The sequence below is a fragment of the Emys orbicularis genome, chromosome 4, assembly GCF_028017835.1.
Source record: "Emys orbicularis isolate rEmyOrb1 chromosome 4, rEmyOrb1.hap1, whole genome shotgun sequence".
Lineage (NCBI taxonomy): Eukaryota > Metazoa > Chordata > Testudines > Emydidae > Emys > Emys orbicularis.
In genome coordinates, this window is record NC_088686.1 from 144,466,474 (window position 1) to 144,597,479 (window position 131,006).

Here is a 131,006-nt window from a genome sequence, read left to right on the forward strand (position 1 = left end):
GGTTTCAGGCCTGTGGTAAGTGTGTGTAACAGATTAGCACGGGCATTTTGCCAGAGCACTCATGTAATTTGTTCCTGGTATCACTGTAGTCTGAATATTTAGGATGTTGAAATTCCCCCTGCTGAACTTGTCCCATGCTGGAAAGTTCAGCTCAGGGGTGGGAGCAGCATCCGGGGTTTGGGTTTGGCCCATTTAGTTCTGCAGAGGAAAAGCTCACTTCAAAAACCATCTAGAACAAGACATGCCTCTTATACCAAAAGGCTAGGCTGCTTTTCCTGGGACAGGAAGAGAATGATCTTTCCTTGCCTCTCAGTTTTCAGAGACTGCTGGATGGCACAGTGACTAGGATGGTTCCAGCAGCTAAACAGACATCCATCAGATCCACTTCAGCATTGTACATACCCTCATGAGATGGAGGCTTGCATTTTGCAGTGTCTCCTTTTCTCTGGGTAACTGGCCAGTATACTCGAATGGTCACCAAGCTCCGGAGGAAGGAATTTGAGGGAAAGGACACCATATTTTTATCAGCATAAGAGGACAGTCCTAGACATTTGTATAACTGAGTGAGTTTGTGTTTCTATTCAGTGTGGCCAACTCCTGTGATTTTATCGTGATTCTCATGAGTTTATATCGATTATCACTTTTTTTTTTTAAGTGTTTCTCTTAAAGCCCCAGCTGCTGGAATTATGCTATTGCATGAGATTCTCAGCTTTAATTAAACAAAAAATTTTGCCTGAGTGGGAGAGAAAAAAAAACAACTGGAAAAATAAAGCAAGTTCAACCTCGCAGCTGAAAAGTCAGAAGACAAATAAAAAACCCCCAATATTTATTGGAGGGGGGAAACACCTCATTTTTAAACTCACATGATTTTGGGGGACTGGACTCAACTGGGATTTTTGAACATTTGGGGTTGGCAATACTGTTTGTTAAGAGACCCTACACAACCAAGCACAGGAGCACTGAGACAGGACTTTACCAATGAATACCCCCAGACACTGAAGCCTTTGGAAAGGGCTCAGTGCCCCGCACTGGCCTCAGGGACTGCAGTCAGCACCATTAATAACATTGTCAGTTCCTACCATTAAAGTGCTGAGGTTCATGTGAGCCTCCTTTTCATGCCCTGCCCCTCTCTTCCCACAATGCCTCATTCTTCATGGGCCCATAAAGTATCTTCCAGACCAGAGGATAACCCTAGTCACCAAAGTCTTCCCCACCTCCGCTGCTCCATTGGTTGGCCTGCTGCTGGCAAAGGCAGTTTCTAGTGAGGCCATAGAGGTGGTTTTCAGGGGCTCTTCCTCAAGTGGTTTCTTATCCTCCTCACTGCTCCTGCAGGGAAGACTCTGTCTTACAGAGTTGTGTAATTCTATCCATGCCATATGGAAATAAGCTTCCCATGTCATTAAACAGAAGTTGCCTAATGCTTGGGATTTCATCACTGTCAGCCCAATCCTAAGAGAGTCCAGCAAAGACCTCATCCATCCTGTGTGCATCTAGGCTGCCCTGCCTCTCCACGTACGTGTTGGGTCCTTGTAGCAGGTGCAGTTAGATTTTTAACTGGAGCCAACTGAATCGTTTGCTGCAAAGAAGGCTCTTTTTTTCTGTTTTCAAACTGACTCCGATTTCTAAGGATGCCTTTGCTACTCATAAGTGTTCGTGTGAACGCACTTCACGCTAACTGGGCTTTACTCTGATTCGTTTTAAAAAGGAAAAGCTTAAAGCAAAGACATTCTGAACCTGAGACCAAGTCCTTTTGGAAGCTCAGAAAGATGGAGCAGGGACCATCTCTTTGTTCTGGGTTTGTACAGCACCCAGGACAACATGCCCAGAGCTCCTGCAATATAAACAGCGCAAGATGTTAAGGTGGATAGATAGATAGATGATTATAACTATTAAAATCCTATTTGAAATGTCCTTATGTCTAAATTGGAAATGAAACACAACATGCAAGATATTTTTAATCATTTTAAGGAAGCATGTGGTCATAATTTGCCTCGAAAACTCCCCATTCTCTTTTAGATTAAAAGTTCCTGTAATTATTCTGGCTAAGTCAGCATTTCTATCCACCATATCCCACCCTCATTCCCCCACTGTGGTATATAGACTCTATACAACCCTGCTGTTCACACATGGGGTCCAGTCCAACAGCCCTTACTCACACAAAATAATTCTTACTTGTGTGAGTAACCCCATTGACTTGTATTGACTTCATTGGGACTATGTAGTTGACTAAAAACTATCCATATGAATAAGGGTTGCAGGATGGGCCATTATTCTGTACTAGACATTGTTGGCATTGTGGTCATTATCTCTGAAGTTAGAGTCAAAAGTTAAAGAAAGGATATAAAAATACTTAAAAAAAATCATACAATGCTGCCATCTAATGGCAATCCTGATGTTGCAATAATTCAAGTTGAAAAGGTTAGTTGAGTGCAGATTGTGCGCTCAAAAGGGAACATGGGTCCAAACATTGCTTCCTTTTCCACCATTGTAACTCCATGGATTTTCAGCTTATCGCTTGTGTAATTGAAAACAGGATCTGGCCCGTAAATCCTGCTCTACAGAGCTTCAGGCTAGATTTGCAAAGGTATTTAGGCATTTAAAGATACAGATAAGCAACTATTGGGATTTTCAAAAGCTCCTAAGTTGGTTAAATAATATATATGGAGATATACCTATCTCATAGAGCTGGAAGGGACGCCAAAAGGTCATCGAGTCCAGCCCCCTGCCTTTACTAGCAGGACCAAGTACTGATTTTGCCCCAGATCCCTAAGTGGCCCCCTCAAGGATTGAACTCACAACCCTGGGTTTAGCAGGCCAATGCTCAAACCACTAACATTGTGGCTTTCGCATGGGACATGGTACAGCAGATATGATTTTTGCTGCTCACCAAATACACTACAATGGTAAACTACAAAGAGATGCCTTATTGAAATCAATTGGAATTCGGTACCTAAGCTGCTTAGGTGCTTTTGAAAATCCCAATAGATGCCTATCTGCATCTTTAGGTGCCTAAATACCTTTGAAAATCTGGCCCTTACTGTACATAGCATTGGCTTTGTCTCGCAGTAATTATGCATTTCTTTTAACTACAGATTTTGTTTGCAATATGTTGCAGGTCAGGAGTTTACTTCTGATTTTTTCCTTATTATCACACAGCATACAAATGAACAGAAAGGTGTGTCATGGACCAGAGGATATCAGGTGAGAGCAGGTATGAGAGTGTAGATTTGTACAACCAGGGCAGATTTGCAAAACATTGGTCAGGGAGAGTGGTGGAAGAAGTTTGCATGGCCACTGCCTATGCTGGTTCCACCCTGGAGATAAGCAGAAGACTTCACTCTCAGGAGCTAGTGGCCTAGCCAGGGCCGGCTCTAGGTTTTTTGCCGCCCCAAGCAAAAAAAATGTTGGCTGCCCCCTGTCCCAGCCCTGGGCTCCTCGCCGCACCCCCCTGCTGCCCCAGCCTTGGGCTCTCCCCACCCACCCACCCACACCCCCTGCCGCCCCAGCTCTGGGCTCCCTCATTCCCCCCAACCATTGCCCCCCCCACACACCTCCTGCCGCCCCCGCCCTGGGCTCTCTCCCCACCTCCCCCACCTGCACCCTCCTTCCGCCGCAGCCCTGGGTCACTGGTAACTCGCTCCCACGGCAGGTCATTCAGCATGAATTTTACATGTGCACAGAACACAGACAGGATTGGTTCCCGTATGGTTACAGAACTGCAGTAAAGTGGAACAATTTTCAGCTTGTGTGATTGGAGGATATCTGGATGCATATTATAAGACTGTCCTACATAAATGAGGAAAAGTTGAGGTGCCTTTATTATTCTTTTCTTCCACTCTTTCTTTCTATGGGGAATTTGCCAATGCAATATCACTGTCTTCCTTTTAAACAAACAAACAAACAAACAAACAAACAAACAAACAAACAAACAAACAAAAAGGCAATGGCTGTTGAAAATAGCAATTCCAGTCCTAATAACCACTGGGAAGCATTTCTTGCTCAATTTTATCCTACTTTTTCTACAGCAAGTTACAGTGGATCAGTATATTTGATTTGGGAGAAATGAAGTAACAGCTGCCCAAACTGAGCTTGAGCACTCCTGTTGGTTCTCAGCTCCCATGCTGGATCCCTGCCGCCCCTGCAAATGGGCTGCCCCAAGCATGTGCTTGCTTTGCTGGTGCCTAGAGCCGCCCCTGGGCCTAGCATCATTTGCCAGCACTAAATTAACACAAAAATTCATTTAATATCTAGGTAGCTAGCTAGATTTCTTCATATATAAGCATTAAATCTGAATTTCTGCTCTCCTAAACTACTCTTTTTCTTCTTCAAATAGTTTCCTATGCCAAACTGGACCCTGCCTGGGGTTACCTCCTCTGATGCTGTGTGTAATCTGTCTTGTCACAATCAGGTCTATGTATTTTTCCTTCCACTTGTCTCACTGTCAACGTGCTGTACAATAGTGTCTCAATCCAGAATGGGTGCGTTCACCCCCATGTGCTTTGAGATCACTTCCCAGAGTCGGTGTTCAGCATTGCGGTGCCTGAGGGCAGCTTGTACGATTGTATTCGTCACATGTTTCCTGTTTTCAAGTCAGAGCAACAAAACACGAATGGGGTGGTGACTTAATCACTTCATCTTCAGGAAAAGCTGCTTGTCACAGAATAAATCCAGATCAGGTTCTTGATTCCGGAGAACAGTTCCAATGAAAGCAATGGGACTGCTTCTGTATTGGCCTGATCCAATGGAAAGTGAAAGTCTTTCCATTGACTTCAGTGGGCTTTGGATCAGCTAAGCAAGGACAGCAGGATTGGGCCTCGCATCTTGGCGGGCCACACATTCATAGTTCGGACTGAATTCCTCTCAGGGTCCAATACACTTAATTCCAATATTTTTGCATTAATATCATTCACCAGATTAAATTGATTTAATCCATTGGGAAGAAGGACGGTCTTGGGGCAAGTATCAGAGGGTGTAGCCGTGTTAGTCTGTATACACAAAAACAACAAGGAGTCCGGTGGCACCTTAAAGACTAACAGATTTATTTGGGCATAAACTTTCATGGGTAAAAAACCTTTTTACCCACAAAAACTTATGCCCAAATAAATCTGTTAGTCTTTAAGGTGCCACCGGACTCCTTGTTGGTCTTGGGGCGGACACACAAATCTGGGAGTCAGCAGATCTGGCTTCAATTCCTGGTCTCAGGCTTCCTTGGGACAGGTCACCTCCTCCCTCTGTGCCTTAGTTTCTCCCTCTGTGAAATGGGGATTGTATTTCTCCCCAACCACAGATGGGGGAGGGGTTGTGAAGCTTGACCCACTAATGTTGGTAACAGGCCTTGAGAGACGCAGGTAGGGATAGAGCTGGTTGGAATATGGTGTTTCAGTGAAGCTGAACCGTTTTGTGGAGACGTATTGGTTTCCACAAAAGTTTTGTTGAGAAGGTTTTTAGGTCTAGCCGGGGTGGGGGAGAGGGAGAGTCTCTCTAAGGGTAGGTCTACACTTGGAGCGGGGGGTGTGATTCTCAGCTGGAGGAGATGTACTCACACGAGCTCTCATCGAGCTAACAAGTTAAAAATAGTGTATAGTCGCGGCAGTGGGAACAATGGGAGAATGTGCCCATCTGAGATGCTAGGCACCTCCTTGGGGTGGCTAACCTGTCCAGCCGTTTGTGCTGTCATGGCTACACTCTATTTTTAGCATACTAGCTTGATCACAGCTAGCGCAGGTATATGTCCTTGAGCTGGGAATAATATCTCCAGCTGAAGTGTAGACATACCCTAAAACTGGGCAGCTAGGGTAGTGGCTGGGATGTGGGAGAAGCAGGTTCAAATCCCTGTTCTACATGGCTTGGAGTGATCTGGGATGAAAAGCTCTGGTCTGATTCAGGCAGAGCAGGGACTTGAACCTGGCTCTGCTACAGCCCAGGTCGGTACTCTAACCCCATCAGTTTACAGATCACATGTCCTTGTGTTTTCATTCCAATGCAGAACAAAAACAAAGTTAGAAACTTGTCACACAACAGAACTGTCGTTCCCTGGGCAGCTCTAAGAGTTTTAGAAGCCCTGGGTAGAGACTGAAATGTTAAACTATTGTTTAAAAGATTGTGTAGTGTCATATGCCTTTTTATCATCTGTAATGAGATCACACTAAATATATTTGGACACATGCACAATCAGTGAGTGAGTCCAAGTTTTAGATGGAGGGATTTGAAGACAGGATTCCTGGGCTCTGTTGACGTGTTCCTGTGATACTTTGTGGAAATGACTTATACATTTTCATGTGCATCAGTTTCACGCATCTGAAAAAAAAAACCTTACTTCCCTGGGATGCTGGGAAAAGTAATAAACTCCCATTCATAAAGTACATGTGTTAGGTGTTGAAGCAGTGTCAAACAGAACTGAGTGAATAATTGATTGTTTGATTTGGGAGGGACAACCCAAATATGTGTTGTTTTCATTTCATTTTGAACCTACGCTGATTTTTTTTTTCTTGCTGAAACAAAAAAATCAAGCAATTTTCATTAGGGCTGAACAAAATGTATTCAGTGTGGTTTCAAAATGACATTTCAAAATGAAACTGTTTGGAAGTGAAATGTCAAAACAGTTCATTTAGAAAACATAGAAACAAACTGTTTTGGCTTTTTCAAAAAAAATCCTTGTTTTTCATTTGGCTGAAATTATTCACCAAATTTGACCCATATTTGTGAATAGTTTCTGTTGCCCCAAAATTGCGTTTTTTGGGACTTTACCATTCAACCAAAAAAATTCACGCAGCTCTAGAGAACTGCGCTATCTGATACTATAATTCCCCTTTGCTTGCAGTGTAATTGCATGAGTTTTATTTGCCTGCAGTATCTTTGGTGTTCTGCTCCCATCCTATGTCAAATGCTAGGCAATAGTTAAGCAAGGTGAGTAATTTAATGGAGACTTACAAGGAAGTTCTGTTAGTGGTTCAGTAACTGGCACTTTCTCTTTTGAGTCCATGCTTAGCCAATGACCAAACTTAGGGCTAGGTACTGTGCCAGGTTTCCGATGAGATGGCAAACTGAGATGTCAATCATTTAATGTGGATTGTTGCAACGGCCGAGCTGTGTGTTGGAGACTCAGGACTGGACTAGCAGAGCATGCTGCTTAGGGTGACCAGATGTCCTGATTTTATAGGGACAGTCCCAATATTTGGGGCTTTTTCTTATATAGGCTCCTATTACCCCCCACCCCCTGTCCCCATTTTTCACACTTGCTGTCTGATCACCCTAATGCTGCTTGTCAGGGATGAGGTGTATTGGCAAAGTTCACTCTCTCTTTTGCAGAATGACACAACACAGGAGTGTGGGCAAGAACAGGGCAGAGAGGGAGATGCTTCCAGGTGGGCTGAGGATGGAGCAGACTTTTTTTTTTTTTTCCTTCTCAGGAAATTCCCAACCTTAAGCACTTCCCTCCAGCTTCCTTGCTTGCCACTCCCCGGGGGACACTCTCCATGTACACGCCTTTTTCCATTGCACCAGAGCCATTTGCTCATTTCCAGCAACTCTGTGCAGGCTTGAGCCTGTCACCCCACTCATTCCTTTCTGTATCTAAGTACATGGTCCATTAGGTCCTTTTACAACAAGTGAAAACATAGTGATACGAGAGAAACCGGTCCAAGCAGCAGTCTTCCCTTGTGGAGAAGTATAGGGAATATAGATTTTATATATAATTTTTCTATTGAAAAGATTAAGTATTGTCACTTTTTTTTTAGCTACATTCAGGAACAGCAGTATTTAATAGACATTGAAGAGGTTGGCTTCATGGCAGATCGATAGGATTTTATAGGGTGAAAACAACAGAGTTCTATAGAAATTAGAGTTAATCTAATATTAATTCAATAGAGATGAAACCAGCAGGGTTTTACAGAAATGACTCTAAACTCCTATAGATTTCAATAGAAAATGCTAACCATTCAGTAGGTTTTGAGGAACGTTATAGAAGGGATTTAAGTTTTTGTTAAATTCTATAGGACTTTTCCATAAGGAATGGGACAAATTCATCCCTGTATAACTCTTTGAACCTTCTGTTTGATAAGCTAAATAGATTGAGCTCCCTGAGTCTTTCACTGTCAGCATGTTTTCAAATCCTTTATTTATTCTTATGGCTCTTCCCTGAACTCTCTCCAATTTTTCAACATCCTTCTTGAAGTGCGGACACCAGAACTTAGGGTGACCAGATGTCCCGATTTTATAGGGACAGTCCTGATTTTTGGGTCTTTTTCTTATATAGGCTCCTATTACCCCACCACCCCCATCCCGATTTTTCACACTTGCTGTCTGGTCACCCTACCAGAACTGGACACAGTATTCCAGTAGCAGTTGCACCAGGGCCAAATAAAGAGGTAATATAACCTCCCTATTCCTACTTGAGAGTCCCCCGTTCATATTACCGAGGATCACATTAGCCCTTTTGGCCACGGCATCGCATGGGAGCTCGTGTTCAGCAGATTATCCACCATCACTCCGAAAGTCTTTTTTAGAATCGCTGCTACCTAGGATAGAGTCCCCCCATCCTGTAAGTATGGCCTATATTCTTTATTCCTGGATGTTACTAGACCTTACAAATGGCTGCACTGATAAGCTTAGGGGACAACTAACACAACTGTGATGTAAAGCTGCCCTGAGGCCACAAGGGAAGGGCTGGTCCAGGGAAAACACACAATTAACATTCAAACTATTTTCAAAGAAGAGAGTTTAATCACTACAGTCCTATTCAGTATGGGCCAGACTCCTCTCAGGTGTGAAGCCAGAGGAGTAAACTCAGGAATTAATTTGGCTCTGACTTCCACTCTCAAGGAAGGCTCCACATTTGGGTCTTAATGCTGAAATCCCAGAACCCTGACTTTAGAAACAAATATCTTCCATTGTTGTATGCAGTATTGTTGTAGCCATGTCAGTCCCAGGATATTAGAGAGACGAGGTGGGTGAGGTAACATTTTTTACTGGACCAACTTCTGTTTTCTCACCAAACTCAAGTTGGTCCAGTAAAAGATATTACCGCACCCACCCTGACTCTTTGGAAGAAAACAGCAGACAAATCATCAGTGGCTGAATTTCTTTCTTTCTTTCTTTCTTTCTTTCTTTTACTAACATCTCAATGTGCATGTGCTTATAAGTGTTTGTGTCGATATCTATACACCTATTGTATATATACGCACATACTCTCTCTCTCCTGTGTGTAAATACACACACACACACACACACACACACACACACACACACACACACACACACACACACACACAGAATTAAAAGTCACACAGTCTCCATAACATTTTATAATACACTTAGAGAGGGTACCATTCACGTAAAATGCTTAACAGATTATTTTAAAAAATAATTCCAGAGAATAAGTCTAGACGTACCCTATTCTCTTTAGTTTACCCCATCATAGTCTGTCAGATGTATACATCATAAAGACAGAGTGAGTCCAGTGGGATATGGGAATATGAATTTCTTTCTATCCTACTGCTCAAACACCTCTGCCCCTTGTTTGACATCTCCACCAAACTTTCACCAGCGGATCAGACTCCACAACCTCCCACTTGTTTTAGAAACATAAACTGAAAAACTTGCATCCCAGAGAAACTTACGTCCCAGCTTTGTTGAAACTATTTCATCAGGGCTATTTCCTAACTTGCGTTATCTACAGACCATTCTGTCTATCTACCCCACCATCTCATTGACAATATAATAGTGTAAACACAGCTATTTTTAAACCGGTGCATTGATAAATTGCTTCTTCATGCCTCCCTACCCTTTTTTGATGTAAGGCCAGGACAGGAGCTATGAGAATCACTTGTATTTTTAATGGTTTTTGGTGTCTCAGAACTTCAGCACCACCTGGGGTCAAGAAAAGAGATTAGAATGTGGAACTGCCCTAAATTAGATTGTGGAACTGCACAAAAGCAGGGCTAATCAATTATTGTTTGTCAAGGTCCAAATTTCTTGGTCAAGGTATTGTCAAGGTCCAGACTCCAGAGAATATAATACAAAAACAATAACAATAATGATAATAAGTAAATAAAAAGATGTTGCGGTCTGTTCAAAAGCATCTGGCGGTCTGGATTTGGCCCATGGACAGCTGATTGACTACCTCTGCACTAAAGCAACACATGCTTGATACGCTAAAGGTCAGATTTTTAGAAGCACGCGACCCAAAGTGCTGAAGTTGAGCTCTTTTGAAAATCTGGCTGTAAGTGTCACAAGGAAAACTACAGGGTGCTAAGCACATCTGAACATCTTGCCCTAATATGTAAATAAATATTCCTGAGTAATATCCCGTAATGATAATGGAGTAGAAATGAGTTTCTATAGGTGTCTGGCTGACTGAGTTTCTGGTGCAATGATTATTTCATTGCTGCTGGGATTTCATTACGTAGTATAATTAAGGAGGTGTTCAGGTGCCTAGTGCCTTGGAGAGGCAATTTTTGTTAATAATTTTACGTCTAAATAAATAAATGAGGAGTCTGGGTGCTGGTGGCTGCCCAGCTGCTAATGGAGCTGATTTGTTCCTCCTTGACTAAGTCACAGGTGCAGCATACTGGGAATCACTCAGAACCTGTAGGACACTGTTGGAATATAAGAAACCTTACGAGAATGTCAGGCTAGCCTGGGGAGCTCTTAAGGGAGGCTTTGTTAGTCTCCTGTAGCTGCCGGGCTCAAGACTAGAACTGGGTGAAATTTTTTGACCACAACTTTTTTCTGTGAAAATTGCAGGTTCAGCCACACTGAAACAAATTTTGTGAATTTGTGCTGATTTTTGCCAAATTGATCATTTTGGGGGGGGAAATTGGGAAAAAATCAAATGTTTCCAATATTTTGATTTGAAACAATTTATTGTTTCAAAATTTAATTGCTTAAGAACATAAGAATGGCCCTACTGGGTCCATCTAGCCCAGTATCCTGTCTTCCGACAGTGGACAGTGCCAGGTTCCCCAGAGGGAATGAACAGAACAGGTAATCATCAAATGATCCATCCCCTGTCACCCAATTCCCAGGCTTCTGGCAAACAGAGGATAGGGACACCATTCCTGCCCATCCTGGCTAATAGCCATTGATGGACCTATCCTCCATGAATTTATCTAGTTCTTTTTTGAGCCCTGTTATGGTCTTGGCCTTAACAACATCCTCTGGCAAGGAGTTCCACAGGTTGACTGTGCGTTGTGTGAAGAAATACTTCCTTTTATTTGTTTTAAACCTGCTGCCTATTAATTTCATTTGGTGACCTTTAGTTCTTGTGTTATGAGAAGTAGTAAACAACAATTCCTTATCTACTTTCTCTACACCAGTCATGATTTTATAGACCTCAATCATAGCTCCCCTTAGCTGTCTCTTTTCCAAGCTGAAAAGTCCCAGTCTTATTAATCTCTCCTCATACGGAAGCCGTTCCATACCCCTAATAATTTTTGTTGCCCTTTTCTGAACCTTTTCCAATTCCAATATATTGTTTTTGAGATGGGGTGACCACATCTACACACAGTATTCAAGATGTGGGCATACCATGGATTTATATAGAGGCAACATGATATTTTCTGTCCTATTAGTTATCCCTTTCTTAATTATTCCCAGCATTCTGTTCTCTTTTTTGACTGCCGCTGCACATTGAGTAGATGTTTTCACCCACGAAAGCTTATGCTCCAATACGTCTGTTAGTCTATAAGGTGCCACAGGACTCTGTGTCGCTTTTTACAGATCCAGACTAACACGGCTACCCCTCTGATACTATCCACAATGACTCCAAGATCTCTTTCTTGAGTGGTAACAGCTAATTTAGACCCCATCATTTTATATGTATAGTTGGAAATGTTGAAATGTTAAAAACCGTTTAAAAATGTTAAAAACTGCTCAAAATTGAAATGAAATATTTTGGTTTGGGTCAAATTACAAAATATTTTTTGTACAATTTGGTTTGCTGAAAATGTTGGAAAAAATTATTTTTGATTTCACCCCAAAACAATTTTTTTTATTGTTCAGGATTGCCAGTGAACCAAAAAATCCGTTTTTTGTGCAGCTTTACTAAAGCCTTTATGGCAATTTTGGTTATTCTTTTGACTTTTATTGTGGCTCCTTTCCGTGTACTGCACAAGGACTAGTAGGTTATATCACTTTTTTCCCTAGCTTGGGCCCTGGGTCAACATTTTCTTCAATAGGACTAAAGTACATGCGTAAGTGTTTCTCTAATAGGGATGGACTTAAGCATGTTCTTAAGTATTTTTCTGAATCAAGGTCTTGGTCTGCAGACATTTTTAAAAATGAAACAAACCAACTCACCTTCTTGGCCTCTGTGTCATTTAGATAGAGATAATCATCTTATACCTAATCCATTTACACATCAATATAAACTATATGCTATGCTCTTGGAACCTCTTTCTAAGGTAAATATTTTGTCTTTATCTTTCATTACCCTCCTGCATACTCAGGTGCACAGGGCATCCACCAGTTTCCAGCATTTATTTTGGTCTTGTGCTGGTTTGTTGAGGCTTCTGAGACACATGTTGATAGATTTGGCTTCTTTCTCTTTAGTTCTGCATCATGTTTCTCTAGGTCACCCTCTTTTCAAGTGGTGTCCATATTATCACTTGCTGTGAAAATGGTGTTGGTGGCATCTTTAAAGCGTGTCCTAAGTATGTCCATTGTTGTCTTCTTACCACGGTGGAGTTTTAGATTGGTTTGCTCACTTTGAATTTCTGATGTTGCAGGAAACTTTCCAATGAACTCTGAAGATCATTTCCAGTTATTTACTCCGGAATAAGTTAATCTTCTTGTCAATTACTGTTGTCCATTTTTATCTCTCACCCTCTCTTTCAGCACCCACATAAAAAACTAACTTCTACTGTCAGCAATTCTGTTTATCTTTAATAAAAACTTAGTAAAACATCTGTTTAGTTACAGTCTTTTGTTAAAAGGAGCAATGGCGTGAAACTTAGGCACTGCATTATTGCAAAGGAAGTAGGTCCTGAACCCACCTCCTATTCAATTTCAAAATCATTATAAATCTGCAAGTGCATGAAGTCACTTTCTAATTACTCATGACTAGGGTATTTTTTTGGGGGGTGCTTTTGTGAAACTGTTGAAATATGCAAATGAAGCCTAGACAGGAAGGTAGGAGAAGCCACCCCCACGCGAGTGTACCTAACAGCTGAAAGGGTTTGCAGGAAATTTCCTTTCACTTGTATAAAAAGGACCAGAAACCTGCAGTTAGAAGCAGAAATCCATAAACACCAAGCTACAGTCTCCAAGGAATTCAGGTAAGAAATAGAACTGAGTACTCTGCTTTATGCTAACATAAAAATAATGATGCTATATTTTTAATGAACTGTACATTAAAAACCAGCATGGTCTAGTGGTTAGAGTATGGGATAAAGATTCAAGAAACCTGGGTTTTATTCCCAACTACTGTTGACTTGCCACGTGATGGTGGGAAAGTGTCTTCCATTTCTCTATGCCTCCATTTTCCCATCTGTGAAATGGTGATGTTACTAATGTATCTTTGTAAAGTACTTTGAGATATCTGGATGAAAAGAGCTATATAATAGCAGAAGATTTCTTGTTGTTTATTTTAAATGGGTTTAGACATTGAACATGGATTGTCTACAGTCTAGACTCTAGAGGAATTAAATTATTTCACTTAAGTCTATGAACACTTTCTGTAGCAACAAAAACAATTTTAAACTATGCTTGAAAAACAGGCAAAAAACTCGCCTTCTTGAACATGAAATCAAATTTTGTGACTGATCATAGTTTTGCCCTGGCACAATCTAGATTCTACAGTTGACCATTTATACACAGGGAAGAATTAGAATGACATCTAAATGTTATTTTCCTATATGAAATCACATACAAAGAGCCTAGAAAGGTCATTTTAAATAACCTTTAGAATAATTAGTAGGTCATTAATAATGACACTGATTACTTGGAGGGTTTGCTATTCATGTGGACTATGCATGAGATCCCATTATTCTCTTATATTTAATATGAAAGTAGGAAGGATGATCTTGTGGTCAAGTGAGAGGATTGGGAATCAGAACTTCAAGGGGTGACTTGATTATAGTCTGTAAATACCTACATGGGAAACAAATATTTAATAATGGTCTCTTCGATCTAGCAGAGAAAGGTCTAACACGATTCAATAGTTGGAAGTTGAAGCTAGACAAACTCAGCCTGGAAATAAGGTGTAAATTTTTAACAGTGAGAGTAATTAACCATTGGAACAATTTACCAAGGGTCAGAGCGGAGTCTCCATCACTGATAATTTTTAAATCAAGATGGGATGTTTTTCTAAAAGCTCTACTCTAGGAATTACTTTGGGGAAGTTCTATGGCCTGTGATATACAGGACGATAGACTAGCTGATCCCTTCTGGCCTTGAAATCTATGAAACTTCTGGTTCTATTTCCCAGTTCTGCCACAAACAGCCTGTTCAGAAAGTCAGTAAACCTCTGTGCCTGTTTCCCCACATGTAGAATTCTTACATACCTTTCAGAGGTGTTTTAAGGGCACATTCATTTATGTTTATAAAGTGCTTTGAGATCCTGGTATATAAAGTGCTCAGGAAGGGCTAAGTATTATTACAGAATAAACTTATGTCCCTCTGGATTATAGAAGCTTCAGAACCCAAGTAAAATGGAATGAAAATGGTGGTGTCAAGGGTGAATTTGGCCCATTACTCTTAAAATTAAACAAACTCACTCTTGTTGGTAGCATGGTCACTTTTGTTCATGTTTTCCATAAACAACATACCTGGCATTTAATAACATTTAAGAGTTTTAGACTTGGTGAGCAAAATGAATGGCACAGTTGCTCCAGGGAACCGATAGAAGTCCCATCACTTGACTTAAGACTGTGATTCAACAAAGCCCATAAGCACATATATTACTCCATCACTATTCTGCCAAGTGTTTAAGTATATTATATATTACTATGCTGACTTCTACTACATTAGGCTCTGTCCCACTGAGTCAATAGGCTGAAGAAACTGTCAAAAGAAAGATGAGAAGATAAGGAAAGAAATTGAGAGACAAGGTGGGTGAGGCTACAACAACACTGCATACTTGAAAGAAATTGAGTCATTCATTTCTAATGACAATTGAAAATGGCAAAGTGGGATACATTTGGAAGGCATTACAGAGAGAAAGGATCAAGTGGAGAACACATTGAATCATACTTGTATAAACAGCTAATTATGCTAACAAAAGACTTGGTTTCAGAGGTGCCAATCACCCGTAACTCCAGTTGAAGTCAATGGGAGCAGCAGGTGCTCAACACCTCTGAAAATCAGTCTCAACATGAATGTAACATTGCAACCCCCATTTCTTTTTAACAGGGGCAGTTTGGCCTGTCTGTTTTGTAGAATGATGATGACCATGAGTCGTTTCTGCTGCCTGGTTTTGCTTCCATTTTTCTTTGGTGAGATTCTAACGGCGGAAGGAGGAAGGCTCCGCTTTGGTGACTGTGAACTGAGTGGTGTGTCTTTCCAGGAACTAAGGGACTACTTTGGTGCAATCAGAGGAGCCACCGTAAGTACCACCTGGAAATGCATGTTGGCTTCCAATCTGTTCACAGGAAATCACAAGTGCATATTGAGAAGTCTGAATTAAAGGAGACCAATCAGAGCATTGGCTAACATGACATCTAGAAGCAAATTCAGAGGCAGAACAGTTGCAGACTCAGATGAACTGAACACCACATTGAATTTTTCCTATTGAAAACGAAAGGAATTTGGAACCAACGTTCTGCTTTCTTTACCATTTATAGTAGTCATTAGGTTGGAACAAATGCCCAGTTCCATGTCATTTGAAACCAATGTAAAAAAGAAACAGTGGCCCTGAGCAAAACTCTCACGTGGCTGACTATAATTTTAAGCCAAAAATAATGGAAACTGATTTCCCCTTTTCATCCCTTCATTTAGGGTGACCAGACGTCCTGATAAAATCAGGACTGTCCCGATTTTGAGGAGTTTATCCCGCGTCCCGATATTTTGTTTCGGGCTTGTTTTTTTTTTTTTTACACTCACCTGTCCTGGTCTTCAGCGGCAATTCGGCGGAGGGTCCTTCAGTCGCTGACGGTCTTCGGCGGCATTTCGGTGGCGGATGCTTCTGCCTTTCATGCAAGGTTTATTACCCGCCGCCGAAGACTGTCAGCCATTGAAGGACCCTCCGCCGAATTGCCGCCTAAGACCCAGATGGGTGAGTGTAACAATTAAAAGGGCGCCCCCCCCGCGGCGATCCTGATATTTTCCACTTAGCATCTGATCACCCTACCTTCATTCAAATGATGTCTCTTCTTTTTGTAATTGCAGCAAACCCAAGACACCATGACTGACATTGTATTGCTGAAGAGAGTTGCTCTGCAAGGAGTCCCGGTAAATGCTGTCATTTGTCAATAAATCCTGGTGCTCAGAGTAGGGAAATTTCCTGCCCTCTCTCCTCCTGGTTTGAATTCATCTTCACACACACAAGCTTTTTTTCATTTCTAGTGGCGCTTTTCATATCTTCCTCTTGTCCCTTCCCCGAAGGAGGCCTTCAAGGTTCCATCACCGCTCTATTCCTTTCACCACCAGCCTCTTCTCCTTGTCCCATGCCTCTTACTTTGCCCTCAAGACCGGAAATCTTGGAGTCATTTTTCATCCCAAACATCTACCTTACACAGGTCATGTGTCTAAAAGACACCCCCACACCTGCTTTCCCTCTTCCTCCAGAATGTCCTGCCCTGTGCCTGTGACTCTTCACATCTGAATGTGGTCTTTTCATTTCTGCAACTCTGTCTACACCTAAAGCCCTTCTCTCCAAGACCCTGTGTCATTTGTAATCTAAAGATCTCACTCTAAGAGCTGCCTCTGCAGTTTAGCCTTCTGAGTGTTTCCCCTTAATGCATTCTATGAAGAATACAGTATAAAGAGCAGATATCCTCCTCTTCAAGCTGCCCCTGGATCTATTTCCTATTCTGCTCTCCTGCTTTGTACAGAACTTCCATTGAAGTGTGCATGTCTGGCATGAGACTACAGATCTGATACCACTGTTAGTCACAATAGATCCAAAGCTGAGCTCAGAGAGAAGCATTTTGCCCAGCTTACGTTGCAATGATCTCATGGACAAAAGCTTGCTGAGAGCTTGCTAGATGAAACATGAGAGTGAATACAATGGAAAATAATCTTGGAAAATGGGCATGGCACCCAGGGCTCAGTGTGGACAGAGGAACCACTTTATGGAGTTCAACTGCTTGAGCATTGTGCTGAATTGCCTATGATTTCAAGATTTACTTTGCAAATATATGTGTGTATCTTTCATTTAAGTTAATGCATATAACAAGAGACTTTGCATGCAAATGAATAAGAGACATAGGATATTTTGACACTGCGATAAGCCTCATGTCCTCTCCTCTTGCCTTAGATTTCAGAGAGCTGCTGCTTACTCCGCCATCTGTTGAGGTTCTACATTGAAAGTGTTTTCAAGCACCATGAAGCAACAAGCTCCCTACTTCGCAGAAGAACCAGTAGGCTGTCTAACTCCTTCCTCAGCATTAAGGGGAAACTGAAACACTGTGTAAGCATGGAGCCTATATCAGGTTTCTTTAATGCCATGAAATAGGGGCCAATAACATCACGAAAAGATGGAGTCTTGGGTCCAATAGTTATAAGAACAGTGTGTGAAATATGTTTAAAAAATAAAACCTTGAATAAAATAAGCTAGCGCAGCCTGTGCTGTCTGTTCGAATAACACCTACCTGCTGGGTGACTGAATGATTCCAGAATTAGAAATGGGACAATAGGCCCAGATCCTCAAAGGTACTTAGGTACCTAAAGTCTCATTGATTTTAATAGGAGTTAAGTGCCTAAATACCTTTAAGGATCTGGGCCATAAAGCTTTTCACCTCTAGGCTACCTGTTGGTAAACACTGACCATGGGTTTGACAGCTTTTCTGAAATGAGTGGGTGGATCTCTGTCTAGCTCCTAGTGGACATTGCTGAGAAAAACAGCATCATAACTGGTGCTAGTTCCCATTCTTTTGCAGTCTAAGCAAAGTAGGAAAGGACTGACTGGACCATGGAGATTGAGCAAGCTTTCTCTTCTGCAAGCCAGGGTGGGGGCAATATAAGGTAGCCTGCTTAGCTCCAGACCACGGACTTCAGTCTCCAGGGCTGCTTCTAAGCTGTTCCCCAAAATAAGCAAATTTGCTTGCTTTGCCCAATAGTTCTAACAATGTATTTGTTTTCTTTTACATAGCATGATCAGAGGAAGTGTTCCTGTGGGGAAGAGTCAAACAGTAGATTTCAACTCATCAGAGAGGAATATGAAAAGGTAACTTGGGGGATTCTCCCATCATCCATTGCACAATTGATTTCTGTCTCTGAGGGGGTGGGGGAGAGGGAACAAACAACACACCAACTCATTGTTAGTAATGTGTATTATAATAGCACCTGGAGGCTGCAACCAAGATCAGGGCCCCATTGTACTTGACGTTACACAGACACACAGGGCAAGACAGTCCCTGCCCCATAGAGCTTAGGCCCAGATTTTGAAAGGTATTCAAGTGGTGTTGTACTCGGTGTTGCAACATCTAACTGATTTAGGAGCCTAAATCTCATTTTTAAAAAGGATCTAGGCACTTTAGGAGTCTCAATCCCATCAACTGTTGCCCAAGTCATTTTTGAAAATGGGAATTAGGCTCCTACAACACTTAGGTTTTTTTGAAAAATTTGCCCATTGTTTTTAAGAATCAGAATTTGCAAATAGTTGTCACATACTGATATCTAAGATACCAGTTTTCCTCCAGATTTTACGTAGAAATTAACTGTGGTAACTGTATGATACCTATTGGCTAAATCATGAATTTTGACGGTGTCTACCATTTCAGTCTCCAGTCTTCAATTTATAAGATTAAGAGAAAATCAGTTCAAAAAATTAAAATGAGCTCCTTTAGTAAAGTCCTGCGAGATAACATTGATTACGTAAGTAAAACGGGTATATGCAAAACCAAATCACTATGATCAACCTTTAATTTTATCTACAGCTTTTTATGAAGGCACTAACAGCATGACTTGGTTTTATTTCTTTAGCTGGATAGAAACGCTGCAGCAAACAAAGCACTGGGTGAGCTGGACGTTCTCTTCGTCTGGATGGAAGGGATTAAGAACTAAGAACACGGAGAAAATCAAGAACACGGCCTATTTTTTATTTCAATAACTTATTTATTTCTAAATTATTTACAAATCTTCATGTCGTTTTTGCTTTCTGTAATACAGAGTAAACTGATGTAGCTCCATGGAAGCCCAGGGAGGTCTGACAGTGTACATTAGGTGATGATGGTTCCTGTGCATGTTAATTGTTTGTTACTGAAAGAGGCAGATGTCTGCATGGCTCAAGGAGAAATTCCCCAAGATCCTGATCTTTAGAATCTCAAGGGACCTGGTGATATAGGCTGTGAGCTACTTTCATTTGACGGCGCTGCACAGCTAAAGCAGATTGCCTGATCCTGGAATTGTGAGCACTCACTGCTTCTCAGCCCCAGGCCATGGGAGTGGAGTGGAGATGTCACATCAGGAACAAACTACTGATGTTTCCGTTCCATTATATCGCTACTTGTCTGGTACTTTCTACTAACGATGGGCCTGAACCAAACGCTGGATCTAAATCAGTTCAGGAGCATCTCTTTCAGCCATATTGTTGCACCAGTTACATTAAGAAGCCAGAATCTTCACCCGCAGCTTCAATAGATAATTTTTTAAATTGTTCTTTGCCTCTGTACTGCTTAATCAGGGCTAGAAATGGAAGCACCTGAGTACTGTGAGAAACACTCTTCCAAAAGCATTTCCAGCCTATCTGGAAGGAGGAGGTACCAGAAAACTCACAAGAGCCCCTTTTCTTTCCATCCGAAGGTCGTCCCCAAACTGTAACCCTTACTGCCCTGAATGGTCCTGTTAATTTGAATGAGACTGTTTCTCCGAGTACAAGATCAGGCACCACACTTTCCAGCTCAAGTGGCCTTATTCTCCTTTCACTTACATCCATGTAGGTCAGGAGAAACCCCACGGTAGTAGATGGAGATGTGTATCTATATATCTGGGGTGAAATCCTGGCTGTACTGAAGTCAAATGGGAGTTTTGCCATTGGCTTTGAAAGGGGCCAGGACTTCACTTCTGGTGTCAGTGAGATGAGAATTAGTCCCAAGAGGTTTAGATAAACGTAGATAAGTATTCACCCAAAGCGGAACCTTTTGAGATTCCCACATCACATTATGCACAGGTATAAGTGACAAGAGCTTATCAGACACTAACTTGTAAAGTATCTTAGAACTAAAACTACATTTCCATCATAACACTCATTTGAGATCTCTAATGAAAGGTGCTTTGCAAGTTCCAAATGTTATTTATTTTAAATAAGCTCTATTTAAATAATCTGTTTTATTTAAGATGTATTTATAATAAAATGTATTTAAGGTGTATCTGTTCTTGTATAACTAATATGGCATGATCGTATTGTCTGTTATTCAGTATGTACATATTGTACAAGCTACTAGCAGTGAATAATGTCATTGAGAAACTGACATCAGGTGTAATGACATATTTGTTCTTGCAATATTTTAAATGTCTAACTGTATTTAAGATGTATGGTCAAAGTTCTTTGCTTTTTCGCAGCTAATAAAAGTTTAATAGTTCATTTCAAAACAGATGTAGTTCATTTCTTTCTTACAGATGTTAGGGGAAGGGCAGCATCTGAGAAGGGGGAGAGGGCCTGTATTGTCCTCCTGTCTTCAGAACAGACAGGACTTAGCCACAAGAAATATAAGGAGGATTACTTATTGACGCTACTGGACACAGATGGGCCCTGTGGTTGTCTTTCGCTCCCAGACTAACACAGCCCATTCTGTCCAGTGTACCCATGTGGGTGTCATACTAAGTCCTGGCCAGGAATCCGAAGTCATGGAAGGGAATGGTGACTAGAGAACAGGATCCAGTACCACTGTGAAGGTCACTGTGAAGTAGTCTGGGATGATACCTTCTGCCTGGACCGTAGCAGTATAAGCTCCCCCACCCCACCACACTAGTAGGGGTATACACGGAGGGACCTCTCTAGGCCTGTGATGTTAGTTTAGGGTCTGACTCTGATTTCACTTATACTGCTATAAATGAAAAATGACACCCCCCTGAGTGAGGTAATATCTTCTATTGGACCAATTTCTGCTGGTAGAAGGTACAAGCTACACAGAGTTCTTCTTTAGACCTGGGGAAGGAAGCGGAGTGTTGGAACTGAATATAAATTGGGACAGATTGTTAAGCAGAAAGGGTAACACATTGGAATTAAACATAACTTCACTAATGTCAATGGATTTACATCAGTGTTAAATTGGGATCAGGCCCAGAGTCTCAATAACAATAAGCACTCCCTAAACATTTCTCCAAAACATTTTTATTTATTTGAATGAAAAACGTGTATAAAGTATTTGGAAAGGAAAAAAAACAAACTCTGTTTTCCAGCCAGTTTCATAGCTGATCAGAAATTTAGCACCAAAAATGCATTTGATGAAACACGAGAAATTTTTGCAAAACAATTCTCCTTCTTCTTTTTCTGTGCACCGGATTACCAACTATATTCACCTAGTTCAAGCTGACAATGAAGATGAACTTTAATGCTATATCAAAATGCCAATGAAATCCATTCTTGTGCAAAGAGCATAAAATTGAGACAACACTTCAGTCTATTAACCTAATTTGAGGATTTAAGTGGTGCTTTGGTCCTGCACTGGCCCTCTGCATAGGAGAAATCTTCATCCACAATCAATAAATATTGAGGGGAAAAGTTTACCTCTGCTTTTAATGTTTACCTGAACCTGCGTGTTTTGGCAACCATCTGTACAGACCAAGCTCTGCAAAGCAAGACCAAGATCTGCAGAGCAAACTAGAAAAATCACATTTAAACAACCACAGCAAATCCATTGTACCTTTGTAAACTTAGCATTAGCACTTTGTGTGGAGAAAGCATGTAGAGCAGCTTCTGCAGAGCAGCGTGGTCACAGCATCAAAGTAATGCTTTGACATGTAGGGTTCAGGTACTGATTGGAGGCGGCTTTGTGTGTGCCTCAAGTCCTTCCTCAGCTGTGCCTGGTGACCGATGTGCAGTCACAGCAGCTCTTATAAGTCAACTCTGCAGTGATATGAGTCACGCGGTACATGAGAACCTAGGAAAAAACCATAGACAGTAGGTGGTAATGAGACAAGTGTCTTTTTTATAAAATATTACATCTAGCAATGGGTCTAGGGTAATGCAGTGGTATGAGGCAGGGAGGAATACTGTGACTACCTACTCAGCTCCGTTATGACTAGATGTAGTGGAATAGATTCTCAGCCTTTTGCACTGCAGACTCCTGTAAGCAGGGAAGGGTTATACTGGTAAAGTCACCACAAAAGGGGTTGCATGGACAGAAGGGGGTGTGAGGGAAGGTACTGAGATTCAGCGGGACAGGGTGCTCCAGGATGGGCAGGAGAATCCTGGGGGTTCCTCCCTGGACTGATCCCAGGTGCCAAGGTACTGCTCCAGCTCCTTTGGATCCCACGCCCTTCTTCCCAGCCCAATCCCAGGCCCCAAGGCAGATGCTCCAGCCCCTCTGGGTCCTGCTCTGATCTCTGTGCCCCTCTCTGGGGGTGAGTTTATGCAGGAATGGATCCCTGCCAGTTTCCACTGCCCCTGAGAGGGGTTATAGAGGTAAAACTATTTTGGCCAAAAAAAAAAAAAAAAAATCACACCTCTTGTCAATGTAGTTATGTCATAAAACGTGTAAGTGTAGCACAGGCCTTAGTGACTTAGGACCACAGGCAGAGATGGCCACTGACTATTTTAAAAGGCATTACGAGGGAGCACATCTTACTGCCATGTGTGACTTTGAAACTCTTCCTCACAAAATCCCACTGACATCCAGCGGAACCAGTGTGCCTAAGTGACCTAGGTGCTTCTGAAAATCCTGCCTTTAGGGTTGATGGAGCCTGAGCTTATTCCCTAGTTGTTGTTTTTTAAAGTGGTCTGAGAGAACCAGGACAACTGTGTATTGTAGTGGGAACACAGTCTAATGAGTTAATCTCAAGCAACTCTTGGCTCTCAGTAAAGATTCCTGACACTAGTGTGCCTTGGCGGTTGGAAACACATAATCAGCAGCAGCAGGAGCATCATAACATTTATACATCAGTTTTTCAACAGTAGAGCTCAAAGCACTTTACAAACGAGGTCACTCATTATCCCTGTTTTACAGCTGGGGCAACTGAGGCACAGAGAGAAGAAGCGACTTGCCCAAGGTCACCCAGTAGACCAGTGACAGAGCTGGGAATAGAACAGAAGTCTCCTGCATCCCAGTCCAGTGCTCTAACCCATAGGCACATTGCCTCCCTGCCAAGATAATGTAACTATTACAGGGTTTTGCAAACTTGGAAATATCCACTGAATGTCTGAGTAGCCAAGCCTGCAAAGAAAAAAAAAAATGACGACACAAATTACCACTCCCCAAGCGAATTTAACTGCATTTTTCCAGCTTGCCTCACAATTTTCTGAAAAGGCAGGTCTCTCACCTGTTTCATCAATGCCTAAAAAGCCAGTTATCTGGCACCTTCTTTCAATTATTGCCAGCAAAAAATGCTGAGTCTTGTACGTTATGCAAGTGCTGTGCATTTCCCAAATGAAAGCATTTCCTGCTGTGTCTGTTCATAGCATCACTACCTGAACATGTATCCAGCTTGACTGGGACAAAAGAATAAAGGAATAGGGTGTGTAATACAGAGCCTGCCCTGTTGAGTAGGGACTATTATACCCCTGCCTGTAAACTAACATTGAAAATATCCATGGTCACAATCTTTACGGTGATCATTATCTATCCATGCCACTATGTCTTTCAGCGCTAATGTAGCACTCCTATATTTATGGGTCAGTTATATTAATTGAGGTCATTATTTTATTACAATTTTCTAGCTTTGCTATTTAATAGTTTACCACACACGGACGCCTACTTCGGGCATTCCAAGGGGCTATATGAAGAGGATGACATTTAAAAAGAGAAACTGAGTCTGAGTATCGGGAAAATGGCCTCACTGGGAGATCTATTAGGCAGTGGAATAGCTTAAGAAAAGATAACATTCTTGTCATTGGGGATATTTAAACAAGACTAGAAAAATTCTTTAAAAATGTACCCTGTGCTAGCCAATAAGTATCCTGTGCCAGAACTAGGTAACCAAGCTATCCCTAATTTCCATGATACAGATCCGCGCCTCAGTTTCCCCACTGAGTTCCTTTGTAAAGTGCATTGAGATCTACAGATGAAAAGCCCTATGTAAGGACTAGGAATTATACCCACTGAGACATTGCTCTGACTAGCGGCCTGAAAAATGGCAGCATTATAAAGGTTAAACCTGTCAGACAAAAATAAACAGTTAGTTAAGTCACATGTCTTGCAAGTTACTTCCTAGTGTTGCCGTTTATTGCGTAAGCTGAACTCACCACTGGGAAGCCATATATCATGCCAAAATTATCTCTCTTTTGTTGTTGTTGTTGATGACTGGTGAACTTTTCTCTAGAAGAGGATAATGGAACTAGTCATCCCCTAGAGAGGAAGGAGGTATAAGCATGAACCTGGCTTCCCCCCTTCTGTTACTGCCGAGAGATGAGATTTGTTAGGTCTTAGATATGTGGGGCTGGTTGCACCGAGATGGCTGGTGAGGGGAAGGCGCAGTTGGAATTACTAATGGGTCGTTTGCAGTAGTAAAGGAAAGAAAGTGCCCTTTGAGTGTTTTTGTCTCTTTGTTTCTCCCTCTCTTGCACCCTCTCCATGGGCCTGAAATACAGATTAACCCTAGCACCTCAACAAGAGGGAACGTATGTGGTGGTTAGCGCCTGGAACAAAGGATCTGGAATTAGAGCCTAACGGTCTCTCCAGCCCCTTCATGCTAGGTATAATGGAAAGCAGTTCTAAAAGCCTTGATACCCATAGACATATGCTTGCTCCAGGACAGGCAGCACTGCAGAACACAGCCATAAGCCTGCCTTCTGAGGACCCCATCATAAGGCCTATTGTAGGGGACATGCAGAGGGCCGGAGGGGTATGTTGCAGTGGGAGATTTGGGGCAGCGCTGCAGCTCATAGGGCAGCCTGGGGAGGTTGCTGTAACCTAGATAGGCCTCTCCAGCCCTCAGAGCAGCCTGGCAAGGTACTAAAGCTGCCAAAAGCTTCCTTAGCCCCACTTCCCTCTGGCCTGGGAGTTCTGTGCTGTGCTTCTTAGCGGCACAGCACCAAATCTCACCCCTAGATTCTATTCTGAACGCTGCCATTGATCTCTGTGTGATCTTGGGCAAATCATTCCACCTCTCTGTGCTCCAGGTTCTCCAGCTGCAAAAAGGGGCTAATAACACGCACTGAGAGGGGAGCCTTATGTAACTGGCTTTTATATCACTGGGTCCTGGATATATGAATGCAAAGTGTTATTGTTATCCCCTTTATTAAGGAGGCATGTCCTCAGAAGGCATCCTCAGGAGTTAATCATTGTCTGCTGCAGGTGGACGTAATCTTGACAGCAGTATTAAAAGGTGGGGTTAATAGGTGTGGATTTAAATTGCATGTACTGTTGGGTGAACCCCAAAATGTTTGCAGATTCCATTTGGATAAGTGGCCAAACCTTTTGGGTCTGGAAATCAGGGCTAGAAATCTCACAAGAATCTCATGCTGTATTTCAGCTCTTCCATTGCTGCTTCCAGTTGGAATCAGTGCAGAGGCAGGAGAAGACATGAAAATTAAAGGGAGAGGTGTGGGGGAATAAAATTAACCCAACTTTTTCAACTTATTGTTAATTTAGCATTGTTGGATCAAATTCACCTCTAGTGTAACTTCAGTGGAGTTACATCAGGGATGGATTGGGCCCAAAGTATGAAAAATGTAATATACACTTTGGCTAACGAGAGGCTGGACATAGTCAATCGGATGAGCTGTATTTTTAGCCCAGTGACTGGTTTGTTAAGTTGACTCCCAGTTAATTGGATATCTGGGGCCAAATCCAGAGCCAGTATAAGTGGCTATAACTTCACTGAAATCAATGGAGTTTCACTTGATTAAGCCAGGACTCTGTTCTCTGTGAATTTGCTGTCTGATTCACCATGCAAAGTCCCATAATGCATGGCAACTTCTGTAGCTCTAATCTCCACCTCCCTGGATGGAATGGAATAGCTGCTGCAGTGATAGCAGACTGCAGTGTCCTTCATTCCAACCTCTTTTATGCGTGGAAAGGATTGCCAGGTTCCTGACATCTCTGTAGCTTCTGAGCTTCGCGATGAAATGTCATTCTCATCTAAAGGAACAGTGTGGGTGATGCAATGCAGAAACTGCGGTATGCCTTGTTGGAAAAGCTTCAGACATGGGGACGGCTTTGATGAAAGGCCAAAACATCTGGATATCATCAGGCAGCTTAAACTGACAGCTCAGGTAATTATGGATGATTTTATCAGCCTAATTATATATCAGAGAGAAATTCCTACTGAGAGGAGAGGGAGTGGTAGAGAGAGAAAGGCCTTAAAATAGACAGCTCACCTATTTATACATCTCCTGCAGTGTCCATGTTATTTCTTTCTTGTGGTGGGTGGGTCGGTCAAGGGAAATAGCTTGGCGATCTACGTTCAGCTATCTAATAACTGGATTTCCTAGCACCCCATGCTCATAGTCCTTTTGTGATAGTTCTCAACTCAAGTATGAGGCTCAGTACTGAAGTCCTGCTGAACAAAGCAACCATGTAGTAAGCAGCAACTTGCTATAATGGCTCAGAGTTGAGAGTCCAACCTGACTGCTAACACATTTCACTCTGTTTCCCTTTTCACCCCCACCAACAGCTCTTTCAGTCAACATGACCACCCAAGGTTTTTAGTTTGGGCCATCACCACAAGGTTGTCTCATCCAGATTGCTGCCTCAATAGGGTCTCATCAGGAATGTTTGATGGTCTCAGGGCTGGCCTTACGGGTGAACGCTGTGGTCAAGGAAATGCCATGGTCAAGAAGCAAGGAGTGAGGCAGGCCTGGGATGCAAAGCTGCAGACGGGAGCTTGAAGCAATGTGTGAGAGGAGACGGTTGGGCCTGGGAGCAATGGGTAGGGGGTCAGGGGCACCAAAATACAAGTTTGACCAGGGTGCCATTTTCCCTAGGGCCGGCCCTAGATGGTCTCTTGCTCACACATGTCTAGCCTGTGCACACAAGCCATAGCTGGTGCAGACCAAGTCTGCCCAGTTCCATAGTCGTGTGCCATTTGGAACACATTAGCCCAGCTCTACCAAGACTTCACTGGCTTCCTGTGTGTTTCCAACTGCTGTAACTGAGCTAGGAAGATGGTTTGCCTACCTGGCTAACAGCCTGCCTCCCTGTGGGTCATCCAGACAGGTGACATTAGCTGGGCTGCTTTTACTGTCAGCCCCCAGATCTGAAATTCTCAGTGGTGAGTCCTGGAATTTATTCCCTCTGTTGATCAAACAGAGCCTGAGTTTGCTGCCCTTCAGAGCCTGATGCAAGGTTTGTCTGTTTGCATAGGGCTTTGCCTAAGGAAGTGATTAGATAATGTAAGAAGGAGCAGAAGTCAGTCTGGGTCTGTGTTTGTTAGCATGTGTATTGCTAGTGAACACTGTATACATGTGCCCCCTAAATTAATTTAAGTTCAACATCCTGGGCTGCAGTAGCCTATTGGTTAATGCTCTGCCCTAACATGCAGGAGACCAGGCTTCATTTCCCAGGATTACCCCACAGAGGCCCTTTGGATTTGCGTCTGTTGCAGAGGCTGATCCTGTATCCGAATTGTTTGTGCTCTGCACGGTTACACTGCCTGGGTAAGCTGACAACAAAAATTACTACATGACCCCAGGAGGGGGGACCGAAGCCTGAGCCTGACTGAGCCCCGTTACCTGGGCGCGGGGGGACAAAGCCAAAGCCCAAACCCCACTGCTCCAAATGGGAGGGGGCAACACCTGAGCCCCACCATCCAGGGCAGGGGTGGGGGGCCAAAACCCAAAAGCTTCAGCAAGGAGGTGGGGAGCCTGTAACCTGAGCCCCGCCACCCAGTGCTGAAGCGCTTGGGCTTTGGCCCCGGACGGTGAGGCTCAGGCTTTGGCTTTGGCTTCATCCCCGGGTCCCAGGAAGTCTAACTTCTGCCCTGGCGACCCCATTAAAACAGGGTCATGACCCACTTTGGGGTCCCAACCCACCATTTGAGATGTTCCTGCAGTCTGTATAAACACATTGGTATCACTAGACTTGCCACTTTCATTTTCCTTAGCACTGCACTGATGCTTGTTTGTCCAGCTGCGCAACTTTACTCCAGTAATTTTTGTAAATTCATCCCCTGCCCCGGCAAACAAAAAGCAGGGAAGGGAAGGAGCAAGACCGGATTCACAAGGCTCATGCTGAACCTGGGAGCATCTTGCACTGCAGCCAAGTGCATTACTAGCACAATGGAGGTGTGTGTTACATAAGCCAAAGGGAATGGGATTGTCAGGGGTGTCTGATGGGCGTGTGGGCTGAGAGCTTTCAGGATATGATTACGGAACTGTCCTCAGTCAGTGGTGCATGTAACATGAGTAACATTAGACAATGAGGCCAATTCTGCTTTTAGCACGATAAGGGTAAGGCTGGGCCGTGTGGGAGACGGAACTTTCTTGGGGACTGGTCCAATACTGTGGAATAAACTCCTCCGGGAACTAAGGGCCTTCACAAACCTCATCACTTTTCACTCCAAGTGCAAAGTGTGTTTCTTTGACCTCACTTTCTCTAACATAAATTCACAGCAACGTGTATATTTAAAAACAAACAACAAACAAACTTAAAACCCTACCAAAACAAGACACTGCGCTGCATATGCTTCTCCCCCTGGGGAGAGGATGACAGAACAAACAACAGGTGATAGATGTTGGTCATGATGTTTAATGCACTACTGGGAGGCACCCAGATGCGTTAGCCCAGTATGTGAACCTGCATAGAATAGAATAGTGCAAAGTAAAAATCCAAAGTAAGTCAAGGGACTTCAGTGGGTTTACGCTAACATTAGACTGTTGTAAATGAGAGTAGAATCTTGCCCTCCGACATTAGTGAGCATCTGCTGTAGATTGGAAAGACGATAGGTGGAGAATTAGGGATTGAATAGTTGTGGGTGAACTTACTGTTCCTGTCAGCTCCCTCGAGCCTGCGGGGTAACACGCTGTAGATATTTTCCATTGGAATGTGCCCGTGGCCATGTTCGAGCGCACTCAACCTCTGATTTATTCCATAGGTTTCACTGGAAGCTGCTTCTCCAAAACATCCAGCCGTGTAGATTGTAATGCCTATAAATCAACGGCAGTCAGCGGGTCTCCAGGCTCAATACATTTAACATTTGTGATTTGTTATAGTCGCCCTGAAATCAACTAATGGCTGGATTTTGAGAGTGCTGAGCATATGCACCTCCCACCAGTGGAAATGTGCCATGTTAGCACCTCTGTCAATCAGACTCTAAAGCAGTTATAATAATGGTGCTTCTATAGCAACGTACAGCCAAAGATTCTGCTCACCAGACTTTACAAAATGGATGACAAGTTGCTTACACTGTCTTCACTGAAATGCAGCCTCCTCTGGGATGGAAGGCAGGCGTATAGCCACATAACACAACAATTCAGGTGAGCAAATGAAATAGGTTAAGTAAACGAAAAAGCGCGAATTGAAACTATAGGGCAATTTTATGCAGGCAGAATGTAATTAGTCAAATTAGAATTTGGCCGGGACATGGCAACTAACACTCAGGCCAGGTCTACACTACCGCGGTAGTTCGACGGCTGGCAATCGAAGTTCCGGGTTCGATTTATCGCGTCTGGTCTGGACGCGATATATCGATCCCGGAAGCGCTCGCCGTCGACTGCGGTACTCCAGCTCGGTGAGAGGAGTACCGCGGAGTCGACGGGGAGCCTGCCTGCCGCGTGTGGACCGCGTCTGAACCGCGGTAAGTTCGAACTAAGGTATGTCGACTTCAGCTACGTTATTCACGTAGCTGAAGTTGTGTACCTTAGTTCGAATTGGGGGGTAAGTGTAGACCAAGCCTGAGTCATCAGATATGGATGTTCACAACGTAGGTTTTATGTTTCAGCTGAAATTGTTTTATTGCCTATCTAGCTGTTTGGTTTGCTTGGTTTTTTCCCTAGAAATGAAGCCAGCTGACTAGTAATTTTTCCCTTGATGTGATAGGTGCAAGTGTGGTGGGTATGGCACAAGAACCAAAATAGAATAGAATAAAATATCTGTGCAAACATCAGCTATTTTCACGAGTATTCGTGAATTTGATCCACTTTACCGTTTTGCTTTTGCAGCTACCTGCAGTTTTCATAGTGAAAAATAAAAACATTATTTTCTGCAAGAGGCAAGGAATTATGTGAATTTATCCAAAGCAGAGATCAATCCTTTTCAAAGAGAACTTATAGTTCTCCGACTGTGGAAACTGTCTTGTCCTTTCTTTTTACCACAGAGTGGCAGGTACCACAGACTGGTATAAGAAGTATGTGACCTTTCTCTTACCTTTCTTCCCTCGTAGCTGTTTTCTAACAATTATCACAGAAGCCACAAGCAGCAGCATTAGCAGGAGAATTGGTATCAGGATTTGAAAGACATCATTCCTATAATTGCTTCTCAAGAGGCTGGAAAATATTGAGTCAAAGGGGGAAGTGGTTTTACTGCCAGTTCTGACATGCAGATCCACTCCTCACACAAACAGCGTGGTTGACCCGGTAATATTTGTAAGCTTGAGAGGAAATGAAATAAGCTAGGGGAGAGTTCATGCTGGAAAATCACAGATAGGGGAAAGTTTGTGGAACTCACCGATTTGTATGCCTGGGATGTGCATAGCCGATTGTCCTGGAAGTCTTTGGAATCCCCTTTGTTATACTTCCAGACGCTGCATAGGTAACAGTGCTGCCAGTGATGTCTGCAGGCGTAATTATCGTACTCTCAGGGAATTTGATGCCAGGTGCAGCATGGGAGGTATATTTTGCCCATGCTCCATTAGTCATCTGTGGTTGTGTGACTCCTGGGGGAAAGCATATTAAAATGAACTGTTGCTACATTTCCCATTCTTGAACACGTGTATCTTTTCCAATAAAGCAAGTTTCAAAGTCAAAACTAGGGATGAGTGCGAGGGGCAAATGCTAATCTCACACCTATATCAATCTGGAGACACTACATTGACTTCAGTGGAGTTACATGGATTTACACCAGGGGTTTTCAAACTGGGGGTCGGGACCCCTCAGGGGGTCATGAGGTGGTTATGTGGGGGGGTCATGAGCTGGCAGCTTCCACCCCAAATCCCGCTTTGCCTCCAGCATTTATAATGATGTTAAATATATTTAAAAGTGTTTTTAATTCATAAAGGGGGGGGGTCACACTCAGGGCACGTCTTCACTACCCGCCGATCCAGCGGGTAGCAATCGGTCTATCGGGGATCGACTTACCGCGTCTAGTGAAGACGCGATAAAATCGATCCCTGATGGCTCTACCGTCGACTCCGGAAATCCACCGCGGCAAGAGGCGGTAGCGGAGTCGACGGCGGCGCGGCAGCGGTCGACTTGCTGCCGTCCTCACAGCCAGGTAAGTCGACCTAAAATACGCCACTTCAGCTACGCTATTCACGTAGCTGAAGTTGTGTATCTTAGGTCGACCCCCCGCTGTAGTGTAGACCTAGCCTCAGAGACTTGCTGTGTGAAAGGGGTCACCAGTACAAAAGTTTGAGAATCATTGATTTACACCAGTATGAGTGAGACCCAAATTTGGCGCGGGCTTTTTGTTTTTTAAACTGTAAAGCTCTTGAGCAATATTCTGCTCTCATTTCCTCATACTGTATTCAGTAGGTGGGCATAGCTGAGGTTAGGATTTAGTCTTTGTTTGCCCTTGAGGATCAAAGATGCTAATTTTAGGACTGGAGCCAGTCACTACCTTTGAAGGATATTACTGATGATCCATGATAAATAGACATTTACTGCAAAAAATCTAGATTCTTGAACACAGCGGACATGGTTCTGCTCTCGTATAAGAGTAATTAATCATTCATCATTAATTAATAATATAATAGGCTGGAGTCTGGCTGGGAGAGAATATATGGACAGACACAATGACCTTGCCAAGTGTCTGCATTGGAGCCTCTGTGGCAAGTACAGATTTAAACGCCCTATGCAGTATTATGACTACCAAATTGAAAACCCTCTAGGGAATGAAGAGGCTAAGATTTTATGGACTCGGGCCATTGGCACAGACAGAATAGAGCAGGCAAACGGGCTGAACATAGCTGTTGTAGAAAAGAAGACAAATAAGGCGATGATAATTGATATGATCATACCAGCAAAAAAACATAAAAAAAGAAACAAGAAGAGAAGATAGCGAGGTTTGAAGCACTTTCCCATGAAGTGGAATGATTATGGGAAACTAGAACAAAGACAATCTCAGGGATTATTGGAGCAATTCCTCAGGGTATGAATGAGCAGCTCAGGAATACATTAGGAGTGCAATACATCCCGATCGGTGACCTCCAGAAGTCAGCGCTCTTAGGCACTGTGAGAATTTTAAGGCAAGTCATAGGAGAACCAGTGCATCTGAGCACCTAAAATGCAGGAATTCTGCAGAAAGTTTAACAAAACTCCTGACTACTCAAGCCAACAGAGTCAGTTTGTGGTCAGGATTTATTATGACTCCTGGGGATAAATTTTAGACAGCAGCTTTCCCCTTTTAAGCTTAAAGATCTTTTATGTTTTGAAGGCTGTTTGTTTAAAAAACAACAACCATCCCCATTGTTAATACGGAGGGATAATTAATAATAATAATTAACATACCTACCTCATTAAAAATGTACATTCTTTAGAGCTGAGAACATGTTAGAAAAGAAGTCAATATTATTATCCCCATTTTACAGCTGGGGAAGTTGAGGCACAGATGAAGTGACTAGTCCAAAGTCACCCAGCAAATCTGTGGTAGAGCTGGGAAGAGAACCAGAGCGGCAGATCTACAGCTGGCATAAATTATTATGTACCAGCTGAAGACCTGCCTCAAGTTTCCAGAGCCCCAATCCAATGCCCTATTCATTAGGCCGCACTGCCTCTCCCTTACACCCATTGTCCACAAATATGACTTCATTGATTTTAATGCAGTCACTCCACACTCCAGTCTAACTGAGAGCCAAATCAAGACTCACACTGAATATAACCATTACAGCACAGCCAGGTCCATATTGTCCTAGTGCTGGCAATACAAGCCAACAGCCCCAGGGAAAGGAATGGAGGAAACAAGCCCCAGTCCTAAAAGAACGAGAAGAAGGGATGTGTGGTACACAGCATTGTCTGGCCTTCGTGCCTGTGCACTCATACAAGGGAAGATCTAAAGCCCTATTAACTAAGATCCAGGAGCCTGGTATTCTGAATATATTAGCAGTGACAACTGCCACGTGTTTATAAATTTAGTCAGAGAGGGTAACAAAAAACTACAACAACTTGTTGAGTCCTAAGAGGCTTAATCTTGATGGGAACATTCAAAAATAAATGCCTCAGTATTTAGGATTGGTTGATGATTTTCTTTTAGAGAGGAAAGAAAATCTCACAGGGAAATCAGCAGACCGGGGCTCAGGAGATTTGAGTCTGCCACAGACTTCCTGTGTGAGCGTGGGCAAGTCACTTAGACTAACTTGGGGCTCAGATCCCCATCTGTCAAATAGAGAGGATACTTCCACCTCACAGGGAGGCTGTGAGGATAAAACCCATTAACAATTGTGAGGCGCTCTGATACCACAATGATGAGGGGGAAGCAGATAAATTCCTAGATTAGATAGACAATTATACATTAGTGAATCCAGTGCTGGTGAAAGGTGCCCTGAAAGCTACCAAACAGGCACAGCCCAGGCAGCTGTGGCATACGATTCCCACGTGCATCACCTCATTAGTGTGAACTTGAGAGATCTCCCCCACCCTAAGGGAGAGATGGGGACCAGTTAGTGCCAATTCCCTTCCCTCTCCTCCCGTGGGGCTATAGAGAGGGATGCAGCAAACCTCACCTTGAGTGTCAGCACCTTTGTTGCCAGACTCTGTTGGTACCACAATAGGTCTGTCACGTCTCAGGGGTTCAGCAGACAACATGCCCATTCTGGGTGGAGCATTCCCTGCATGGAACAGAACCAGATGTGTTCCTAGAGCACATGCTAAAAAGTCACGATCCAATTTTCATTACTAAAGCTAGACTGTAAGAGGTACTGCACAGAGTGATCATGCATCACCAGTGACACTGTACAACCAGAATGATCCTGTACAGAGTGATCACATAGCCTCAGTGGCACTGTGTCTGCAGTGATACTGTACAGAGTGATATTGGATTAGCAGTGACACCATTCCATCAGAGTGATACTGTAGCATCAGTGACATGGTACCCCTGCATGATACTGCACTGTAGAGAGAGAGAGAGAGATACTGTACAGAGTGACTATGGAGTGATCCCGTACCATTAGAAACCTTCAGCTCCACTTGGAGGGTCCTTCCACTGCCTTTGTCGTTTAGAAATCCTGTCCCACACGTGTACAGCCCCGTGTCCTCCTCTTCCAGCCTTGTGATTGTAATTTGAAATATTCCTTCCTGAGGCTCCTTGGTGATGGATATTCTATTCCTGTAATTCTCACTGATGTACGGAGTGGTGGAGATGATGGTGCCACAGGCCCCTGTTTCGAGCTCCCTGCACCAGAATTTTCGACTGGAAATGTCCTTCACAGGACACTTTATGGTGATGGATCCTCCAACCTCACCAGTCACTTGAATACGTCGTCTTGCTGCACCTGAAACTGATGACACAGAGAAAGAAGTCACAGGGCCTGAGTCACATTTATGCTAAAGGGGCGTCACACCAAGGCACTGTCTTCACTAGGCAAAAAGGTGGGTCCTGACCATGTGATAACTCACACAAGGTAAAATATGAGTGAAGACAAGGCCTTAGGCCCCTTTATAGAATCATAGACGTGTAGGACTGGAAGGGACCTCAGTAGGTCAGCTAGTCCAGTCCCCTGCGCTCAAGGCAGGACTACAAAATAACCAGACCATTCCTGACAGGTGTTTGTCTAACGGCTGTTCTTAAAAACCTCCAATGACAGAGACTCTACAAGAGTGGTGGGTAACCTGGGGCCCATCAGGGTAATCCGCTGGCGGGCTGTGAGACAGTTTATTTACATTGACCATCCGCAGGCGTGGTCGCCCTCAGCTCCCAGTGGCCGCAGTTCGCAGCATTCACTTGATCAACATTATATGTCTCTGAATGGCTAGGGTTCTGATCCTTCCACCCTGTTTGTCACTGCAGCGTCTGAGTTCCGCTAGGGCACCTGTTTGAATTCTCCTTGTATTTAAACATGAAGGTTCCCAGCTCTGGAATTCAATCCCCCTCTAGTGTAACAGTGCCCAGGTCTGTCGACCTTCAGCATATACCGCAGTGACCTTCTGTTCGATGTTTGCCTGAGGGAGGGTTGATCTGAATGGGCGGGAATTGTTTTCTGGTTTGGTAATGCCCTTTTCTGTTGGCTTTTGGGGAGTAAAGACCGATTTTCTGGCGCACAAAGTCCCAACAGGCTTCATGTAAGATCAGGCTCCATGTTTTTATTGCATGTTATTCATGTGTCCTGAGCTAAGGAAGGGAGGGCACAGTTTATAAATCAATCAATAATTCAATAAAGTAGAACCTCTGGGTATGGGCAGGGTTCCCCATCTATCTATCTGTGCAGTAATCCCTTGCTGTGATCTATTTTCCTGGGCCTAGCTTGATAAAAGTAGCAGGATAAATTCCACACATTACTACAGTGAGGAAGCTAATGGCTTGCTAACCACCAGACAACATGCTGTAGGAGTGCTTATAATTATGCACAAAATCCAGCAGTTTCTGATGCAGTATGGGAAAGAGTTGCTTCCAGATGGAAAACTTGATTGCAATATGAGTTTTGCTTGCGTAAGGATGGCTGGCTGGACTTGACCCTATGGGTAAAATCCTGGCTCCTTTGAAGTCAATACCAAAACTCTCATTGACTTCAATGGATTCAGGATTTCACCCCTATATCTTTAACATACTGGATCCAATTTACAAACATGAGTTCACTTGAAAGCTTTTAGGTGCCCAGTATCCCAATTTAGCTAACATTAAGTTAACGTTGTGTGCCCAATTAACTAACTTAGGTTTGTAAATCACTCTGCATTAGAAACAAGGCTCACATGATAAACATCTTTAAAATGAAAATGTTCTTTTGTCCTGCAGAATTAAAGCATCTCCAGCTATTCAATGTTCTTGGAAAGCCACAGAAATATTTCATGGTCCAGCGTCGAACAATTCCTGACATTTCAGGTTTACCTACCTGCCAGACCCTTCATTTCCCCCCCCCCCCAAGTTTTACAAATCACATTGGACGTTCTTGAAGGGTAAAAACCCTCTGCAATTTATGATAAAAGCAAACAGGCCCAGTAAACTGTTTAACTGTAGATGCCCCAAGTCTAAAAACAAAGCTCAAACATCTTCTTTGTTCTTACCTGCTATCTCCATTTGGACTCCCTGACGCGCTTTTTTAATCTATACAACTCTTACCTTGCAGCAAGAAAAGTAACATACTGATGAACTCCATCTTCTCCCCTTTGTAAAACAGGAGTTAGAGCACACTCAGTGATGGCTGCTTGCTTCCTGTGGTACGTATTTCCAGTAACAGAAAGGAGGAAAGCAACAAAAAGAACTCGCTATGCTTGAGGTCCTGTATCAGATCCTTTCTCGCGCTACAAATACAAATGGTATGCAAACCATAAAGGAAGTTTTATAGGAGGCTTCAAAACATATTGGACCAAATTCATCCCAGGTGTAACCCTGTTGTGAGGTTGCACCTGGACTGAATGATTTTCTTTCTTTCTTTAGATTTCTGTCTGATCTGAGCCCCACATCAAAGGGCACTCCGCCCCCACCATCCAAAGCTCTGGGTGCTTTAGACGTACAGTTAAAAACACAGGAGCTGCAAAGTAAAAACCAACCCAAAGCAGCAGCACTTGTTCCTCTTAATGTATGTCATCTGATCATCAGTCCTGTGATCAATGCAGCGTAAACCTTCCTTTACACCCTGGGCTTGTCTACACGGGGGAAAAGCCCAGAGTAGCTGCTGTGTACTAGCTAGTGTTCACTAGCTACTCTGTGTGGATGCTCTGCCTGCCTGCTAACAGTGCTGTGAGTAATTTTTGTTTTTACTGCTGCCTTGTGCCAGGCCGCGTTACCATGAGCTTGCCCCTGAACCGCAAGCCCTTCCTGAATGGGCTGAAGGGGAAGCCGGTGACGGAGAAGCTGAAGTGGGGGATGGAGTACAAGGGCTACCTGGTGTCTGTCGATGGCTACATGAACATGCAGCTTGCAAACACAGAAGAATACATAGGTGGTGCCTTGTCAGGACACCTTGGTGAAGTTTTGATAAGATGTAACAACGTCCTGTGCATCAGAGGAGTGGAAGAAGAAGATGGAGAAATGAGAGAATAAGCTTGTATATTTCTGGAAAATAAAGATGAGTTTTTCACAAAACAAACAGTGCCCTCAGCACACCCAAAGTTAAGCTGATGCACGCAAAGGCACTCTGAGTCAAAGGAAGTTGCAGCATGTGTAGACATACCTGAGCTAGCTTGGATCTTGCTAGCTCCAGTAACACCCACAAAAGCACGGGTGGCAGCATGGGCTGCGAAAGCCCATCCAGGACTCTGGATATGTATTCGAGTGACTAGCCCAAGCTGCACCCTGTGCTGCCATGGCTTTACTGCTATCGTTTTTGGAGCTAGCTAGAGATCTATTTTGGGTATGTCTACACATGCTGCAGTGACACCTCTGCAGTGTAGACATGCCCGTAGAGTCAGGCCAATTATGCTTAGCATAACCAATATGGCATGAGGTTATTTCAACCCTATTTGAACTACCGGAGTCCCAGAGTTCAGGCTGATCTTGGATGTTCCTGCTTTCATGTTCTGCTTGAGCAAGAGTGTGGGAAAGGGAGCACCAAGGGGAAGTGAGAGACACAATCCGGTGGGAAAAAACAATGAGTAAAGCTGGGGAAGACAGTGAGGGAGGGTGAAAAAACAAAGGGAAGGAGCCAAGATACAGAGAGCAAACTCTCTCTCTCTCTCCCCTGGTCCTTCGGGCTGAGGTGCATAGGGCTTGTGGAGGGAGGCAGCCTCGCTTTCCTGCTGTCCTTCTTGGAACTCTTCCATGGTTCCCGGTCTCCAGGGCTGTCCGCCTGGTACCTTTCAGCCACACATTATTAAAATAAAGACATGTAGCATCACTGACCTCCAATCAGTGCTTTCACTGAAGGAATTAATAGGGTAGGGTGACCAGATGTCCCGATTTTATAGGGACAGTCCTGATATTTGGGGCTTTGTCTTATATAGGTGCCTATTACCCCCCCAACCCTTGTCCCAATTTTTCACCCTTGCTATCTGGTCACCCTATAATAGGGTGATACATGAGTGTCCCATAGCAGGCACACCCTTCCTTTGGCCAATATGTATTTATATCCCTTTTATAGGTTGTGAGAACCCAGTCAGTGTTACTTAAAAAAAAAAACAGCCTATTTTTGCTTATAGTGTGTGGTACAGTAATATAGGAAGCGTTCATGCATCTCCGAGCAGGTGGTGTGAGGCAGGGTCTGCCCCTTTTGCTAGCTTCAGTGTTATCGCTAGCATCGTCCCCTCCTAGTAGCCGAGCAAAGCTCTCATGCTTCCTCCCAGCTCTGACAAACCACAAGGGCTTTCTCTGACGTAGGCGGGTGGCGAGGTCAGGAAATAACACTGCCTGCACTGCGGGTGTTGTCATGGAACCCTGTGGGACCGAGAACCTGTCAGAACATTTTCTTGAACATGAAGACTATGGGCCTGATTTCTTTCTTCCTGTTTACACCAGTTTCACATCATGGCAATGCCACTGACTTCAGGGCAGTGACGTCCCCTTGTTTATACTGGTGTTACTGAGAGGAGAGTCAGACCCAATAGACCTGAATCAAAGTCCATCAAAGTCATTGGAAAGACTCCCATTGACTCCAATGGACTTTGGATCAGGACCCATGTTCTAAACGTCTGAGTGGGGTTTAAAACTCTTCACTTCTCCTTTTTCTCCCACTCTGTCTCATGCCTCCTCTCCCTGAAACAGCCTCCCGCTTTCCACGTGTCAAGCACCCCCCTTCTGAAAACCCTCCATGAAACTTTCCAACATTTTCCCTTGTACCCTCTCACGTGTGAACCACCGTCCCATGTTTTGTATTTGTCTATGTTTGGTTGGAACCTCATTACGGCAAAGGCCCTATCTAATGTCTTCAGCAAAGTGAAATGTGTTCATTCACTGCTCTGTGTAAGGACAGTGCTTAGGCAGCTGATTTGCTGAGACCACCTGCTTTTCATGCTAACCAGTTTTGTCTCGTTGTTACTTTGTTCCCCTGTCTGTCTCCACCTCTTGTCTCTCCTCTTATACTCAGATCATAAGCTCTTTGAGGGACCTGACCCATGACTGTGGTCCCTAGGAGTACTGTCATAGAAATAATAGTTAACGTATAAAACTTTTAATAGTTCACAAATAAGGCAGCAAGAGAACAGGTTGGTTATAGAAGTACAAGGATCTGGCACTAACCAAAGGACTCAGACTTGTTTGTACGTTGTGCTATTTTTTATTAATTTCTCCCATGGCTTTTCCAAGTCTCAGAAGCAGCACAGAAACCAGCACACAGGGCCCCAGATGCTGCAGTGAGCATGAAATAATTCGAAATGTCCCAAACACAAGGTCTTTTTGCCCTAAACTTGCCGCCGCCCCAGCTGCCCTTCACTGAGATGAGACGGGAGCCTGTGTCAATAGATTGCTGGCTGGTCAGGTGTGTTTTCTGTACCAAACGCTATGGAATGAGGAAGGTCAGTATCCCTACCTCAAGATCCTAACCAGATCTTTTGGTTCTCTGGATGAAGGATTCTATTGATAGCAAGTGTGAAGCTGTTTGTTCCCTCTGCTTTAGCCCATCTCCATATCTGAGACAGCCACTGGAGTTCAATTGACAGTCAGTGCCGGTGGCCTGTTACCCTGATGATCTCAGAAGGGAGACAAGAAGGCCCAACCAGAGGGGATCCTGGCACCTAGAAGTCAGGATGGCAAGAGATAAGGGTTTAATCTGGGTCAGATTTTCTTCCTCAAACCAGCTCCTTTGCACTGTGCAAGGGGCATAAAGAAGCCAGAATCGGGCCAGATGAGAACCCCCTTGGTGAAAAGCCAGGCACCTCCATTTCCTGTGCCAGTAATCACCTATCCCTGGTGTAGGGGAATTGCTGGGGACAGGAGAGGATGGGCAGCTGAGCACAGTTGTGCTCTACCAATTCTCAGTTGGTGTACGGTTCCTTGAGGACCAATTATGTTAGTGCAGACCCTGGGAGGAACATAGGAGGGCTTGTTATGAGTGTTCTTGGGACCTAGAAGATGGACCAGCAAGAGATAAGAGTTAGATGCCAATCTTTCTAATCCCCCTGTGCTGCTGTAATTTACCTTGAGATCTTGACTGGCTCCCAGACAACCCGCATTCTTACTCCACTATAATGAGCAGATCCCAGCACAGGAGAGAATCTAGCCCTAACTGTATGTGTTACAGTATGGCATAAATGTACCTGGTATCTCCAGAGGTTTCTGGTTTTGAGTGACAAAAACTAGGAGATAACCCCAAATCCCAAGTGTTTTTTTATCCCTGGCCAGCCCCTTGCAAAAATGTGCCTCTTCCCATGGCATTCACTCCATGTGGTATCAGAAATTGAACAGAATTACTGATTTGCTAAAATACAATCAGATTCTTTATTGGCTGTGAAGAAAAAACAATTTCAGGCTACTTGTCTGCCCTACAGCTACTACCTTATAGATTAAAAAGCTCACAGGAATCAAAAGAGAGACTCACATTGTTCTAAAATATCTCCTGGTGCTTTAAAATCAAATGAGATGTGAATCTTAAATGCATCCTTAGGTCATTGCCATCCTTGGGGCTTGGTGAACTCCAAAAGGTGTGAGCTCAGCCTGAAGGAAAGCAAAGGCATTAGAGCTTTATTGATATTTCACCTCAAATCTGCTTGAAATGAGATCCTTTGCCCTAAAAAAAGAAAAAAAATCAAACTTCTGAGGGTTCAACTTCCCCAAGGCAACTTATTTTTGGCCAGAAGATTCTTATTATATCACCACTCACAACCTCATTAAAAATCTTTGAGGAACTGAAAGATCTAGATGCATTAAAATGTTTGCTTGACAGTAAGAAATAGTGCAACTTGCAGATCTGTTGTTCACTGATTCAGAACACAGGAGTGTTTTCAATCATTATTGCTTTTTCCTTGTACCATCTTCAGAAGCGATTGTACTGGGACAGTCGAGGAACTTGCTAAGCCTCTCCCTGAGCTACTTTGTTCGCTTGAAGCAGGAATGTGCTGTAAGCAATATCAGCTTCCTCCTTGGAGCCCTGAGTAAAAGAAGAGGAATCACATTATTCAGACTTCCCCAGAAGAACCAAGGAGGCAGGGTGACCAGATGTCCCGATTTTATAGGGACAGTCCTGATATTTGGGGCTTTTTCTTATATAGATGCCTATTACCTCCTACCCCCATCCCAATTTTTCACACTTGCTGTCTGGTCACCCTACAGACACTGAAGGTGCTATGCAGAGCCAATGTGTAAAGAGACCAATGTATCCAATGCGAACGAGGTACCCAACATTGCTACCACTGAGAGAATCCTTTTGTCATACTGTTGCCTACTCAAGAGGTTCAGGTCCTTTGGATCAACTTCAGAGAAGTGTCCCAAGTTTTGGAAACCTGGAATTCTTTGCAATGTGCCCTTCACTGCATTCTGTTTTAGTTCTGTTGAAACTGGCATAAGATTTGCCTGTTCTAAAGGAAGTGTCATAAGCTGCTGTATTTCCAAAATTTTCTCATATCATAAAGACTCTTTGCACTTCCCGAGTGACTTTCAGCTAAGGATCTCAAAGAAATTTACAAACCAGTGAATTCAAAGATACTAGAAGGGCATTCTTCATGAGAACTTTGGAACTTGTTCCCTATTCTCACCTTCTTGGTCCAAAATAGCCCAAATGTGGCTTTCTGGCAATGCTGCAAAAGCCTATTTATTCTCTAACGATTTGGGGGCAAGTTCCTAAAGATGTAAGGGGCTTTTCTGATGCTTTGATTTACTGGTTGGGCTCCTGGCACCATTAATTGTTAGGGCACCTAGAACTATTTGTTGTGGACTTTTTTTTAATAGTTGTTGACAGCTTGAGGAACACTAATCTGTAACTAAGCCTTACAGCACTCCGGCGGGAGGTGAGAGTACCTTTATTTCATTTTACAGTTGGTTAAAGTGACTTTCCTGCAATCACACACACAGTCAGCAGTAGACTTTGCAAAAAAACACAGGAATCCAGGCTTCTAGTTCTCCTACTAAAACCACCGTACAGCACTCCTTCCCGGCATTAGAGAACTACTTGGTTTAACAGGAAAAAACTCGAAAGCAGCTGGATCACTGTGGCAGGCTCACAGCTTCTATTGATCCAGTAAATCTGACAGTTTGGGATTTATCAGTCTCCTCACCTAGACTCAGGTTTCCAGAACAATAACACCTGCTAATATTTCCAGCTGAACTGAAACCATGAATCAAAGCTAAGTGACTGCTGTTAAGTTCTATGCTCTAATGATGTAGGTGCAGTAAAGGGTTAGAAACTCCAGTGGAGAGGCTGCAGGTGTGATTCTTAATAGGCTGCTAATTGAGAAATAGTTGACCATAAATAGGGCATACAGGGGGAAAGAGGAGCTTTTGCTGCTGATGTTCTGCTGCCTGAAAGAAAGACTAGGCTGCATGCAGCACCTTGGGTTATATATTCTAGCTGTTCTTACCCTTTTCACCTTCGGTGGTTCTTCTGCACCTTCAGCATTGCCAGGGGTAGTTATAAATTCTGAAAAGCATAGACGATGTTAGGGTATTCTGCATGGGAGATCATGCAGTGTAGGCCAAGCCCCACTTATTCAGTAGCTCCTACATGCACTAAACTGTTGCTGATGTTCAGGGTACAACTTCTTCTCTGGGATGGATGTCAGGCTGAAGCACTAGCACTATAAAGCTTTTGCAAATGCACCAACGACACCACCTTGCCCATGAACCAACTGTGCTGCACCTGCATTACGTGCTAAGCATCCCTGCGTATTGAGCCAGGGAAGCCTCTAGATTTCTAGGGGAGAACAAACATCTTTGATGTTTCTTTAAAAAAGTTTTATTTTCTGTTTCCAAAGATGACAATCACCAGTGACTCTATTGCCCACACACTGAGTTTGACGGTCTAGGTACTGGAACTTTTAGGCTTGTCATTCAAACAATAACCCCAACTACCAAAAAGATAAAAGAGATTTTAACTATTTCTTGTGACTTTAGTACTTGTGAAAGATGCTGAGATCAGAGACCAAGTCTCTATTGTTCCTATTTGTGCTTTTATATAAGAATGGCTATAGGGGGTCAGACCAATGGTCCATCTAGCCCAGTATCCTGTCTTCTGACAGTGGCTGGTGCCAGATGCTTCAGAGCGAATGAACAGAACAGGGTAATTTCAAGTGATGCACTCTGTCATCCAGTCCCGGCTTCTGGCCATTGGAGGTTTAGGGACACCTGGAGCATGAGGTTGCATCCCTGACCATCTTGGCTAATAGCCATTGATGACCCTATCCTCCATGAACTTAACTAATTCTCTTTTGAACCTAATTATACTTTTGGCCTTCACCACATCCCATGTCAACAAGTTGCCCAGGTTGACTATGTATTGTGTGACTACGTTCTTCTTTTGGTTTGTTTTAACCCTGCTATTAATTTAATTGGGTGACCCTTAATTCTAGTATGTTATGTGAAGGGGTAAATAACACATCCTTATTCAAGCAGAACTGCCCATTGTATTCAAGGTGTGGGCGTACCAAGCATGTGTATAGTGGCATTAAGATATTTTCTTTTTTACTATCTATTCCTTTTCTAATGGTTCCTAGCATTCTGTTAGCTTTTTTTTTTTGGACTGCCACTGCAGTCAAAAAAAGCAGATGTTTTCAGAGAACTATCCATGATGAATGCAAGATCTCTTTCTTGAGTATTAGCAGCTAATTTAGCTAGTTTTGTGTGTGTAGTTGAGATTATTTTTTCCAATATGCATTACTTTGCATTTAATATTGTAAGCACTTCTGGGAGAATCTGTTTTATATGTAATACCTTTAGTCCATTGTAGAAACCATCCAGTTTGCAGTTGCTTGCTAGATACATTTTTTTTTAAGTTTTGCTTTTGCACAACAAAGTGAGAGAAGATTCCAGTATCTTTTCTGTAGCCAGCAGCCTCAATGCAGACTCCTCTTTATATGTACTATCCCCTAGGCCAGTCATTTCTTTACCTCAAGATACGTTATGGGTGGTAAATATGGAACTTACCATCCACTCCTCCTAGCTGGGTCTCCTGCGCATCATGTATGCCCACGTTGTCCTTCGCTCCATAATCTCTGGAATTCTCAAATTCTGACAGGCTAATGTTTGTTCTGTAGCTTCCAACCGAAACCAAATCTGTTAAAAGGGAGGCAGGGAGCAGACATACGCACACAACATTATTTAATACAATGAGCTCTTTTGTTTTATACTTTCAAGGTAAATGTCTCACTAGTAGCCAGACTCTCTCCCTCCCCAGCCACGCACACATCTATTAGCACTGGATGACCTGCAAAAGATTCTGATGCTAGTAGCACTCAGATATTTATCTGAGCCTCTTTGGTATGGAAACCAGGCTAGATGTCTCAGGAGGACAGGCTTTCTTCAAGCTTTCTGCTACTGCCTGATTTTTAGAGAGAGAAGGCAGTAGATCTGAGCACAGGGCTGGCGGAGCGGATGTTCTAATGCCAGGAAGACACAGCTCCCGTTATAGCCTCATTTTCCCTGTCTGTAAAATGGGATGGTGGGAGGGTCAATCAGCTAGATGTAAAGTGCTCTGAAGTACAAAAATATTATTGAGTCCAGCCATACATATACTTTGCCAACAATGTTTTATATGGAGTTGCTTTGTTCTGGGGCAAAAGGCTGGGATGCTGTTCCCACCATTCCTATATGAGTGCTCTGACAGGGGAGGCTCATAGGAGCAGCCCATACCAGTACAGAGACTGTTGTACATGTCATACACCCTCTACCTCCAAATCTATAGTATTCCCTAAGCCCCCTGGAAGGCCAATAAAGAAAGTTAGGACTCACCTGTGCGCTTCAGGAGCCTAAATTTAACAACCACAAAGACTGTAGCAAGGAGCAGACACACAGCAGCAATGGGGAGCAGGACTGAGAGAATCACCTTAGAGCTGTCATGTTCCTGTGAGCTGGAAAGGGAGCAAAAGGTACAGGAAATATTGTATGTTGGCAAGAGTCAAAACAATTAAGAAATAAGATATCAAGATGGCTTATGTATAACAAAATGCAGCTGTCCCTCATTATTTTCTGTAATGAAAGGTATAAATGCTTGTTGTAATTAGGTATCAGGGAGAGAGACCTGCTTGGCTCTCTCCCTCTGCACAATTGTGAAAGTTAATAAAGCTTCTGACTTGCTGTACCCAAACAAAAGAGTGAGAACTCAGTTTTTCTCCGACAATTTGGAGAAATACACATGTGATATCCTTGTGACTTTATATTGCTCTATACAGGGCTGTATAACACAGATGAACCAGCATAGCCTAGAAGATCTATATAGAAAGCTTGTGCACAGTTATGTACGCAGAAATGCTTCACAATGGCAAAATCATGGATGGTCGAATTCAAAATTCAGAATCAAATTGGATTTTTTAGAACAAAATCTTCATTGCATTCACATAGTGATATTCATCTACAGATGTCAGAGCTATTAATAAACAATTAATAAAGCATCTTGACATCCCAATGAGGCAGATAAATATCCTTATCCCCATTTTGGGATGGGTGAATTGGCTTCTCCCGATCCCAAAGGGAATGAGCGTTCCAGGTTCCTGGACCCCAGTGTGCTGTTCTAGCTACTAGAACATATTGCAACCTTTGTACCAACAGAAGCCTTAGAAGAATGAGTATTTGCCAAATGGCATTATGAGAAATGATGGACAAAAGTCAAAAAATTGGAGTTCAGAGTGGATAAACATTCAGAGTTTAGATGATTACCCAAAGCTGAGCCAAAATTTTGATATGGGCAAAATTTTGCTGGGAAACATGAACGGACAATTTCTGACAGTAATTAGTACTCATTGGAATTGAACATATCAGAATACATGAGAACTATAAAAAAAAGTTTGGTTGTAAAAATGGACAGGTTGGATGGCGCAGGGGAATTCTTATTCTTTTCCAAACCACTTTGGAACAAAGTCTTCGATGGACTGACCTTGGTAAAGAGTTGTTATCTATGACCCCGCCTCTGTTTTGGGGATCATTACTATTTTCAGAGTCTGTGTTGGAAATAGTAGCATCTTCAGATTTTGCATTGGGAGGGATTGCATCTTTAGTTTCAAACAGTAGTAGATGGGAGTGGTGGGTTATTTGCATCCAGCATCACAGCAAAGAGAGAGAGAGAGAGAGAAACCAATATATTGTCAGCACTTGATTCATAAATAAGACCATTTTCCAAAGTGCCTAAATCTCTTTTTCAAAATGTTCCCATTGATTTTCAATGAGACTTTGATTCCTAAGTGACTTTTTAAAACAGGAGTCACTTTTACCAAATGACCTCATAAGAAAATCTTGAGTGGTCTTCCTAGCCATGTATTAAAAAGATTGTTTTTAATCCCTAGCTGTGTTAATAGTATGCTCCAGAATACGATTCAAATATTTGATATGCGTATCACCATTTATATTGAATGTTACTTTTTGCATTTCACTCAGCAAGGACACTGCTTCCCTTTCATTTCTAGCCAGTTGCTCTTCCTGGTTCTCATGCATTAGTTAACACAAGGATATTGGGTTTAGGTTTCCAACACCACATGGTTGTGTTTGCCCCTAACTTCCCCCAACCCTCTATCCCAAGAAAAAAATCATCTTTATTTTAAATGTACTGAGATGGAGTTGAGCAATCGAGTTCCCCATCTATTAAATAGCACAATAGTCTTTATTTTCTTGTTCCCTGTGCTCTTCTCTATGTAAACTGTAAGCTTTTTGGGGCAGGGAGTCTCTCTTATGAGCTCAAAGGGACCCTGGTCTTGGCCAAGCCTTCTCAGTGCTGCTGTAATATAAATAATAATAATAATTAATAAATAATAGGGGGCTGAAATGTAAAAGTGGTGCAGACTCAATTCTTTTTCCAGACTTGTTACAGTGACTGGAAAATGGAAGAATGTTGTAACCAATGTGTGAATGAGAGTTACAGCGATAAACGTTGTGAATACCGTGAGATCCTTAGTGAAACAGAAAGTGTGGTCTGTCCTAGGCAGAGGAGATTATGATGTTCTCAAATGCCACCACTTGGTTGTTGTTTCGAGATAGTGCCTCTCAATGGAATGACACCATTATGGGTGAGCATCGTGGCTACAGAGAAAACCTTGCCTGTTTTGTCCTGCAATAAATCCTGAAGCTCACCTCCATTTACTGTCAGGAACACTGCCATGGTTTCCCCATAGTGACCAGAATGGCTCACTCCACACCAATACCACCCTTGGTCTGCCTGTATTACTTGGTCAAAAGTTAGGTAGAGTGTCCTCTTCTCCTTGTCACAGTTGACAACCAGGCCGGTTTGGTTTTGCTCAGAGGAGATGAGAGTTTGGCAGCCAGTATTACGCCACTTGCACCAATATTTCTGGTAAGAATAATATTTGCATGGATAAGAGCATGGTATAGTGACCCGTGTACCAATGACTGCATCAATCTTTTTCGGTCCTGTTAAACCAGGTTGCCCTGTTAGAAGGGAAACAAAACAGTGAGGCTGATATTAATGAGGAACAATTAATATGCAGAAGTACTGTTATCAACAAGGTGTTAACAGAAATATATAATTACTATGTAACTACATGGTACAGAGTGTATCTATGAGGGTAAATGCACCTTATATTGCTTTCGTAACACTTAAATGTACTATATATGCATAAGGATATATGTATCCATACATCCCTATGTACTTTATAGTGTAAATATGGCATTTAAATAGCATTTGTGTCAGAAAAGCTTGAAAAACAGTGAAAATGTTTGGTGGGAAATTAGTGAAAACTTTGCCAAAAAATTTCAAACATTGTCCAAAAAAAGTTTCTGTTGAAATCTTGTACTTTTTTGAAAAATTTCCACCAGCTCTAATTTGTACCTTGAAATGTCAAGCTTTACCCATTAAGATTATGAAGCTAAGAATTAGAAAATAGTTCTCAGGAAAACAAGGCTCTGCTCTTTGATGCTGCTTTGGGAGGAACAAAGATAAAGTACCCATATCGCTTGTGCTGGCAGAGACACTAATCACTACATGCGCTTTCATACCATCTATAATCTTCAGCTCCTTCGTAGATTTCCTTTCCATATCTCCATCCGTCATACACCAGTAATATCCTGCATCCCCTGCTGTCAGCTGGTTCATTATTACCGTGAATGTTCCGTTTTCCGGGTTATCATGCAGGATTATCCTTCCTTCATACGAATCTATCATACTCTCAAGGTTGGTTATTAACTGATTGCATCCATTCTTCCTCCATTTGCACCAGTACTTGATAGTGTAATTCCCCCGTGGATCATAGTGGCATTCGACAGATACTGAACCTCCTATGACTCCATTTATTACGTGTGGTCCCTGGGGGACAGATGTCTCTGGAGATACAAAATGGAACACGTTCTGTTAGACTCCTCTCACACATTTCATGCTGTGATAACATGCATGCTGCATGTGCCTCATGTGGTTGTTTGGTTGGGTCTGTTCCTTATAAAAAAACATTTTAAAGTAAAGTTAATTGCAGGGATGAAATACACCTCTACCTCGATATAACGCTGTCCTTGGGAGCCAAAAAATCTTACCGCGTTATAGGTGAAACCGCATTATATCGAACTTGCTTTGATCCACCGGAGTGCACAGCCCCGCCCCGCCGGAGCGCTGCTTTACCGCATTATATCCGAATTCGTGTTATAGCAGGTCGTGTTATATCGGGGTAGAGGGGTAGAACAGACTGACAACGCTGGTGACTGCAGAACAGAACAGTCACAGCCTGGCCAGTGAGAGCTCAAGTTTCCCTCACACACTGCCTCCTGCCAGCCCCCAGTGGAATAATGAGAGTCTTGCCCCTGACTTCCGTGGACTTTGGATCTGGCCCTTGTGCCTCAATCCTGAACTGGAGGGACCCCCCTAGAAGCCAGAGAGTAGTTCAGTCCTCCACAGACCTGTCGTTCTGTCAAGAGAGCCAGCAAGGACACCAACGATAATGGGCATTTCCTTGTTGATTAAGGTTTAGCATGAATGGTTCATGAGAAGTTTTGGTGTCCCCTTCACTTGGAACCTGTGGAGAAACCCGGGGCACAATGGCATGGCATCAGGCCAAACAATGTCTTCTCCAAACATCCGGGAACCCAAACACAAGTGGAGCAATAAGAGCCACACATACCTCAAGAGGAACAGCAGCCACTAAAGGCAAGTCTACACAAGCTCTGCATCGGCGCAGCTGCGCCGCTGTAGCACGTCAAGTGAAGACAGAAGACGCGCTCTCCCGTCGGCATAATTACTCCACCTTGGCGAGTGGCGTAAACTATGTTGGCAGGAGAGTGTCTCCTGCTGACATACCGCTGGTGTGAACAGTGCGAAACTTGCATCACTCGGAGGGTGGGGTGGGGACTTTTTCACACCCCTGAGCGTCGTAAATTAGATCGACTTAAGCGGTAGTGTAGACCTGCCCTAAGACTGTTAGTGCATCCAACTGAGCATAGAAATACCTTTGGCTTATTGCCTATAGCATCTACTCTTTGCACTTGTGCTTCGGAAACTAATCCAGAATGAAGCAATGAGGCTAATTTGCAGCAGGCAGATTATGCAAAGGGAGATCTCTTCTAACGTGCAGTAGTCTCCCAAAGAAAGTGGTGGGAGCCCCATCGTGGGAGACATTTAAAACTAGACTGGAGAATAGATTGTAGGGAGCGATCCTGGGATGGCTGAGGGGGTAAACTGTATGGGCTCTAACAGGCTCTAACCTTTTCTAAATTCTGTAGTTCTTTCTCTTCATATTGGATCACTATTTCTAAAAATTGCTTAGGCAGGGCAGCCTACTGGTTAGGAAAATGTGTCTGGGTTTTTTTTCTTCTATAGTCTGCATTTAAGATAAGCCAGTTAAATGGGTCAAGCAGGAGTTTGCTCATCCCAAATTTGTAAAGAGAATTTGCCTTTTGCATGGGCCATCATGACCTTCTTTAAAGGCTGGTTCACGGAGAGGATTACAGCCTATCACTGCTACCTACTAATGGAGTTACTCCTTCAACTCAAGCGATAGCTTTTCTGATGAAGACTCAGGTTTAAACCCCTGCTGTCAACACACAATGGAGATTGCAACATAGAGTCTTTGGGAAAGGGACTTTTGTCTTCTTATTTGTCTGTGATGCACATAGGACACTGTTGGTAGCTAAATAGATGAAAACATAAAAGAACAACAAGCACAATTCTTATTCTCTCTAGATAAAATTAAGAGTAACAGTGAGATTTTCAAGGGAAACTCAGACCCTTAGGAAATAAAATATTAATCTCTTCAGACTGTTGGAATGGCTGAAATCTACACACCCTGCCCATCGCTCACCTTGGTAGACATGCACATCCAGTTCTTTGGATTCTCCTTTCTCTCCGTAAGCCCCAACCCCACACAAATATACACCTGAATCTTCTTTCCTCAGCTGGGTCATATAGAGGCTGAATGACCCAGCAAGCTCCTGAGGACTCAGCAAAACTCTCCCTTTGTAGTTTTCGTTAACATTCCCGTAGGTGTCGATGACATTAGAGCAGCCGATTTTCCCCATTTTGCACATGTACTTCCTCTCACTACCATATTCCGTGCCAAACGCGCAGTTGATGGTCACAGAACCTCCCAGCTCGATGTAATAGAGTTCAGCTTCTTCGGGCACGTTTGGACCTGTGTGAATGATAGTCCAAGTCAGTATCCAGAACCCAGACTGTATTGCGGTTTACAACACTCTTCTATACCATGCCCGATTGCACTGCAGTAATCCTACTCTTCTATACTTCCCCAGACTGTACCAGAGTCTACTCCAGTATAGTATACCCTACTGTACCATACCTCCATACACATTCCCATACTTTTCAACCCTGCATCATTTTGTACCAGGCCACCCCATATGCACTGCATTGCAGGATATCTTAATGCACCATGCTTCTGTGCACCATATCATATGCTTCTACACTATGTCATACGGTACTGTTTACTCTCCCATACTACAGTAGACCATATTGTAGTGTCCTGTACTATGCTATGCTGCACCACATGATCGCATATGGTGTTGTAAATTACAACCTTTATTTTTGCTGAGTTAACACTTTCCACTCAGGAGAGTAGATAAATCAAGGAATTTTGGCTGCCTTGAACAGAATTAGTGTACATCTCCATTTTTATATGGTACCTTTACATTACAGCGATGGGGGTGCTAGAAATGCAGAGATCTTGGTTATTACTCAAGGTACCAATCACCTTGCTCTCTTGGATATTGTCGATGGATAGATTTCCCAAACACAATTATTTTTTTTTGGTAATAATAATATAAGAAGCCCCCAGGCTGTAGCTACCCTTGGAAACATCCAGCTTGACTCTGAAGGAAAGACCTCTATTTACGAGACCAATGCCACATTTATAAAAGCCGATGTCCTTTTCCACTAGCTTTGAGATCTCAATGGTGAAGATGCCTTGCTCTGGGAAGTCTGTGATTGTCGCTCTGCCAGCGAAGTCTTGAGCAGTGTAGCCACTGGAAGAAATGACGGTCACACATTGCCGTGTTGATTCCTTGCACCAGTACTTTCTGTCATGTCGGTTCACACTGGTGCGAGGGTAGAAGCATTTCACAGTAACTGATCCTCCCAGCAAACCGGTCACCTGCCTTGGTCCGAATATGGGGCTTGAACTTGAAACTGGCAAGAGGAAACATGTTTCATGTTATTCACCACAAGTCAAGTCATTATTACACTAGCACCCTCAGGCCCCAATGGAGATAAGGGCTTCACTGAGCTAGGCACATAGCTACAAACACAAAGTAAGAGACAATCCCTGCCCCAAAGAGATTTCAGTCAAAATAGCCAGGACAGACAAAAGAAAAATTAAATGACTTGCCCAAGGTCACACAAGGAGTCTATGGCAGAGCCAAAAATTAATCTCCTGTATTCCATCTAGTGCCTTAGCCACAAACCCCTCTTTGTTTCTGAAAGTGCTGTGAAATTTCTGTGGCAATATAGAGTGGTAGTTACTAGTGATGATTAAACTGGTTTGGATGAAGTAAGAACCAATTCAAACCTTCATGCCAAACTTGAAATGAACCTCACTGTTTTAGCTTACTTGGCTTTTTAACGTTCTTTTAATTTTCTTGCAACCTTGGATTTCAATCATAGGCAGAAATACTAAATAGTTGTGAAAATAGTCACTGCTCTGATTATTCCATCCTGGCTCAAAGCAGCATATATCTGAAATCTTGCAAAGCAGTGGGTCCCTGTCAGAGCTAGGCAACTCTTCCTTAATGATGGTTTCATCTGCTAGTTTTGTTGCAAACCCAAAACTCAGGTTTTGCCCATAGTTTCACTGAGGTTCAAGAACCTTTGAGGGGTCGGGGGTGGGGGGGGGCTGAATTTGCAGAGATCCCTGGGGCTGATTTTATCTTTTAAAAGAAACAATGCTAAACATGATGGGTATTATATTATTTTGAGCCAAACTCCGGCAAATTGATTGGGCTAAGCTTTAAATTGAAATTTTAGGTCCAATTGAACCCCAAACTCAAAATGAAACTCGGGGTGTGGAAACCAAACCACAAAATGGTAGAAAGGTTTCTGTGAGCCCCCATGGACAAACACTGCAGTGCATCACACAGCTCTTGTTCCCAGGAGATTTCAGACCAAATACCACACCAAAGAGAGAGAGACCAAGGAATGGGAAAGCCAGGAAATCGGATATATCAGCTGATTTGCCTCTAATCTGAATGGTCTCAAGAGATCAGAAAGGGCTATAAAGAACATTCATCTATTTGGTCATAACTATGTCTTCACTGATATCTGCTATATAAGATTAGCCTTGCACTGACTGTGCTAAATGTCGGCATGTCTCACACTCTTAACTTAGTCACTATTTGGTTAGATACTTACTTCTTGCAGACTCAGCTTGGAGGAGGGAGAGCAAGAAGATGAACACCAAGAAAGTCATTTTCCTTTCAAATGCCTGGTTCCCCAACCTCTCCTGAAATCTGTAAATAACCACATTCGGAAGGTCACATTATTTATTTAGTTGGACATGTTAAATTTTTTTAAAACCACCCGTTGAACTGATCCATGATACAAACACTTTGAGTCGTGAGTTAAGGCACGTGCATGGAGTGTTACCAGAAGCTTAGGCCTATAGCCATTTGTACTAAAGGAAAAACAGTATGATCTAGGGTTCACAGCAGGCAACTGGACCTCAGGGTACTTGTGTTCTTGGCTCTACCGTTGACTAGAAATAGGTCACCTAATATCCCCGGACCCTAGTTTCCTTCCTAGTAAAATGGGGTGTCAGGTTGTGTGGGGTGCAATCCAGATCAGTGAGGGGGTTGAGTCACTACCTGCCCTGTAATCGTAGGTGCCTCAAATGCTATGCTACTGTAACTCCATGCCTGGGATGTTCACAGTGAGCAGCAAACATGCAGGTCACACCCTGAGTGTCTCTCTAGTGGCAGCTCTGATCCAGCAACTTGAACCCAGCAGTCTGCCAGCAACACACCAGTCACACTCCTGGTCTCTGTCAGCCTTGGTTGCTACTTGTAGAGTGACCCCAGCACACTCCCAGTCCTGAATTTTCCAAAATCATGTGCTCTGTAATGTCCAGTCCTCTCCTGGGCAGTTCAGAAAAAACAATGTTTATTTTTCCCCTAAGTCACAAAAGAATATCATAGCTTATTAACTTCACTGAGGCAAATACACCCTTCCATTTAAACACAGCACTGAGTTAGTTTATAGTAAAAAAAAACCCAACTGTATTAACAATAGGACATAGGTTAAGTGATGCCAAGTAAAAGGAATAAAGTTAGAAAGGGTTACCAACAAACACAAGTGAAAAAACACATAGCTAAAAGACAAACTTAATCTATCAAGGTACAGGCTTTGTTTAAAATGTTTTGTCTCACCAATCATTCTCCTTCCCAGCCATGGCTGTTTTTTCCTCTATCAGGACCTTCCACAGAAGTACAAGAGGCTGGCTTCCCTTGTCTTCCTAGGTGAAAGATCTTTGCCTAAGTGGAATTCAGTTCCTAGAGACTTCAACCCACCCTGGTTGAAGGACCCATCCTTCTCAGCTCGCAAGAGCTCTGTTCCCTTTTGTCTGCATATCTCTGCTTATATCTCCCAAAATATAATGACTTTGCTTCAAGAGACAGGATGACTTCATTCTTCCCTTCCTGTGGGCTTTCCATCTCCCTGTATGTAAACAGAACTTCCATTGTCTTGATTCCACCAAGCGTACTTTACATAGGAAACAGGTAAATAGCTATTACGTTCCCTCCTGTCCGGGAGAGACCTGTTTCTCCCTTTGTTTGGACATAGACTGTAAAGCCTTATATCAATGAGTATCCATAATTCCTTATATAGTTTTAATACATACATTTTATGATGATATTAAACACCAGTGTGTCATTAGTTTTCATAAACACCTACTTGATACACTTTAATAATACAATAATATTGTATACAATCAGTTGATTCAGTTGCTTATCACTTGAGGTTCACCCCCACCCCCCATCTTTATAGACCAGTGAACCTTCACAATGTAGTTTCTGGAAAGTAAAAACCCAGACCAAGCTTCTCTCTCCTGCTGGGGGTGGGCATGTTCTGCTGTGTCCTTGCCTGCTTCGTAGCTTTGTTTATCTGTGTGATGGGGTGTCGTCCTCCCCCCCCCCCACACACACATGTGCCCTGAAGGGGTTAATGGAGGCCAGATAGGCCAATTAACCTATTAGGCTGAAGGCTGAGAGGAAAGCTCTAATTAGGGGAAGCTCACCTGTGCAGGAACAGGAGGGGTTTCTATAAAGCCAGGGAGCTGAGAGAAAGCAGGGGACTGTAGGGAGGTAGTCTGTAGTCACTCCCTTGGATTTGGGGGTTATAGAGACAAGTAGCCCATGGTGACTCCCTAGGAGGAGAGAATAGAGAGGCTGGTAAACCCCAGAGATGGGGGAGTGCCGGGGTAAGAAGCAGCCTAGTGAGTAAGCGGCAAGGTTGGGGACTGAACTGACCTTGGTTGTGTGTGGTAGGGTCCCTGGGCTGGGACCCGGAGTAGAGGGTGGGCCTGGGTTCCCTTACCCGCCACTGGGGAAGTGGCACTGGTGGGGCAGTGAATGGAAGACTGCCTGGGTCACTTTGCGAGTGACAGAGACTTTGAAGAACTATCTCCTGGACAGGAGCGGCGCCAGGGTTTTTGGCGCCCTAGGCGGGGGTCCTTCCGCGCTCCCGGTCTTCGGGGCACTTCGGCGGCGGGTCCCAGAGCGAGTGAAGGACCCGCCGCAGAATTGCCGCCGAAGACCCGGAGCGCGGAAGGACCCCCCGCCGCCGAATTGCTGCCGAGGGTGGCAAAATGCCCCCCCCCCCAAATCCTGGTGCCCTAGGCGACCGCCTAGGTCGCCTAAATGGAAGCGCCGGCCCTGCTCCTGGAAGGGGAGAACACCGAGTGACCTGGCTGGAGGGCCGAGTCACGGAGAGCAAGAAAGGGGCTACAGACCAGATTGAGAGAGAGAGTGACGGCATACAACCGAGGAAGTAGCATTGACCTGGCGAGCTATTCCCCAGAACAGCCAGGAGGAGGTGCCAGACCTGTGGTGAGTGGAGTGCCGCATCACAAACTGATATGTAAAAATGGGCCTTCATTGTCTCTGCCTGAAGACAGGGCTGGTCAGAGAATCAAGTGGCCATTCCTTTGTCTAAGGTACACAGTGCTTATGCATTGCTAGCCACACACATTTTAAGAATATAATTTTAGCACATATTCATAACATTTTGCACAAACCCTGTGTATACATCATGCCAAGAATATTAATGCTCAGTGAGTTATTGGTTTTCCAATGATACCTTACCTGACACCTTTTTAGATACAGATTGTAATCATGGTTGAGTCGGGGTACACTGAATTGATCAGGCCAGCTGAAACACCTAGCCTGATACCATTAGGCCTCTAGCCATCTGGCATCAGGATGTTCTTAGAGTCATATGGGGATAATCATATTTACCTGCCTCCTGTGGGGTATTGCTATGCAAAATGATTTAATGTGTTAAATTCTTTATTATCTTTGCATAAAAGTCACTATAGTTTGTAGGCCTGCTACAAGAACGATTGCTTGCAAAGGTCTGACTTCCATCCATTAGAGGGCAGTGGTATCATACAGAAAGTACCGTCTAGTGTATATTCCTATCTACGGTGCAATGGCATTCTAAAACAATCCAGTCTGGGCAGTGTTAGCACATGAGTTTCTATGAGAATAAATGTACTGTAGATCTCTGCCCAGTTGAAGGTTCCCATGGATAATTTACTCAGGAGAACAAGGCTTGGACCACAGCATTCCACAATGTGATGTTAATTATTTTTGACTCTTGGTACAATCTTTGTTTGGAAAATGGATTCATCTGGTGGTGTTTTCTGTTCTGGAGACACTCTCTGTACAGAGAATGAGTGAGACACCTGGATTCTGTAACCCCAAACAGTCTGTAAAAGCCAATACTTTTCTACAACAGTTCAGTATTTGTAAGGCCTAGTCTTGTATTCAGGATGGCAGCCTGCACTATGGAATTACCAATAGAGAGTCCTGTGGCACCTTTAAGACTAACAGATGTATTGGAGCATAAGCTTTCGTGGGTGAATGCCCACTTCGTCGGATGCATGTCGAAGTGGGCATTCACCCACGAAAGCTTATGATCCAATACATCTGTTAGTCTTAAAGGTGCCACAGGACTCTCTGTTGCTTTTTACAGATCCAGACTAACACGGCTACCCCTCTGATATGGAATTACCTTGCTTCATGTTCCCTTCTGCCCCTCTTAGTTCTTTTGTTATGAAGATCACCTCAAACTTCCTGTGTGTGTGTATAGACATCATTGTGCTAAACCACTGCTCAAAGCAAAGAATTAGGGCTTGTTGACACTTACAGCGTTACAGCTGTAGCACTTAGTGGAGATGTTACCTACACCAATGGGAGAGCTTCTCCTATCAGCACATGTATTCCACCTCCCTGAGAGGCAGTAGCTATATCAAGAGGAGAAGCTCTCCTGTCCACATAGCACTGACCAGAGCAGGAGTTGAGTCAGGATAACTGCATCGCTCAGGGATGTCTATTTTCCACACCCCTCACCGATGGACTTATACCAACATCGGTTTGTAGGGCATACCAGAGCTCAGTCTTCTCCAAAGGACAAATGGGCCAGATCTAACCCCCTCCCCCAAGTTTTAGGTTTTAAAAATCCAAAGCAAAATCTGGACCCACACTTTTCAGATGGCTCCTAGCCTTATTATGGGCTGAACGCAAACCTAGATACAAACACCTCTGAACTTTGAAGGGGCGGGGGGAGGCGAGAGTAGGGAAGCCCGACTGGGATCTGTATCCAAACTCTTCAACTTGGGCCCATTTTGGAACAAAGCCCCTTTTCAAGAGTTTGGTGCCTCAGTTTCTCCCTTCTGCTTTTTAACATTATTCACCCAGCAGGAAGAAAGATCGTTCACTTGGCATCACGTTGGTTGCCAAATCCATGCCTTAAAAACCTGCTTCTATAGCTCCTGTAAGACTATATTGGATTTCTGACCATTGGTCTTCTTCCTTTTTCAATCACAGGTGCAGATCTAAACAAAATTTTCCTTTTTTCCCCCCACCCCTTCCTCCTCAACTTCTGATGAGTCAATGGGAGATGCAGGTACTCAACATTTCTGAGAATTAGGTTTAAACTGCGGAGTACTGGTCACACCCCATCTACCATACTGTGTCCACTGCTACATAGCATCCAGCCAGGGGAAGACAGAGTAGGGCCCCAAAAATGAAACCAGGTGTCAAGGATCAAAATTCCAAACATCGGGACATTAAAACGCTCCTAATCAAACTGTGCACATCTTAATCTGAGTCTGTCTATAATTCATATGTTTCTCAAACCTTCATATGTCCCAAACCTTTAATGGTTTGGATGGGCTTTAGAGTGATGGGCTGGAGGGAACTGGGTTCTTAATATTTTAAACCAGCTTGCCTATCACTGAATGTGTGTGTGTGTGTGTGTATGTGTGTGTCAGGCCATGCATGATCAATGACCCATCAACTAATCCAGGGAGCTGTGGTGTTTCATTGTTCAGTTACCAAGAATATGATGGGTGCCAAGAAAAGTTTGTGCAAATAGCCAGACTGGTTTATTTTCTGGGCAACAGGTGACAGGCTTTATTTTATAAGGGGTTTTTCCCAGCAAAGAGAGGGTTTTATTTCCTCCTTCAGATAAAAGGTGTTCTGTTGTGCTTTCTTTCTCTTGCTGTGATATCTAATTGCTCAATGGCTACTTGTCTGTAACTAATAATTAACTCCTGGAGCATGAAAAATGCCCGTAACTAGCCACCCCCAGAAGAAGCTGGTAAGATAAACATGACCAACTCAACACAAAAATGGGCCCTGCTTTTTGCAACAGTTGCTGTTTTTTATTGGAGCTGGCCTTTCCAGCCTAGGAGAGGTGGGGAAAAAGGCCAGGACCCCTCACCCTTCCTCCTCCTCCTTTTACAAGAAGATTAAACAGCCCAAGGGAGAGGTAGTGGGAGAGGTGAAAAACCTCTGTGGAGTCAGAAGTTAGGCTGACTTCATTGCAAATAGTCAATCATTCTGTGGTTCTTTATGGTCAATATTTGTTGTTAGGTAACAAAGGAACATCAACTGTGGTCTGTGAGCTCCTTGGAACACAGCTGTAGCCTTGTTCAAGGACAGCTAGAATGTAGGAGCATATTCTGGTTTGTGCATGTGTGTTAAATTGCATGTGTGTGCATAAGATCATGCAAGCATCCATGCGTCCATATCAACACAGGTGCACGTGTGCGCGTTCATGTGTGAGCACAACTATTCACATGTGTAGGTAAACACATTTGTGATCACTGAAATCATCCACTGGGTTACTGGCAGTCAAATCCTATTAGAGTCTTAGTTTGATTCCTTCACTGCAAACATGGCATTTATGGAGAATTTCCCCCAAGTAACAAGCCCAAGCAAGTACAATCAGCTGTTGCGTAAATTGCTCTTTGTCTGGTACCTCCATGGCAAGAGTGAAGGTTAGTCTCACTGGAAACCCCCTTTTCTCCTGCTGCATATTATGCACTGCGCCCAGGAAGAATGCCATTTCCCAGGTACAGACAAATGGCACAAACAAGCTTTGCTGCTATGTCTACAAGACCCAGGCGCTATCCAAGATGCTGGAAGAGAATTTTATCAAACCTTTGTTGCTGACAGGGCTCTTCCTTCATGTTGCTTCCGAAGACCATTTGCTGCTGGATTTGCAGGTACAGTGTGAGACTGAACATCAGGCCACCCACAGAAGGGAAATTAATATAGTACTGGTGTGAAGGAGAATGCAAGTAAGTACCATTGAAATTCACTAAACTTTACTGCTTGTGCAGACAAGAGGCCCTTGAAGGGGAGAGAGGGTCAGAAGATGAAGCAATCAGTTACTGTTTGCCGGGCACTGTCAAAGGGACTTCAGAGGACTAAAAGCAAAGTGATATGCCATATATATTGCATTCTGACCAGTGATGAAGAGGGTTTATAACATCCATGGTGTGTGTTTGGTTTAGAACAATGAGTATGCTCTAAACTTTTGTTCTTGCTGCTGCTGCAGCACTTACATAAATTTGACGTCTATTGAGAAGTGCACCAACTCGAACACTCGACTAAGCCTAATGAACATGGTGGTAGAGTATTGAGACTGGTTTCTGTCTAGTGAGGTGTTTGTTTGTGCCCAGTCTGTGCACTACAGCCCATTTGCATAGGTATCTCGTAAAGGTTTTTATCATGGGTTTTCAGGAGTACAAGAGGAGAAAAATAGTCTTTCCTTGATAGTACGTATCAGGATGAAATCTTGGCCCCCGCTCAAGTCAATAGTAAAATGCCCATTGACTTCATTAGAGCCAGGATTTCATGCCAAGTTTCCAAAATAGTGTCATCTGCACCTCTGTTGTGAACATAGGAATTGTCAGACTGGATCAGACCCAGGGCCCATCCAGTCCAATATCCTGTCTCTGACAGTCGCCAGCACCAGCTGCTTCAGAGGCAGGGGCAAGAAACCCTGCAGTAGGCAGGGATGGGATCACGTGCCCACAGGGGAAGTTTCTGCCTAACCCCTCATTAGAGGTTGGCCTATGCCCTGAAGCATGAGGGCTTATATCCCTTCCAAATGTTTCTGGTGAAAGATGACCTTGATTGTGCTGAGATTTGGAAATGGTTATACGTATAATTAACAACTCTACTTTGCACTTTGATCCAAAGGTCTCAAGGCACTCTGCAAACTTCAATTATGTCTACTGACATTTCATGTGAGTTTAGTTGCAATAGGCGGATGGTTGCCAGTGGTGCTGTGTAATTAAATGGGATAGCCCTTTATTTTTCTCATTCTTACCCCAGCTCCTCCTTAAAGATAACACCCCTGTCCAGACCGACCACTTCTCCAGAGGGATTCTGATCCTTCTCAGATAAGGAAGAGCACTTCTTGGCAGATCAGGGTGGCCCAAGGAATTGTGAATGGGATAGACCCCTTCACCCATGGGTCATCAGGTCAGATACATCTTAGGCTGGGACTGGCCAAAAGTTTGGTGGCTCATGTGCAATGAGCTGGGGAGGGGCTCATTCCAGTTATTGGTGGAGAAAAGCATGCAGCCCACCTGCCATACCTGCCCCCTTTGTGGACCGTTTCAGTGAAGAGGCCCAGGATTGAATGGACCCTGGAGGCTGGACTGTGCTGTCTCCCACTGATGGGCTCACTCTAGGCCAGGTGTGAGAAATGTCAGGGGGGTGGTATGTTGGGCGGAAGCTTGGACTGCCACTGCTTGTGCTGTATCTATGCATACGGATTGAGGCTATCGGTCTCCAGGGCTGCCAATCCAAGAATCTTCCACCAGCATTAAAAATCACTTGTCAAAATGCACTTAAAAATAGAAATATTAAAATCACAGAGAGAATCTGCATGGAGGGAGTGAAAGAGGCTGGTAAGGAAGGGATGAAATGAAAAGATCTTGTATCCCCACTGTGGTGGGAGACAGCAGCAGAGGCGTAGCGAGCGCCCTCCGTACCCTCCAACCGGAGGGGGCCCCGCAAGGAAGGGGGCCCCTAAAAGTGGCAAAATAAATACCGCATTCCAGTTTCTGCATTGTAAGGGGCCCCGCCCGGACATATGTTCGGAGGGGGCCACCGTTCGGAGGGGGCCACGTTCTTTGTTGCTACGGCCCTGGACAGCAGGGCTGCCACTGTGCAGGGAAATGAGACCAATATATGCACAATGCAGCAGGAGGAAGCTGTGGTGCAGAAAGTGTCAACTCCGGGGCTGCTCGCCGGCAGGTCTGTCTGCATTCTCTAGTGTTTTCTTCTGGTTTGCACTGCCTGGATGTGCAGCTGATTGAAGCTGCTTTCTCTCTATCTCTATATATAAACAGAAAGCAAAATGTTTGAAGAAAAAACAAGCTGTGCCAGTTCCCACTGATACTCTTTGCCTCTCAGCAAATAATTGGCATGGGAAAAAACATATGGGTAGGCTTGTTTTATCTAGCAAGGCACAGGTGTGTGCTGGCCCTGTTTGTAAATTCCCCTCTGCAAAATTCAAAGGTCAAAATCCTCAGCTGATCTAAATTGACAAAGCTTCATTGAAGTAAATCATCTACTCATTTACATCAGCTAAAGATGTGGCCCATAATTTTTATTAAAGGATATGGCTTGTGTTTTGCTATTAAGGTGGAGGGGGGAATCGGATTGTGCTTTTATTTTAACGAATTAATTGCATTACAACCATGGCAGCACCCCAGAACTGTGCATTTTCCAAGTCCAAAATACCAAAGCTTTGGATTCATGCAACAAGATGAGGCAGGCACTATTTCTTCATATGTGTGTGTAAAGCACCCAGCACAATGAGGCTCTGATCCTGATTGAGGCTTCTGGACATTATTGTAATATTAATAACAAGAACCAGACCGTTGGGTCATCTAGTCCGTCCCGCTCACCCTCCTGGCCAGTGCAGGATTGTTCCTGACAGTGTATTTTCTATTGCTTTGACCAATCTAGTTTTAAACACACCAAGCAATGACCTCTCCACCACCTCTTTTGGAAAGGGCTTCTAATATGCCTCTGTTCCACACGGTAATAGAATCATTCTGATATTCGTCCTCCATTATCCTTTTCTTAATGCTCTGGGATGATTTCTAATTGTCACCATCCTGAGATCTCCAGAGGAAATCAAGCAAAAAGGCAAACAAGAATGTTAACAGCTTCACCCCCATGGCCAGCCAATATAGACCTCACCAAGGACGCATAAATGCTATCGTAAGGGGAATATGAGTCACTCTTGTTAAACAGACTAGACCATTGGTGTGAGCCAATGGTTATAATGGCCTGTAAAATACCTCTTTGCACTGTTTTACTTGGATTAGACTGAAGTTTATTCTACTCTGCAAGAAGGCAAAAAGCCGATTAGATATTTGCATACGAAACTTTCTGATCTCTTCCTGGTTAAGGGCAAGAATTTGGACTCCAGTCCAGACAGTTTCTTAATAGTGAAAAGTGCATTATCCATGTACGTGGAGATACAAGAGCAGTTTTTGTGAAGGATTTTGTTACCTTCCACGGGGTTCTCATGGTGTACATTTGGACCTGCACACTGTGTACTTCTACCTTCCAGTGATTGTTCACCTGGGAGAATCTGTCACTGAATTCCCCCTTAGCCAAAACGAAATTTACATTTGCATGAAACATATATTAATCATCTGAAAATCTTTGTTTCCAGTTATTGTCCATGTTCTGCTTGTTAATTATTATTTATATTGCATTAGTGTGTCCGAGCCCATTCATGGACCAGCTCCCCAAACACGGAACAAAAAGACAATCCCTGTGTAGGCCTGGGACCTAATCAACCCCCCCCCCCCCCATATTAAACCAGCCTTGCGTGAAACTCAGGGATTTCACTACTGCTGCCGATAAAGAATTAATCTATCTAGGCTCTTGTAGGGTGTCCATCCTTGTAGATGCTGATCACCTGTGAGAACAGCCTCTAGATATGTGTTTGCATTAAAACCGCTCATTAATCTATTAGCCAAAAAAAGGCTAATTCCCTCATTAAAACATTAGTGGCCCATATGTACCACTAAAATTATAGGTTCTATCAGCAGCGCTATTAGAAGCGCTATCTTCAAGGCTTTTTTAGTACCAGTGGGACATAAATATTTACTAGCAACTTGATGTGTGACTCAAGGTCTCCGAGTGTGATATGCCTCTTTTCAGAACCCCCTCCCCCCAAGTTTGTATCTTTTGAATTGCAGGTGCGTTTAAAGCAACTGAAGATGGTCTACTGCCCACAGTCCAGCTGCACCATTCCTGGAATCTTTGTGGCGAGTGAGGTCTCCATGATCCCAAGAATGCTACAATTGTTTTAGGCCCACTTCCCCTGTGTGGCAGATTTCTGGGCCGCAGTCACGAGAAATAGACGTGTCCGAAACTGGGAATGGGCGACAGGGGATGGATCACTTGATGATTATCTGTTCTGTTCATTCCCTCTCTGGCACTTGGCATTGGCCACTGTCGGAAGACAGGATACTTGGCTAGATGGACCTTTGATTCTTATGTTTTTATGTCACTTCTTCCAGGGCACAATACAATAAATGTAGCCAGTGGAGAAAACTGGATGAAAGAAAAATGTGACGGCATCACCTGGAAAGCAGCAGTGCAGCTTTTAACTGGAAAGAAGAGCTGCATGGAAGGTAGCCCTGCTCACTAGATCTGATTAGAGATTTAGGAAGAGTGTGTTTCTGTGGTTAGAGCAAGGGATTGGGTGTCAGGACTCCTGTCTTTTCTCAGCTCTGCCACTGCCTTTGTGTGCAACTGTGGATACATCTGTGTCCCTCAGTTTCCTCATCTGTAACATGGGAACAGTAATGCATACTTGATGTAGGTAGTATAAGAATCTGAAAGGGCTGGCTAAGAATAGACTACCTTCACTCAAGGCATGTTGCAAGTCTGAATTCACTAATATTTTTAAGTGCTTTCAGATTCTCAGTTTAAAAATACTGTAGAAGTGGGAATATGAATCTTTCTTTGATTTTAACTTTGTAGTCCTTTCTATCTTTGTATTTTTCTTCTTGCTCAAGTAAAACAGTAAGAAACCTTTTTAAAAAGTTGCTCCCAGGGTTGATCTCCTGATCTCAATTATACCATTATTACTCCATTGACACCATTGGAGATGCTCCAGATTGCACTGGTGCAACTGAGATCAAGATCTAGCCCCAGGATTTCATAAGAACTGGTAATCAGCTGCTCTTGCTGCAGAGGAAAGTGCCAGAGCTCCCTTCCAAATTCCATTGACTCAGCTCTGTGAATAAACCCTAAGGAACTGGTATATGCTAGCAGTACAGATAGCCTGAGGCCAGCAGTCTAATCCATTAGTCATTAGCTATTGCTCTTAACAATGGCTGTCAAGGAAACATTACTTGATCATTAAAGCATTAAAAACACAGTGTACAGTTTGTAATTTTACCAAATGCACTTTAAAAAAAAAAAAATTGCTGCTCTCAGGCTGGTCACATTCACCAGAAACATGACCAGAATTAGTCCCCTCCGTGTAGAGGAAGGGTTTTCTTTATTGCCCATTTGGAATGGACTTTTTGTATCTGCTCTAAAGTATTGAGGCGCGTGAGTTGGAAGGAGGCATTAACGGCTGCAGCAAAGCTTCCCAGCATTGAGTAGCTAATCATGATGGTGGCAACTTTCCTGAGTGTTTAAAAATTATTAGTGGGAAAGTTCATCGCGTTTTGCTGAATTTTGTGAGTGTTTTCTAAATCAGACTGTTTCTCTTCCCTCACTTTTGCCTCAGGTGAAAATGGAAGTGGTGCTGTATTGCACCTTGAAAGAGTATGAGGAAAAATGATTTTTTGGGTGCATCACAAAGTAGTAGCATCCGTTGGTCTTTCACTCTCTTTTTTCCAAAGCAAGACCTGTTCCAGACAAAGTCAGTCTAATGTGATTTTATAAATGTAATGGATAATGCTACTTCTAGAGATTCTTGAGTTTGTAGGCTCCTTCAACATAACTCAAAATGGTTGAGATAACAGAGATACAATAGAATAAGAATGTTTCTCCCCCCCCCCCCCCACTGCCTTTTAAACCGATGTGTACCACAAAGCAATGAGTAAGACACAGCAATGCAGTTGCCTGGTACAGACACAGATAGTGACCTCTTTTGCTGAGCCATAGTCTATATGCATCCTCAGAGGTTATATCATGAGTAAGGCTAAGATTTTGTCAGGGGTATTTTTAGGAAAAGTCATGGGCAATAAAGAAAAATTCACAGAAGCCCGTGACCTGTCCCTAACTTTTACTCAAAATATCCAATGGGGAGCTGCGGAGGTCTCTGAAAATCACGGATGCCGTGACTTCCGCGACCTCCGTGACAAAATCGTAACCTTAGTCAATGAGTAGGGATATTGAGGGGCTATTCCCTACCCTTTTTTGAAAGTTGCCACAGGCTCTTCACTTTGCCCATGCAAAGTCACCAGAAGTGGTCAGATCTAGACTTCTCTTGTGTACAGAAGGATTCTGATTACTTAGCTGCCTTGTAGAGTCCTTTTGCTGCAAAAGAAAAAAGGAAGCAGGATGATAATTAAGGAAGAAAACCCAAGCCGAGGGTCTGACCCTGCAAATCTTTACTAGCCCAAGTAGATTTTACTTGGGTGAGTAGCCAAATTCAGTGGATACAACTGATCTGTTTGCAAGCAAACTAAAAAGAAGATTGAAGTGCGATAAGGGAACATTCTTGACCCAAATCAGCCTCCGAGAGAGGCTTTGACTTCACCACAAGTTTAATTTTATATTTAGCAAACAAAATTTTGCTCTTACAATGGATTTATAACAAATAACTGACTATCGAAGACTCACATTTGTCAGCCCTACAGGAGAATAGGGGCTAAAACCCCAGAACCAAATGCTGAATGCCTTAGTCACACCTTAGCAGAGTTCACTTAGGTAAAATATTCATTGAAGTCAATGGGATTTTGCCTTAGTAACAACTGTAAGATTTAGTGGTTCCCTTGAATTTACTAAGAATTAGAGTATTCCAGCAGAGCCACTTCACAAAAGAGATAATGAAAAAACTGACTAAATAAGACGGGATCTCGGGGTCAGGAGAATCAGTGGCATGAAGAGGGTAGGAGGGTAAGTTTGCTGATGGTGAGACAGTAAAGCTGTAAGCAGAAACAAGACAATGAGAACCCGGTAAAGCAAGAGCTGCATTTCATTCTGTCTCCTTTTACAATGTGACTAACGTCTAGCACTTCTGTATTTGGTAGTGCCTTTTCTTCGGAGGATCTCAACGGGTTTCTTATGCACACATGAAGAATATCTGCACCCCTTTGAAGGTAAATATTACAGCCATTTTACAGATAGGAAAACTGAAGCAGAAAGTGGTAGTAACTTTCTCATGGTCGCATTGGAAGCCACTGGTAGATCGCCCAAGAAGCTTGACTCCCGTTTCTGGATTATAATTACTAGACCACATCCCATGCAATGTTACATTCTTAGGTTGTGAGAATTCAGCCAATAGGCTGCATTGGCAATATTCAGATATTAATGTAGCAGATATTAATGTATTAATGTAATTAATGTACTGTATTAATGTAAATCAGATATTAATGTAGCAGATATTTCAGTGGGATCACCACCATGTGCATTTAGAATGATTAACTTTTATTGGCTGGAAAAGGAAATGCAGCAAGTCCACAGGGATAGAACATTTCTAATGCATTTTATGGCACTCTGAGTAAGCAATTCATCATTGCCATCCTGAGCAATCACAGCCATCCTGAGCACCTTTAGAAACGAGGAAATACTTCAGGTTCTGAATATGTCCCTTTATGGTGTTGAATGAATAGAAAATAAATAATCATCATGAAATTGTGATGCGCTAAACAGAAAGTGTCCCAGGATTTATGATAAAATTGACTATTTGCCTGTCTTAGGGTTTTCTATAGCACCCGGGACCTTAGTATCTACACACTGTATGCTAAAATACACATCCTAATGTTTGGAATCATTGTAACATGTATAATCATCATAGCATGTTTTAGGAATTGCACTCAGAAGATTTTCACCATAGAATATCAAGTGACTAACGTCAGACAAAGACTGAAATTCACAGTACCAGGAGGGCAAGCTCTCAGATGATTTGGTCTCGTGTTTAATCTAAAATGTGTCACACTGCAATATACCATTTTGCCATGTCTCAGATATTTGGGATTCTTACAGTTCCCATGTCTCTAGTTTTCTGTTGGTTGTATTTGAGCTGCCTTACTTGCAAAGGGAACAGAATGATAAGTTGAATGCCATTAAAATGTCAAGCAAGAAGTTCTTTTAATCCAAAAATACTTGCTGTGTTGCTACTGATTGCACAATAAAAAGGTTGACAAAAGTAGCTATTGCACCAGTGCATATATTTTAGGATTAAATAAAGGTAGATGCTGTTTCTACATACTCTAAATGATAACACGGACTAATAATTTTATTAGCATATTTGCTGGGCAAAGTCAAAATGTTGTGCAGAAAAAGCCCTTCTCTGCTGTGGTATAAATGGGATATATGATGGTAGAGGGTGCAGTAAACTTTCTATTTTCATGGCTTAGGGATAATAATGTATTACCCATTCATTGACTGTTTCCACCACTTCCCATATCTCTGCCTATTGTGCAAACATGATTGATTTTTAGAGCCCACCAAGGGAATTAGCTACACAACTCCCACTGTAATTAGCAAGAGCTGGGTAACTAAACTCCCTAGTTGGCTTTAAAATCTTGGCCCTTTCTACACTAATGATCCAAAATGCTTTAATAATCTGATAATGATCTGCAATGTTTTAGATAATTACTGTAGAATACAGTAGCACTTTTTAAATAAAGAAGTATTTTGTACATTTCCCTGCAGACAAGAAACAATAAAAATCTTGGGGCCAATCCTGCAGTCCTGACTTCTGTAAAACAAACCAAAAAACCCCATTGAAATCCAGTGTCTCTGTCTGTCTATCTAGATTTATATATGAATAAGGCTCCCTGAATTTATTCACACTGGAAATCATGCTTTAAATTATTCTGCTTCTCCATGCCCCACATGTAGCTTACAAGGGATTTCATATTTTAGGGAGACGAATAATAAACATTACTCACACTCACTGTTGGTTCTGCAGACTATTTGGGTGACTTCTTTTCTCTGTTAGTCTGGTCACTTTAACTCTGCTTCCATCTCCTCAACCGGACCTCTGAGGATCCTGTGTGTGTGGGTATGTCCTGCCTCCCTCTGTGCAGTCAACAGGACACTGAATTCTGTAAGAATTGAAAGTGATTTAAATACTCCTCTCAACTCTAGCCCTGAACTTCTACCTGTTGAGCCTTCTTAAAGGAATATCCTCCAAAAATGCAGGCAGGTAGGAATATCCCATGTGACTGTTTGTTCAAGTCTCATTTTAGTTTTGCTGATGTGTTGTTTGTTTATTTACATTGTCGTTTGCTTTTTGATTAAATGGTGCAATCGTACTCTGGTGGCAATGCAGTTATTATTGGACGATGTGATTACTCCAGGTGTGGGAGAGTGCATGTTTGTGACCAGCCCTCTCTTGACGCCCATGATCAGGGGAAAGAATCTTGGAGTGGTTTTTGAGCCAGACTTAAAGAAATGCCTAGGCCTCTCCTCTTGCTCGCTGCTTGCTGGATAGGCTCCCAAAGCGTGGACTTAACTGGGCCACCCACACAACAATGTCCAGCCACCTTCTTTTCCCCCATAGGTGCAGGCTTTTCTGGGCCAGCTGCAGGAAAATGGCTTGCCTTCTTTCATCTGCCACTGGAGTTCCCAAATGGGGGCCCATGGAGCACATGCTGGTGGCCTGCAGAGAGCTGACTGACCACATGGTGTGTGTGGTTCCTCTTTCTCATTTCAAGCTGCTAAACTGGATTAAAATAAGCTTAAAAATACATTAAGAACATAAGAACGGCCATAGCTGGTTAGACCAAAGGTCCATCTAACCCAGTATCCTGTGTTCCGACAGTGGCCAATGCCTGGAGCTTCAGAGGGACTGAACAGAACAGGTAATCATCAGATGATCCATCCCCTGTCGCCCATTCCCAGCTTCTGGCAATAAGGAGCTAGGGATACTCCAAGCATGGGGTTGCATCCCTGACCATCTTGGCTAATAGGTCCATCAATGGCTACCTTTCCATCCCCCTTCCATGTTCAAAACCTGAGCACCTGAACTTTCCAAGATCTAACCAGTTCCCTTAAACCCAGAGAGGTCACTGGGGGACACTGCTATTTACTTCTCTCCATTCTGAAAACTGGCCATTTATTACTACCTTCTGTTTTCTGTCTTTTAACCCTTTACTGATCCATGAAAGGACCTTCCCTCTTACCCCATGAGTGCCTACCTTTCTTAAGAGCCTTTGGTGAGGGACCTTGTCAAAGGCTTTCTGAAAGTCCAAGTACACTATATCAAATGGATCACCCTTGTCCACATATTTATTGTTCCCCTCAGAGAGTTCTAACACATTGGTGAGACATGATTTCCCTTTACAAAAGGCATGTTGACTCTTTCCCAACAAATTGTGTTCATCTGTGTCTGAAAATTCTGTTCTTTACTACAGTTTCAACCAATTTGCCTGGTACAGAAATTAGTCTTACCATCCTATAATTGCCAGGATCACCTTTGGAGCCTTTTTTAAAAGTACTTACGTACTTTCCTAATGTTAGTCACATGTAAGCAATTGCTGAAGTTCCCAGGGGCCTGTTAATTGATTAGCCATGGGAAGGCAAGTGGATTCCTCATCATGAATGGGATAGGATGTGTCCATGGATCAGTCTTTCCATAGTGGCCCATGCTATGAAAAAAGTCTGAGATTCCCTGATCTAAAGATCAGGTCCTAAAAGGCTCAATTGAAATCCTAGGTACAGAGATTCCCAAAGACTTCTATGGGAGCTGGATCAGCTCAATGGTACAGTGCTGTTTTATTCCAATTTTGGGAAGCAGCCAGTCCCCTCCTCCTGGTGGGCCTTGGTATTTGCAATGTCACACATCTTTACAACACAGGCCCTTCTGGAGATGGGGGCGGTGCAGTCCTGAACTGATGCGCTGCTAGCTGTTCAATCAAATACATTTCCCGCTCTGCATCCAAATAACTTGCACCCTCACACCTCAGCCCTCGTGTACTGTGTGGAAGCTCATAGAGCTGAGATCTTCATGACTCACCTTTGGTGTCATGGTGCTGTCATTCAGCAATGAGGGGAACTGGTGGCAGAGCAGCCTCAAAGAATAACAAGATGAGATGGAAATAGAGGGGAGAGAGACAGGGAAGAAGAGAAGGGGGGAATTAACCTGTGCCAGCAGGTTATTTTTTTTCATGAAGACAAGTTACCAGCAGTTTATATGAAGTGCACTTGATGGAACTCATACTGCTTAGTCACCTTTGGTCATTTCCAGCTCCACTGCTCAGTGCTGAGAAAATTAGGAGATCTACATTTGCTAGGGATCAAGTTTTTCAGCTCTTCAGAAAACAATGTCTTTCAGTCTTTTCCAAGAAGACCCATGTAGATCGCCCTTCCAAATCAGCAAGGCTCTGCAGCGGTGCAAGGCTACCCACCCACATAGCCCTGATGGGGCCGGACCATGTAGGCAGGCAGAGATTGTCCTTACTTGCATTGTATACAGTGATGAGTACTTTGTGAGCGCTTAACAACTGAAAAGAAATAAACAAAAACTCTGCTGCCATCTTAACTATGGAGTCTTTACTGCTCCTCCATGAGAGGGAGGGATTAGGCAAAGATCTCTTGTTAAGTAAGGTGCTATCGGAAACCCAACCACATGGCAAACTAAAATGATAAAGTATCCCTTTGTGAGGGATCAATCATTAATTTGCTCTCGGTATGGACTAATTGTTTTTAAACCATGATTTCCTTTAAGCTGAAATGCAACCCTAAACTTTCACTATTCATTTCCAGAGAGCTATAAGCAGAAAGTTTCCCAGATGTAGCAGAGGAATTGTCACCACACAAGGGGAGCACTGTTTAATTTTTAAACAACATCTAGGCCATCTTGTTTGGTTTCAGTCTTACCAAAATCTGGGCTCATTATTTCTCTGTAGACATTTCCAATCAATCTCTTTTGTTTTGGATGTCTACGTGCCACTGCCCTATGCTGTCTTTCCTTCTCATTGTTGTTTGCCCTGAGGAATAGAGTTTTTAAGAGCATCTGTGACTGAATAGTTTGTAACTGGCACCAGTTTGGCATTTGAAGAGTGTGCAAAATGAATGCAATGCACACAGCGGGGGGTATGAAAGGGTTGTTGCTGCAAAACTAACCCAGAAACTGGCCTGGTGACTCTAAATGAGCTGGAATTACATGAGCATATTTACATGGCTTTAACTGACAAGGAAGCATCCTCCTGCCAAACTACAGGCTTCCAATGCATTCTGGTTTCTCAGACAACAAACCTTAGCTGTTACTTCTCAGTCCCAAGTATGGTGTATAACATAGCACCTAGTTCACCCATTAGAACCAAGGACATTATTTGGAGCTGAGCTAAAGTCAGGCTAAAATGGTTTGATAATGGGTAGCTCTAAGGTAGAGATGGATTAAAACCAGGGCCAGTTATCCAGATCCCCTGCACTTAGATATGAGTCTCAGATCTCAACCGCCTCTGGTTTTAGTTTTGCAATACAAAACCTGACGGGTGAGGATTTTCAAAAGCCAAAACCACTCCTCAGTTTTTGCCCATCTCCAAGATAAATAAACAGCATTTCAGTCTGACGTTCATTCAGGCTTGCTACCTGTACTCATTCATTATGGCTAATGCGCCACATGGATGCTTCTGTGTTCCCCTTGCAGTCCCTACATATAGCCTTCAGTCGTTAATGTTTTGCGTGTAGTGTACGTATAAAAGAGACATGTTGCTCAATAAGAGTTACATAAATATCTTGGCTGTAAAATAGACATTTTATTCTCTGTTTAGCAAACAATCCAACTAAATGTGCAGTCTGTAGTTCTTCTGCACTTTATATAATGTGCAGTTAAATGAAATGCATCCTGTTGCGGATGGGAATAAGCTAAGAGTTGAGCTGTGCGATCTGCAATTTATAGCGATGTCTATCTTGTAAGTCAGCTACTGAGTTTGTGAATACCCTGATTTGGAAGATAGGGAATCCTGCCCTATTTCCCTTGAGACTTCAGCAACTGGTACTTCATTGTGTGTAGCTGGCAGATGTAATTGGGAGAGCAACCTTTTCCATTGGATCCCTGCAAAAACAGAGGAAAAATATTAGCTGCTATCGTCTCTGGCTAATATTTTCAGAAAAGATTTTGGGTGCTTCTATCTGTGGGTGCCCAACCTGAGATACCCTTTAAAAAGCACTTGTACAAGAGCTGGGTATTATCATTATTAATGGGGCCTGATTTTTCAGAAAGTGCTAAGCACCCACCCTCTAAAACTCAGGCCCTTTTAAGTTATTGCAAGATGGGCACCGAAAATCAATGAGAACTTTTGAAATTCTTGGCCTCTGTTCATACTTTTTTAGACTCTCAAACTGTAAAATGTGATCATTGCTTTTGCTCCTGATTGCTTCTCCCCCATAGCCCTAGATTTTAAGCAAATAAATTCTCTTATATATTAGAAACCTAAAAACATTAGGTTGAATAAAAATCCCTTGTAAAAAATACTATATCATTCTAAAATAAGGGCCCACAAACTATTGTAATTTGTACATTTTTGTTCAGGTTTATGTTACCATCTGCAGTATTTTCTAGATTTCCGACATTATGACTGACATTTTCCAAAGCCATTTTCAAAGGATTTGGATGGCTAATTCCCACTGAAAGTAATAAGAATTATGTATCCAGACTCCCTAAACAGCTTTGAAAATCTTGGCATACATCAATAGAAGATCTGCTACCTACTTCTATTGAAGTCAGTGGAAGTTTTGCTATTGGCTTCATTGGAAGTGCAAACATGAATAGGCCTCTATTGTTTGCCTGAAATCTATGGTTGGGTCAGTCTAATGAAATTTTGCACTCTCTGGGCCAAATTTTCTGCTGGTATAAATGGTACAACTCTTTTGGTGTTTCACCCATTTACACTAGTATGGAATTGGGCCCTATATATTTTCACAAAATGTCATCAAATCACTATAACTTTCTTCCTGTTTTGACCATTCCTCAGTGGAGAAGAGTAAATTTTACTGATATCAAATGCCACAAAATGGGGATCTCTTAAGGTTTTTCAATGGTCTCAGCTAACATTTTGAGAGAACCCCACTGTTTGTTACCTTGTTAGAAAAACTTAGAGATTTCATCTGGGCCACCCGGATCTTTCAACAGTCGTGAAGAATGTTCTGCGCACACGGAACAGAAGAGTTGGAATGATTGCAACATAATGAACAAAAAAGGTTTCTGTGTAGCCCTGTGATAGGTCATGAGCAATCAAATATTTTTAATTGACTGCAAACAGGAAAAGAGGGAACTCATTGGCTTTGAGTAAGCAATCCAACAATACATTTATAATCTTAACAAGCAGCCTGATCCAAAGCCTGGTAAAGTCAATGGCTTAAAGCCATATAATTAGGCAAATAAATGAGGAAGTCTTTTTTGTTCTCTTCAGGATACAAAATTACATTCCTTGACCAGCACTCTACCTGCTGTATGTAGACATCTACTGACTATTCTGTATGAGTACAAATATAGGATATTCAATTAAGGTCTAATCCGGCAAACCCTCAGCATGGAACTCCCATTACTCCTATACTTCCAGGAGAATTTTACTCTTAGATATATTTCTTGTCTATAAACTGGGGAAAACACCCACCATATAGTATGGGACACCCCATACCCAGTGCTACAGAAAATCCTAAAATAGCTAGACAGATACTAAGGTTGGGGGAAAGAGTTCAAGTGATTTCATTTAGCTCCCACTGAAATTAATGGGATTTGAGTGCCTGTAGGGTCCTTAAAAAAAAAAAAAAAAAAAATCTCAGCCTAACCGGTAAACGTGGGGATAAATTAAAATATATCAATAATCAGAAGTGGAATCAGGCAAATATGATCAGGCAAAAAGTAGAATAAATTCCAAAAAGCAACAGAGGGTCCTGTGGCACCTTTAAGACTAACAGAAGTATTGGGAGCATAAGCTTTCGTGGGTAAGAACCTCACTTCTTGCATCTGAAGAAGTGAGGTTCTTACCCACGAAAGCTTATGCTCCCAATACTTCTGTTATGCAAAAGCATAAGCTTTCGTGGGTAAGAACCTCACTTCTTGCATCTGAAGAAGTGAGGTTCTTACCCACGAAAGCTTATGCTCCCAATACTTCTGTTAGTCTTAAAGGTGCCACAGGACCCTCTGTTGCTTTTTACAGATTCAGACTAACACGGCTACCCCTCTAATAAATTCCAAGATACTCAAGGTGGTAAAAAATGTTAAGCTTTTGATATTTCAATAAAAACTTTTGCAAGAAAAAATTTGTTTAGGTTTTTGTTTTTGTTTTTCAACTCCCTTATGGAGTGGTCCACATTTAAAAAAACCCTGAAATTTCAATGAAAAATTTCCTGAAAAGTTTTGTGGGTGGGTTTGTGGTCTTGTGTTTGTGTACGCGTGCACATGAGTGCGTGTATGTGACAATGTTTCTGCATTTTTTTGACCAGCTCTCCCTGACTCTCACTGACCGTGCCTTTTGCACAGACTTTAGCTTTGTTTTTAACTGTCCTCTAACCAGGGAGATGATATTTGAGCACAGAATCCAGAATATGTGTCTACCTTTGTCATGGCCCCACTCAGGTTCACATTGCTTTGCTGGATCCATGTTTTCCTCCATCATTTGCTCTTCTAAGCACTTTAAATCAGTCAAGGTTACTTTTGCTTCAAGGTTTCTCACAGAACTTCTGTTCATCTCTAAAAAGAGATACAAAGATGCCTGTTGACTTCAATAGACATATGTTCAGGCCTATAGTTTCTTGTTGTTGTGTTCCTTGTGACTGAATAAGATATAGCTGCCAGACACTGCATTCATTAAAGTTCTCTTTCAGTTTCTAAATTCATCTCTTATAAGACAATATATTCTTCAGTGAGATTTAACAGCATTTTCGTGTCCTGGTGAAGGATACCAACACAGAACATCTGCAGGTAATGATTATTCTAGTAAATCTTTGCACCATTGGGAAAGGAGCTGCTATGCTATGGGTTTGTATCAAAGAGCAAGCGGTGTGCCCCTTATCCTGCACCATTAAATGTCTTTAATGGGAGCTTTTGTCATTGACTCCTATAAGTGAAGGATCGAGCCCTTTATACTCCTAATTTTCCAAATGACAATGGAACAATAAAGCTGTGATGTTTGTTCCCTGCATGAAGAGCAGGCTTTGCTTTCCGTTTTGAATGATCTTTACTTTAGATTAAAAGCAAGAAAGAACAAAAGTGAAGTCTCCTTGGGAGAGTTCACTGTGTATGTGTCTGCTGTGACAGGCTCCATTGAGCTGAATACAAAATGGCTGTTTCTGCAGAGGGCAGTTTTGAGAGATTTAGAAGTGTTGCACACAGAAAACCAAGGCACATGGCTAAACACAACACAAAAACCATCAGCAGAAGGTTGCTGCTCTGACTTACCCTTCTTCTTGTGAAGCTTGACTTTAATAAATATAAGAGTAATAATAGCAACAAGAAGCAGCAGCACAATGAGGGCTGGTATCACAACTGGAAGCAGTTGCAGTTCACTTGTTGATGAGCTGGAAAGATAAAGTACTAGGATTAAATGTGATTTAGTGACAGGGATTGTGTGCATTAAGGTGCCTTAACATTGGCTGGGTTTGCATGTAGCACAGCTGCTTGCTGCAGGCTGAAACTGAACCAAAAAAGTGGTAAACACTCAACCCGAATTGAAGGAGAACAGTCAACAAGGCCAAGTGGCAAATAAGCCATTAGAGCTGGAGTTCGATTCTGAGCAAGTCCTATCTGTAGCTACTCATGGCTGTGCCCCACTCAGTGGAATTTATAGTGCTGGCTGAATTACATCCCGCAGAATGCAATCTCACTGCTCCTGTTTTACAAGTTCCCAGGTTTGGTTACAGCTCTCTCTTTATAGGTTCTTACACAGTTCCCATCACCATGGTATCAGACAGCCCCTGACTACTGTCTCTGTGCAAAATCTATAGAGGTACAGTCAGACTGGAAATCTCAAGAGCTCCATATGCACAGAGTAAATTACGTTTGCTACTAAATAGAAATCTGGGACTTCAATCCATCACAATGACATCTTGCCTATAGATTATAATGGACTACCCCCAATCACACAGGGGGTATGGGAATGGAAAGAGTGTTCTTTTGGAAGATGGTGCTGCTTGTATTCAGCTCTAGGGGAAGCAGGAGCTGTGGTGAGAGGCTCTGTCTGTGTTACATTTTATGGGATTTATTATACAATGTGGTCTTGCCTCAATCTTTTTGGGTACTGCGCCTGTAATGCTACTATATATTTTCTCCCTGGTGAATCCCCAAAGCTCCTTATAAACAGGTAAACAAACTACAGGAGGGAAATCCATTCACCCACCACCGAAATGTAACAGCTGCTCACAGCAACATTACATATACAGTTTGGGACAGGAAGTGAAGCAAAATATTTGCACCCAGTTAAAATTATTGGGGGGATATAAGGAAGCAGAAACTTAGCCTGGGCACTGGTCTTAGCAACTGCAGAAAAGTGACATGGAATCATTGCTGACCACAGTGGCACCGCCTCCAAAACCAATGCTTGCCACAACACAGCCTCCTCCAGCACCCCAGTGGGGTATTGATTGGCTACTCACTCAAAGGGAGGCGTGGCACCTACTGAATCACCCACATCACTTCCTGCAGCACTGAAGTTTCCCTGCAGATTTCCTCTCCCAGTACTAATCACAGGAACATAAGAATGGCCAGACTGGATCTGACCTGTGGTCCATCCGATCCACTGTCCTGTCTCTGGTCCTCTGCAGATGTTTCAGAGGAAGATGCAAGAACCTTGCAGTCGGAGGACATGGGATAATCTGCCTCCCATATTAGGTCTTCTCTTAATCCATTATAGAGATTGGCTTAGGCCCTCAAGTATGAGGTTTTATCTCTTTTTAAATTGGTTCACATTAATTATATTATATTATCTGTATAAATGTCCAATCCCTTTTTTACATCTTGCTAACTTATTTGGCCTTAACAACATCCTGTGGTGAGACATGCCACAGTCTAATTACTTTTTCACACAATGTGTGTTTCCTTTTATCAATTTTGAATTTGCCACCTTTTAGTTTCATTGAAGGTCCCCTGGTTCTTGTGTTCAGGGAGAATAGAAGCTCTCCCCATCAACCTCCTCTGACCATTTGTTATTTTATAGACTTTTATCATATCCCTTATTAGTCATTTCTTTTCCAGTCCAGCCCTGCTTAGTTTCTTATCCCATCAGATCTCCTAGCACAAGGTGGAATTGCTGCAGGATCAAATATTTTTCTATTTTCTTCATATAAAGTATTTTAAATGAAGTGAATCCAAAGAATCTGAATAGACTTGGTGTAAATTGACATTGTCAATGGTAATTAGGGTAAGAAACATGTTCGTTACCTTACCTTTCATAAACTGCATTGCTAAAGGTTACAAATCTGTCTTCAGGGGTTGTTTTTTCCAATATTCCCTCCGTGACTCTGCTCGTGGGATATGTCTGACTTATGACATTTACATGAGTGGGGATGCTGTGGAGAGCAGATGTTGACAAAAGTATTTTAAATGAAGTGAATCCAAAGAATCTGAATAGACTTGGTGTAAGTTGACATTGTCCATGTTGATTGGGGTAAAACATGTTTGTTAACTTACCTTTCATAGATTGCATTGCTAAAGGTTACAAATCTGTCTTCAGGGGTTGTTTTTTCCAATATTCCCTCCATGACTCTGCTCGTGGGATATGTCTGACTTTTGACATTTACCTGAGTGGGGATGCTGTGGAGAGCAGACATTGTTGACAAAAGTATTTTAAATGAAGTGAATCCAAAGAATCTGAATAGACTTGGTGTAAGTTGACATTGTCCATGTTGATTGGGGTAAAACATGTTTGTTACCTTACCTTTCATAGATTGCATTGCTAAAGGTTATAAATCTGTCTTCAGGGGTTGTTTTTTCCAATATTCCCTCCGTGACTCTGCTCGTGGGATATGTCTGACTTTTGACATTTACCTGAGTGGGGATGCTGTGGAGAGCAGACATTGTTGACAAAAGTATTTTAAATGAAGTGAATCCAAAGAATCTGAATAGACTTGGTGTAAGTTGACATTGTCCATGTTGATTGGGGTAAAACATGTTTGTTACCTTACCTTTCATAGATTGCATTGCTAAAGGTTATAAATCTGTCTTCAGGGGTTGTTTTTTCCAATATTCCCTCCGTGACTCTGCTTGTGGGATATGTCTGACTTATGATATTTACATGACTGGGGATGCTGTGGAGAGCAGACGTTGGTGATACTGGCCTCACAGATGCAGATGGTACTGGAGCTAGTGAAGGGAATGATTCTAACAAAGAAAATAAATAATTTCAGGGCTTGAATATTTACCCTTTGCACGTCTGACATTTTTTACCTGTGAAATGCACAGCGCATACTTCCTGGTAACATTTTTCCACCCCTTTCATTTCACCTTGCAATCTGTGTCATGGACAAACATGCAGCACAAAAGGGACCACGTCTTTTTCACTGTGGCCTTTGTACAGAATATTATGTATAAGTATTAATGAAATCCATGATCACTTTTGGCAAGTTAGACACTTTTGCCAATGGTTGCTATTTCTACCTTGTAAACTCTGGAGACTGCATAAAGACACCATCTGTTATGTAGAAATGTAAAATGGATACAGCATCCCTATTGCTGAAGTAGTGACCTCAGTTATTGGTTGTTTTGGGGTTTTTTTTTACTGTAGGATCCAATATCCAAATGCTGGGAAACATCGCTATCTTTTTTCTACATTGAGGGTCTAAAGACTGAAAAGTATTTTTCTGACAAAACTTGTGTTATTTGTGCCTTAAACTGGGGGTGTGGAGGTGAAAAAAACTAACTCACTGATCCAATAGGGGAATTATTAAAAAGTTGAGGTTGAGAAATAAGTTTGTCAGGTGATCTTCGAAGCAAGAGCTGTGTCTATCTCTGTGTTTCTCTGGCACCTACCACAGTGGAACCCTGATCATGACAGGGCACTACAATAATATAAGAAGTAAATAATAACAATATTTAATATGATTTCTCTTTAGGGAGAGCTTTTCAAAGGCATAAAGTATAGATAAACATCCAACTTCCATTGAAAGCCCGTGGGAATTGGGCACCAAACTCCAATCTGTGCATTTGAAAATCTCCCCCTTAGACTTGACTTTACCAAACATCTCCATTTCTGTCCATTAATTGTCTATCATTAGGCTGCTATTCATTGATCAGCAACAGGATAAGAATTAAGCTGAGCAAAGCTTATTAATCAGTGTGATGACTTTTCTTATCACCTGTGGCTGGGAGGGACACATGGGCTATGATAGGCGAGAATAAAAGAGAGAGAGAAAGAAGGAGGTATTAATCCCAACGGACAAAGCCCCTCAAATCACATACCGTTTTGAACGTGTAACTTCATGGAGGATGTTTGCTCTGTGTCTCCATCTTTAGCCCCACACCAGTACCATCCTGCATCCGTTTCTTCCAGATGGCTCATCACTACTGTGAAAGTCCCATTTTCCTGGTTATCACTGATTATCCGAATTCTTCCTTCAAATGCATCCTGTACAAATCCACGGGTATTCGACAAAAGGGAGCATCCAGCTTCCTTCCAGCTGCACCAGTATTTCATCTCATAATTCCGTTGCGGATCATAGTGGCACTTGGCAGACACCAAGCCTCCTTCAGATCCATTCAGGAGCCTGGGTTCCCTGGGAAGGGTTGACTCTACAGGTTGAGAATATACTGGGTTAGCCTTACAGACTCTTTAACTGATACTGCTCTGAATTTCCAACAAACACATGTTGGTTTTTGGGACCTTGAATGCAAATACAGTGCTGCTAGCAAATCTCTATCTACAGTACCTTCTAAAAATTAATTGGTCTTTCTTTCTAGACTTACCTTCAGTCACTTGTAGATCTATGGTTCTTGAACTTTCAGAGTCACCAAGCATGGCCATCCCACACTTATACAGTCCAGAGTCCTCTTTTTTTAGTCTGTTTATCAAGATTTTGAAAGTACCAGAGCTTTCTTCAGGGTTAATAGAGATCCTTCCCTTGTAATTCGTGGCCACATAACCATCAGAGTCCGCTATGACAGAACAGCCAGTTTTTCCCAGTTTGCACCAGAATTTCTTTCCACCGCCTTTGACATTTTCAGGTTGGCATTGTATTGTCACTGACCCTCTGAGCTTCCCAAGCACAAGCTCTGGTGATTCAGATACATTAGAACCTGTTTGAATAGAACATACCAAAACATCTTAATGCAACTCCTATTTCATGTGGAACAATTTCCCTTTTTCTTCATTTTAAATTTCTTAACAGCTGTTTCAGTAAAATCTGAGTGCTTTGTAGAAAAAAAAAGTTCTAATCCTACAGGTAAATAACAGGGTCTTAACAAGGGGATGGGAAGGTATGAATAAGAAGTCAAAGTTGGTGCAACAACCACTGTCTTAGGTTGAAATGCTCATGAGTCAACACTTAGGACAGTGGAGCCAAACGACTCTGTAAATGTGGCACCAGAATATTTCAAGTCTGGTGTTGCAGACTCAGAAGAGAGATTTGGGTCTGTACCTTTTGCAATTAGCCTGTTGTGAAGGTCCCCAGCTACTGTACTTTCCAAAACTGTTAGCTTCATGCTGACGAATAAGGCTTTATTGTTGTTGCCGATGCCATATCTGTAAGCCCCAGCGTCATTCTGCTCCAGCTGTGTCATTTGTATTGTGAATGTGCCATTCTTAGGGAAGTCGGTGATGGATGCTCTGCCTTTGTAGTCTTTAGAGATGAAATTGTTGGTAGAAATGATGGTGTTGCAAACTCTTCTGGTTCCTGATATTTTACACCAATATTTTCTGTCATATCTGTTGGCTTTAATGGGTCGATAGACGCATTTGATAGTGATTGATCCTCCAACCTCACCTGTCAAAATCTTTGGTCCATATAAGGCACTTGAAACTGTTGTAAAAAAAAATGTAGAACAGGCATTAGCCAATTAGAGGGCCAGAGCCTCAGCTGGTGTAAGACAGCACGGAAGTCAGTGGAGTCTTACTGATTTTCACCAGTTGACGATCTGGCCCAGAAAGTGTAATAGTTATTCTGGATAATGTATGTTACTGTAACTCAGATCCAGGTCTCTCAAATCTCCTGTTTATTAAACTTTGCTTTAGAGCAGGGGTCGGCAACTTTTGGCACGCGGCTCGCCAGGGTAAGCACCCTAGCGGGCCGGGCCAGTTTATTTACCTGCTGACGCGGCAGGTTCGGCCAATCGTGGCCCCCACTGGCCGCGGTTCGCCGTCTCGGGCCAATGGGGGCGGTGGGAAGCCGCGGCCAGCACATCCCTCGGCCCACGCCGCTTCCCGCCGCCCCCATTGGCCCGGGACGGCGAACCGCGGCCAGTGGGGGCCGTGATCGGCCGAACCTGCCGCGTCAGCAGGTAAATAAACTGGCCCGGCCTGCTAGGGTGCTTACCCTGGCGAGCCGCGTGCCAAACGTTGCCGACCCCTGCTTTAGAGGATAAAAGATTGGAAAAAACCCCTTGTTTGCATTGCGTATCAGCACATAGCCAAAAACTGTGAGCTGCTACTCAAATATTGCACAGTCTTTAGCCAGGTAAAACTCCTATTAATGCCAACAGGAATTTTCCCTGAGTTAAAAGCTGAGTGATGCATGCAGTATTTTGGCCATACAGATTATGGGCTATATTTAGTGATGAGCAAATCCCAAAATAATCATAAATAGTTAGTATTTACAAGGCCTGTTGTCCCCCTGCCTTGCAGCCTGTGTTGTCATTGACATCTGTATAAAATGCTTCCAAATCTGAATTCTCCATTCATGGTAGTAGTAGCATTTTACACCTACTTTGCAAATGTATCTTTCCATTGGCTTGTGGGCTTTTGGTCAGGCCTCAAATGGAGATACAGGGCTTGCTGCCCGGTTACCCCACATCTTATGTAGTCATTTACACTGGTTGTAAAACACTATCCTTCTGATCTGAAACCTTTTCATACCCCTCTGCACTCACTTTGCACTGATATTAACGGCTGCACGAGGTGCAGGGCAGTGGAGAATGCACTTTACAATTAACTAATTTTCACAACACCCCTGTTAGAGAGAAAAGGTGGGTGAGGTAATATCTTGTATTGGACCAACTTCTTCTCCAGAGCTATGTGTAGCTCAAAAGCTTGTCTCTCTCTCACCAACAGCAGTTGGTCCAGGAAAAGCTATTACCTCACCCAGCTTGTCTCTCTAATATCCTGGGAGTGACACAGCTACAACAACACTGCATACAACACCCCTGTTGGACAGGTAGGTGTGTCTTTTATCCATTGTGCAATGGGGACATATGACTCCAGCAGCCCTGCGTAAGGCTTTTAAAGCCAGATTTACCTTTGTCCCCTGCAAGTGTGGTGTTCTCCACTTTTATTACGGTGATTTGCATCAGGAATGTAGTTCCCAGCTACTCACCTTGTAGCAAAGTTAATAAAACAATGAAGACAGCCATGTTTAATCTCCAAAAAGCGTTCACAAGGCAGACATCTGAATTTGACTCTGGATGCTTAACTCAAGATGTCCTTTCAGATTCAGGTGGAAATCTGAAGTCCTGACTTTTTCCTTTTACCTGTCATCAACCGTAAGGAAAAACAGATAAAAGTATTACTGGGATTTTCCAAGGACTGTATGGAAGTGAGGCACCCAAACTGCATTGAAATTTCAACGGGAGCCAGACATCTAACTCCCCGATAGGGATCTGAAAATCCGAGCCAGTGTGAAATGTCACAGACCCAATGGGAGGACGTTTGTTGAAGATGATAATGCTTTTGCACTTGCATGCAAGGATCTCGGAGCCTTTTGCATAGAGAAGCAACTTGCCCAAAGTCACACCGTGAGCCAGTTGCAGAGCTGGGACTAGAACTTAAGTGTCTTGCATGCCAGTCTCTGAGGCTCCATGGGTCTGCTAGCTCCTGGACAGCTGCGTGTCCACACAGCCACCTGCAGTGAAATAGGGAACAGCAGCCTATGAGCCCTACAGTTTCAAGCACCACCAGCTATCCCACCCATGGCAGTCATGACTGGTGGAGCCTACTGTGTTCTCTGATGGGCCCTGACACACTATTTTAGGTTTAGGGAAAACACCTGGAGACTGTCTGTGCAGCTAGTGGGCTCCCTGGTTTGCAGCTGCAACAGTCCTTATTGCATGCTCCTGATCCCTTGCCTTGCTCCTGGTTCCTGATACCTAGCCTCGGACCCCGGTCCCTTGCTCTGCACCTGACCCCTCACCGTCTCTCTGTTCCACTAACCTAGCTTCGGCAGGCTCACATGGCTCCGACCCAGCTCCTCGACCTCGCCTCAGACCTGATCTTGTGGCATGAGATTGATATGTATTGCTGCGTCTGGCCTTGACCCTCTAGACTGAATTTGGACCCCATTCTCAAGTCCTCTCCAACCCAGGCCCTGGCCTTGACCTGTGCCCCAGTAGCTGGGATCCTGACAGAGTCCAGTGCTGTAATCCCTAGACCAGATTCTAAGTCTTATTGCATGCTCAGTTCAGAAAATAAACAACTTTTATTATGTGTTCAGTGATGGACGTGGACAATTTGCAAACGACACCAACCAGGAACTAAACCCATGGCGGAGGATTTACAAAGTGAGGGTAAGAGCTGGTACTGCCTTTCACGGTACCACACATACTGAACAAATGCAGCATAGCGGTATAGAATCAGAGAGCTTTCAGTATTGTTCTGAAGGCGAGAGATGAGGCCTGGTGAATATTGAACAATAATAATACCTAGCTCTTATACAATGCTTTTCATCCAGAGAGTGACCAAGGTATCATTATCCCCATTTTCCAGATGGGGATACTGAGGCACAAGAGGGCATCATCCAGCAGATCAGTGGTAGAGCCAGGACTAGCCCCCAGATCTCATGAGTCTCAGTCCAGTGGTGTAACCACTAGACCACCTTGGGATGGGAGGCTGTTTTAGGACAGGAAGAGAGAACAGTGCAGGTCTTCCCAGAGGATTCAGGGGGCCTGGGGCAAAGCAATTTCGGGGGCCCCTTCCATTAAAAAAAAGCTGCAATACTATAGAATACTATATTCTCGTGGGGGCCCCTGTGGGGCCCGGGGCCTGGGGCAAATTGCCCCACTTGCCCCCCCCCTCTGGGCAGCCCTGGAACAGTGAGAGACAAACAGGTTGAACTTGTATGATCCTGGCATTGAGTGATGTTCAGTTTCTCAGGGAAGCACAAATCTGCCTAAATAAGGGCTCTAACTGGCCTTTCTGAGTCCACGAGCAGCCAAAGCTGTAGAGAAGAAATTAAAGATTTTTATCAGCTCAGCAAATTCCAGCAGAAACAGCAGGTGGTGCTTTGGGATTCCCCAAAAGTTCCGTACCAAGGGGAGACTGTCTTTTATTTATGATCTGCAAAAAATGACTCTCTTCCTCCCCTTCACTTCTTGTTGGAATTTTTTGGTCAGCTTTGCTGCCACTTTTAGCTCTGAATCAAGACACTGTTCATGAATCCAACTCCCCGCTTTGGGGCAGACAGCGTTTGGAGTTACTTCCCCACTTGAGTTAAAAATTCACTCGGTGGTGTTTCGTTCTGAACAGGCTTTGTTACAGTTCTTGGCTCAGGAGTTGCTCAATCAGTGCGGTTAAAAACACCGCTTCCTACAGGCGCACAATGAAGGTGAACATTTGTAGTTGTGAGGTTAGTTGGGTCACCTCAAAGCATTTCTGGAGGCAAGAAAAGGGAAATGAAAAAGTTGTTAAATCCATAGTTGAAACCAACCATGGGTTTGGGCTACTGCAAAACTATTTAGCCACTTCTGTAAAGCAGTTGTCACGAAAAGTTCTAAAGGCTCATGGATCTTCTGATTGTTCATGGCAGGTATCTGTTTGTGTTCTAGGCATGTCTCTTTGAAACATGAATAGAATATCAGTGCCATAAAGGAACTCCATCACATGTTCCAGTACAGGACTGGAACATAGCAGTGAAGTGGCTAAGTATTATCATGCCCGTTTACAAAGGGGGGAACTGAGGCACAGAGAAGTAAAGTGACTTGCCTAGAGCCTGTTGCTGAATGGAGAATAGAACCCAGGAATTCTGACTCCCAAGTCTATGCTCTAACCATTAGACTTTGCTGCCTCTTTGCCCATGGAATTTCCTGCAACAACCAATGTTAGGGAGGGTGCAAGTTGTTAGAATGCAGGCAGATTAAAAATATTTATCAGTTAGCTTCACTTAGCTAAAAATTCAGGTAGAATACAACAGCAAAATTAACCTCTTCCTCTCCTGAAATCCTTAGGCAGGTTCAAAAAGAGAGCTGAATGGGTGGTGGTGGTGATGATGAAGGAGTATTACAGATAAAGATGGGACTCAGCCAAAACTCTGGGTCTGAACACCACTGAACTTTGAAAACCCAGATGAGATTTTTGTGTCTTGTTTTCTTCTCTTATGACGGTGTGGGCTCAGTCCTGCCCTCTGCTGTGCTAGGGCCCAATCCAAGTCCCTCCCTATAATGGCAACAAGACGTGGGAAGGGACATACTATAGGGAGTCTGACCCCACACAAAAGCAGCGGAGCAGGGTCCTGGGTCTATAGGAGAATGCAAGGGGCTGGGCCAGTCTGAGGCACCAGTTACCATATTCTATGCCACATGGTCTAGAGGGTAGGATGCATGTCCCCACCAAGCCACGCAGCTCCTATACTGCCATCAGCAATAAGTGCTGCTTGGCATGCATGTTGCTCCTGCTCAGTCATGTGAACTTAGCTCTTGCTACACTGTAATAAACCAATGAACCATGTGCAATGGGGCTGGGGAAATGTGTTGTTCTCTTTTTAGGCCACATGCTGAATTGGTTGTGATGAGGCAGCTGGCACAGGGAGTAGGAATCATCCTCACTTAACCCCTTGTTCGCAGTTCATGGGACACCAAATACAGCTCCACTGGCCACCTATTTCTTCATTTCATTTCATCTCTCTCTGTTTCTCTCCTGGGCCAGTACTGCCTTCAGTACAAAGGTAAATAGCCCCGGGGAGCTTTCAGTACATGAGGCAAAATCAACCTCATTTTCATCCAAACAAAATTACGCGGCTGCCCAAGTTATTCAACAGCCTCAAAGTCCAAGTTCATAGTAGCCTGCGGCGGAAGGGTGCACCAATTTTAACAGAAATGAATCCGACTGGGTGAGGTTCTTTGGCCTGCGTTAAGCAGGAAGTCAAAGCAGATGATGATAATGGTGCCTTCTGATATTGAAATCTATGATACCAACCAACATCAAAAGGCTGTTTCGTGAGTAAGCCTGAGCCATGTATAAAACACCATGGGCCAAATTGTGGTCCAACGGGTGTCAACTCACATTGACTTCAACAGGACCAGACGTTAGCCCCTGGTCCCTAACACTGGACATTGCAAAGCTGGTCTGGCAGCATCGCTGAAGGAGTCACTTGGTAGTTACCACAAAGTGTATTGCTAATAGAGAGAGACCAAGGACACCCAATTCATATCCAGATTTCAAAGGCACCCAAAGTTCAGCAGGTTCAGATGCAAGGTTCTGGTTTGGGCCCAACTGCAACTGAAGATCTGTTGAGATTTGCTGCCAAATCTCATGAGAGTAGCCACTGTTATTTTGTTCATGTTGATGAAGCTATCACATACTGGCATTGTCTGTTTATTAAAGTTCTGATATGGGGCCTATTGCCATGGCAGCTGGGCACCTCACAACTGGCTTATAAATAAACAAGTTTAAACTAGTATGGCTCAGCAAAATGGGTGACTGAGAAAAAATCATAATAGTCGGAAACCCCTTGCTACAGGAATAGCCAGCTAATTAATTAAAAGTATGAATTTTATCCCATGCCATGATGATCACCAGTCTTGGGGTCCGGAAAGGGTGACGGTCCTTTACCAAGAGAGGAAGAAAAGGGATGAGTTTACAGGCAGAGAGAGAGACACCCTACTTAGTCTTCCTGACAAAATGGGTATCATGTTACCATCCAAAATAAGCCATTTTTTCTTTTTATTGCGCAGCACCAGTGACATTTAGTAATTCTGTAGGATGCTTTGCATAAGAACTTCCAGTATCCGGGCAGGGCCGGCTCCAGGTTGTCCGCTGCCCCAAGCAGCAGAGGGGGGGGGGGGGGGAAAAGCCGACCGGCAGCACTTCGGCAGCGGACATGCCGCCCCGATAGCAGACGGAGTGCCGCCCCTTTGTATTGGCTGCCCCAAGCACCTGCTTCCTTAGCTGGTGCCTGGAGCCGGCCCTGTATCAGGGTAATTTTTAGCAAAATGGAGCAAACTGCATTAAAAATCACTATAGTGCCATTACTGGAGTTTACAATGATCTATCTGTCTATTTATATTTCTCTCTATATTGTACACATCACTGCAGTATCATCATTAGTTTCATATCTGTTTCATATTGTATAACTACAGTTAGTGATGGCTGGTAAGACCCAAACATGTGTAGGTGAAAGTGACACGTGGAGTGCCAATTTATAGTGGCAGCTAGAAATAATAGTGCATTGAATACAGTAGACAGCACCTACCATTCTACCCTAAGGAAACGCTCTTCTATACAGACTGGCAGTAGATTAACACTTTGCTCCAAGAGCAAAATGATTTTACCTACCTTAAGTTACGATGAATCTTTACTGTAGACTTTCTCCTATGCCACATCCCAAGCTGGCTTTAGACAACTGAGGGCTCTCCCACCTGGCAGCCCGGTTAGTATGTGTTCAGATCTTGATGTTTATTCCAATTTTTTATAAATGTCCAAAACTTACATATGGACCTATTAAGCTTTTCTTCTTCTCACATTCAGGCCTCTGGAATAGTTTCCTTTCCAGGCTGCTGTCACAGATTTGCCACCAACAAGGTATCAGAAGTGATCGAAGAACTTGACAGGAATGCGAGAAGTGCCATCCGCGCATGGAATATGGAACCCCAAACTTCTTCTTATGTATTCAGCTCCTTTGTTCACAAGTATTAATGAGGTAATAAATTTAAAAAAAAAAAAAAAGAGAAGTTATGATCAGAAACAGCTAGGATGAAGGAGAGGAATTCCCCTGCTTTCTGGGCGACTAGCAAATGTTTTAACATGAAGCAGCCTAGTCTTCTCCATAGCACAGAGTTAAAGTAAGTCTAATATCCTTTTAGATCTGATGATATGTTACCAACTAAGATTCTAATGTGAATTCATTCATTAACTTCTTTTAATGGAACCTTTTAGCATCTTTTCTCTGGCCCCCTTCCCCAAATTTGCAGTTCAAATGAAAGAGAACATATTAACTTCCTAAAGTGCACCATTATTACTGTTATTGTGGTAGCACTTAGGAGCCCTAGTCATGGACCAGGATTCCACTGTGCTAGGTGCTGTACAAACACAGCACAAAAAGATGGTCCCTGCCTCAAAGAGCTCACAATCTAAGTAGAGTGACTACTACATTGAGAGCACAGCATGAATATTGCCTCTTGATATCACAGATGCTGCATAACAAACACAAGTACCTGGAAACAATCCCTTTTACTGAGCAATTTGAGCCTATTTTTAAGCATGTCTAGCATCCAAGTGCAGGTTTCCAATCTAAACCAAATGCAAATGCCCCGCAGATCAAAACTGAAATTCCTGGTAAATTCATGTGATCTCCTGGTGAGTAATCTTTAAAGGAATTTTAATGCACACCCAGAAGAATATTGAGTGAAATCCTTAAATTGAAACCAATGAGCGATTAGGGTTTAGCATGTCAGTCTTACCCAACAAGAGGACATCCCCTTGACATTAAGTATCAGAGGGGTAGCCGTGTTAGTCTGGATCTGTAAAAAGCGACAAAGAGTCCTGTGGCACCTTATAGACTAAGGGCTAGTCTACACTTACGCGGTAGTTCGACAGCTGCGGATCGAAGTTCCGAGTTCGATTTATCGCGTCTGGTGTGGACGCAATAAATCGAACCAGGAAGTGATCCCCGTCGACTGCGGTACTCCAGCTCGGCGAGAGGAGTACCGCGAAGTCGACGGGGGAGCCTGCCTGCCGCGTGTGGACCGCGGTAAATTCGAAGTAAGGTATGTCGAATTCAGCTACGTTATTCACGTAGCTGAATTTGCGTACCTTACTTCGACTTGGGGGGTAAGTGTAGACCAGGCCTAACAGAAGTATTGGAGCATAAGCTTTCATGGGTGAATACCCACTTCGCCAGACACATCAAACGAAGTGGGTATTCACCCACGAAAGCTTATGCTCCAATACTTCTGTTAGTCTATAAAGTGCCACAGGACTCTTTGTCCCCCTTGACATTGTAATCCATGCAGTAGTATAAGTATTGACTATTAGATTCATGTACAACCAGTGCTTGTACTACTGGTAAAAACCATTCCCCCTCCCCCTGTGCTGCTAGTCCCTCCGCAGAGCTGCCATCTGCTCACAGGGAGTCAGCAATCGCATTGTCTAAATACCAAGGAGACAGAAAAATTATTTAGAGAGGTCCAGGGGAATCATAGGATGAAGTCCCTGGACTAACAGTTCCTCATCTGTAAATACTAGATACTAAGGTACTAGACCTATCTCCCCAGGATGTTGTGGGGATAAGAACATAAGAACGGCCTTACTGGGTCAGACCAAAGGTCCATCTAGCCCACTATCCTGTCTGTGACAGTGGCCAATGCAAGGTGCTTCAGAGGGAGTGAACAGAACAGGGAATCATCAAGTGATCCATCCCCTGTCGCTCATTCCCAGCTTCTGGCAAACAGAGGCTAGGGACACCATTCCTGCCCATCCTGGCTATTAGCTATTGATGGACCCAGGGCCGGCTCTAGCATTTTTGCCACCCCAAGCAGCAAAAACAAAAAAAACAAAAAAAAAGCCGCGATCGGCGGCAGCTCTACTGCCGCTTCATTCTACGGCGGCAATTCGGCGGCAGGTCCTTCGCTCCGAGAGGGAGTGACGGCCCCGCCGCCGAATTGCCGCCGAATGGCCGGACGTGCCGCCCCCCTCTTCATTGGCCGCCCCAGCCACCTGCTTGCTACACTGGTGCTTGGACCTGGCCCTGGATGGACCTTTGATAAATACATTAAAGACTATGAAGTGCTTTGAGAGCTACTGATGAAAAGCACAATAGAAGAGCTAGGTGTTATTTTTTTATTATTGGATGAAATTAAGCAAAGTAAAATTCAGTCAATATGTCACCAAAATTTTTTCTAACAGTGAGATCTGTTAGACTGTAGAATAGTCTCCCAAAGCAAGCCCCAGTCTTTGAGTAATTTAAAATAAAATAATTGATCAAATGCTATAAGGAACAATCCTGCAATATCAGAGGGATGAAAAAGATGATGTAGCAGGTCTTTTCCATCTCATTTCTGTGATTTTAGTCAGGATTCCAAGGGCATCTCCAGGGAGAATGTAACCCACCTCCAGATTTGTTCAGATTTAAATAGTAATTTTAAAAGACCTGTATCCAAGGGTCCAGGTGCCATATCACATCATTAATAATACAATAAAATCCTAGCAGCATTAAAATAACCATTTAACTCAGCCAGCCAGCTACCAAAGAAACCCCCAGGAATGTTTGGTGATGGACAGAGACTGATGGCGAATCATATGAGACAATCAACGTTCCTCAATCACTTCTATTTATTATGGGAAGTACAAGCCACACAATCTCAACAACATGAGACAATTGCCTGCAGCCATCCCATGGCAGGTGGGGAAGACTTGTGCATTCCAGGCTAGTCAGTTACAGACATGCTAATGAAATAAAATCATATTAGAGCATTGAAACATAGCCCGACTGAACCAATCACCAGAAGACAGGGTTAAGAAACAAGAGAAGCAAAGAGCATAATCCCAAAGTGCCCTGGACTTCATTTGAAAATATCTTTTGCCTGGCTCAGTAACTGAGTTTGAATTATTCATGTAATTTTTATCATGGTGCATTTTATATGTTGCTTGTTTGGTGGCTTTAATGTTGTTTTGTGGGATGGGTTCACATTGTAAAAAGGTGCCATGCAAAGAAAATTAAAACCAAGGTGACTGCTACTGCTCTGCACTGACAAAGCTCAGACATTTATAATGCCAGGGTTAACATGGTTACTACTGCAATTTGGTTTTGATAGGTAAATTTTAATGTGTGGTTGCAGCTAGAGTAATGATAATACTCATTTCCTACTGGGAATTGGAGAGAGAATTAAGAATGAGTCATTCATACCCACATAATTTCAGATTAGCTCTAAATAAATTGCCTTAATTAAGAAGGGAAAAGTAGCTAAGATGTGTGTGTGTTCACAGGAGATTCTTTCCCTGGAGATTTTCATCTGTGATTTCTTCAAGGGAAAATGTGGGAATAGAAAAAGTCAATCAGACATATTGTTGAGACTGCTCCAGAGTAAAATGTGGCCCTGACACTTTGTAATTTCATGAGGTGTGTAGCAACAGTGATGTCAGAAATGGCCCAGAATTCACATTCATGAGACACATGGAAGAGTTAACATGATCTATCTATTAGAGGGCTTGTTCTGTCTTTTTTTATTTTTTTTAAGTGGTAAAAGGGTTTTAAAGGTCCTGATCTTGCATTCCTCATTTTGGAGGCCCATTGAAAACTGAGTCCACATTGTTTGCAAGTCAGTCTATGAAGATCTTTGGAACCCTGAGAGATGAAGGCAAATCTTCATTAAGCAGATTTGCATTCTTTATCATGTTATGATTAGTTCTGCCGCGGCAATAATCTCTATTGCTCTGTGCTGGATCTGCACAATAAACAGCTTTCGAAATTGATTAAACAGTTCAGCAACTATTCACCCTCAAACAATTTATTGCTCCATAAATTGTGGAGCAATAAGAGACAATAGAGATTGCCCCACTGTTCCCCATCATGTTCTATGTACAGTCTAGGGTTGCCAGCCCTCCAGGATTGGCCTGGAGTCTCCAGGAATTAAAGATTAATCTTTAATTAAGGATTATGTGATGTGATTAAATCTCCAGGAATACATCCAACCAAAATTGGCAACCCTAGTACAGTCCTTAGTGTGGCATACACACCGAACAAACCACAGGAGTTTGACAGGGCTCTGTAGGACCCACCTAGTCACTCTATCCATTTTGGGAGCTTCTTCCAACACACCTGTAGGGAACCCAACATGGCGGCTGGATGGGGAACATGCAGGTCTTTGAGTTCCCCAGGCCAACAGCTCTCTTTCTACAGCGATACTTTTCAGTCCTAGCACTCCACAGATACCATTTCATTATGTGCACGGGGTGCCTTCCACTAGTGCAAATAAGGAGATGTCCCGCTGAGGTCACTGGAAGTCAAAGGAATTAAACCAGTGTATCTGAAAGGAGAATCAAGCACAGACTATTCCCTTCTTAAATTAGTGCTGAGTTGACAACCCTAAAGAGTGAAGTTCCCTATCTCTCCCTGCAGCTGTTGCAGCACAGGCAAGTAACCCAGAAGGGAGGGGAACGCATCTGTGAGGGGAGGGGATTTGCTAAATGGATAATCAAACATTGAACCAAAGGGCCAAATCCTCGAGCCACTGCCTCAATTCTCCCTTGGTCCTGACTGGCAAACTCCTGAAACTTCAATTGAAGCCTTGACTGAGCACGTAAGCAGCTGAGCAGTTTGCCCTCACTGAAATTAGAGATGCAAACAAGAGCTCAGTTCACTTCTCGACCACACTCTGAGCATGCAGGATGTGCCTTGTAATAGATATTTTGATTTTTGCTCAATCTGGTTTTAAATTGCTGTAGAGTTGGGGCTTCTATCACTTCCCTTAGGAATATCTTCCACCGTCTAACAGATCTCTCAGAGTAAGATTCGCCCCGTGCAGAAGAACGTAAGCAACATTTAAGCCCTATTTTGAGGGTTTAAGTGGGGCCTGTGCTTTGTGCTAGCTCTCTGCATGCTGAGGAATTTCCTCAAATTCTAGGGATTATGTCCCAGTATTCAGCTTGAATTTTTTTTTTCTTAATTTCACTCCATTACTCCTAGCTCTATCCTTTGGGATGATAAGCAGTTCCCTCTCACCTTGGGGTTTATACCTTCGTGTGTAAGCTCTTATCATATATACAGGCCTAAATTTTCAAATGCGGCCAGTGATTTTGAATGTCTCTGTTTCTGTGCCCACTTTAAAGGGGATTGCTTTTCCCCAGTGTGGAGCATCCACCCTCTGAAAATGAAGCCGCTTTAAGGTCTCACGTTGGGCTACCAAAATCGGTAGTAACTTCTGAAATTTGGAATTCTTGGGTTATAAGAACATAAGAACATAAGAATGGCCGTACTGGGTCAGACCAAAGGTCCATCTAGCCCAGTATCTGTCTACCGACAGTGGCCAATGCCAGGTGCCCCAGAGGGAGTGAACCTAACAGGTAATGATCAAGTTATCTCTCTCCTGCCATCCATCTCCACCCTCTGACAAACAGAATCTAGGGACACCATTCCTTACCCATTGTGGCTAATAGCCATTTAATGGACTTAACCTCCATGAATTTATCCAGTTCTCATTTAAATGCTGTTATAGTCCTAGCCTTCACAACCTCCTCAGGTAAGGAGTTCCACAAGTTGACTGTGCGCTGTGTGAAGAAGAACTTCCTTTTATTTGTTTTAAACCTGCTGCCTATTAATTTAATTTGGTGACCCCTAGTTCTTGGTTCTGACTAATCACATGAGATATAAATACATCCTATCGGTGAACTAGCCAACAATCTGTGGATGGCTTTCCATGGGCTATCAATGCCCTGAAACAGATACAGAGAGCAGCTGGGAGCTGAATGTAAGATTGGCCATATTGGGTCAGATCAATGGTCCATCTACCCCAGGATCCTGTCTTCTGACAGTGGCTGATGTCAGATGAACAGAACAGGGCAATTTATCACATGATCCATCCCCTGTCATCCAGTCCCAGCTGCTGGCAGTCAGATGTTTTGGGACACCCAGAGCATGGGGCTGGATTCCTGACCGTCTTGGCTAATACCCATTGATGGCCCTATCCTCCATGAACTTACTTAATTGTTGTCTGAAACTAGTTATATTTTTGGCCTTCACAACATCCCCTGGCAATGAATTCCACAGGGTAAACTGTGCGTTGTGTGAAGAGATACTTCCTTTTGTTTGTTTTAAACCTGCTGCCTGTTAATTTAATTGGGTGACCCCTGGTTCTTGTGTTTGTGTGAAGGGGTAAATAACACTCCCCTATTCACTTTCTCCACTCCATTCACGATTTGTGATGGGATGTTCACCCCACACCATCCCTGAAGGGGTTAAAATGGCTCAGAAAGGACTACTGGATAGGATGGGCTGCACCTGGGTGAGGTGAAGGCTAGAGATACAGCCCTAACTGCACCTGAAGCCCAGCTGGGCAGGAGAAGGAAGGGCTTCTATAAAGCCAGGGAGAGAAGAGCAGCAAGGGGTTTCGGGGGCAGGAGTCTGCAGTCATTGTCAAAGCTGGAAAAAAATGAGTAGGAAGAAACCTAGAGAAAACAGCAGCAAGGGTGAGACTGTGTGGACCTTAGCTGCTGAGTACAGGGTCTCCAGGCTGGAACCCAGTATAAAGGATGGGCCCGGGAAAGTGGCACAGACAGGGAAGTGAACTTTGAAGACTGCCTGAGGTCCAAAAGGAGGAAACTATAGTGACCTGGTCAAAGGGCCAAGCTATGAAGAGGAAGCGCCGCAGCGTGTGGTGTGTGCAAGAGGCTGCCAAGTGAGAGATTGGGACAAGGGGCTGAGAAACCACACGAGGAGACATCAAACCAGCGCTGAGCTAATCCCCAGGAGGCGACACAACAGTGAGTGGCACGAACCCAGTGATGTGATTTTCTAGATCTCAATCATATCCCCTCTTCTCCATTTCTTTTCTAACCTGAACAGGCCCAGTCTCTTTACTCTCTCCTCACACGGTAGCTGTTCCTTACCCCTAATCATTTTTGTTGCCCCTCCCTGTACTTTCTCCGATTCTAACTTTTTTTTTTTTTTTTTTTTGGAGATGGAGTGACTTGAACTTCCTGCAGTTTTCATGCAGTGTGGGCGTACCATGGATTTATATAGTGGCATTATGATATTTTCTGTCTTATTATCTATCCCTTTCCTAATGGTTCCGAACATTCTGTTAGCTTTTTTGATTGATGCTGCACAAAGAGCTGATGTTTTCAGTGAACTATCCACAATGACTCCAGGGTCTCTTTCTTGAGTGATAACCGCTAATTTAGAACCCATTACATTACATTACTTACATTAGTTTGGATTATATTTTCCAATGTGCATTACTGTGTACTTATCAACATTGAATTTCATCTGCCATTTTGTTGCCCAGTCACCCGGTTTTGTGAGATCCCCTTGTAACTCTTTGCAGTCGGCTTTGGACTTAACTAGCTTGAGTAATTTTGTATCATCTGCAAACTTTGCCACCTCACTGTTTACCCCTTTTGCTAGTTCATTTATGAATATGTTCTATAGCACAGGTCCCAGTACAGATCCTTGGGGGACCCTGCTATTTACCTCTCTCCATTCTGAAAACTGATAATTTATTCCTACCCTTTGTTTCCCATCTTTTAACCAGTTACTGACCCATGAGATGACCTTCCCTCTTATCCCATGCCTACTTTGGTTAAGAGACTTTGGTGATGGACCTTGTCAAAGGCTTACTGAAAGTCCAAGCACAGTATATACCCTGTTTCACCCTAGTCCACATGTTGGTTGATCCCCTCAAAGAATTCTAATAGATCAGTGAGACACGATTTCCCTTTACAAAAGCTGCATTGACTCTTCCCCAACATATTGTGTTTATCTACATCCAATAATTCTGTTCTTTATCAGAGTTTTGATTAATTTGCCTGATACTGAAATTAGGCTTACTGGCCTGTAATTGCCAGGAACGCCTTTGGAGCCTTTTAAAAAAAAATCAGTGTTATATTATCTATGTCCACTAGTCACCTGCTACAGAGGCTGATTTAAGTGATGATAGGTTACATACCACAGTTAGTAGTTCTGCAATTTCATATCAGTTCCTTCATAACTCTTGGGTGAATACCATCTGATCCTGGTGACTTTTTACTATTAAGTTTATCAGTTTGTTCCCAAACCTCCTCTACTGACACCTCAATCTGGAACAGTTCTTCAAATTTGTCACCTAAAAAGAATGGCTCAGGTGTGGGATTCTCCCTCATATCTTCTTCAGTGAAGACTGATGCAAAGATTTCATTTCTTCTGAGGGTCACTTCTGCATTTTGCCGTTGGGAGTCATAGTGCTGAGCCTGAAATATGTGATTAAACCTCCCAATGAGACCCCACAGCAGAATGCAGAAGAGGAAGCTGGGGACAATATGTGGTTCCTTTCTTTAATACGCACAAAGATTCCTTTTCACTTCAGTTTCATGACTTAGCATTTCTGGTGTCAATAATTTACAGATAATACCAGTTCTGTGTGGGGATGGAGGTGAATTTGGGCCTAAAATGAACAATGTGGCCTTGCAAACAGGGAGAGGGGTGGAGTATGGTTGTCTTGTGCACCTAGCAATTCTTAACCCAAAGAATGGACTGACAGTCCTGAACCAGAGGCATGCTGGTGTGGGGAGTGGGTGAGGTGGGGGTGAAGTTGTTCCTATGCCCTGGCTATTCTGAAGTGGATCAGAATTGTCTTTTTGTTCTGTGTGTACAGTGCAGTCCACACTGGGGTCCTGTTCTATGGCTGGGGTTCCTGGGAGCTCTGATAATACAAATACAAGGAATAATGATCATGATGGCCCTCAGAGGCCATTGCAGCCTGGGTAGAGCACGCTTGAGGACTGCATCTTGCAGCCAAGTGTGGCCCTAGGGTAGTGGAGCCACAATTTGCTCCTCATCTCTGTGCCTGCACTAATTGTGGTCTTTATCCACCCAAGGGGTACAGCTGGGGGAGCTTACCTCATGTCTGCTAATGTGCCTCAACATAGCCCCTAGGGGAGATGGGCTCCCGTGGTGAGAAGGGAGTGAAGTGTCCAAAGGCCCAGTCAGTTGAAAGCTGGTTTTTGGTGTTGCTGAGAGATGTCATGTTGTGACACCCGTTGTTTTGTCCCATTTCCAGCCTTCCCATGATACCCCTCATATGGCACTGAGCCACTGGTGAAATCTCTTTCTAATTTCCTTGTCCCACCCTGTTGTTTCCAGCCTGTCCTGCAGAGCACATGTGAGTTTGCTCCCTCAACAGACTGTAACTTGTGACCAATTCATTATTCTCACCAGAGCCCGCAACGAGTCGCACTGGGGGGGATGGTGCAGTGAGTTGGGTGTTAGCCAGAGATGTGGGTACAATTCCCTGCTGTCACAGACTGCTGGCGTGACCTTGGACAAGTCACGTAGCATCTCTGTGCTTCAGTTCCCCCTGTGCAAGTGGCCATAATAAACAGCATTCCTCTACCTCACAGGGGTGCCGTGAGGATGAATACATTCACCATCATGAGGTGCAAGATATTACAGAAACGGGGGGCATGTATGTGTCACAGATAAGTGCCAAGCTACAATTAACAGCCTTTGGCCTCCGTGACACATCATAGAGACCTGCTGACAAACCGGACTCCTTTGTTCTTTTTCCTTATTATTTACTCCTCTTGGGGAGTATTGGATATGCTCAAAGGTTGCTATCGTAATTATCTTACTGCGTCCGATAAAGCAAAGCCTAATTATTTCTTCGATACTGTTAATAGTTCACTTTCATTGTGATGCCAAAACTAGCAGCCAGGCTTCCCCTTCTAGCGCTTCTCCATTCTTAAATGATTGGACTGAATTTAGAGCTGGAACGCTGCTGGGGTGACGTCCTTTAGCCATCCATTGAACAGGTGCAGCATGGGCCAGGGGAAAGCAGGCTGCCTCCACGTGGGCATAAGCTTTTCATTGCAGCTGTGTGAAGCAAATAGGGAAGTTTCTGTTCAAAAGGTGCAATACCCCCCACTTCTCCCATCCTCTCACTTAATGGCCTATTGTCCTCATTGGTGGTGTAACTACAAAGGAAATGCCCTCCACAATGTGGTGATAGGGCTGGTATTAGCTTTGTGAGGAATTGGCTGGGTTTGAGTGGTGGTTCTGCTCCTGCATCTGAGCAGCTGGTTTTAGCACAGGCAGAGAGTCCTGTTCACATAAGAACATAAGAACGGCCATACTGGGTCAGACCAAAGGTCCATCCAACCCAGTATCCTGTCTACTGACAGTGGCCAATGCCAGGTGCCCCAGAGGGAGTGAACAGAATAGGTAATGATCAAGTGATCTCTCTCCTGCCATCCATCTCCACCCTCTGACAAACAGAGGCTAGGGACACCATTCCTTACCCATCCTGGCTAATAGCCATCAATGGACTTAACCTCCATGAATTTATCTAGTTCTCTTTTAAACCCTGTTATAGTCCTAGCCTTCACAACCTCCTCAGGCAAGGAGTTCCACAGGTTGACACTGCCAGTATCCAACTGCCCCTTCCTTTTATCCCCAGGCCACCCTCACTCTGTATGTTTAACTGGAAATGGCCTGCTAGCAACGCCATTTGCAGAACTGACCTCTTCACAGCTAGGGTTTCCAAGCCTCCTGAGTGGCTGACACCCCACAACTCGAGTCAGAGAATATTTAAACATTTAAAGCACCGGATTCTCTCTTCTCTATCTGATTCTGCCCCTTGCTGATCTCTGTAGCATCAAGCATCAGTGTCGCTCTGTTGCCAGTCCCTGCTGGCAAGTAAGCCAAAGCCCTGTACATGTTCCATTTGGGATGTGCTCCCTAAGTCAGCCTAGGCCTGTCTGTGTTCCAAGCGTAGGCTTTATTACATTCATATAGGACACTGTTCTGGGGACCCTTGTGGCCAGCGGGTATACTTTATTTGTCCTGAGCCAAGAAATAGGGTCAAGGCACGATCAATTTGGATCAACAGATGCAAAACAGGGCAGGGGCCCTGGCTTCTAAAATATCATCTGTCTCATCAGCCTTTATGTCTTAGTTTTCAGATTAGACAACACCATTTTGTTTAATCAAGTAGCAGTTTCTAAGCAAGAGGTGGTGAAAGCAGACTTGTGTCCTCTGCTGGCTACCTGCTCTTGCTGCGCTTTCCCCTCTAGCTGTGATTATCTTTAGTTGAAGGTTTAGCTGGAAACATCCAGTCAGAAGCCGAACAACCAGCCTAGAGGACATTCCTAACTAAGATTTACTGCATGATTCAAAGCTTAAACTATCTGTAACCAACACCAAAAAAATACATAGAAGTAACCCTGGGTCTGAATGAGACAGACCAAAACCAGGAACTTTGAAATTAAGGATCCGTCCTCACAACACGGAACTTGGTCAGTGTAGCCAGCAAATGCAGAAATAAAGGGAGCAAAGGCAAATGTAGGCTGAATTGTACTGTGGGCAGAAAAAAATCATATCTATTGGAGTGTGGAATAGTCTCCCAAAGGAAGTGACAAGACCCCAGAACTGGCTGTTTGAAGGCCACTTGCCTTCCCTTCCTGTTTCCACAAGGAACTCCTAATACAGCAAGCCAGAGATGCAGCACATGTGTACAGGTCTGCAGGCACATGTAGGAGTCCATCAGTACAAGCTAGTTCTGCACAGGTCTGTGGGGTTTCAAGTGGCTGCTTGAGCCATGCTCTGCCACGTAGCGTTGTCCTTTGGACAGGTTCAATTGTGGAACAATGCTGCCACCCTCTGGCCCAAGAAAGAGACACTTCTTCCCAGAGCTCTTCACTGCATCATAAATCCCCTGACCGGTGCCAGTAAACCATCCTCTGACCAAAGGGAATCTGTGCACGCCTAGTAGGGACACGAGAGGATGGATGTTGTTACTATTGATAGTCACTGTCATTTATGTCATGCAACAAATGGTGCCTGACATAGCAGTCAGGTGCACCAAGAGCTGTGTGTGCCCCAGATCCTCTCATCATACAAGCAGGGTGCTGCAGCTAAACTTTCATGTGGTTTTAGGTAACAGGTTCTGCAGTGACAGCTTGGGGACTGGAGTTCCCATGTTTATCTACAGAACAAGTATAGCTTGGGCAAAGCCAGGGCAAGCTTCCTCCCATACTGTTCCACCAGTCTGATTCCTGGGCACAATGGGCTGACAAGGCAGGTTGGTCTCTCTGGTACTTTCAATCCTTGCTCTCTGGGCTGAGGCTGCCAGCCAGTGTGCCCAGAGCAACAGTAACTTCTGGGATGTGGACCCCTGGCTGCTGCGATGGACTGAGACTGACCAAACTCATGACACACAGACCAGCAAAACAGACCTCGGGTGATGACAAATACTTGCCACTGTTAACATGGGCTGGATGTGAAGCAGCTGCGTGGAGAAGAAAATAGTCTATACATCCCATTACTGCTCTCCTGAGCCATCCTCTCACCACAAGGCAAATCTTGAAGGAAGCAGGTCGTAGCACTGGGAATTTCACAAGCAAACCTGGCCTGGTGAAATCTCTAACCTTGTTTTGCAAACTCAAGACACGTGGGCACAGTCTACATCAGAGCCACATCCGGGGCCAACCCAGAGTGGGGGTGGAAACCGCTTTACCTGACAAGCGAAGGGGCAAAAGAGAGGAAAGTGGCAGGAAAACAACCCTAGGAGAGTATCTTATAAAGCAGAGTCCTTCCCTGTTTTGTCACACCCCTTCGTGGCTGCTTTTTTTACTATCCCCTTCCACCACCTGTGTGTACCTTACATCACCATTTATGGTATCTCTGTATTTGGCCTCTTGTGGGGTCCCTCCACCCCATGGAGGATTTGCCCATCAGCCTATGTAAAGAGCCTATCACCTGGGTTTCTAAGCACCAAGTATCCGAAGCTGCAAAGATGCAATTTTCCTTGCAAACTTTTTAGGCTAAGAAAAAGCGGAACTTAACCGAATCTTGCTGCAAATTCCCCCTGCAGCATTTCATTACTAATGAGCTGGAAATGCAGCTGCAGAGAACAGCAGCAAGGCACAGGGTGATTAATGCTGCCTCTTACCCCGGGCATGCGCAATAAATGTGCTTCCTGTTGTATGTGACACACTCAGAGCACCCTCAGGGGTAAAGACCTAGTGAACAGTAATAGATTCTAGGGTCAGAGCTTGACTCTGTCAGGAGGGGCCTGTTAGGTCAGTGATGGAAATGAGCTGCTTTTAAGTAACAAAGCTGCTATTTTGCCCCCTGACTGAATTCTGCCTGGGGCAACGAGGGCTCATCTGCACCTGCTGGCACACCTCCAAAGCGGGCAGACCAGAGCTGTGAAAAACTGCAGAGAGAGGCTGTGTCAATGCTCTGACCGACTTCAGAACGAGTGTCCTGGCCCTTGAAAATTCCTTCTGACTGCAAGGGGAAGGTCTTTGACTAGACGGGTTCGTTCCTGTGGTGCTGCATGTTAGACTGCAGTGCAAGCCTTTGGGGGCAGAGGCCATGTTCCTTTATGGACTGTGGAGGCCACACATTGCAGGAGCTTAGTGAATAATAAAAGATTGTAAAGCACTGCAGAATTCTTCAGGATGAAAGGGCCTTTGTAAAGATAAGAAATAAATATTAATGAAGGTAGACTGGACTGGATTTGGTGCCCCTACCCCTTCCACACGTGCACATTGGTGACCTCTGGGTCTGGAGCCAAGCTTTGAATCAGCTCCATCTTGAATTGTCATTAATAAACAATTTTGGTCTATGCGGCATGGAGAAAAGGAGGCTAAGATGCAGTTGTTTACAGTGAATAAGTACACTTGGAGCTAGATTTTTTTCCCTTCCCCCCAAAGGGTACAGCACCCTTAATGGGGAGCAGATTTTTAAAGGACCTTCTCCTCCTCCTCCTCCTCCTCTCTGTGTTTGAAGTTTGAAAGCTTGCCTCTCTTACCAACAGAAGTTGGTCCAATAAAAGATATTACCTCACCCACCTTGTGTTTCTAATGCCCTGGGACTGACATGGCTACAACAACACTCGTTCTTCAAGATCAGGCATTTGAGATTCAGTGCTTGTTTCTAGAATATTGTTTCATTGATTTGTATTTAGACGTGAGGTTGAGATGCAAAATTCAGAGCCAGATTCCAAACCACTCCAATTCAGGAGTGTTCAGATCAGGGGCGTTGGACTTTGCTCTGTCTCTGTGTCTCCTGCACATTTACAATGGAGTGCTTAGTTTGTGGGAGGCAAGAATGATAAAACATCCAAGATATTTCCTATCTGGAACACGCAAGAGATTAGACACCTGTCCTGCTGTTGAAAGTTCTATCTATAAAACCTTAGGGTTTTATACTGCCACCCATTACTGTAATATCTGGGTGCCTTCTGTGTAAAATCAATAACAGTTGCAAAGTCCCTAGTGGACTTCATGGAGTGGTGCCAGGTACATCCACTATGTACTGGTACTTTGAGGCAAGTTGGCAGGCACAGTGCCATCTGCCTTAGCAGAGATGCAATCAATAATTTGCTTCAGTCATTTATTTGAATTGCCCTCACAAGATAGACACGACACTGCTTCTCTCAGTGTGTAAAGGTACTGGGTAAGGTACTTTAAAGTAATTGTATGATTAAATTAATGATGACATTTCCTGTGCATCAGACACAGAGAGCTGGGTTTCCACTGCAATGTGTGTTTTGAATCACATGATGGCGGAGCAGAGCCTTCTATCTCAAAGAATCGTAACATGCTAGGATGGAACACTTCACCGCTGAAATACACCCACTCCTGGGGTGGACCCTGGCAGCCATTCTTCACCATCTTCAGGAAGCAACAGTGTTTAGGAGAAGTGAAGAATAACGTATCTGTCTCAAACTGCAGGGGGGAATTGAGAGTAGCAGAATGCTACTGAAAATTGGCCAGGACATAGCGGTGAATGTTCCTATTCCTGAAAATAGTGCAGTGGGAACTTTAGTGACAACATATGGTTTTACATCTCCGCCGAAAGGTGGCGCCATCACCATGCTGGAGCACTGGTTAGGTACTGGCTCAGATGCTGTATCATTGTTTATACCTGTACATTGCCAGCTCAGGGTGACTGCATTTTGATTTTGCACATGTAAATGATCTTCACTGGGTGCAAGGAGATAGAGCATCAGGCCCACCAATTCCTGAGTTTTCTCTAAACACTTCCCATTCAGGTAGGGACCTAGCCCAGCTCTGATTTGCGTATGAGATCTGCTGAGAGCACAGCTTGAGGTGCTACGTCCGCAGCCAAATATCTTGCCTTCCCAAGCCAGCTGGCTTGAAACTCAGCAGCACCTCTTACCCCTCCCATCCCCACCCCCACCCTATAGTCAGCACATAGGGGGAGAAGTGCAGCTTCATTGGAAAATGAGGGGGAAATCCAGACAGATGGTAGCCTCTGGGATAAGAAGAAGAGCAGCTTGTGCTACCCAAAGCCCTGTAATAGCAATGAAAGGAACCCGACACAGGGATGGGTCTGGATTTAGAGCCAAACTTCCCACAGGTTCAGGGTGTTGGGATCTAGATTCATTTCATTGTGAAGTATGTACTGTGCAGACCTCTGAGCACATGCCCGGGCTGTACAACCCCCCAAAAGCAGAATCAATTGAAAGAAGAGTCAATTGAAAGCAGTGTTTTGCAACAGGACTTCCTTTCTGTCTATGTGGGAGAGGATCACAGGTGTTGACAGATGGCCGTTAAGGATTGCTGTCAAACTTGCTTGACTAGCAAAAGTCAGTCGGGCCTGATCATAAAAAGAACACAATGCGTAGATATGGCCAGGTCCTTAGGGTGGAGTCAGATGGCTTTTGGAGTAGAAATTAGGATGATCCACTATTTAAAATACTTTCAAAACCAGCAGCAGCAGCAATACTGGGAGGAAGATGAGACATGTTCCCAGTGACGTTTGTAAAACCACTCCAGCGCTAACAGGAATGTGGCGCAAACAGACTTGAGCATATTTATTTGTAGCCAAGAGTTGTCCCTAAAATTAGCATTGGTTCAATGGGCTCTTCCCTTAGTCTTGAAAGTTAAAAGTCAAAAATGGGGCCTAAGCAGAAAATTCAAATTGGGATCTGGTTTCCTGTGGGCATTCAGCGCTGGGGCTTTGGTTCACCCCATCTCTAATAAAAAGAGAGCAGCTTCTTCTGTTTCCTTATTTTGATCATTCAGCAGCATATGCCTGTAAATAACAGACAGATTCTGTAGTCAACCATACTAGTCGCTATTCTGCACACACACACACACACCCCTACCCTGCCCCCATGGCATAATATGGTACAACCAGATATCTTGTGGCAGGGTTACATATCACTCTGAAAAATCTGGGACTGACCCCATTGCAGACAGAATACTAGGCTAGTGGGATGGCAGTTCCTATGTTCTCAAGTACGGCAGGGCAGGCGTCATGTTACATTATGAATCCTTTATTGTCTGCTCCATCATGCAGTGAGCTGGTGAAAACAGGCAGGTCAGATTCTGAATGGTTGGGGCAACAAAAGCATTACGCAGACACAGTGCCACAGAATATTTTCCACCAGGGTTATTAATACAGTAATTGGCTGTGAGACTCCACAAACTGCTCAGGGAGCCTTCAGCATCCTGCAGAGGACGGTGCAACATACATTTTAGAAACATTTGATTTTTCCTGAAGATTGCAATTTATTAATTAACAAGAGGAGGTCAGACTAGATGATCTAATGGTTTCTTCTGGCCTTAAACTCTATTAATCTATGTATCTATTTACAGTGAGAAAGAGAGAGAGCGCCTAGAGGTTAACCAAATCGGGGCCCTACCACACCAGACATATAGTAAATGACAGTCCCTGGCCCAAATAGTTCAATCTACAAGATAAGACGTAACAGGTAGATGAGACAATGGCATGCGACTGCTAGTAGCAAATATCTCCAAAGGCTCTCGATGAAGATGGCTGTGAATTACTACAGAAAATTCTTTCCCGGGTGTCTGGCTGCTGGGTCTTGCCCACATGCTCAGGGTCTAGCTGGTCACCATATTTGGGGTCTGGAAGGAATTTTCCACTAGTAGAGACCGTGGGGATTTTTTGCCTTCCTCTGCAGCATAGGGTCTGGGTCACTTGCCGGTTTAAGAGAGTATCAGTGGTTGACTCCATAACTTGAAGTATTTTAATTGTGATTTAAGGACTTCAGTAACTCACCCAGAGGATATGGGTCTATTACAGGAGTGGGTGGGTGTGGTTCTGTGGCCTGATCATGATGGTCTCTTCTGGCCTTCTATGAGACAATCAAGCAGGTTGGAGTGCTAGGTGGGGACGACAGGCTAACAACAATAATGGGAGGTGTGCAATGCCTAGAGAGTGAGGAGGTGTAATCAGTACTTGGTTACAGCTTGCTGTGTGCATCATAGAAGAGCTATGTTATAGGTGAGTAACAATTTGCGCAAACAGACCTTCTTCATTATGGAAATTACCTTCACTCATATAATGAGCAGCTGGTGACAAGTGAATCTGTTCTTCTACCAGAAGTAAAACAACAAGGCAATATGTGGGGCCCGTAATATCACCATGGGGCATTACACTGAATCTATAGCCAACACTTGCTAACGATATGTAGTTGTCAGGGCCATGTTATCAGCACATCCCACCTCTGACCTTCAGTGCTCTGCAGCTTTTTAAGCAACCTCTTACCAGTTTTGCAAATCAGTAAGAGTTAAAAATGAAATCCTAGCCAAAGAGGTGCTCTTGCAAAACAACCCAGATAAGTTATCGTTCTGCAAAGTCTCCTGCATAACACACCACAGCTACCTCTCCTGTCTCTATTGAGCTGCAAAGTTATAGGGCATTACAAGCCAAATGCAGCTGCATTTAGTTCACATAAACTGACATATGTGTGCATTTTCTGCTTGCCAGAGTTGACTCACAATTTATGTCATGATAATCCAATTGGATGCCATAATCTAAAGGGGTTGGGCCAGGTCAGAACATGGATTCTGTTACCAGAAATGAGGGCAAAGGAATCCAGTTTAGTATTAAGATTCCAGGCTGATAAACCATGGCTTGACTTGTAACCTTGAGTGCCTTTGATCAGGAACAGTCTGTATTGAAGCCCACGACGTCCTTCATCAATGTTCACAATCTCGCCTAAAGACAGCTGCATTTTCCAAGTGCCCCACTGCTAACAGAAAGGGAACTTCAGAGTGACTGTTTTTCTTTAGTACCTTTGAATCTCACTTAGAACAAAAAACAAGGGGGGGGGGAAAGTGTTGGAGAGAAATGTCAAACATTTGCTGAGTTCCACAATGCACTCTCCTGTGCTGAGTTAGCATGTGGAACTCTCTACCATGAGACATTATCAGGACCAGGAACATAGCAGGAGTTAGAAGAGGTGTGGAGACTTGTGTGGCTCGAACACCCATGTTTACATTACATTTTTGAAAAGGATGGAAGAGATCAGTCAGCCCCTGAAGCAGGAGCATTTAGAAGAGGGATAGGAAGAAACTTAGTTTATGAGACGGTCATTCCATACTTGCTCACTTTAGAGTTTGCTGCATCTTCCTCTGAAAAATGCCACAGGGTCCCTAATGACCACAAGTTGTCCCAGGCCTTGGTTTATGTTGAATCTAAAACATGGCACCTCTGCCCTAGCACTCTGAAAAGGCATTGGCCCAGGAGACAGGGTCACACACTGTGAATCACCATCCTACATCATCTGGGTTTTCCTGGGTGCTCTCTCATTCAAGGGCTGACCCAGCAAAACCTACTTAGTGTAAGGAAGCTGACAATAGAGTTGCAGGCTGTAACAGCAACAACATGGATATAATCATTAACCATTTGTATGACAGTACCACTCAGATGTTCCAACTGAAATGGTGTTCCCGCGCCGCTAGAGGCTGTACAAACATGATAGCTTGTGCCTTAACCTCCCCTCTGACATTAAACTAGCATCATACTTTTGTACATCACCCAAAGAATTGGTGAATGTAACCCCAACACCTCATTACACTTGGACAAATTGCTAGAGGGGCCATCTCACTTTGGGCAGCAAAGTCCTCTGTGTTACCAGCAAGGCTGAAAGGAAATGTAATCTCAGTGCCTTACAGGCACTATCTACTGCCCCATCAGGACTACACTCCTTAGACGTGTAATTTTTTTTATCCGTGTGAGTTTACTAGGACTTATCACCCAACAAAATATACCACATCGGCCTTGTATCACTTTGCTCAGATCCAGCACAACTGGCTTATTAGAATCCAACATGAGACCCTGCTGCTCTCTAAGTGAGGAGTAAAGGTCTAATTTCATGTTGGTTCAAAACTGTGTTTATATGGTGGCCACTTAAAGAATCTCACATGACTGGCCAAATACAAAGAAGTCCTAGAATATCCTGAGCTACAATCACAGTGGGAAATGATTATTAATCATAATAATACGCTCTAGTTATACAGTGTCTTGCAGCAGAGGATCTCAAAGCTCTTTAAAGGCATTAAGTAAGCTTCACAATTATCCCAGGAGGAAGGTATAATTATCCCTATTTTACAGAGGGGTAGGTTAAGGCACAAAGAGTGACTTGCCTAGGGTTGTATAATGAGCAGCGCTGGGAAACCGATTCCAGGAGGTCCTGCAATTTAGGACTGTAATTCAGCAAGTTGCTCAAAGCATTCAAAGTGTCACACTGAAGTCACCTCCATTTAAGTAAATGAGACTATACAGGTGCTTAAAGTTCTACATGTGCTTCCTGAATCAGGACTTGGATTCCTAACTACTAGCTAACACTACCAATAGCATGATCTACTCCACAGCTGACATGCACTCTCTTAAGGCAAGGGTGCGGGTGTGTCTTTCTTCTCGGGTACAGGGGCTGGCTTCCTTCCTATGTCTTTTGCTGAACTCCAGGTCATTTGCAGGCTCAGTCCCTGGCCAGTGAGAAAGAAGAACTTAGTGAAATTAAAAAGTGGCCAAGCTTTGAAATAGATCATCAGTGCTCTAACACACGTGAGAGGATGGTAGGCGTCTTTCCCTGCTGTGTGAACCTAACAACCCAGCAGGCACTTGGCTCTTAGTGTCTGGGTTGGGACGATATGGCAGATCTGAAAGTGAAGTTAGGGGAGCCTATCTATAATTTCAGCTCAGACCTGCAGTTTTCAGTTTCTGACATACATGCATGTATATAAAGGGGCAGAACCTCTGCTGGTATATTGTCATGGCTCCAGTGAAGTCAACGGAGCTGCAACAATTCACAACAGCTAATGAACTGCCCCATGGTGTGATAAACTAACAGTATGTCTAAGCCAGAATATTTCAATACATACTGGAATATATGCTCCATTAAAAAGCCACAGACATTTATCCCATGTCTCAGATTCAAAACAAGCAGCTGTAAAGAATCCAGCTAAAACATGTTTCCCACAGGACAGATTTATTACGTTGTCTAGTGTCGAGATTGAGAAATCTCCAAAGTAGTAGAAGTTGTAACAGTTTCCCATTGAGATTGTGGCACATCTAGGTTGTCAAGTATCGGGGGTAGCCATGTTAGTCTGAATCCACAAAAACAACAAGGAATCCGGTGGCACCTTAAAGACTAACAGATTTATTTGGGCATAAGCTTTCGTGGGTAAAAAACCTCACTTCTTCAGAGGGCATTTCACCCCGGAGGATGCCAGCTACGCTGGGATAAACCCAATGGATACATCTATAGAAGTGAGGTTTTTTACCCATGAAAGTTTATGCCCAAATAAATCTGTTCGTCTTTAAGGTGTCACCGGACTCCTTGTTGTTACAACTAGATTGGTGATTTCAATGCGTTTTTTACTGATGCCAGTTGCTTTATGAGGTTCCTTAAGTACTAAGAACATAAGAACGGCCATACTGGGTCAGACCAAAGGTCCATCTAGCCAGAATCCTGTCTTCCAACAGTGGCCAATGCCAGGTGCCCCAGAGGGAATGAACAGAACAGGTAATCATCAAGTGATCCATCCCATCTCCCATTCCCAGCTTCTGGCAAACAGAGGCTAGGGACACCATCCCTGCCCATCCTGGCTAATAGCCATTAATACAATCTGGAATCAAGAGGGAATCAGGATTTAACTTCCAGATTGTATTATATAAGGGCATCATCTTTGATGTCATCTGATTTTAATAAACCACTTATCCTGGATTTGAGCTGGGTTGTTCAGTTGGGTGATAAGTCTTGGTAAATTCACATAAGAAACAGAAACTACCTGTCTGAGCCCATATAGCCCTGATGGGTCAGTACACAATCCCTGCAAGGCATTAAAATCAAATTGCCTGACAGCATTTATTCTAATTCATAGGGAGAACCTTGCTGCCCACCGTGAGATGTCTCTACTTTGTCCAAGTATATTAAAGCTGTTGAGGTTACATTCACCAGTTCTTTGGGTGATCCTTCATTACATTCTCCCTTCACCCCAGTAACCTGGCCAAATGCCAACTCGGGCTCTGCTCAGAGTCTCGTCCTTAAGACACAAAACCAGGAATAAGGAGACATTCCGGATTTCTATTCCTGCCTCTGCTGTCCATTTCATGAATGTACCTGAGCAAGTCAATTAACCTCTCTGTGGCTCAGTTTCCTTATCTGTAAAAAGGGCCTAATACTTACCTACCTCACAGAGGTGTTATGAAGCTACTTTCAGAATGTCTGGGAAGGTTTTGAGATCTCTAAAGGTTCTGTAGAAATGTAAAGTATTGTTCTTAGTAGTAGGAAACAGTATCCCTTTTTACTTTCTCTCCTAAGCTGCAGTGCAGTGTTGCTGCATTTCAACACAGAGGTGGCTGCATTTCAGTGACAATAGAGGTGATTCCTGTAGCTTCTAGAATCATTAGTTTGTAAAACACTTTGAGACGGGAATGTCAACTCATTATCTTATCTAATCTAATCTCTAATACATAGATAGATATAAATATATATCTATGATAGTGTGTAGTTTTTCATATTAGTGGTGCTTTATCCTTTATAATCCTGCAATTTATTTCCCCCTGTGGCATCAAACAAGATTTGAATTAATATTTGATCAGTTTATTCTAGTTAAAAATAATTAATTTATGAAGTTTGTTAATAAGAGTGTCCCAGATAGGCAAATATATAGGTTAGAGTGAAGGTAAATTCATTCTATACATGTAAGGATTATGAGTTGCATAAGGGATATAAAAAAAACTGTTTTGGCTCCCAGCAACTCATCCTGCCAGTGTTTATGGAACAATTACATCAATGAATGTAAGTGAAAGAATGTCATGACGGATGCTAAATTTCCCAGCCCCTACAGTAAACATCACTGAAAGAATATCTGTTGCTTTGTGTGTAAATTGTCTTCTGACCCAGCAGGTTTAAACTAGTCTGGGGCACAAATAGCAGCAAAAGAAGTTTCCACCCAGTTATGAACTCTTTACGCCATATACTTTGAAGTGCAAATGGTTCTCTTAAATGAAAAGGCAGCAAGTTAACTGAGAGAGAGGAGAAGAAATTTCAAGATGGTGCAGACTGCGTTTGTCAGGCTGTATTAACACACAGGTTATGCTCTGAAACGTGACTCTCTCAAGATGATATCAGGTGGCTCTATCTGTATTGACTCCCCATGTGTCCAGGCAAATTTCCTCACTTTACAAGTCCAAAGATGTTATCTGCTCCCTCCCAACCTGGGATCTGAAAAAATCAAGATTGGTCCTGCCTGTCTCTTACGTTATCACCGGTGATAGAGATCCTGCAGGCAGAATTTAGCTGGCATCTTTGGTGATGGAAATGTAAGGCAGAATGGAATCTAGCTCTCTCTCCCAGAGCTGTATCCACCCTGATGGGTTGATCACATGAGGGCACTTTACCAGGATGGTTTTCGTTTACCTTTTAAACCCCTGTAAATAAGGGAAATCCGGCAGGTTTGATGTTTTATCATCAGCATGGTGTTCCCTTGGCTACCAGTGGGCTGGGAGAGATCTCCCGTCCAAAGGTTACACTATTGGGCTGATGCTTCAGTGGAGCTGCACCCATTTACACAAGCTGTGGATCTGGCCCAATGGATGTAAACTGGAAAGGGCACTTAAAATAAGACGCGGACTGATAGCGCTTTGCTCCGCCCTCTGGTGACACACAGCAGCAGATTTGTGGGAGAGCGCTGATGGGCTCCAGCAGAAACATTGTTGATACCTCCCCCATGGAGTGAAAACACTTGGCATTTCTCCCACATCCTTCTTCCCGGGGTGTCAAATCGTTTACTAATATTTAGTTCCACCCTACACCAGGTAACCAGTAAGATAGGCACTTTACCGATGGACATACTAAGGTGCACGGAGGTCCTGTGGCTAGATGAAGATTACAAAGTGCATGAGTGAAAGAGCAGAAACTTTAGGGCAGGAATCCCAGTCCCCTGCTCTAATTTAGTAAAGGAAAAAAGAATTCACACGGCTCTAAGCGGGGCTCAGAAGATACACACCTCAATCTCCCCGCTTAAATCACTCTGGGCCTAATTCACCACTACCTTGCACCTTCTCTAGTCATTTGCACCTGTGCAAAGAGGATGTAAAAAACCCCTCCACTCAGAAAGGTAGCATTTTACTGCAGCAGCGCAAATGATCACACAAGGGGCAGGACAATGGAGATTCAGGCCTTGAGCGTTACGCTTCTCCCACTTTGTACTAAAAGAGGCTGACCTGAACTTTTTTCTGGTTAGTCCAGTTCTTCTGCAGACTTCCTCCAGCACTGTAAAACAGTTGAATATTGTTTGGGGTTCTGTAAAGGAGTTTGTACCCATCCATGACTTGTATGTCATGCATCTTAAAAAGAGAGTGTTGTTTTATTAGACATATTTTAACAGATACCTAGGCAGCTTTAACCTAAAGGCAATCTGATCTTGTTTATCTAAGCAAAAAGGTGGAGTCTGCCAGTATTGCTCAAAGAGCTTTTGTGTCAAACAAAACCTTTGCTTGGTTATCAGCGTGATTTTGAAACCGAGGCACCATTCCAAAATGATCTTGGATAAAGGAAATATCTTAGGTGCAAAACGTTCAGTCTAATTAACTCCCGGGGGATATTATGGCATCATATCTGTCATGCAGTGTGGCAAAGTATCGGTTAAGTTTCCGGAGAGAGATTGCATGTCCAAAGTTTACACTACTATGCTGACACTTCAGTTCAGAGATGCCCCTTTACAACAGCTGTGGATTTGGCCCATGGGATGTAAACTGAAAGGGAACTGTATAAAGTAAAAGCATGACAGCTTAACACCAACATAAGAGGTGCCACAGCTTCTCCTCTGCACTAACTCTAGCTGTCTGTGTGCTGTCAATGGGGTAAATTAGATCCCGATTCTTATCATGGGTGGGTGGCTGTGGGTGTTTTGTACCTCCAGCCTGGCAGCAGCTGCTACCTCTATCCTTCAAACAAACTGGGGCAACTTGGAGGCCAGTTTATTTTATAGAGTCACTAGCAACCAAATTATTTATCCCCACAAGTCGCCCTACTCTCACTGTGTCTGTGCTTCCAGAGCTGGGACATTGGAACAACAGGCACATATTCTTGCATGGTGCCACCTGGAGTTAAGCCCTCGTGTGTAATCAGTGTTGATAAGTGAATTCTTCGTTAGCAGGGAGGGTAGAGCTGAGCCACTCTGGTGATGTTATTTCAACAGCCAGGAAGGGCTCCCCAGGACCAATCTGCCCTCTCTACTTCTAGTTTGATCCAGTGTGACTCCAGAACAGAACACGCGGCTTCAGACCAGCATGGCTGGGTGCAATCTGTTCCTAGGAGAGGCATGAGGAGGACTGGAGTGGGGGGGGGGCCTGATGTGAATACAGGGTTTAGGAAAACAGACCACATCCTCCCTTGATCCCTGCTCCGGATGAGCCCAGAAGCATGTCCCCAAGCCAAGATCACCAGGCAGTTTAGGAGGTTGCATTGTGGGTCTCCAATACAAATAACTTGTCACATGACCCACTTGTAGTAGGAAAATGGAATCCAAGGACTAAACTCATCCCTTACTGGTGCAGGGACTGGGAAAGGGATGGGCCAGTTCAGTAGGTTAAAGCGTCATAATTTGTGCCCAGTTGCCCAAGTCCCCTACGGGCCTTGTAACCGCTGGAGAATAGCTGTCCCAGCCCTACCACTTAGAATCCGCGCCTGCCTCCAATATGCATCTGACACAGAGGGCTGCAGCAGGAGGCTCCGTGGCTGCTTTGCAGCCCCTGTGGACCAGCATATCACAAGGCCACAGCAATGTGGACCCCTAGATTTGCTAGGCCTGGAATGGGCCCATAGTAGGTCTGACTCCAGGATCAAAATTCAGTAGCAGGATTTTCACACTGGCCAAAGAGCTTTAGGACAATTCACAAGCTCCTCCAGTGGGATCCAGTGTGTCTGCAGGATATTTCATACTGGGCAAACCAGAAGGGTTTCCAGCTAGGCACTGTTCAGTATAATTCACCTGCTTCATTTCCTCTCGACAGTGTGTGGGTTTGGGTTAATGCTGACCAGCCCACTATCAATTAAGATAATAGCTTACCTGCAAACAAACTTTGTTTTCATAAGCAGTAGTTTATCAAGCATCTTTCTCTGACATTGTTTGGATTCTTTCCAAGGGGTGGTACTTTTCATTTATTCATATTATTTTGTTTGCTTTCTTTTTCTGCTCTATTTTGTGGAGGGTTTTTAAAGGGGTAGGGAGCTGGACCCGTTGGTGGGGTTTGCAGGAAAAACACTTTTAAAAGAAAGATGGTCCCAATTCAAAATCCTAGCTCCTAATTTCCCCCCCCCCCCAATTTTGGAGTGATTAATTAGAAACCTTGCTCTGAATATTGTAGCCTGCACCCTTCTCTACGTTTTTAGAACACCATGGCCCAGCTGTTTACCAATATTTAAGCATGTTCCAAACAGCAGTGCATGGTCTAAGTGACTTAAAGCCCTAAGTGTCATTTGCAAAACTGGCAATGCCTACATACCTTTGAAAAATCTGGGCCTATTTGCATTATATTGACCTTAAAAGGAATGTTGATTGCTTAATTTCACTGCCAGGTTAGCTGTCTTATCTCTGGCCTGTGACTTTCTGTAAATATTGCATGCAGTTGACATAGGTATTGTTAGGCTGCATGACTTTTAGCTGTTAAATTTCCTCCTGGGAATAAGGACACTTGCTTTATTCACCCAATTGAATCTTAAAAATGCAAAAACTTGAGAACAAGACTTCCCTGAGCAAACTGTAACATGCAGAAAGAGGCACTTGTATGCTGCTGGGTGGCGTGTCCACAAAACACCACCTTTGCTGATGAGGAATGTTGGTCATTTGGGGCCCACTTTTACTTTCGTCAGAAGAAAGGAGACATTTTAACTGACCCCCAGGGCACCAATGGCAGGACTCCCACTGGCCAAATTTTTGCAAAAGTGGTCATGGATTGTGAGTGCCCAACTGTGCCTGATTTTCAGAGGTGAAGCCAATAGGACATGCAGCAGCTCGGTCCCTTTGAAAATCAGGACCAATGTATTAAAGGAGAAAATGTTCAAAAGGGGCCATCCAATTTAATTCCTTTTCGACAAGAATAGCATGGGCAAAGCAAACCAAGCATATGGTAAAATGAGATGAGATACTCTTGCTATCCATATCTTTTTAGTTCTTCTAGTTCAATACTTTTAATAAATTCATTAATTACACGTATAGACTGAGGAGTAAACTCATACAAGAAAGTATGATTGGCGGAGCAGAGGTTGGTGATGGAAGGCTAGCTAAAAAAGCAAGTCTGTAGCAGAGCCTGGGTGGCAGAACAAACAGACTCAGATGAACTTTTAGGGGGCAGGGCTGTGGACCGGGGCCGCCGGGGGGGGGGGGGGGGCAAGTGGGGCAATTCGCCCCAGGCCCCGGGCCCCACAGGGGCCCCCACGAGAATATAGTATTCTATAGTATTGCAACTTTTTTTATGGAAGGGGCCCCTGAAATTGCTTTACCCCAGGCCCCCTTAATCCTCTGGGCAGCCCTGCTGTGGACAAAAAGGTTGCAGAGAAAAGCAGAGTTGTTTGTGGGAGGAGAGTACCATAGGAGCAAAAATGTCTGCAGCATTCACAGAACAAAGCATCTGTGGGTGGCTGAAAAGACACAGGAAATGATATGCACATTGAAGACAAGGATGTGGTATCTGGTATAGAAGGGCATGCAGGCCTCATTCCAGCCATCTTCTACTCTAGGAACTCTTTAACGTTGCATTTCTGGCACGAATAAGGTCACTCATCAGTTACTGTGGGAGATGCTATTTTCCCTCCAACGAATGTGGCTGCCTAAGGCTATGGGAAGAGTTGCTCAGGCTTACAAGTGTTCACCTTAGAGCAGCGGAAGATCCCAGGAAGCCTACGGGGATCAGTATGACAGGTACAGCTTATGACTTTCAGCTCTGAGAGGAAATGTGTATTAGCCTCAGGGGCTTGAAGAGTAGTCTGACAGCTGTTTACCATGCTCTCCCTGCACCACACTTCTTGGGGAAGGGGAGGATAGCAAGGGAAAGCCAGAAGTAGAGTAAATTTATTAAATACCCCTTTTACATCTGGGAGGTGGAGTCTCAAATTCCCATAACTTGAACAAGTAACAGGGCCTCAGCGTGACAGAAGGATTTTTTTATGTAATAAAGTTGAAATATCCATTGATGGCATCAGCTTGTCTGAGCTTGTAAATCTGAAGCAATTTTTTTATTGCTACTACAACCATTTCTGTTCAGTTCTTTTACAGAGAGTTGCAGCATTCTGTACAAAAAGCCAGGCGACAGCAATTGGAAGAGCTTACAATAATAGAGGGAAGCCCCAGGAACATACAGACACAGGCTAGATACTGCGAAATATCAGAGAGATCCCTTCAGGGAAAGAGAACAAACAAACTAACTCAAGGCTGACAAGGGGAGAAAAATCTTCCCCCAGTGACATCATTAAAATGTAGAATAGTCTTCCAAGGAATTGGTTGGCACTAATGAGTTATAGAGGAGTGGAAGGGAACTCCTGGGTTAAAGTTCAGCTCTCTGCTATTGCAGGCAACCTCCTCAGACTGTCCAGGCTGGTCCTCCTAAATAAAAATGTACAGAGTAGCGTTCAATCCTGAATTGGTAAGGGGGAGCAGGCAGGGCCCACCAGCTTTTTAAGGGTCTCCTCTCTATGCCACAGTACCTGGATCTTGCTATTCTAATAATGTGGGCTATGCATAGCTGCTGTCATGGCTCAAAAGTTGTCTAAGGTCCTGATCTCCAGATTAAAAAAAAAAAAAAAAAAAAAAAGTGTTTCTGGGCTCCTGGACTGAGCGCAGAATTTAATCAGAGTTAAAATGGTGATGCACTATATAACCAGAGAATTATAGTTTAGTTGTGTAGAATAAGTGATGAGTAACTGAAGAAGAGCTGGGGGTGGGGGAAGAAATCTATTTGCAGCTGCCTTTTTGTTGAAATTTCACCTCCACTTTCTAGAAGCAGGAAACTTAAAGGAGGTGTAGCAGAGCATCCCGCCACTGGCCAGCCACCTCACAGGAGAATGTGGGTTCTGACTGGTCCCTACCTGTGCTCCGGTCAGTACCTAGAGTCAGTTTGGAGGGGCAGGCATTGCTCTTGGCTCAGCTGTGACATTGTGTAACACATGTTTCTCTCTCCAGCACAAAGGTCATCTGAGTGTAACACAAACACACGGTTCTGATCGTACAAAGGTTCGTGCTGTAGAGCGGAGATCAGAAAGTCCTAAACTGTAGTTGTCATGCTCACCAGCTCAGGCCTCCCAGGATTTTCTGTAGCGCTGATGCGATCACCCAGAAGCATGAGCAACTCTTCCTCTAACCTCAGGCAGCTACATCCACTGAAGGGAAAATATTGTCTTCCATAGTAACTGATGTATAGCCATATGGGACATTGCTGGCAGGATGCTATGTGCCCAATGATTAATTAAAGGGTTGACTCTGTTGCTCCTGGATACATGCATCATCGCAAGTTTTGCCAAGTCGGGGCAAGGCGTCATTGCTCGGGCTCATTGCTCGTGAATAGATCCAATTAACCTATACAATTTTAAAAGTGTATGGTATGCGATGAACTTGGAGAGGAGGCCAAGCCCATAGCAGAGAAAGATTTAGCCTTAGTGGTAGCTACCACTTCTCTAGAGTCTAATGTGCTAGAATAACTAACTGACCCTATCAAGGTCAGTTCAGAAGTTGACTCAAGTTTTGCTCTGGCTACCATCCAACACAACCCTGCTTACTTTAGTGGGTTACACTTCGTATCACAGCAAGACCAGTAACTGCTGTCATATTATAGAAATGCAAGTAAATACCACATTAAAATAGTGCAACTTTTCAGGTTCTGCCACTCAAGTGCAGAGGGAACAGTTTCCTTATTGGTTCACTGCTCCAGGTTGAGAGGATATTTAAGAATAAAACTTGTTCTTCCCACCCTCCAACACCTTACTGTTGAAACATACTGTCTTTTAAAGAGGAAATCCACAATATACAGTCATTTGGCCATTTAAAATAGTTTATTACCAAAATAAAAAACCTCTAAGATAAAAGGTGCATAACATAAAAGCTGACAACAAGGCATCAGCAGTAGTTTGCTCATACAACTGGATATAATAAACCAGATGTCAGATAAAAGTTCATGAAAGCAACCAACAACAACAATCAACTTCTGCTCATCTGTATTTTTCCTCATATTGGGCAGCAGTTCTGAATCTGATACCATTACAAGTTCTATTGCCAGTCATCTCTCAGGCAGACCCACATCAGGCACACTTACTCCTCACTGCTATCCAGGCTAAAATATCCAGGTCCTGTTCACACTGGCAGTTGCATATGCATCGCTCCCATTGGCTTCAGGAGGTACGTGCATGTGCCCAATGTGATGATCAGGTCCCAGAAAGCTTTGAATAAATGTTTTATATTAATAAAAAAAACCACACACACACCTGAGCCAAATCCTGCCATCCTGTCTTTCCCAGATTGGCTCCCCGCACCCCACCCAGCCACCACATGCCAGGAGTTCATGGTTTCCAGACAGTGAACATTTAGGGGAGCAAATGCAATAAAACATTTAGGGGAATGTTCCCATCCATATACTTATTCCCATTACATATAAATAATTATATACACTATATACATGTGATGTCTATTTAGCATGAAGCTTTGAATAATTCTAATGGCAGTATTAATTCAGGCCTGCCCTCCTGAGGCCCTGGAGGGGTAGAAATCAAACTGTGAAGATGCTCATTTTCATACTGTCAGTTCAGAGTGTGCAGAATTAATCTAAGTGTGCCTAGAACCCTGTTACAAGACTTTGCTGTATTCACCCACAGTTTGTCCCATTTTGCTTAAGAGGAAGGACAGAAGTTCCTGTATTCATAGCATAAAAACATAAGTGAATTTGCACAAAGTGTCCAATTGTTTATTCCTTCAGTAGGCCAAGTTTTTTCAGAGCCTCCCGCCGGTTTTCATCTGTAGCTCCTTTAGGGGTGATTTTTACGCTGACACAAGTAGGCCGGGGAAACTTCAGCAACGGGTAAGATTTGCGCTTGTCACTTTTCCCTGGCTCCTCGTTATCAGATTTGGATGCTTTGAGTTCGATAAAGTCTTCCCTTGTGCCGAGGGAAGCTGGGCGTGTTCGGTTATTCCTGATAACACTGGGAGCCGCCATCTTAAGGACTGATGTTTTGCCAAGTGAGCTGCTGTCCGTGTTCTGGTCCTTGCTGCTCAGACCTATGCCTGAACGCTCCAAGGTGTTGGATTTGATTGTCTGTCTCAAGCCAGGAGCAGCGCTCTCTGCTGGATTTAAACCTGGAGCATGTTGTTGGTCAGATTTCCCATTCACAGGAACATCAGTTCCATCATCACTGTTTAAGTTATCCCTACTACCAGCCCTAGGAATGAGGACAGGGTTTGGTTTGGGAGCAGTAGGAGGTCTGACAACATGGACTTTAGATTCCCTTCCTTTATCATGTAGGAGTCCCAACTTCTCCAACGCCTCCCACCTGGCCCTTTCCTGCTTTTCCACAGAAGAGTCACTGGTGTTGGATTTGTGCTTGGGTGAAGATGGAGAAGGCACTTTTCTATTGTGATGGGCGTCTACGAGTGGTGCTGGGCTGATTTTGCTAGGTTTCAGGATAATATTTGGTGGCAGTTTTCTTGGCTTTGGGGCTGTGGGAGGCCCTGGCTTGATGTTTGAATCGAGAGAAGCTTCTTTTGAGGGTGATTTCTCTTGGTTGCCTTGAAGATCAGGGGCTCCCTCTCTTCCCTGCTCATGATGTTTCTTTTCCTCTTTCAGTGGCAGCCTTGCATTCTCTGGGGCAGAATGCTGTGGTGCAACTTCAGCTTCATTCCCCATTGCTTCCTCAGCTTTTCCCTTTGCCTCCAAATTATTAGGTAGTAGCTCATCTTCACTGCCATTGCCAGACCCTTTGCTTCTGGGATCCTGGAAGGGTTCAGGGGGGCAGATAATTACAGACTCCAAGTCTGATGGCTTCATCTGAGTACTCATGCTGGGCTGGTGATTTGACTTGTCCTCAACCCCCCTTTTCTTGGGCATCTTCCATGAAGACTTCCCTGGTTCTTGAGCTGTTGGAGTTGGACCATCAGGGACGTCAGCTGCTTTGCTGACAGAAACCTTGGTGGTTGTTTGTGCACTTCCTGCATTGACACTCCTTGGAAGGCTGCGGTAGCCTGAGCTTGTAACCCCCACTGGAGCAGAGCTTGAGAGAAGAGATCCATGTTTATCACCCTTTTGTTCTACTTCATGTCGCGGACCAAAACTTTCAGTGGGAGACCTACTGTCCAAATCTAGACCAAAAAATAAGTGTTAAGTGTGCAGCTATATGCAGAGCAGTGTATCAAGACCACCCACTAGTTACATACAGAGCTAACCTTTTTAATAGGGCTGCCAATGGAACAGAGCCAAGATACCCAACTTAAAAGACTTACTAGGGGCATGTTAGCGGTAGGGAGGCTAATATTTTCTTATTGCAAAGACAGTAAGTTTGCAGTTAGTGACACACACATTGCCTGATGAGTCCTAGAGATTAACATTCAATATTTTCCAGTGTCAACAGCATATAGATATTTTGTCCTACAGTTTTGCAGACTAGCTGTTTACCTTTACCAGGACAACCAGCAGGCTCTTCTCCAAGGGTAACCTACACTAGGTGCATTGGAGAGACAAAAACCTTTAGTCCCTTCTCCCCACCCCAGCACAGATTTTTCTAGTCAATTGTGCACTACCAAGTGTTTATTGTATGAGGGAAGCTGGGACAACGTTCTGTCCCCCCTACTAAGATTTCCTGCATCACAGGGCTTTCAGTCCTGGCCACAGTCCAGGCCCTGAGTTCTCTGGGGTTCAGAATGCAAGTTTTAACCTTACTTTTTGGAACAACATCTCTCTTCGGCCATGTCCTGGGGAGCTTAGAACGTTCAGCATAATCTATCTCATCAGCAGAAACCCCACTGTCTGCTTCCGTATCCAGAGAATCAATAGTTTCTTCTAGGAACATCAAACATTCCTTTTCCTCCACAGATAAGTAGTCATAGCTGTTATCACTCTTAAAAAAAAACAAAAAAACAACCACAATGGGGAAATTAGGCATAATGCTACTTACAATACCATTTATAGTTTAAATGAAGCCAAGGACAGCTCTCTCCCGCAGGATCTAACTGTTGAATACCCAGAAACTGCCAGTCTGCCTAGTGACAACCACTCACCACCAGAAGCACTACTTAAGCAACCTCATTTGGCAATATAATCAAACAGCCTCTGAGGATTTGGCATTCCCAATCAAGCAATTAGAATCATGCCCCCGGCAGCAGCCACTAACTTTCCTTTGAAGCATCAGTAATCCCATAACACATTTGGCTGGCTAGTTGTACTCTGGACAGGCCACATTTGTATGGATCAGCCATAGAGAGTTTTGGAAACTTGTCTAAGCATCCAGAAATTGAGGTCTTATGAGTATGATGGCTTCTCTCCATGCTCTGTAACCCTCCCACCCCCTTTTAAACAAGCACGATAGGATCCGGCTCAGTTATCACTGGACTGTAAGCAACTCTTCTTCTGTGTCACATCAAGCCTTAGTGTCCGGGCCAAGGTAAGATGCTATTCGACTCTGTAACTCATCGTTAGAGGCCTATAAAATTGAAGGCATGGAAGGGGGGAAACTGCATTAGGCATGACACACAAATCTCCATCTTGGAAAAAAACTCCCTTATTTTAGAAAAAGGCTTCAAGCTGGATCTGGTATCATACAGCAACTAGTTTGCCCATCCCTATTAGTTATAAAACAGGTCTATTTCTGGTGTGCAATAGCATGGAGGGTCTGTTCAGTCCAGAACTGCAGTGACTTCATTGCAATATGCTCCAAGTCCAAGAGGAGTAACTAGTCTCCCTAATCCTGGAATGTGTTTAATACAAACTAGCCCTAATGGATGGGCGCAAATGATTTTCACTGTCTAATGGGCCAAATTCATCACTGGTTTCATTACTGACTTAGTTGGAATTAAATCAAAGTGGAGTGTGGTTTAATACACGTCTCCTTTAGATTAACTTGGCGTCAATTTGTTATAGTTAGTTACACTTTGGTCCCTCTCAGGAGATCTAGCCAGCTAGACTCCTCCTACCCAATGAACTGAGTGTGTGGGCCCTGCTGCCTGACAAAACCCAGTCTGGATTCAAGGCTCTAGCAATTCAGAAGAGGCAAAATGATAGTCCCCACTGGCCAAGCCATTCTGAGCTACACAAAGCTCAGCACATCGGCAAACACAGACACAGCCAACCTGCGCATCAGTTGGGAGCAGGAGATCGGCTTGTTTTGTAAACTTAAGTTTGCCACTGATAGATCTCTCACTATACTCTCCCATTGTACTACCATCTGGGAGCTCCATAATGTATAGATCTTGAGCAATACCACCGCAGTTCAACTGCCAAGTGTTAAGATTGCTTTGGAGCCAGAGAAGGAGTTTGGCATCACAATTCAGCTGTACTGATTCATGCCTGTGGTGATGAGTCTTTTATAGGACTTTGCTTAGGCGAAGAGATCGCCTGTGTTTGTGCTGCACAATGGTTTGATTGCTGGATTATACAAGAGAGAGAGAATGAAAAAACTGAGGAGTCAGGTGGCACCTTAGACTAAGATTTATTTGGGCATAAGCTTTTGTGCGTAAAAAACCCACTTCAGATGCATGGAGTGAAAAAACTAAACTCTTTGGGGGCAGGAACCATCCTTTTGTTCCATGTTTATACAGTAACTAATACAATGGGGTCCTGATCCATCACAGGGGCTTCTTCATGCTACTCCAGTACAAATATGTATTTAAAAAAAAAGAACAGAGCACTTTCTGCCTACCTAGAATCCCTCCTTCAGAACCTTCAGGGCCACTCTGCTGCTAGCCATGGAAAATAAAGGTTACTTTAAAATGTTTACTTACAAATTCAGAGTGGCTTGAGTTAGTGCTGACCATGCTGTCACAACTGCCAGAATCTTGACCAGCTGTCCCTAGCCACAAATCCTCTTTCGGCATATCACTGCGGCAAGAACTTCCAGGAGCAGGTGTAGAGTAGTTCCAACTCAAGCTGCAGAAAGAGCATGATGTGTTAAGTGTTGCATTAGTTCTGCCCAGAGCTCGCTTGCACCAATTCAGACGCATCAGCAATATTAGCATTCAACTCTAAGGAAGCAATGAGGACTTCAGCTCTGTTTGATTTGGCCAGCCTTCTATTCTGAAAGACTGTTCACAAGTTAGTGACTTTAAAAAAAAAAAAAAAATAGAAGTCATCTGGAAGACTCTAGGGCTCAATAGATGTGTAATAGGGTAAATGCCACCAATTCAAATCAAGACCATCTCTATCCACTGACAGTCTAGGCGTCTCTGCAACATGGGTAAGGTAGTGATTAACGGGCAAGAGAAAAGAAAGCCAGAGAGCGAAAGCAATGCCATGGTTAGTTCTCCGCTCCGCTAGGCTCAGTCCACATGCTGGGATGGGATGAAGCAATTTCTGAAATTGTGCTGACCACTTTGTCCTTGTCACCACTTGCTGTTTGAACATTTTTTAGTGCTGGTTCAACTGCGTCCATTGGCAGAAGAGGGTAAAATTTGTAGCATAGACAAGACTGAAAAAAACATAGCCAAGGTATTTTGGAGAGTTTAACAGGTGAGGCTAAATCTTACCAGCCTGCTAACTGAACTAGCTAGGACGTTGCTTTGCCATGAGCTTCCTCTTTGCAAGGTGCTAGTTTTCTTCCACCCCACACCTCTAAATGATGCAAGTTTGTCAGCTGCCACAGGGAGAGGTGCTTGTTTACCTAAGTCATGCGTTTGGGTGGGTGTGTTCATGGCATAGCCTGTGTGAAGAAGAGCACCTCACAGAGGTTCCTTGTTCTCACTGGAGAAAGACACATGCCAGTAATGCCAAGAGGAAAGGGTTTTGCTTCAGACAGCGCTAGATTGCTAAGGGTCTCTGTGAAACTGGATTAGGAGGCCCAGATAAACTGTAGTAACTCATTTAATGGGACTGTGGGTGTAGTGAGAGCTTTGATTGGGGGGGAAAAAAATTATGGAAGTTGGAATTCAGAGACATATGCAGATGTACTTTTTCCCTTGAATCAGTGAAATTCCATTTACGTACAAAACATTGAACTCCTCTTTCATCCTAGGATTTAAAGCACTGTGCAGAGTGGGAGTAAATTATCCCCATTTTCCCATATAAAGGATCAGAGGCTAAGCAACTTGCCCAAGTCCCACAGCAAGGCAGTAGCAGAGCTGAGAATGGAACACTGGTTTCTCTCCCTACTCTAGCCACTAGACCATGCTGCCTTGTGACCACACTGTCACAAACTCCATAATTAAATCTGTGACCAGCCCTGCTTCATAAAACTAATTGCCAACCCCACCCTCTACACATTCTAAAAGTCATCCAGCCACTGATCAATATCGTTTCCTCCCATCATGGGCAACTGGTCTTGAGACTAAAATCAGATCTCTAACCCACATTTGTTAGGACCATGACAGTCAATGTGGTACTAATATTGCCTATTTTGTGATTTATTGTATGACAAGCCCTCTAAGTCCAACATACCAAAATGACCATGCAGAGACATTGTCACAGGTAATAGAAATAGCTAGGAAATTATAACTGATGGATGCACAGCCCATATGCAATGGCTGCTTTTCTAGAGGTCACTTCTTCCCCTGATACCAGCAGGTATTTGAATGTTTCTAGGCTAATAGATTTAAGATAGAGGCTAAACTCAAGTGTATTGTTATCAGTAATTGGCTCCCAAGAGACTTCCAGCTCCTTACACCTGGTGGCAAGTTCAGATGAGTGGGTTGTTTTAAACATGTTGCTTTTAGACAAGTTTGTATGTACAGTATCCAGTGACAACGCTTTATGGAGGCAGAGAAAACACTAAGTATTTCAGCAAAAGTGAAGATATGAAATTTGAAATGGAGGTCAAATGTTGACTGAGAATGAGAGGGCCTTTCATAGGCTTAACACTAGAATGCATTGCTAAGGATTTAGGGGGTGTGAAACTCAGGTTAAAAAGAAGGCTAAAAGTTTAGCTTATAAAAGGTGTAGTTATTTATAGCCATAAAATCTGAGACATTAAATATTAACATTCTGAAACACAGCTCAGTGATATTGCATATTTAAAAGAGAGTGATACATATTTTCCAGATGCATGCTGCCTGTTCTTCAGAGAGGGGAAAAGGGCAGGGCCACAAATACTTAATCCACTAAAAACCACAGCCGGTATTACCCATCAGAAGGAAAGGCAAAGCAATTCTTTGTAGTGTAACCTGGTGTGGCCTTCAGCAATGTGGCAGCTGGCTTTTTTTAAAAAACAGCATCAGGAAGCCACATCTAGTAATACAGGATTAGTCAGACTGAGACTGCTGTATTCATTGAGAGATCATATCTCCTACGGTGTGTATTGGAATTTATTCTCTATCTTTATTCAGGAAACACTAAAAAATTCTCAATTTAATGTTTGATAAAGTATTCTTTTAAATAAAACACCACCCTTTGGTCTAGGACAGCAGGTAGTTTTTACAGCCAGCTGTCCAACAGTTTTGCAGTATGAGGACAAGGTTGAGTGTAAGGGACGCTAGGACATTATGGGATCTATGACTTAGTAATGCTAACAATGCAAGAAGCCACATGCTAACATTAGTTTGAATGAGACCCACAAGTTTGCTTCAGTGGTACTTGTAACCTCTTCATTAGTTCCCCACCCATAAACATTTAGGAGTGAATTGGTGTTTGTGGGAAGTCAAAGTCTTACACCGACTTGTGTGATGGCTGAAACCTGAAGTGGCTATTTCAAGCCAGCTTCCTGTTTACAAGTATTTGTCATCCACACAACAGAAACAATGCCCTGTGACCAGTTACACATCACAAACAACAAAATACAGGCTCTCCAAACTTGAGCACAAGAGCTTTAGGTTCTATATAAAGAGGTATAAGTCACTCTTTGTGAAGAGACCTAAATTCATCTAATTATTAGGAACAAAAAGTTTACCTGGATCTGTATCACAGCCACAAATGTGGCATTTACAAAAATATACAACTAACCACCATACAGAGTTGCATGATTACCATACATGGTCTCATTTGTTCTTTAGGGCAAAGCTGGGGAAGAAAAGCATTCTGGACTAGCAAGACACACACACATGCTTACGGGATAGATCAAAGGTGCCAAAAATGGAAAGAACAATAATTTGAGTTTACCTTCTAGGTTCTCTCCCCCCCATGATCTTACATCATGAACTTCAACTCACTATAGCTGGTCAAAAAGTGACAAGAAAAATTGAGACATATTTTTCCCCTTTTGCAAGGTTCAAAATAGTTAGCAAAAATTTTCCCCATTTACACCCCCCCACAAAAAAGGGCCAGCAAACAACATTTCAGTAACCATTTTGATTTTTAAAAACTATGAGAAACTAAATTTCAACAATACCCAGCTTCTCTACTTTTTTTTGTTTGAGAAAAAAGCCATTTTCCCAACAAGAATCAAGTTTAACCATAAAAACCCAAATAAATAAATGCAGTTAGCTCTATTGCTATGACTACCCTTCAAAGCTTTGACCCGCAATCAGCAATGGGCTAGGCAACACTTAATTCCGTATATCAAGGCAGTTTTTAATGCAGCTACTAACACAAGTATTAGTGACACAACTATTTGAGCAACACATTCATGAACCTTTTTTTGGCTAGGGCAGAGCAAGTACACAAAACATGCACTTTACACACAGGTGCAAAGGGCACGATCCTGTTCAACAGACCACTTCCACAGGCACAAAAAAGTTTAACCAAAAATCTTGGCAGCTAAAGTTGCAACTCCTTTTAGTTCTACAACAACAGGATCAGAGGTATCAAGGCTCAAGCTGAAAGGAGATGGGAGCTACTGTCACACCAGTTCCTCTTGGTTACATAAATAGATCTAATTGATAAAAGTTTTTCTTGTTTGCTTCTAACTAGCATGGGAAACTGTATTAAGAACACCAGGTGCTTCTAAATTAGAAGAAATTAAAGACTCCCCCCACCCCCCAAACTACTGATCATAAAACCATTTTAATTTTTAGGGTCTAGAAGCTAAAAACCCAGAGTAAAATCTTGACTTAGAGTCAATGGGATTTACATTCCACCCTTGTGAGTTTTATCTCCCACTCTCGCCAGCCTTCTTCCTAGAAACCAGACAAAATAAACTATTACTTGTCACTCATTAGAAGCTTTTAACTTCTGTCACCAAAGCTGGTTCAGAGGAACCTTTCCCCAGCACTAATAATGAAGCAGTGAGAAATCTAGAAAGCTTTACCAGAAATTCTACTCCCAAGGGATTTCACCTGGTCGGCAGCCCCTGCAGAGCAGGCAGATTGTAGCAGCAGATATTGTAATGGCAGGGAAGAAATCGGAGTAAGACTCAAAGGCTCTTTCCCAAACTCCTATTCCACCCCACTTCTCTGCAACTGTCCCGGAATCTCTCCACTTTATGTTAAACAAATACAGCTCAGTTAGAGATTAACTCACCTTAACTAGGAGAGAGAGAGAGAGAAGGATCAAAAGTCTCTGTTTCTCTAAGCAAGGAACTGAAACCCCAAACAAACCCCTCCTATTCTGTTATGCTTATGACCTATCACTGACTTACCTGGACAGGTATGCCTCACCCACCCTGCTGTTGACTGCCACCCAATCACAAATCCTCCTCCCAACTGCTCATTCCAGCTGTTCTCAAAAGTAAGGAGGGAGGGAGGGGCTTGACGTGGGGGTGGGATGGAAGTCTTCTTCACCAATCAAAGCTCTCGGCCTCACACCATCACAGTCAATGAGATCAGAGGGTGGGGGTACACCTTGTGGCAGCTGGAGAGGGGCTGAGTGCAGCAAAAAGGGCTCTAGTAGTCAGTTGAGGGAAGGGGGGGAGGCTAAACAGACAGGTGAACAAATGTAAGTTAAACTAATTTCTCAACTGTGATGAGAAGCTTCTTCGCTGCTCCTAAGTGGGGCAATTTTCTCTCCCTTTTCCTTTGTCAATGGCAAGCCTTAGTGCAACTGAGGTGTGCAGACTGGCTAACTCAGGATGCTTTAGTCCTCTGTCCACAGAACAGGTACAGGTGGGGCAAACTCCCCATCTCCCAATGCCAACAAAATGCCTCTTGCTTGGACCTAAAGAGGTCAGTTGCAGGGTGATGTAATCCTTTCAGAATGCTGATACTTTGCATGCCTAGAGCAACATTCATCTGAGGGAAAGTCCTTTATGAACATTCCCTAATTATGCCTGGGAGAAAGGTACTAGCATCACTCTTATCGCTGGAGAAACTGAGGCAAAGTGACTCCGTGGTAGAGCTAGGAAAAGAACTCCGAAGTCCTGACTCCTTGTCTTTTTGCCCCTTGTCTTTTGTCAATAGACCCATTGCCTTCCAACTTTTGCTGAGACTGAACAGGCATGCCAGTTGCTATGGTGTTTCTTATTGTAAGATCACCTGTCCTCTCTCAACTAGACGGAGACAACCAAGTCACTTCTTACAGGTCACTGAGCAGCCCTTTCATTTCTGCTGCCCCCCCCCCATCCCTCTAACTTCCTGCCTCTGTTTTAAACATTTTAAATAGGTCTCACAGGAGACACCTTAATCTGGCATCCTGTTCTTCTGCATAGTTAGTGACGTTTGGAGGAGTCAAACTCGTAGCCTTGACCAAAATGTGTGTGTACATAATAATTAGCTCTCTAATAGTGTCTAGTGGTATGTGGCAGTGAATATATTAGTTCTCAGCAAGTTTATTCTCTTATGTGGTTAAGTAGCTTAGATTTTACAGCTCACTGCAGAAGAGCTTTAATAGGATGATTTATTTTTCTCAGCTATAAAAGTGTGCATTGCTAGTGAAACAAGCTTGTCTATGTATCACTAAAGAGAAGAATGAGGTGGGATTTGATAGCTGCTTTCAACTACCTGAAGGGGGGAGCCAAAGAGGATGGAGATCAGCTGTTCTCAGTGATAACAGATGACAGAACAAGGAGTAATGGTCTCAAGTTGCAGTGGGGGAGGTTTAGGTTGGATATTAGGGAAAACTTTTTCACTGGGAATGTGGTGAAGCACTAGAATGGGTTACCTAGGGAGGTGGTGGAATCTCCTTCCTTAGAGGTTTTTAAGGTCAGTCTTGACAAAGCCTTGGCTGGGATGATTTAGTTGGGGATTGGTCCTGCTTTGAGCAGGGGATTGGATTAGATGACCGCTTGAGGTCCCTTCCAACCCTGATATTCTATGAAAGGCTTCCCAGATTGGACCACCCCTACAGATATCCCAGTCATCTGCATCTCCATTAACAGTCTTTGTAGCAAACCTAGCACCCACAGCAATGAGTTCATGCAATATGCGTTCCTGCTCCCTGACTGTTTTGTGAACCTCGACACCAATCAAGCAGGGCAAACTTTCCCTCAGCCATATAAGCAACTGATTGCTCTTAGACAATAGCACCTTTCTCTCAAGCTATTGTAACAGCTGCTTTCAGCTGCTGCTGGAGTCAAGCAACTCAGGCTGGTAATGCCACTGAAATCAGTGACTTTAATTTGACCTTGTGTATCGACTCTGCTGAGTGCCTTCAACTCCCAGTGACTGCAGCAGGAACAGGATTAGTCTGAGGGTCTGATTCTTGCTCGTGTGAGTAGCCCTGACCTCAGTGGTGTCATTGCTGTGAGTAACAGCTACTCACGTGCATAAGGGCTTGCAGACTCAAGTCTAAGTGCAAGCCATTCATTGACAAAACTCCCGAGTGTAACTTGCAACAGTTACATCAAGGGGGACCTTGGCCCAGTGGGAATTCACAGGCAGAGCGCATGCAGGATTGAGGCGCAGTGTTAGCCCTGGCACAGTGCATACCGAGAGTTACTGTGTTTTATTTTGTGGTAGAGGAAGGAGAGTAAGTGTGAGCGCACACATCTTCCATCATGATTCTGCCGTTTGCATTAGCGCTTTCTACAGACTGCAAAAGGAAAAAAAAAAACTATTTGCAAATGCCATTAAAGCACTCTCGCAGCACTCACAGATGGTGATGAGCACGGAAATATTTTTCCTAACAAGGAAGGTTTGAATGTTGAGCCGTGGGTCTTGTGCAAAGCTCAATCCTCCTGACTCCCTCTGCCCATCAGGGGCAGCTCCAGGCACCAGCACAGCAAGCGCTTGCCTGGGGCAGCAAGCCGCAGGGGGCAGCCTGCCGGTCACTGTGAGGGTGGCAGTCAGGCGGCCTTCGGTGGCATGCCTGCGGGAGGTCTGCCGGTCCTGCGGTTTCGGCGGCAATTTGGTGGCGGGTACGCCGAAGCCCCAGGACCGGCAGATCATCCGCAGAAATGCCGCCGAATCCACGTGACCGCGGACCGCCCGCAGGCATGCCGCCGAAGGCCGCCTGATTGCCGTGCTTGGGGCGGCAAAAAACATAGAGCCGCCCATTCTACTTTCTTTACTTCCCAGGTTTCACTTCCTCTCCTGCCCAAACACCTTCCACTTCTCATTCAAAGCCACTTGTCATCTGAAGTGAAAAGGCATCTCCTTTGGTAGCATCTTCACCTCTGTGAACAAGCATGTCACCTCTGCAGTCTGTCTCCATTAGGCAGATACAGAGTCCAGATAGTTTCGGATCGAGGCATCCCTTGAATCACTCAGCTGACTCTGTTCTGTGCAGTAGGAGCTGTTAAAAGAGTAAGAAATGATTTGTCCTTTTCTGCTTCCCTGACTTTAGGATCTCAGGCTATTAAAGTTACAGCCCTTCTGGTTAGCTAGCAGTGTGAGGCTTATTTCTGCTGCTCACATCTGCTTCATGAGGTTTGCCACATCCAGCCACAAAAAAAATCCAAGAATAACCCCAGCAGCAAACTCCCATCACTCAAATCCACTGGCTGACAGGCTCACTCAAGGGTACAAGCTTCAGTTATCAAATAAAGGAGCTGCTCCTATTCCAACATGTATTCCCTTAGCACTACCCTGAATAGTTAGGTGGAAATGT

At 43.6% G+C, this 131,006-nt stretch overlaps 4 protein-coding genes across 4 annotated transcripts; 1 reads left to right on the forward strand and 3 right to left on the reverse strand.

Annotated features, from left to right (window-relative positions):
• Positions 1-21,428: 21,428 nt before the first annotated feature.
• FCMR (Fc mu receptor) lies at positions 21,429-36,727 on the reverse strand. The gene is made up of 7 exons (XM_065404161.1): positions 36,621-36,727; positions 34,513-34,845; positions 34,072-34,176; positions 30,861-31,068; positions 30,561-30,679; positions 29,180-29,341; positions 21,429-22,199 (listed from the first exon to the last, which is right to left on the reverse strand). Exons 1-7 carry the CDS (start codon positions 36,655-36,657, stop codon positions 22,153-22,155), a joined length of 1,011 nt encoding a protein of 336 aa, XP_065260233.1. The 5' UTR covers positions 36,658-36,727; the 3' UTR covers positions 21,429-22,152.
• A 548-nt stretch (positions 36,728-37,275) lies between these two features.
• On the forward strand, positions 37,276-37,544 carry LOC135878539 (small nuclear ribonucleoprotein F-like). Its single transcript, XM_065404237.1, has one exon. It carries the CDS (start codon positions 37,290-37,292, stop codon positions 37,542-37,544), a length of 255 nt encoding a protein of 84 aa, XP_065260309.1. The 5' UTR covers positions 37,276-37,289.
• Positions 37,545-41,442: 3,898 nt separating this feature from the next.
• Positions 41,443-83,193, reverse strand: PIGR (polymeric immunoglobulin receptor). The gene is made up of 18 exons (XM_065403422.1): positions 83,157-83,193; positions 81,267-81,647; positions 80,596-80,925; positions 80,092-80,421; positions 78,819-79,014; positions 78,325-78,447; positions 76,099-76,217; positions 75,165-75,390; positions 53,362-53,459; positions 51,805-52,143; positions 50,807-51,136; positions 48,522-48,845; positions 47,640-47,954; positions 46,453-46,567; positions 45,312-45,430; positions 44,508-44,636; positions 42,947-43,005; positions 41,443-41,520 (listed from the first exon to the last, which is right to left on the reverse strand). Exons 1-18 carry the CDS (start codon positions 83,191-83,193, stop codon positions 41,443-41,445), a joined length of 3,648 nt encoding a protein of 1,215 aa, XP_065259494.1.
• Positions 83,194-118,922: 35,729 nt separating this feature from the next.
• C4H1orf116 (chromosome 4 C1orf116 homolog) lies at positions 118,923-123,037 on the reverse strand. The gene is made up of 3 exons (XM_065404540.1): positions 122,945-123,037; positions 120,888-121,065; positions 118,923-120,310 (listed from the first exon to the last, which is right to left on the reverse strand). The coding sequence occupies exons 1-3, from the start codon at positions 123,035-123,037 to the stop codon at positions 118,923-118,925; spliced, it is 1,659 nt and encodes a 552-aa protein (XP_065260612.1).
• Positions 123,038-131,006: the final 7,969 nt, after the last annotated feature.

What these genes read in the sequence shown, in the direction of transcription:
- FCMR (XM_065404161.1), bottom strand. Translation starts at nt 36,657, where the DNA reads ATGGAGTTCATCAGTATGTTACTTTTCTTGCTGCAAG. An exon ending in GGAGCTGAAGGTTTCTAATG is followed by an intron (nt 34,177 to 34,512) that starts GTACGGGATCAC and finishes TGTTCCATGCAG; the next exon opens with GGAATGCTCCACCCAGAATG. An exon ending in CGAGGGAGCTGACAGGAACA is followed by an intron (nt 22,200 to 29,179) that starts GTAAGTTCACCC and finishes GTTTTTTCCTAG; the next exon opens with GTTCTCATGTACCGCGTGAC.
- LOC135878539 (XM_065404237.1), top strand. Translation starts at nt 37,290, where the DNA reads ATGAGCTTGCCCCTGAACCGCAAGCCCTTCCTGAATGGGCTGAAGGGG.
- PIGR (XM_065403422.1), bottom strand. Translation starts at nt 83,193, where the DNA reads ATGGCTGTCTTCATTGTTTTATTAACTTTGCTACAAG. An exon ending in AGCAATGCAATCTATGAAAG is followed by an intron (nt 78,448 to 78,818) that starts GTAAGGTAACAA and finishes TGCTCTCCACAG; the next exon opens with CATCCCCACTCAGGTAAATG. An exon ending in CCAAGCTGAGTCTGCAAGAA is followed by an intron (nt 52,144 to 53,361) that starts GTAAGTATCTAA and finishes TCCTCTTGCCAG; the next exon opens with TTTCAAGTTCAAGCCCCATA.
- C4H1orf116 (XM_065404540.1), bottom strand. Translation starts at nt 123,037, where the DNA reads ATGCCGAAAGAGGATTTGTGGCTAGGGACAGCTGGTCAAGATTCTGGC. An exon ending in ACTCAAGCCACTCTGAATTT is followed by an intron (nt 121,066 to 122,944) that starts GTAAGTAAACAT and finishes TTTTTTTTTAAG; the next exon opens with AGTGATAACAGCTATGACTA. An exon ending in GAGAGATGTTGTTCCAAAAA is followed by an intron (nt 120,311 to 120,887) that starts GTAAGGTTAAAA and finishes TTTTTGGTCTAG; the next exon opens with ATTTGGACAGTAGGTCTCCC.